This window comes from Diadema antillarum, unplaced genomic scaffold, assembly GCF_040938485.1.
Source record: "Diadema antillarum isolate AM-2024a unplaced genomic scaffold, OU_Dant_1.0 seq00002224_RagTag, whole genome shotgun sequence".
NCBI lineage: Eukaryota > Metazoa > Echinodermata > Echinoidea > Diadematoida > Diadematidae > Diadema > Diadema antillarum.
Window position 1 is genome coordinate 155,810 of NW_027272858.1, and position 134,191 is coordinate 290,000.

General features: G+C 36.4%; 2 protein-coding genes and 1 non-coding gene across 3 annotated transcripts; 1 reads left to right on the plus strand and 2 right to left on the minus strand.

The window, feature by feature from the left end:
- Positions 1-22,752: 22,752 nt before the first annotated feature.
- Positions 22,753-51,634, minus strand: LOC139714295 (transmembrane protein 145-like). Its single transcript, XM_071626011.1, has 14 exons — positions 51,506-51,634; positions 50,932-51,006; positions 48,456-48,542; positions 43,196-43,423; positions 42,068-42,146; positions 37,490-37,561; positions 34,451-34,519; positions 32,930-33,089; positions 31,608-31,701; positions 30,401-30,573; positions 27,345-27,465; positions 25,890-26,174; positions 24,517-24,564; positions 22,753-23,162 (listed from the first exon to the last, which is right to left on the minus strand). The coding sequence occupies exons 1-13, from the start codon at positions 51,632-51,634 to the stop codon at positions 24,517-24,519; spliced, it is 1,620 nt and encodes a 539-aa protein (XP_071482112.1). The 3' UTR covers positions 22,753-23,162.
- A 4,063-nt stretch (positions 51,635-55,697) lies between these two features.
- Positions 55,698-55,769, plus strand: Trnae-cuc (transfer RNA glutamic acid (anticodon CUC)). Its single transcript has one exon. It is a non-coding gene; the product is annotated as a tRNA-Glu (tRNA).
- Positions 55,770-60,858: 5,089 nt separating this feature from the next.
- Positions 60,859-69,415, minus strand: LOC139714293 (radial spoke head 1 homolog). The gene is made up of 6 exons (XM_071626009.1): positions 69,277-69,415; positions 66,313-66,426; positions 65,320-65,425; positions 63,639-63,865; positions 62,111-62,420; positions 60,859-61,196 (listed from the first exon to the last, which is right to left on the minus strand). The coding sequence occupies exons 1-6, from the start codon at positions 69,328-69,330 to the stop codon at positions 61,024-61,026; spliced, it is 984 nt and encodes a 327-aa protein (XP_071482110.1). The 5' UTR covers positions 69,331-69,415; the 3' UTR covers positions 60,859-61,023.
- Between the last annotated feature and the right edge of the window lie 64,776 nt (positions 69,416-134,191).

Here is a 134,191-nt window from a genome sequence, read left to right on the forward strand (position 1 = left end):
ACCTACGTTAAAAAGGATGGATGAAGTTCGTTATTCCGATGGCTCATTAATCCGAAAATAGGAAACAGCGAGACGCGTACAAACGAACCTTATTTCATTTCTGGATTAACGAATTGTTAAAATAACGAATCTTACATCATTTTATGATTAACAAACCTTCGGAATAATGAATTATCGGAATAACGAACTGAAACCAAAGAGAACATATCGGATGATATCGTGTCAAAGATGATGGGGTACATTATAAATGCATTAGCACATGCAGTTAATATGGATTTCGTAAACCAAGCATACCTATAAGTTTCCACTGTGACTTTGAAATATACAGCTGCCCTAGAGATATGACCGCGACCTTAAAAACATACATCTAGAATATTATTGTAAAGCGTCAGTTTAGAACTTTGGGTACTTAGTCATTGATGTTGTGTTTTAACACAGTAATGCTCAAAAAATTTCCCCACAGTGCAATTTATACGAAGTCGTTGCCAAAGCAACAACCGTGTTCTGAGATAACAGGTCTATGACTTGATGACATTCCTAACCAGGATTTTGATGGCAAACAAAGTTTTAACTTAAAAACAGACAAACCCAGATTATACTATTGTGTTTTCACATTGTATCATTGTTAATACATGTTAGTTTCTGGATGATATACAAGCGATCATTTCTGAGTATATCATCGCGACTTCGAATGACTAGGAATTTGAATCCAATAGAACGGTCAACTCTGAATCATAAATTTAGTCATTTTAATCAAATTTTTCTACTGTATAATTGGAAACATATACTAATATTTCTTTTTAATCATTATTCGTTACCACGGCAACAGCCAAAAAAGGCACTTACGAATCTGGCAACACGTATGTTCCTGTTCAGCACTCTCAACATAGAGGAAATTGCACATAATGATCAGATTCTACAGAAAATGTTATCCTTCAAATGATATCCTTCAAAGTCATGACGAGGAGCGATGTACTATTAGGTCCCTCATTTCTGTTTGTTTGGACTGGATATTGTAGGATAGTAGGCTCCTACTAAAAATGGTAATCAAAAAGACAAAACTAGTTAATTTTAGTTGGTTTTTTTTTGAGAGCTAATTTCTATCGCAATACAAATATACCACTTACTTCTCCGATGCACCTTAGAAGCTCTCCCGATTTTTCAACTCCACCGTTAGTTCACCAGTGCCAAACTGCCTGCTTTATACTATGTTTGGAGCCCACTGGATAAAGAGTCCTTCCAAAAGATCCTTCTCAGGCACACAACGAATTCAAGGGAGTTTTCCTCTCATCGCTTCACGCCAAGGTTACACGTAGCTTATTGTTATGATCGGAGGGCTGACCGTGATGGAAAGCCAGTTTAGCTACTACCAGCGAGAGGCAAAATGCAAACCTCGTAAGCAGAGTTTATCGGGTGGCTGTATGGAGAAGAACAGAGCAGGAGACCGACCAGCGTGAGCGTGTAACTCCAAGGGGAGACGAATTGATACCACCAGAGGCTAGTCTCATTAAAAGCCGGTTATCGTTTGCCGCTTGACCACATGTCACTTTGTAACAGTTCGCTTATGTTTCTTCCTCTTGCGCGCTACGGCAAAGTGATGATAAACAAGACCGGGTAGGTCGCCTGCGCAGCGAAACGTGCGCAGGTGCACACCAATCTGCAGCCAGCGTACGCGCGCGTGACACGTCTGTTGGAATCGGGCGTACGAGTCGACTGCGAGCAAGACTAATGGGCAAGGTTACAGAAAGGAAGAAACTTAGGAGCTGACGGATGCGCACACAAGAGAGGCATCTTAGATGATGTGGTTAGCGACAGAGAATATTACTTCGACGCCTCTCTCCAGAATACCTGACATTGAAGCTGCATTCAAGCAACTGTGGGGTTTCATCATAAGGACTCAGGGGTAACTTTGCGCCTGCATGAATAACACTGCCACTCAGACTACTGAATATCAGACAAAAGAAGAATACAAATATCGCACACCATTATCTGACAACGCTGTTTTGGACATCGGTCAAAGGTAATGCCGAGAAAGAAAAAAAAATCTTAACCCTTTCAAGTGAGACATAAGGGAATAATAAATATGTGAAATCAAAATGATCTATGACTTATGATATATACGTGGCATTTTGAAAAAGACAAAATCACTTACTTGGGGAATGGGTCTTGGGGGAAAATGAATGAATTCAAAACGATGCGTACGTGATAGTTTGCAAGCATTATGTGAGCAATGAAGAAGCGTTCAAATTGACTCGTGACTATGATGTCATAATGAATTATATGGTTACACTTTTTGAGATGGAATTCTACCCATAATGCTCAGTAGGTCCTTGATAATTGAAAATCCCCTAATTTTTTGGGTATACACATATTTAAAGGGCAAAACAAAGACAGCCATAAGTTGCAGCCAAAAACACTTTATAGCCACTTATGTTGATGAGTATTTCAATATGATCGATGGACTGCAAGTCAGGTTTTTGGTTATAAAAATTCAAATGGTCATATTACCTCCGCCGAACTCCCGCCCCCCCCCCCCCGTTATCTTTTGTGTTTCCACAGACTTAAAGATGAAATCAAGCCCAAAAACAAACTCTAGAAGAGAAAAACAATCTCAACAGAACGTTCCAAAAATGACAAAATAGGATAAGAAATAAGGAAGATATAAATGACATGTTGAAACCCCGCATTTCTTCGGAAAACATTTCTTGACCATGGTCTTTATGAATATTCAAATTAGCGAGTTGATGATGTCATGCCCTCACAATTCTTCATGTATGTTACATGGATTATGAAATTCGGGAAAAATAGTAATTTTGAAGCTAATAAAAGTAAAAGCATATTCCCATACCAAAACATGTCAGAGCTAACATTTGTTCTGTTTTATTTTGGGTGGTTTTCAGACAAATTTTACCTTTATACAGCTGAAATGTGAGTTTTTTGTCATTTCTGTATATGAACATAATGAATTAGAAATTGTGAGAACATGACGTCATCAACTTGCTGATTTGAATATTCATAGCGACTGGTCAAGAAGTGTGTTCCAAAAAAAAAAAGAAACTTTAAAATGTCATAACTTCCATATTTCTTATCCAGTTTTGGTCATTTTTTGCATGGTTCCAATGGGATTTTTTTTCTCTTTCTTAAGAAATTGATACAATTTGGGGTGGATTTCTTCTTTAAAAGTTTTTCCAGGGCTCAAATATCTTGGCGTGATTCGAACCCTGGACTCTCAGATTGAGAGCAAAGGGTGAAATACTTCAGACCACGTTTCGACCAAGACCTACGACATCTCCACGACCAAGACACTTCCCCATGCAATACTGCACATTTGGGGGATTTTGTTTTCTTGTGCTTTTGTTTGTTTGTTTTGTTTTGTTTTGTTTGTGTGTTTTGTTGTTGTTGTTGTTGTTTTGCTCTTAACTTAAAATACAGATAGGCCACCTGTGAGTGTTCAAAGGTTGAGGACATTTTCGGATTTCCACTTAGTTTGTTAATATTCCGTAAATATTTCCTGGAAAGAGTGCATGGTTATCATACGAGCCATGCTGTATACATTGAGTTTATGCCAGACCTGGTGATGTGTGCGAGTGCGGGTTAAATGTGTGGGATTCTTACACGTGATGTGCAGAAAAAAGAAGAAGAAGGAGGAGAAGAAGAAGAAGAAGAAGAAGAAGAAGAAGAAGAAAAGGTCTGTTGTTTTCGAAAAGAAAGGGAATTCAATTGAATTTGTCGATTTTATTTTAGTATTTTTGTCATCAATATAAGTGTCAAATCCGTTTACTCAAGGCTGTGTTGTACAAGTAAACATCAGCCAGACGTATCTGTTTCAGCATCAGTGCTACCTTACCTTGAGTTGACGTTTAGTTTGCAATTTTGAGGGGTATTTTAAAACGGAAATTATACACAATACCTACTAATCACACGCGTTTTGTTAGTTCAGTTGTAGTTTGAAATTGGCGTGTTATTATATGCTCTTTGTGGAAAAATAGGAGGCAAGAATAATACTTTTTGATTTCTTTGTGATTTGCCTTTTATCAAGACCTTTTGCACAGTTAGCTTTTTAAGATCTCATTTCAATCAGTAAGTCCGTTTTCATGACATATCACCAGAAACACAAGTAAAGTGTTTTTGCTGTTGTTCTTTCACTTGTTTAGGCATTGTGATTGTATTTCTTTTTCAGATGAATTTTATGTATGAATTCGAGGAAGAAGGATATTCAGTCATTTTTCTTTCTTTTTTTACGTAACAGACGTAATCTTCTAGGAAATATATCAACTGAGCCATCTCAAGGGGATTGCAAATGTGATGATTTTGTTTTTGTTTTTACTGTTATCGTTCCGTTCATGTATTCTCTTCTGCATTTCTTTTTGCATGCATGTACATAAAACTAATATGTCTATATTGATTTCGTCAGTGTTCGGTCCCGTCCCTGTTCACCGATTGATTTCTTTTGTTGTTGCTGTTATTGTTGTTGTTGTTCTCTATCTCATTTAAATTCATTCTCTCTGACCAGAATTCCTGGAACTCATAACAAAACACGAACAAGTCAAAATAAGAACGTCTTGTCGATTTCATCTATGTCGATTTCATCTGTGTCGATTCTGGTTTATAACGCACACACACAGAGACAGACACAAACACACACATACACAAGCACTCACACACACACACACACACACACAGAAACAAGCTAAAAGAATATTGAAGGGTTATAGATGCCATAGGATGAGTTGATCGTTGTTGATGTCAGCTTATATCGTATAGTACGTGTAATAGCATCGCAGCCATTCACTTGCTCATTTTCCTTGACGTCTGTCATAATCGGTAACTTATGCAAGTCATTGATTTTTTCAAGAGATGAAGAAAGTGAAATCTTTATGATTCAGGAGTTTACACATTTGCTAGTTCTAGAGTTCACCGGATGGTGTTATTACTTACATGAAGCATTCTACTTTTGGCCAGTAATTCAGAATCTAAAACCAACTGAATCCAAAACAACACTTGGCACATTGAACTTTCACGTAGTAAACAGAAAGTAAAATGGTTCCCATGTCACGGTGGTAAGAACGAGCAGATAAAAAAACAAACAAACAAGCAAAAAGTATACAATAAATGAACACATTTCAGCAAAAAAAAAAATAGTGAAAGCAATTAGCAAACCTTTACATTGACACCAAAGCGATATCGGCAGGGCGTTTTCTTAATCTGCCCATGACGATGGCTCATAAGGAACCATGATAGCTTTCTAACATCCCTCGGCCTTAAGATCCCTTCTAGTGTCATTACTTTCATTTGTGAAGTGATCTGAGCAGTAATTAATCATCTGTGTTGAGTCCTATATCAAAGGTCATGCATGAAAAAAAAGGGGGAACCCACGCACAGCCCGAGCTTCTTGATCCAACGGAGGCTGATCCCGAGGCTTCTCGCCTTAGTCTGCTAGCGTTAAGCGCATCAATAATTTAGCAGCAGTTAGTTATCAAGTATTTATCGGCGTTTCGTGGCGACACGCGGGGGAAAGCGACTGGGGCGCTGCATGCCGCGAACGTGCCGGAGTCACGCATGGCCCGCTGCAGTGTCTTAAATGGCTCTACGTTGACGACGTGGTAGCACGGATCTTAACTCTTGGAGTGCTGGGCGGAACATCCAGCAATGATCAAAGACGACCATGTATAAGAATACAAAGGCACATTGTATTTTACTTTCATCACAATAAGTGTTCGTCAACGTCTTATTCGTGTCTGAAAATGATATCTTACGACATCTTGTACGTGGCGCCCCTGTCTCCATTTTAAATGGACAACGCTACACATCTTAACTATCATCATTACTGAGTGTTACCATCATGTTTTTGCTTGTATCATTATTAGTGCATTCAATGGACATGTAAGCGTTCGGATAATCGTATCCGCTTAAATCAATAGTAAAACATGACTTGCCTCGTATTATATGATGAAATGAAGACAAAAAATACTTCGAAACAATATGATTATTCTCCATGCAGACTAAGTATATGAATACGCTATTAGATTTTGAGATATTGTGATCCCTGTCCATTCTTGATAAACAATTCTTCCTATTTCGAGATAGAATGTGATCAAGGCTTGAAGGATTGTCATCGCCATTGAAAATTTAGTGAGTCACGTGACGTCCTGGGTCGACGACACAGATACATATCATCATTTCAGCACACAGCTGCTTGTACGCATCTGTGCAGTATTATGGTGGGAAAGTCAACCTAATGCACAGGCGACATAACTACTTGATTAAAGCTTATGAGTAACATCTGCTTAAAAATACCACAAATTAATTTTACACAACAGCGTCACACGAATCATGTCACGCACAAGTTGTATGAAAATGAATGCATACATATATTTTTATATCATATTTAAAGAGTGTGAATGCAAAAACGCATTTCAAAGTTTTTTAATGTGTGTGTTTTTGAACAAGGTCATCATCAAATAGAAAAAAACCAAGTCTTTAAAATACTGCACTCGTCACAAGGCAAGAAATATTCTTTAAGATAGCATTGAAATTATTATTATACTAGAATTTTCCCTTTTTTGTTGTGTTTCTCTTCAGCTAAAATCTCAAACATCTTATACTGACAAAAAGAAATTGCCTTTGCACTCTTCATTATCATGCATAGGGTGTGTCTGTTTAATAAAATAGAACAGTGAGCACGTTTTCTCTAGTCAAGTCGTAGACGACTGAACTAACAAACATCTAAATACATTATATTTGGCTGAAAAAAAGGAGAAAGTTAATATTTGTTCAAAAGTTAAAATTTCACTATGGTAGTTATACCCCCTGCTCGAATGTTATCAAATATATGTGACTATTTGACTGTGAAAGCTTTGCAGGCTTTTATTATTGGTGTTAAAATTGTGCTTTGAACTGGCTTGTAGTCTTTAACCTGATAGTTTCCTGCAAGCCTGACAGTTACTGCGTAGTTGAAACGAAAATAAAATTGATGGCAAACCATAAAGGTTATTTCTTATGTATTCTTTCGAATGTTAAGATGTTTGATTATATCTTAAACAAACAAATATTTTGTGTATAGACAATTTCTAATAATCATGGGCGTATACGTAATCGAGCAGGATTCGAACCTACGACCTCCTGATTTCCTGACAGGCATCATCTCCACAAGACCACCGAACTTCCGCCCGACTAGTGTTGGTTCTAATTCTTATAGAATTCAGCGGGCACTGCGTACAAATTCATGAAATTCTTCCGTCGCATTGTTTTTATCGCAAATGATTGACAAATTGCCCTGTTTACATCGACGTAAATAAGCATTGAATTGATCAGTGTTTTAGTAGTAGCTGCATGCTATAAGGATTAGAACCAACACTTGTTGTCGGGCAAAAGCTCGATGGTCTATATAGTGGAGATGACGCCTGTCCGGAGATCAGGAGGTCGTGGGTTCGAATCCTGCTCGAGTATGTACGCCCATGATTTTTTTATCATGGCTACTTCTAAAACACTGATCAATTCAGTGCTTATTTACGTCGATGTAGGGCAATTTGTCAATCAGTTACAATAAAAACACCTCGACGGAAGAATTTTAATAAATTTGAACAATTTCTAATAGTACTTCATCCTGCGCAAATATGAAATGACAACCCATATTATAGATCAGATAACTTGCAGGAATATAAAGTGAATTTCATGCAAATTGTAAAGAAAGGTTCATAATTATGTTTGCTACGGCTGAATGTTATTGAGATTTTCATAGTGAATAGTATTATGTGTTCCCTATTACATAGTATCAATAAAGTTGTATCTATAAGGAGAAAAATTGCATTTTCTCTGCACAACATGTTACTTTGCTTTATTCTATATTTTGATAGAAACACTGTGAATTACTAAAATTTACTTCATTGGACATTATGTTGGAAGAATATTCTCCCCATAACCTGATGAATTACTATAGCATCCTAAACCGAAGTTAAATATCTTGTCTAACTTCAGCTTTCCTTATTGGCCTCATAATGCCCCATAAATTCTAAACATATCGATCTCACGTTTTGAAAGATTTTGTGTTTGCTTGTTTGTGTGTTTGTTTTCCCCGCCCTACCGTGTATATATATATATATATATATATATATATATATATATATATATGTATATGTATATATATATATATATATATATATATATATATATATATATATATACATACATAATAATATATGTTATGCATCCTTATTTCTCACCCTCAGTCACGGTCAGTCGATGCATGATATAATGGTAAGGCATTCGTAGAGTCTCTACACCACTGTGACGTGGAATACAATAAACGCACAATTTTCTTGGCTACTTTGTCTACTTTTGATTTTGACTAGAGGTAATGTATTATAGTTATACTTGATAATCATGTAAACAGAATGACACAAACACACATATATAATGGAATGTTCATTTGCTTGATTTCAGTAAGAGTGAATTTACTTGTATCTATCTATCTATCTATCTATTTATTAGTGAGGATAGTAACAGGAAGTGTATCTCGTTTGGTATGGGCTGCACACACCATGAGCTGAGATTATTCCAGACGACTTGTGTCTCTCGCTGCGAAAGTCTGTTCTCTGGAGTTTCGCGCCCAAGCTTGGAGAGAGAGAGAGGCGAAGAGAGAGAAGCAGAAAGAGACGGTGTGTGTATTTGTATGTGTGTGTGTGTGTGTGTGTGTGTGTGTGTGTGTGTGTGTGCGTGTGTGTGTGTGTGTGTGTGTGTGTGTGTGTAAGTTGTGTGTGAGAGAGGGAGGGGAGAGAGAAGAAATAAGAGTGAAATGTCGCCGAGCTTCGGCAAGCACGTGCCCTAAATGATTCAGAGCTCATTAGATTGTCAGATTATGCGGAAAACGATAACTTTCTTATCCTTTTCCCTTTATTCTTCTCTTCACCCCCCCCCCTCCATCCCGCATCCAACCAACTAACCTAAGACTTGAGAAAGTTTGATTAATGACTAGTCTATCTCGTTGACGCCTGGGACGTGAAAATTGAACTGATTCTTACGGCCCGGCGTGCAAATTTATGCGGCGTACAGGTGCTACTTTCTGCAACGACCCTCGACGAGTTTATCGACTATCGTCACCTGTTCGTTGGATGTTTAGGTATCTCCCTCCCCCCCCCCTTTCTCTCCCATCAGTTTTCATTTCGAATTATTCATGGTGACATATGAGACAATGATGACAGCAGTGCTAAAGTGCGTTTTTCGTTTGTAGTACTGAACTTTTTATGAAGTTGCCGGGAGTGTTACGATTTTATGTGTTTGGATTATGACTTAGCGTAAGCTACTTTGTCTCGGGAAGCCAATGCAGTATATAGAACCTCGTTGTAAAGAGGTCTGTTATAACAAAGTCTTCTTAACAGAAGGCCATCTTGTAGGCCCAGCTATCTATGTTTCTTTGTGTCTGTTTACTAGCAAAGTGAGAAACCTGATATAAGGTAATTGCCATGGTTTTTGATGGGTCGATGTAACGAGTTTTCCTTGATTGGTACTGAAGATCAAATACTAGGCATGTTCAAGAGAGTTCGTGCACAAACAGCATAAAGAAGAATGTCACAACATAAGAGGGAATCAAAATAATTATATCAAAAACAAATTACACACAAACAATACAAAATGAGTATAGAAGTATAACTTTGTGGTTTGTGTACGAGGAGACTATCAAGTCTTACCATACTTGACAGCTAATCTATATCAACACAGCGTTTAATCGAAAATACCTAAAGAAACATAATTTCAAATTTGACTTCAAGCAACGGAATAATTAATACATATATTATATATACATAATAAATAAATAAATGAATATATATATGTATATATATATATATATATATATACGCATTTATATGTATATATATCTAATTCTATTTTTTTTTTAGATAATCACTTGATTTGTTCCACGCTTGTCCTATGCTGATACTGGCTAACTTTATTTTATTCCCATTTTATTCTATTCCATGCATTTTAATATTGGGAGACAGAGCATTTGCCTGTGCAGCTCCCAAACTCTGGAATGACCGACAAGCAAATCCCCAACTGTAGCATTTTTAAAATCACGACTCAAAACACATCTTTTCATTTAACTGTTTATTGTCATCAAGTACATCAGAAGCTTTTGCAGTGCAAAAGAATATATATGTCTATAGGTTTTGCGCTTTATAAATTGATATCATTATCATTGATATTATTATTACTATTATTATGATTATGATTATTATTATTATTATTATTATTATTATTATTATCATTAGCACTATTACCATCATCATCATCATTATTATCATTATTATTATTGATATCATTGTTATTATTATTATTATTATCATTATTATCATTATTATCATTTACATTATAATTATCATTATCATCATCATTATCATTATTGTTATTATTTTTTTTTTCATTTTAGAGACATTTGTGACAAATTCGACGATTTCCTTGCTGTTTACCAAGAACCAAGAATGGAGTGCCTCATATTCACCGAATGCGAAAATCTAGCTCCATGCATCAACTAATAAACTTTACTCATTACACAATAACGTAGCAGCGACAACATTTTTTACCTTATTTACGTCGCTGTAGGGCATGTTTTGTTGATTGGTTTGCTTCATTTTTCACTTTTAAGAAGATGTAACCCATATTCAGCTGTAGGCCTACTAGCTGTTCTTCCATGGGGTCAAGTTGGATGTGAGGCGGGACCACTTCATCGGGTTATGCACCATGCACTTTGCGATGGATGAATGAAGAGTTGATCTTTTACGTGCCTGCACGACAAAACTTGCATGCTCAACAGCATTAGCGTGTAACGCATGGTACATGTACTTTGGTTTTGTTGCGTGATGAGCAGTCGAGCGTCGATATTGTTTGATATTGTTCTATTTTTTTCCCAAATATTTAAGTTATCCTTTCCAAAATTTAATATGAATATGTTCGTAACCTTGGCAAAAACACGAGAATGATTGTAATTACGTATTGGAGGAGGTTCTTTAGAATAATGATTCGAGTTGACGGAAAATTGATTAATGATGAAAATTTTGCAGTTGAAAAAAATGCTTAAGATTGAAAGACATACTTGATATGAAAGGGGATTTAAAATCTATGACTCATTCTTATGAAAAATGTATGAATTATTGAGACGATTTGAGTATTAGAAAAATATATGATGCACTTCCCTCTGGGAGGAAAAGGAGGATAGAGATAAATAGATAAATAAAAATAGAGATAGACAGATAGATAGATAGATAGATAGATAGATAGATAGATAGAACGAATAGACAGATAGATAAATAGATGGATAGATAGAAAGATAGACAGACAGATAGATTCTAGATAGATAGATAGAGAGATAGAGAGATAGACAGATAGATAGATAGATAGATAGATAAAGATAAAACTGATGATGAAATGATTTTTCTGAGAAACGACTTGAAAATCTCTTTAGATAAGATTACCTCCAAAGATGTCTTTTTACTTTGGATTAATAGTGAAGATAATACGTGATGATTTATTGGAGAATGAAAAAAAAAAAGATGAGAAATTAACGTTTTTCATGATTTTTTCTAAAAACAGACATGATATCGATCTTCAGTAGATATAGAAGTAGTACTTTGGGTTCCACCTTGAGGGATTTTCCATTTAGATTACTGCAAAGAATAGTGAATGCAAAATTATCATTCATACAAGTCTGAACTTATAGAATGATATTCATTTCTTTCATAAAGAGTAGAAGAGACTATTAAACATTATGAATGCATACGAATTTTCTAGGAAAGTAGGGGAAAGCTGCAGTACTTCTTTCAGTTTGAAGCTGGGAAAAAATTCAATTTGGAATTCATTTCCCAGATAGGAGAAGCTCAATTAGTTAGTCATTTTGGATCCAATTTATAATCAATTGTTTATATATATATATATATATATATATATATATATATATATATATATATAATATATATAATATATACATATAATATATATATATACATATATTATATATATATATTATATATAAATATGTATATATATATATATATATATATATATATATATATATATATATATATTGTAGTTGTTCCGCGTATTGGCAGTACTAGAAATAGCAATAATAAAGTCACAACAGAGGAATGCAGGGAATGCATTAATAGCCAATCTTGATTTAATGAATAATCCGAATTTTCGAGGAACCTTCCTCTTCTTCAGGGATGACAGTGCGAATATTCACAATGAATATTCATTGTGAATATTCGCACTGTCATCCCTGAAGAAGAGGAAGGTTCCTCGAAAATTCGGATTATTCATTAAATCAAGATTGGCTATTAATGCATTCCCTACATTCCTCTGTTGTGACTTTATTATTGCTATATATATATATATATATATATATATATATATATATATCATGGCTCGACACTAACTTTTTTGTTTGGTGTCCCGATGGGGCCACCAAAATCCTAAATTTCAAATTTTTGGTGGCCCGAGAGAAAAATTTCGTGGCCAGAAAAAAAAAACAAAAAACAATAAAAAACATTAAGTCTTTTTTTTTTAATGAGACAAATATTTAAGTTTTATGATAGTAAGAATTAGAAGTTTGACATATCTACTCATAAATAAACTTCAACAAACTTGCAACACTCACTCTCAGGCACTCATTAAGTCCTATTCGTCCATCCTTTAAACAAATTTAACTGCTAATTTCCGGCGCAAAAAGTTACGAATTTATTGACATACTTTTCAAAAAATTTTGGTGGCCCGAGACGGGCCACCAAATTTGCCTTTTTTTTTTTTTGAAATTTGGTGGCCAGACTTTCATTTTTGGTGGCCCCGGGCCACCGGGCCACCGTTAGTGTCGAGCCCTGTATACAGTCGAACTATTATGTTTACACACATACAGAACAGGTCAGCAGGAAAAAAGAAATCCAGAAATATCCAAATCTAAAATGAATTCTTCGTTTGACAAAAAAAAAGAGGAAAATTAGAAATAACATTTATTTTTTTGCTTTTATAGTCTCTCTTTTCCTATTAATGTGTCGAGGTGACTGATGTGTTAATTTTATATGTAGAGATGTGTATTGCGTCTGTAGGAAGTAGAAAGGTTAGATGATCTTGAATGTTTGTGAAATAATTTTACTGTTCGATTAATAGTGTTGTATATATGGTAAAACGGAAAGTAAAAGGAATATAATTATATTTAAATATAGATGTAGAGCATACAAATTTTTGTATACAATTCAGCTTAAAATACATATTTTAGAGTCGAGTGCATGATTAAACTTTTCTAGTAATGTTTCCTTAAAGACCGCTCTTTCTGTAGTATAGATCGCATGTACATTTCTGCACCGCTATGCTTGAAAACCGGAGGACTGGTTTATCCCATCCATAGATAGAGAGCAACATTCCAGTTTATATTGATGATCTATTATATGCAAAAGGTGAGAAAATAAAATATGGATACATTCTATGAACACATTGTAAATTGCATCATTAAACTCATTTTCAGAAAAAAAAAAATTCTCGCTCAAAACGCGTTATTAATCAAAACATTCTTCGTATTATTTCAAAACACGCATTCCACACGCATACGTCATCAACAGGCCCAGCAAATAAATCAGCGTATATATAATTCATGCACCATGCATGCACGCAACAAATTCTTTAAAAAAGATTTGCAGACTACCGCAGACTTCTGTGATTCACACAAAATGATTAAGCCGATTTATTAACAATATTGCCGTCGAAATAGATAAGGTCTGGTTATCACCGATTCCATGAGGATTGAGTGTTAGCAATGATCGAATCATAACTACATCTACCTACGTCAACAAAGCAAAACAACGTCTGTAAAATATTCACAAACTATGCACAAATGGCGTCACAATGGCCAACATTCTGACAACGTAAGCAGGTAAGCCGTATGATGCCTTGTTAAGGCAATACAGGTCACGTTTGTATGACGTATGTGATATCGAAACCCGACACGACGCATTATTGATAGAGTACGAACACGATTATTCACTTACATTTCCATTTTGTCCTACAGACATGCCATGCATCAAAACTAAGAGAATACAAGCTCTTGCATGAAAATGAACAAATAACAAAGTACGGTGTCACTGGACGGCAACGTAGTGATTTCGATTACAACGTAGCATAGAAAATACAATTGATTGTAACAATATCAGCCCGGGACAAAAGGCCTCTGAAACAAGATTACGAATTTTGCGAAATCTTTTGGGTGTCCACAGGGTCCCTAGATATTCGCTAAACTTGATCCTAAATGGGGTTTGAGACCTCAATCTATATTGCAGTGGAACTTCGTTAAAAAGAGTTCGGATAAAGCAAAACCTTCTTTATATAATGAGCCGATCTGGCAAGCCCATTTTTTATAACCCCCCCCCCCTTCCCAGATATGGTGAGATATTTGATATAAGGGTCATTGTCATGGTTTTAGGTTCTTGTTATATAGAGGTTCCACTATATTCCAACTTTTCTGTCAAATTACATCGTAAGAAACGACTTTATCATGATGGAAGAATCTATGACACCTTCAAATGCAGAACAGCAAAGGTTTCTTCAAAAATATTAGCAGAAAACAACAAGTTGTCAGTCTGTCGGTACTAGTACTGAAAGAGATCACACCAAGCTGCCACTAAAGGTCATACAATGTAAAGCAAACGTTCACACGGTGTTTGAAGGGTATAAACAGGTTAAAACATTCCGTTTGCAACAGAACACACAGGAAAAAAAGTATGACGTAGCCATGGTCACGGTATGTTCTCCTCTTAAACGCTTTGAACTGACATCTAGAATTAATATTCAAAACGTTAGAACTTCTCGCTCGCAATGTACATTGAACTTTGTGACATAAAAATAAATTGTTTTGGTCAAGCAATCTGTCTACCACAGCCACTGCGCATAAACAAGCCTTGCATTGATTTGACACAACTCAAGCAAGTCAAATGACAATTACTAGATATAAATAAATAAATAAATGAAATAAATTCTACCCCTATCAATAATAGTCACAGCCATAATGATAATAATCATATCAATAATAGTAATAATAGCAGTTGTAGACAATAGGAATAGTAGTAGTAGTAGTAGTAGTAATAGTGATAATAATAATAATAATAATAATAATAATAATAATAATAACAATAACAAAATTAAATAATAACAATGGTGACAATTACGATAATAATAATAATAATAAAGGTAAATTAAAACACACAATCACACTGGACGGGCCTTTTCATTTATTGCAGAAGGCAATAGACAGTCTACTACTAGTATGTCACCGTTATTCAGTCGACGCTTTCAACACCGTGCTACAATTTGACGTCACACGCCCTCTTTTGTTTCTAGTAGTGCTCACGTCATCTACTGTAGAACCTTTCACTTCTCTGGTACAATAACCACATGTACAAATACATGCGATACAATAAGGCTGATGGATCGCTTGTAATTGATCTGGCCCAAATGACACAGTCCATAGTTCATTGGAAACAAAGCACTCGCAAGTTGCACTTCTCTCTAAATTTGCTACTAGTGATTTAGATGTGTGGCGATTTTTTTTTTTGCTTCAAACTTGTACAGGCTGTAAAAAGGGCAGCAAATGTCTTCTACATTTTCTCCTGTCTGACATACAATAGTAATCTGCTCAACAGCATACTGTCGTGTCCTCATACAGTGTATGCAACTCACACAGACACAACTAACAAAACAGCCTCAGTTCAACTAACAGTCATTTGGGCTACATATCGCTGAAAAAACAAACTGCCTGAAAGGATACTAAAATACACTTCATCATGCCAACCTGATAAAGTGTTCAATGTGGAGTCAAACCTGCCTATAGCAGCCACCTACCGTATGTGGCCACTAAAAGGTAGACAAAAAATTCCCATAGGAGAAAAGTTATATCAAAGGCTCTGTATATAGCAGTCACCTGTTTTTAACGGCCATTTTCTCATCTCCCTTGGGTGGCCGCTACAGACAGGTTTGACTGTACATGCTCACTAAGTATAGCTATCTCTAGGCTGCCCATAAAATTACAGACACTGAAGAAATAGAATTATGCAGTTTAGAAATGCACGTTTCACAGAATGGCGCAATTTTTCTACGAATCTTGAACGCTTTCCATAGCTATAGCTCATCCACATTTTTCCCTCCACCATTGCTACGCAGAACAGCCAAAAATATAAGATATGGAATAAAAATGCAATGCTACTTCATTCTGACAGAAGCAATACTGCATTCTGGGGAAAATATATGTGAACTAGTACAGTAATGTTTAAACTACAAGTTTCTTGTACACCACTTTCCCCTCATACACAGAAAGAGATAAAATATACAGTACAGTCACAGTCACAAATAGTACCTCATTTGTAGAATACACGCTGAAGATTTAGTTGAAACCTGAAGATGATGTTAAGTACACAAGGAGAGGAAGGCATGCTCCAATTCAACCAGTAATTTGTACCCGAAATGTAATCTAAATCATCAAGGTGATAGGATCAATCCGATTGCTACACGCTCAGCAAATTAATTTCTCACTGCAAAACACAAGAATGGCATCTTGCTCTATCAAATAAAACAGCCTCGGCATTAAAAGATATCTTCTTTTTCTCCCCAAATACACACATACATATTCCTAACTGCTGATGCATGTCAAGGTGGTTATTTAACTCGTTCAGTCTCATTTTAGCAACATGTTTGTATACATAATATCAACAGGATTTGAGGTTTGTTGGGCTTACAGGGTGATTTACTGTGGGTCACATAGCCAACCAGTCTGGCAAACAGGAGGGCTTTATTTAACCAACAGCCACATAACAATGCATTCAATTGTATACTTTTGTATTGACTCACTGCCCCCACAAGCATAAGAATTAACCACTACTTCTTTTACACTGGGAGGCAGCAGACTTACATAAAACTACCCTAGTGGACACGACATAATGAGTGGTAAACAGTAGCAGAATCTGTTTGCAATAATTGCAACTGCCTATGTCTCGGAATCTCAAACTATGTTCAGCGGAAAAAGTTGTAGCGCACAATCACTGCTCTTTAAGTCCAGTCTTCATTTACGATTTTCAGTCCTACCAAAAACAAGCAACAAAGGGTATAAAAGAAATATGAAGATTCGTGTTTTTTATGGGTAGTGTGGTACATGAAACATTCCATATATTACTGAAATATTCTACCTTTCCTTGCATATAACGAAATATACATGAATAAAATTAGGCACGGATGGAATCAAATCAAGGTGTTCGAGAAGGAAAATATAGATGTTACAAATGTTAACTTTGACTTCATTACATGAAAACCTATTAAACACAGCCCATTTAGTCAGTTAGTCGCATAAACATACTACAAGTACATATATTAGTTTGGTTTGTAATCACAGTATGATAAACAGCCATGAAATAGTTTTCACATAAACATAAAATACATTTGCAAATTTGCATCACTTGCCTAAAACAAGCCAACAACCAATCATACAGCATACCGGTACGTCTTGCGGTCATCATATTATCACACAATAATATTTGATATTCCTGATTGAGAAACATAAGATATATCCACACTCTTTTCTTCATACAAAAGTGTATCATTGAACATAATCGGCACATAAAGTACTTCTTCTGTAGGTGTTTTACAGATAACTATTAAAGCAAACGCGCTTTCTGTTCAGAAAGACATGGTATTTCAATATACACATGGAGGTGCAATTTATCAAGGTTCACAACTAGCTCAACTTGTCCACAGTGCAATTAATGCACTGCAATGAAATGTACAGGTGCTATACAAAGAGATTGTGAACCACTGGTGCAGTGAAACTAACAGCTAAACACACAGATAACAGTCTGTACATTGGAACTCAAGGCAGCAATGCAAAATCTCCTTAAAGATCCTATATGAAGGGAATAAATGTTCGTAACATTCGTTTGTAGATGAAATATATGTTGGTAATTGACCAATTATGCAAAAAGTTTGGCTCAAATCCCCGCAAGCATCTAGATATCCGCTATTTGCAAGTCCCAAACATCCCCCTCCCTCCCCCTCGAAAACCAGCCACAGTACGGGACTCCAAAAGTTGTGACGTCACGCCAGGGTAGTTAGAGCCACGGGCCCCGGATGCTCTGTAGAAAAGCATTTGGCATCGGGAAAGAATTTCTGTCAATTTTTTTTCAAAGTCTGAAATCTCTGCTATTTATACTTTTGACACCAACTCTTTACTGTTTGTCTACACTTAATAGTATTATCATGAACTGCTTCTTCTCAAACAATTATTTTGTATTACTATGATCTGCAACAAGCCCAAATTTCACACAATTATCACAATTTTCTCCTCATAGTTTTGGTGCGAAAGTAGATCCGGTCGGCCGTCGGTCGGTATGACGTATCACCTCGCAGCTCGTATCGTATGCATTGTACGTACGTACGTGCGGTTCACATTTGTATCATCGTAACTTTTTCATAGCGGTTCGTTTCGAAATTTCGCGTCGATCAATTTTGAGCTTTCACTCCTTCCGAAAATGGCCGAGAACAGTGAGTTATCAGAGTGATCTTTTTATGGACTTTGAGGAGTACGTTAGTGAAGAGGAATGAAGCGACAAAAGCAGAGAAGGGGACAAGAATATAGACGAGGACGATGGAAGTTGGGAAGATGTAAGCTGGGGAGAGGACGATGGAGAAGTGGGAGAGCAAGGTGCTGTCGACGTCAATCCAGCCGGGGAAGCAGCGGCAGGGCCACGGGTGCCGCAACCCTATTGTCATGAGCCGCTGCCTTTCGATGGAGATGGAATGGCAAACGACGGGGATGCTCCTCGTCTCGATTTTAGACATATTCATTAAGACATATTTCAAATTTCATGGCGAAATGATGTTTCTATCTTGAGAAATTTAACTTTGAAATCACAGCAATATCACCCCATTTTTTTACGAGCACGCATGAAAATGTGACCCAAATCATGTTTGCAAACAACGCCGAAAAGCTGCATTCGCGTGTGGATCTCCAGCGATCAGATAATGAGCGTACAGCGGTTAGAAAATACGCGTAACAAGCGCAGAAGCCACTCCCCCTATGTGTTGTCATACCCTGTGTGCGCTGCGTGCGTACGTACGTGCTCGGTATTCAGTTTACATTCGATTCACATGTACCGTATTGAGCGCCCTACAACACGTACGAACCCCGCGTATGTATGCAGGCGCAGCTAGCTAGCAGCAGCTAGGCAGCCCCGCCGGTAAAATTCGGGGAGCCGAGCGGACGAGAGAGCATCGCGATTGCAAGCCAGGGCAGCCGGCATGGCGAGCATGGTTACGTTCGCACTTTGGCTAAGCGGACATGATTGTATTCACAACCGACTTCTCGGCTTTATAGTGCCAGTGACTCGAGCATCGCGAGTGCACTTTCGAAATATAAATGCCATATAAATGAACAACGATAAGATCATAACCAATCCACAAGTAAACTAATAATAGTAGACAGAAATTTAGTCTGGTTGTTTTGCAAGACGTACGTGATTTGTGAGCGTGACTGTATCCGATATGTACAGTACAGGGTGCGTGCTATGCTGTGATGCGTGTTGTAGGCCTATAGGAGCTATCGCAAGCGACACCAGCCCAGTTTCCTGCCTCGATATGCACATCATACACAACACATACACACACACACGTAGTGACACACACACACAGAGGTAGCTCTTTGCTGGCAGCATCTGGCGTCCGCACCGTACCGCGCGCTGGCACGTACAGAGTCGCATCACTCGCGGATTAATCTTTTACGCGGGACGTTATTTTTCCAACCAAAATAAAACTAAAAAAGTCCTCTCAAAATTCTAAATTTTCTGAATATTATGTGATGTATCAAAAAATCGTTCACTAGAACATTTTTTTCTAATAATTCTTAAACAAATTAGAACATAAAATCCATCATAAGAGAGCGATATGACGCAATTTTAAAGCTTTGACAGCACTGCATTTGCGTGGACATAAGAGGGAATACCCTTACGTGACATCATAATCTAGGGGTCTTGACTCAACGGGGAATAAGGCTTCGATATTTTGACGAAATTTGAACGCATATTCCTCAAAAACCAACCTTTTTAGGGGTTTGAAAGATGTGAGATAGGAAAGTATGGTTAATAAGCCTTTCAAAAACACAAACAGTCCAGTTTTTGGCGATCGGCTTCTTATGTGAACTTTAACTCTGTGTATGCTTTGAGAGCTGATTGGCACAGTAAACCCCATAGCATTGTAAACAATGTCTAAAGTCCCTGGCACAGACAGGGTTAAAGCTGTAAGAATTCTCCAGAATGAGCAACTAGTTTACCCTAACTTATTCAGAAACTCCTGGAATAAATGGCTATTCTATCAACCATCGGATTTTTCTTGTAAACCTTTTGGGGGAAAAAAATCACCACAACCAATTCAATCTAAAATTTAAGAAATATTCAGGTTTGTGAAATTTTTCTCTGTGGCCAGGGTGACCTTTACATACAAACGTACACACACACACACACACACACACACACACACACACCCAAACACATCCACATGCATGCACAAAATAGGGGAATATCAACTTGTCAGGGTAAAATACAGTACTTATCATCTCAATTCCCTCTCTACAAGTATTGTTTTGATAACATCTTAAAATGGAAAGCTAAACATTATCTTTATATATACATACATATATATCTGTACACACACATCAGGTAAAAATTGACACATGATAGGAAATATACTAATTCCAGGAAAAAGATGGATGTGAAAAAAGCCTCAACACAGTAACATTGTACTGCACCACACATTACGCTCTCTTCAAACAACGTATAACTGTTTACAACTACATAAAACACTATTTTTCTGTGTACAATAGCCAGGCACACACTTCAGATTTGGACGAGAAACACTCCAGCCTTCTCGCCATTATTTGCAACACTCCAAACGAAAATTTGACAGGTCCACGGCAGAACAGTGCAAACAGGAACGGCTAGCTATTGTTGTTGGAAAAGTAACTGAGAGTAGAACGACAGGACCTGAGTTCCTGTGTACAGGAACAATCAAGGTGGTTCAAATTAATGAATTCGCGCACCAAGTTGTTTTTATTGCAACTTATTTACAAAATGCCCTTCATCGACATTAATAAGTGCCGATTATTCAAAGTTTTAGTAGTAGCCATGATAATTTAAAAAAAAATAAATTAAAAAAATCACGGCCATATATACTCGGGTTGGAGATTTCAACCCAGGAGAGAAACACTGTGAAACAATAATGACAGCCGTCTGAGATTCTGACAATATTTCTCAAAACCCTCTCTCTGTATGCAGGATACGAGGAGTGGTAAAATTTGTGACTAAAAACTGACACAATAAGCCTGAAATCAGGAGATCATTGGTTTGAGTCCATCCGGAGTATGTACATCCATAATAATTCTATCATGGCTTCTACTAAAACAGTGAATAATTGATGCTTATTTACGTCGATGAAGGGCAATTTATCAATCAGATGTGATCAAGGTAGTATCGTCGATGCGACGTGTTATAAATAAGTGTTCACTTTCGTTTATTTTACCCAAACATTCTATGTTCGTGTTCAAATCCGTTTGATATTTACAAGACAATTTAGCCTCATTATTTCTTAATTATCCTCCCAAGTATGTAAGAGAACATGCAAAACAATTTTGCATAGAATATCTGCCAACCAGATGAAAAAAATAAACCTACGATAACATTAAAAAATGAATGCATGATTTATTTCAGTGAGTTCAGCCAACAGAGGCACAAGATATTACTATATTTGAAGAAATTATGACTGATAGTTTCACATTATTTTTCATAAGTCAAATGAGTACTAATGCATCCCTTAAATCTTTTCTCCAAAGCAGTACACATGTAAAATAATCTCCCTTGTCAATTTTACAGCTGATGAATATTCATAAGGAGAGTGGAACTGTGAAACAGGATCAACTGTTTGAAATTTTGACGTTCGTCAAAACTATCTGTATGCAGGATAAGAGGATTGGTGAAATACTGCAGTCAGAAACTGACATAATTTTGCTGAACTGTAACCACCGGAATTCTACAACAGACGTTTCGTATGTTTCTTTCAACCAAAGAATCTTTACCGTGTTTGGCATTCGACCTGTATCACCTAAATGATGAGGTTTTCGGCTCTGAAGTTAAAGGAACGGCATAGTTTTACTTGAGATGGGGGATTCAGATTGTAATTTTTATTGCGAGATAATTACAAACCACTGGTGAAATATGAGAGAGCATTCAATTCTTAGAGGAGTTCAAAATTCATTCAATGAAAATCGGTTTTGAAATGGCTGAGATATAAATAAAACAAAGTAAAACAAAGTGGTCCTATGAAAAGGTGGGTTCCATCTTTTATTACGACCTCTTTGTTTTTTGGATGTATCTCAGCCATTTGAAAAGCAATTTTCATCAATAAACTTTGAATTCCTCATAGAATGTATATGCTCTTTCATATTACACAAGAGGATTCTCATTATCTCACCAAAAAAAAAAAAAAAATGGAAACCTGAAGTCCTATCCCAACCAAATAAACACTATCTCTCGAGGCAACACACGGCGAAAAAAAAAAAAAAAAAAAAATAGAAGAAGATAAAATAACATTTTCCTTTACATACTCATGCTGAAAGACTTTACAAAGGAAGAGGTCATCTGCATACACAGGCTCCAAACCTATTCTTATTATTACATTCTAGGAAGTATGACATGAGAACAGTAAATCTGCAATAATTTGAAATATACATATAGTAAAATCTGTAACTCTCTTTACACACATCATTCATTCACACTGATTCTGCAGAAACAAAAATCTACGCGTGGCATAAACTCAACGAAATAAAAAAACGTCTTATGATTCTCGTATTTCTGAATACGCTACCACAGAGATCAGCAATAAACACAATGCAGTCTTACACAGTGTATTTATCTGCATTCTTTACAATACTACCACTTCTCAACAGACTTTAGCTTAGTTTTGATCAGTGGGGTACAAACCCTACAGTCACCGCTCTGTACGGAATATTGCCATTCTTCAGTGAAGATGTAAGTGGCTGCCTCTTCTCGCTCTACGTTGATTCTATTTTCCTAAGACTGCACGACACTGCATCCATTCTGTAAGAGAGACGAAACCAAAAAATGACAGGTAGCTTAAAGGGACATTCCAGACGACTTCATAATTTCACATCACGTACTGTAGTACATAAATCAACAGCTCCATGTATAGATTTGTGGAATCTATTGCGATTCTTGAGCAGAGAAACAAAACTTTGAAAAGCCAAATCACAAATTACACTGAACAAGGATGATGACATAGGAGGCTCACATATTTAAAAAATGTAGCAGTGTAATTTCCATTACAATACCACTTGCTTGCGAGTTTACCTGTGTATAATCTATGCATGCCTTCTTTTTTTGTTCTGCTTCCTTGAGCCCCAACTCATGCATTCTTATGGTGACCCTGCCATGTCATCATCCTTGTTCATTACAATTTGTTTCGAATTTTGAAAAGATTCTTATTCTTCATCCCAATTATCACAAATTCTGAAACTCTGTCCTCAGTATAACTAATTTATAGTTGTTCGAATGTAAAAATCTGGAAATCATCCGGAGGTCTCCTTTAAGCAATTATAAATACTGTAAATAACAGTGTATAAATTGCACCTTTTTCCCCCGCTGAAACAGGTCAAAATTCTGGGTGCAGTTTCTACACTGTTACAGCCAATACCTACTGACTGTTTGTAAAAAGTGTGAAGACAATGTTCAATGTTCAAAATATTTATTTCCCTTTCAGTATGCATTCTACTGTATATTTCCTTCTTTTTTATGGCACAAATATCAACACATTTTCTCCCCCCAAATATTCCACTCAATTCAATCGACATGTTGGCAGTATCTCCACTGCTGCATGGCAGAATCTGCGATTGTTGGTGGACTGTCATTGTTACCTGGTCCCTTTTGCGAATATCATAATCACTACTATAAAGGAAAAAGAATGGAATAAAAGATTAATAGTGCTGCTTCCAGTAAACTTTTTTTGACAGAAGAAATACAGAATTGTTCCTGACTACAAGAGAGCTTGCTTGAGGCTGGCCTGACACAGCAACAACTTTACGTATATATGAAACTAGATGCAAAGTATGGCAAGGGAGCCATAGGACATTGTAAAAGAGATCAAATACTGAGGAGGGGTAACAAAAAAGAAAATACACATCTGAATGTACGTCTGAACGCCATAATTATTGGATATAGTAGTAGGGAGCGTACTGAGCATTCAACCACACTAATCAAGAAATGAAGACCTCTGTGTTGGAAATTTTCAAAAGAGATGACAAAATACGCAGTGAACAAACACAGGTGCTTCTGGACATAGCATAGGCCATACAAGTATTCTTTTGTTCCATGAAGTGTTCAAAATCAAACCATCCAAAAAAGAAGATTTTTCACATCTCTTCAATGCTATACTCACCTATTTGGCTTGGAACATGCTACTCAAATCTCTGTCTGTTCTCACAGTCTGTTATAAAGACAAATTAAAGAAAGAATGTCACCAAACAGAAAATAAGGGATGGACTTGTGTACATCAACTTATTTCCTAGCACTATTCATTCCTTCATTTTGTATGTCACACATCTGGTCATTGCTTAATTTATCCTGGCTGTCTTACCCCAAATATGAAGCCACCATGGTATTTGAAAGGAAAGGCTAGCCCATTTGATTAGTGTATTGGCTATCATGTATTTTTGCTCTCCTACACATTTAACATTTTGTAGATACGAGGTCTTGTCGCCCCAGCAACAATTTAGGGTCATCTTTTATAAGTTGTTGAAATGTGAAAACAATTTCGCATTTAAACAACAATCAAATCCCACACTGACTTAAAGAAAAAGAGGAGACAACTCAGTAATAAGAACATGCATAACATGAATACGAGGAAGATTTAGAAGAGAAGGATGTGAATACATAACGTATGAGAAGCTAGATTCAGACAGAAGGGGGAAAAAGAAGAGACGAAAAGAGGTAGTGAAGAAGAAAGGTAGGGAAGAAGAAAGGTAGGAGCAGGAAAGATGAAAAAGAAGATGAGCATCAAAAAAAAAAAAACAATCCACATAAAGTTATTGGAGCTGTAGTAGTAGTAGTAGTAGCAGCTTCATAAGTAGAATCACAGCTATTAATGGCAGGAAACAAAGTGAAAGTGACAGTAGTAGAGGCAAAAGAAGAAGAAAAAGGAAGAAGAAGAAGAAGAAGAAGAAGAAGAAGAAGAAGAAGGAAAAGAATGGTACTAACCACAATAGGATTGAGACAGCATATATACTGAAAGATGTAAAGTTTGGTATTAGTGCTGGAGTAAGATCATGGTAAAATGTGTGAGTAAATTTGGTTGCTGTGTCAACGTCAGGCAAGACAAAATGCAAATGTCAGTGCTTCAGGTCAGAAAAACTAGCCAGAAAGCAGAGTTTGATAGATTGAAATCAATTCAGATTACATTTTCTACTCAAAACCTGACTTTATACAGTTAGCTATGCTAAACCAACATCAAATTAGATAATCTCAAAGAATTAGCATTAGCCAATTGAAAAATAAGCACACAAATTGACAACACCAATTGTGGAGCTCAGTTCAATAGACATAATTCAGTAGCTCAACCAGCACAAGCTATGAGAACCACATACAGATTTTGGGGTAAAGCCACTGACATTATAAAGTGATTTCAAGTTTGGAATGATTCCATGATATTAGTGTAAAAGACAGTGCTGACACCAGCACTAAGACAGATCTTGAAAGTTGCACACTATAGCTAGGTGTGACAGAAAACTGGTCTCGTTTTAATCCAAGTCATACCGTGGATATCTCTGCCCCGTTAGACATTCCATTGGCGTGCCCGTTAGTGTGGCCCTTGGAGTATGCTTGGGCCCTCGTATTAATCTGTACGTTCTGATCGACAGTAAAGAGCTCCGTGAAGTTTGGCGGGCGCTCGACCTGAAAGATGTTGGCGTCCACGCCGTGGTGAGTGTAGCTGTCAATGTTGTTTGTCATGTTGCCGTCAGGATCGTTGAGCACACCGATCTGGGAGGTCCTCACATGGTAAGGGAAATTGTGGTTGGCTGCCGACGGACGTGTGAGAATCTAGTTTTCAGCAAAGAAAGGCAAAGTGCCAGGCATATGTATGAAATTTGAGCACTATTTTCTGAAAAGGAACGAAAAAAAAAAAATGGTGCATACTTCTGAGGATCATTGCTCAGTATGACTAATAATACTCACCACTACACCTTAACCCTAATCAGGCCGGGCTTTTTTGGCTATGCTATATCTGGGGGGGGGGGGGGGGATTCCGCCCCCCCCCCCCCCCCCCTTCAGATCTCGCCTATGGAATGCGCGATCGCGCTGAAAATCGGCACACGCCACGCTCGCGACGTATTCTATCAAAATGTATGGTTGCTTTCTCCGAAAAATTTTTCTTATATTTTATATTAATTAATTATTGTAATTTATGCATAAAATCAGTTTTGGGCTCTAAATCACTTATTAATGCTCCAATTAAGCTAATTTCTTTTTAAAAATGTTTCTTGTATCATTCTTCTGAGACATAGGATAAAAAAAAATCTGTATCGAAATTAATTTCTTATGTATTTTATTGTTTTTAGAATTTATGTATTTCATTGTTTTTTGACCTTTTGTTTTTGTTTGTTTTTTGGCCAAAATTTGTCACAGACATTTTTCGAAGCATTATTATGCTAAAATAAATTAATTTCGGCCATTCTAAGTGAAGATATGAATTTTTATGTGAATCAATTGAAAAAACACAATTTGCATTGGATTTGTACACAAAATCACGTTTTGGAGCAATTTTGGGGTTGACAAATTTTTTTCGAACGGGCGTCGCGTCAAAACGGTACGCGCGGGCGCAACAATTTTGGTCTCAAAAGTTGCGCGATACTTGAAAGAAAAAAATCATGAAACATCGCGGCGTGAGCTTATCGCGTTGCGAAGATATTGCGCGAAATGTCGAGGGGGGCGGATTCCGCCCCCCCCCCCCCCCCGCCTGATTAGGGTTAAACAGAATGATATATATTTGGTGGAAAAACAACAGTACTACAGTTTTGTAACCTTTGCAGTAATAGACATTTGTAGTAATGCAAATCAGGAAAAACAGTACCTTCAATGAAACCTGCTCTATACACTATATTTGGCACAAAAAAGGAGGGAGGAAAGGTACAAAATCCGACAAAAAAGTAACAGTTTGCATAAGTTGATGCAGAGACTGAAGCAAGTTAGGGATATTAATCTCTTCCTTACCAAAAATCCAAGCTGTGCTAGGAAGGCGATGATGAGTTCGATGGCGTTCATGGCCTTCTCACGCCACCACTTGGGCATGACGAATGTAGCGATGAGCGTCATGATGGGCATGGCTAAAAACCTGAGCAGGGGAAAAGCGGGAAGACATACAGTCACTGTCGTTGAAAGGACAAGTTCACCTTAAAGGGGCATTCCAGATGATTTTCCAAATTTTACATCATGTAGTACATAAATCGACAGCTCCATGTATAGATTTGTGGAATTCATTGTGGTCCTTGAGGAGAGAAACTGAGTCTGAAAAATCTTAACAAATCACACTCTACAATTCTGATGATGTAGAAGCCTCACGTACTGTATAAGGGGAAATTTTCGCGGTGTTGAAATTTTCGCGCATTTCGCGCAATCAGAAACTATCGCGAAAATAAAAGCATGCGAATATTTTTGCTTGCCATATGTTCCTGTGCGTGATGTCTTGATTCCGCGGAATTAAAAACATGCGAAACTCTCCTTACCCGGCCAAGCGCGAAAAATTAGTCGCGCGAAAATATCCACTTTTACAGTATTTCAAAAATTAGCAGTGTCATTCCATTACAATACTGCTTGCTTAACAAGTTCACCTATGTAGAATCTTAGCATGCCTTCTTCTTTTGTTCTGCTTCCTTGAGCCCCAACTCATGGATTCTTATGGTGAGGCTGCCATGTCATCATCCTTGTTCATTGCAATTTGTATTACATTTTAAAAACATTCTTATTTCTTATCCCAGTCACTGTAAATTCTGAAACTCTGAACTCAGCATAACTAATCTATAGTTGTTCAAATGTAAAAGTCTGAAAATCATCTGGATGTCTCCTTTAACATGCATGTGGATTGAATGAATTCAGCAATATTAGTAGAATACATCAGTGAAAGTTTGAGGAATATCGGACAATCCATCCAAAAGTTATGAATGACTGAAGTTTCAGTGTAACCATCGCTGGATGAATAGACTACCGTACTACAGTTTGTGATGTCACATGCACAGAACGATATCAAAAAAATATAAAGAAAATTTAATATTTTTTTCACTTTTCTCGCATAATAAAAGAGCACTTGGCTTTATACCTCTTTCAGAAGATAGGGGAAATAAAATTATCCTTAACACACATCAGAAACAAGTCATAGGAATGTATACTTAAAAAAAAAGAAGAAATCTTGTGGCACTCTCTTCATATTTTCTTGCAGGGGTATTTCTCAAACAGGTGTTGTTGGTGTGACTCAACTCTCGATGCAAGGCAGATTAAGGCTGCGTTTATCAACTTTCCCCAGTTTAAACGACTTTCGAAAGCCCTTTCGATAGCCCTTTCGATAGCCCTTTCCATAGCCCTTTCGAAAGCCCTTTCCATAGCCCTTTCGAAAGCCCTGTCCACTCCCTGTACTATTAATGTGCCGCTTGTTTTCGTCGGCTGCGTTTATCAACTTTCGATAGCCCTTTCCACAGCCCTTTCCATAGCCCTTTCGAGAGCCCTTTCCAAAGCCCTGACTGCCTGTACTATTAATGTGCCGCTTGTTTTCTAAGAAGGGACGGCGAAAAGCAATTACCATCATAAAGACATATCTTCCTTTGAGAGTGAGGAGTCATGATACAATGCCACATGAATCAATTGTCTTCCTATCTGTGAGGAAGCTCCAGTTTAGCACATACTTCAAATATTTCTGAGTAGCGGCATGAGACATGGGATCAAAGGGAATGAGACTGTTGTTACTTTATTTCTCAAACCTTGTTGGTGAGAGAAACATCTCCTTGTTCAAGCATATGCGTGCATTACACACAGCTGTATGTATACACCTGTGTACACGTACTCGTGTGCACTTTACGTGGCGCGTCTTTTCAGAAACTGGAAACGCATGGTTACGCAACCGCAGTATAGGGCGACCTAAAGGGCTTTCAAAACAGCTTTGCGTTTATCAACTTCGAAAGGCTTTTACAAACAGGTTTCTGATAACCTGTTTAGGAAACCTGTTCGGATCGTCACAAATTTTGGGCTTTCGAAAAGGCTTTCCTAAAGGGCTATCAAAACAGCTTTGCGTTTATCAACTCGTGAAAATTCCTTGAAAGCTGTTTGGATAACCTGTTTCTGCCGAGAAAGGAGAGTTGATAAACGCACCCTTTCGTAAAAGGCTTTCCTAAAGGGCTATCAAAACAGCTTTGCGTTTATCAACTCGTAAAAATTCCTTGAAAGCTGTTTGGATAACCTGTTTCTGCCGAGAAAAGGAGTTGATAAACGCACCCTAAGACATACGAAACTAGAAATGTCGCTATGGCGACTGGCATGCCTCCGCTTTATCCCATGGTTCTAATAATAGGTCTAGATTCCGTCTCGACTTATCTGGTAATACATGTATACACTAAGTTGCACGAAAATACCTTCAAGTATTGCACAAGTATGGGGGAAAAAAGTGAAATTTTAAGATTTCACCTTGACCTTTGACCTTGAGCATATGCACCCAAAAGTTTATAGGTACAAGTTTGTAAACTCATATATATATATGCCAAGTTTTATTAGGATACCTCAAATGGTTTTTAAGTTACACGGTTCACAAAATTGATTACGAACGGAAAGACCGACAGATGAAAAGAAAGACAGACGGATGGAAGCACGGACAGACAGAAGGACGGACCAAGCAAAAACATAATGTTTCTGGCAACAATTTGTGGCAGGGGCATGAAACTTGTCTAAAACAATTCATACTACCCTGATCAAAATGTCATAAATAAAATCTTAAGCATAGCAAAATTCTTGATATGCCATGCATGATGAGCAAACTATCCAATATAATATGTTACAGAAAACTGGAAACTTAGGACTTTTCAAATGGTTCAAATTTTCACATTGGGTTAGTTTAAGTGAGAAGCAATTCTTTATGATTTCACAACAGATGGCACTGTTACTGTACACATTTTTGTATCTCCTCCAAATATTTTGTATGTTGTTCCTCTGACATTTAAGCAGACCACAATACGCAAGAATATTTTCAAATTACACAGTGCATGACAACAACTTTTTGAAATAAATACCAGAGCGTGTAGAAGAAGAAGAAAGGCACGTAGAAGGAAATCTTCTCGGGGTAGTGCTTCAGCGTAAAGAATATGGCGTAGATGAACCATAGCCATGTTAGCGCCCTCAACGCCACGAGGCAGTATCCCGCTGGACTCTCGTACAGGTAGAGCACCTCGCCAGCATCAAAGGCCTGTCAGAGAAGGGAGAACAATGTCATCAACTTGGGTCAGATGTTACAAGGGGTCGTCATCAACAGTGACTGGGGATTACTATTATCACATCATGGCATTGATGAAAAAGATTATCAATTATTAAAAACTGACAGAAACTCTTAGACTTGTAGCATATGAAATAACCTGACGGAAAATGTTTCAAGATGGGTACTCTAAAACCAGAATTTTTCACATGCAAGAAATGAAATTCATGAAATTTTTGTAAATTTCATGAAGAGCCAAGATTTGCGAAATGAAAATGCATGCACAAGTTCTTGTCTACACTGCTGACATTGAATGCCTGTGGCATTTTGCGAACATTTCATGCCGCAAAAAAAAAAAAAAAAAAAAAAAAAAAGGGACGTTGGCTCCAAATCACAAATATTTCATGCTGCCAATATTTCTGGTTTTACACAATAGTTAATTACTGAATGACTGAATTCTCTGGAATGTGCTCACAGTTAGAGGTACAGTTAAAGGGATCATAGAGTTTTGGTTGAGACCTAATTTCAGGTTTCTAACATTTTTTGGTGAGATAATGAGAAACCTCTTATGAAATATGAAGAGCATGTAATTCCATGAGAAATTCAATGTTTACTTGATGAAAATTGGTTTTGAAATGGCTGAGATATCTAAAATAGAGCAATTCTAATAAAGTGTGGGGCCCACACTTTATTACAATCGCTTTGTTTTACTTTGTTTTTGGATGTTTCAGTCATTCCAAACCCGATTTTCATCAAATAAACTTTGAATTCCTCTTAAAATGGTATGCTCTGTACTATTTCATAAGTGTTTTCTTGGTATCTTGCAAAACTTTAATAAAAGCCCAATTTTCATCTCCACCAATACTGTACCATCCCTTTAAACACAAACTTATCGATGGGAGGTTACAGAAAACAACCAAGAGAGAAATACCATAAGTGGGGTAATATTCTCCGACACTAACACCACATCCTACACTTCACACAATTGTAGTATACCACAATTATTTCATGCACACCAAGATACTCACATATGTCTCATATATGAAGAGGGCAGCATACAGCATGCAGTAAATGGCCATGAGAATGGTGATCTTCACAGAGCCAGAATGACTAAGGCGCCCCCTGTTGACAAAAGTGAGAAAACTGTTTGATGGAGGGACCTGAAATAAGCCATTTCCACCTGTCACACTACACAGTTGTTGTTGATTTTTTCCCCTTTCTTTCTTTCTTTCTTTCTTTCTTTCTTTATTGTGTGTCAACTGTACATAAGGATTGGATAGGCTGGTCTCTGGGTACCTGAAATCTGACCAGGAGGGGAGTCAGGTGTCAACTAATGATATATCTGTTTGTTTGTATTGCAACAAAGTCATGCTGCCTCACTGTCATAGTAGCCATAGATTAAATTGGCGAAATTTGAGGCATCATTTGAGACATCATAGTGCTGACATTTATGATGTCCCAATCAATTAAGAATGATAATGATGCTGATAGAAACAAAAACAAAGAAACTTCCACATTGATGATTACAATGATCGTTATCAAAACCATCCAAAAAGGGATAAACATAATAGGTTGCACCAGGACTTATTTTCTCACCAAAGGACACCATTTGTTGATGCTTTCAGTTTAAGAAAAATATCTGAGTTGCATGGTCCTATGCATACATATTGCCACTGCCAGTACATCCAGTATCGTGTGCAAATCATACAAACCGGGAAATATTGCAGTCAAAATGATGCTTAATTTCTATCAAAAAAAGTGAACATCTGTAAGTGAAAATCTGTGAATTACCACATGTAGCATACACACTTTACCCCATAATTGCTATGGTACTGTTTACCATTGGGAGCAGTGATTTAAAGAATGTTGGAGATATCACATTTGGTGCATATGTCTAGGTCAGTTGTATCACAAAACATCCTACCATATAACAGATTTGCAATAAAGCCTAAAGATATATCACTTTTTTTTCTCAATAAACCATGACTGCAGACGTTCTATGTTATCATACTATTGCTCACATTTTGTATGTATTTAACAATACTTGTCATTGACTATAATGATTCAAATTTTTACATTGGCTGTTTCTATCCCTAACTCTCATTTTAAGACTGTTTTGAAGCACTAAAGATGGTTTTTTGTTTCATCTGCAAATGGTGAATAATGCCTTTTAAATAGATCAGCCGGTTTAAAGCTCTATAAGCATCATAATTTTGGTCACAGATTTCCTAAAAGAAATAGCAAGGTTTTTAAAAGCTCTCCATAATGTAGTCTTGCTCTACATCCATTCACTCCATCCACATGTATCTTTGGGTTTCATTCCCGTACGAAGTACATGTATAATGCTTACCGTGTGATGGTGTAGCCTTTCGCCATGAGGATCAGCTGCAGCAGAAAGAGGGCGTCGGCACCGGACTGGAACGCCCTCGCCGTGAACTTGAGTCCCGACAGCTCCGTACCATCATTGGCATAGTCCGCGTACAGGATGATGTAGAATATTAAGCTCACCACTGCAAAGAGACAACGAATCAAATAATGACAATTTCAATGCATTTGAATTGCAAACAAAAAAGTTTGAAAGATGGGTTCTTGGCAGAGTAAAAAATGTCTGAAATCAGATTAAACTCTGAACTGTCATATCCCTGCAGTTTGTAAAGTGAGTTGTCTGTGTTTGCCCTCAACTAAATGGCCTAAATGTCAAGAGTGCTTAGTGCTTTGTGGGTCAATGTCTACATGTAAAGTCTTGAAACTACAATCTATCAGTTAAAAGAGGATTTTGAAAATGCTGCAACCAAAACAAATATCACATATGGATAGGAAGGGCTCAAAATAAGAATGTTTTACTTCACAAACTTGTAGGAAACATAATAAATACTTCAAATCATAATAGAAGGATAATAGAAGGATACAACACCAAACCACATATGCAGGTTTTCTGGGACTTTAAAGGACAAGTTCTCCTTAATTTACATGTGGACTGAGAGAATGCAGCTACATCTATAAAACACATCAGTGAAAGTTTGAGGAAAATTGGGCAATTAGTCCAAAAATTTCAGTGCCATATTGACTTGCCTCCTACAGAAGGCAGAGGGAAAAATATGTCAGTAACAAGTCAAGGGAATGAGTACTTTTTAAATGAGACTGAAATGAAATTTTGTGGAAAACTTTTTATATTTTCCTTATATCACTCTATGTATGCGACATCATAACCTGTAGCAATTTTCCCACCCAGCAGTGACTATGCATAAACTTTTAAAATGCGTAACTTTTGAACAGATTGTCGGATTTTCCTCAAACTTTCACTGATGTATTCTATTGATATTGCTGCATTCATTCACTCAATCCACATGTACATGTAAAATGTGAGCTTGAACTTAAACGGACTTGATGGACTTGCTAGGGTTCATGTACTAGTCCATATTACATCTCTTTCAAAATGCTTTCTGTGTGATACAATGACATTGTTACATACAGGAAAGGTAAGTCTATCTTTCACGAGCTGTCGATTCTGGCAGAGAAATTCACGGGCATAGATTGGCAAGATGCACCTAATGTGCATACGTAATTAAATTATAATTTTAGTCTATGTCACCTACTCCACTGCTTATCAAGAAATGAAGCATTTTTTTTCTCCCTTTCTCTCTAGACTGCAAATGATAAAATGATCTGCATATTCACCACCTGTACATACAAACAAATTTTTGCAAATTTAAATGCACGTGTAGGTTCTTGTCTACACTATTATATGCATTTAATGCCAGTGGCAATTTGTGAAAATTTAGTGCCGTGAAAAGGCCGTTGGCTCTGAACCGCGGAAAAAATTTCATGCCGTAAATATTTCTTGCCTTACAGAAAGAAAAATAAGACTTACTGTAGAGAAACAGCACAACCATGTACATCTTGTAGGTTGTGTGAAACAGGGATTTGTTGGTCAGGATATCTGAAAGAAAAACAAACACACACAGAAAAAAGAAAGACTGTTACACCTCGGAAGCCTTTAGAGGAGAAGCGACTTTACTGCCTTGGTCTACCAAAACATGATATCACACCAGTCTGTGTAATATTACTTGCATCTCTGGCAGCACATGCCTTCTTCATAATGATGCTAACACAACAAGTCATGACACATGAATGGGAGACACATAAAAAAAGTGTGAAATTCACAGAGCAATTGTGATAGCTCACCTTATAAAATGTAACTTTATATAGCTGGGTATAAGAATGTTGTTTTACAGGATTTTAAATGTTGGGGACAGTCAAACCTACTCTTTGTACTTTTACATTTATTTGTCAATGCAAAGGGAATTTTGAACTGCAGTCAGTACATGCATTACTTAAGAGCATGCCATTAATGATAACATTTGAGAGAACTGGGTGGGTTTGCGATATCAGGCTTACTGTCTTATAAAGAATGGTCTAGTTATGGGTAAAAGGACATTGGAGACAAACAAGACAGCTGAGTTTACAGCATAACATCACATTCAGATCCTTTGCAGATTACAACAAACTATGTACGAAAGTGCAAATGAATTTGCTGAAGAAATATGGTAAGAATATCACTGAAATAGAATATGAAATGCTATAAAACAGCCGCAGCATTCTGCTGACAAAATATTACCAAACTACATCCCTGTATATGGTGTGGCTAATGTAGAGTACACAGTATGCCTTAAAACCCAAGAGTCAATAGGACTGCACAATGTAGAAACTGCCACCACTGATGTACACGCAACGGATGTCTTTTCTGTGATGTGCGTGCAATATAGTGCAAGGCACATATACCCAGTACCTGTTTAATATCATAATTGTCATTTTCATTCCCAAAGTCCATCCTTCACTATAATGAGTGAGTACCTTTGCGCATGACTGAATTTAATCAGTATGATCGCTGCCGTGAAAGCAGGTGATCTTGCATTGGCATACATTCCTAAAATAGAAAGTCTGATTATTTTCTTGTACAGCAAAATTGTTTGATCATTAATCTTTCAATGGCTTTCGTGCCACAGAAGGGCATTTTTTTTTGTGGGGTTTCTCGAAACTTCAGCATTGTACAAATCAAATGCTCACTATAAAAGAAAAAAAAAAACAACATCAATATTGGAACATGTTACTAGAATCTGTGCAAATTAATGAACATGAAGCTTTTACATTTTTAATCTTTTATCTCATTTCTGTAATTTCTTGGCTTTTGGTAGATATGAATTCGTCAGATGCTAAGCTTCACATCAAAATGTGTATAATTGGCCTACTTCATTGCAAGGAAAATATAGAAAAATAAAAATAATAATAGAAAGTAAGAAACTCATGAAGGTTGTAAAGCTAAAGTCAGCTTTACATGCATTTTTTTTTCTTCATTCTATAATCTCTAGCTTTATATGAGTAATGTGATGATGCATCACATTTGCACTATGGTCGTAAATACTAGGTATTAAGTCATTAAAGGGGCTGTATCGTACTGGTTGAGGTGGGGATTCGTGCTTTTTACATTCCTAAGTGAGATAATGAGAAACCTCTTATGAAATATGAAAGAGCATGTACTTTTAAAAAGGATTCAACGCTTATTTGGTGAAAATTGGATTTCAAATGGCTGAGATATCAAAAAAAGTGATAATAATAAAAGGAGACAGGCCACAACTTTATTAGGATCTCTTTGTTTCACCTTGTTTTTGGATATCTCGGCCACTTCAAAACTGATTTTCATCAAATAAACTTTTGATACCCCTTAGAATTGCATGCTCTTTGACATCTCATAGAGTGGTTTCTGAATATCTCGCAAAACATTAAAAGCTAAATTCTCACCTCGACCAGAATTGTACATACATGTACCCTTTAATCTTCAACAGCCCATTAAGACTGAATTGAGCCAACACTTCTTCAAATGCTTACAGTTTTATGAAAACATCTTTTGAGGAGTGGGATATGACCATAATGATTCTCATACATACTTCTACACTGATACTGTTATTTAACTGAATGATAGTGTAGTGTGTGTAAACCAGCATTACAATATGATATGTATGCCAGCCTTGTTCACACACCAACATATGGGCTGGTCACATGCATTTGTAGGCATTTGCCTTATAATAAGTACATGTGCCGGTATTATATCATGGGCTGTCTTTTAATGGAAGAGGCTTTCCACACTGTTAGCATTCATCAAATTTTTCAACAATTACTTCTATCTCTAACATTTTTGGCTTCTTTATTTGTTGTGCATTTGTGTGTAAACCATAGGTTAATGTGATAATACATGTAAACTTTGATATCTAATCTGAAATAACTCGTCGAGGACAAGCGAAGTTTGCTTTAAGACACATTTCCCATATAGATACCTGTCCGAGTATACTCAGGACTAGTTGTCAACAGGGCAAGGACAGGGCTAGTGGAAAATGCCTGTTACACCTAGGGAACAAAGGCAATTCAGAAATATTTTTGTCCTTCATTTTGGAAACCACAAATGAGTTTGATTTTCAGATCTGAGATTGATAGTCCATTATTGTTCTGATGTTCTCTCCCATGCAAGAAGTGGCACTTTGGAGATTATATTGTGCTCACAAGGGGTGCCTGTATGCGATGTGCATCAATCCAGATACTGGAAACCATCTATATCTACAAATATACGACAGCACAACAACATTCATTATCTTTGGTCTTCTGTATGGTTGACTTCATAAATTTGTTGGGGGGGGGGGGGGGGGAGTGTAAAAAAAAAGTGGCTTCAAAACTTTTTTGCCCGATTAGGGCAAGCATTTTTTTTTATTACTGTTCCAAAACAATTGCCCAACTTTGAGTTTTACTTGCCTTGGGCAATCGGTTAAGTGCTTGTGTACATGTATCACCTTGATAGGGGCAATGAAGCGGTCGAGTGGATATGTCAGTACACGTCTAGAGCTATGAAGGTTTTACTTACTTGCGACATAAACAGAGCAGAAGAACAGGCCTAGAAACAGGAACAAGAAGGTCAAATCTGTCGCTAGAATACCTGCAAGACAAATGAAATTGATGAAACGAGACAAAATGATGGTTAAAAATAAGGGTTTAAATGATGCTTCGTGTCTGTTTCTTCCACAGTTCAATTTCTCATACAGGGCCTAGTTAAAGGTTGACAGAGTTGTAATCCCTCAAAAGGGCAAACATGTTAAAATGAGACCGTTACATGAATTTATCACTGATTTCCAAACACAAACGTTAACATTTCGGGGGAAAAATGAAAATGACACTTTTATGTTTCAATGTATTGTGCAGGTTGTGATGATGACAACTTATGTGACATTCGAAAGGGTGGTCAGACTGTTCTTATACCTAGACAGCTTGGGACAGTTAGGAAAGAAACAGAAGATAGATGGTACAATTATGTATATAATGTAAAATACTAGGAAGTAGTCACTGCCTAAAGTATAAGGCTCTTGAAATCCACACACGAACCTCCCTTTGAAACTCACCTTCCTTGTCAAGCTCATTAACTCTTTATGTGTCATAGTGTAAACCCCCTGTGTGCCACATTATTCTGAGATAGCAACGTAGTTATGCCTTCGGAAAACATTGTGTTTATGAAATCGATGAAACTTTTATAGATTTCTGCTACCTGAAGCTATGATGAGCGAAATTGTAGGGAATATGTCAAGCTGTGCACTAATGTACATGTACAACAAATCTATGATTATTTTTCTAATGACCAGTGGTTACATTATTGTATAAAAGGCATGGCTTTTGCCCTTAAGATAGTGACAGAAACTTAGAATGTAACGGATATTCCAGTAAAGAACACCCCTTGATATTCAATCACCACATAAAATGCAAGTTAAATGTAACAGGAATGGAATCGCGAGAAACGCTGTCATGCTGTAATGCAGCAGTTGGCGATTTATCGATCGTTTGGGGCGAGTTTGTGCGTTCGAGCGGAATATGCGAAGTTGGCACGCCGTCGACTGAGTCAGGCGTGCGAACGTGGCACATAAAGAGTTAAGAAGAATAAACCACAAACTTCTTTACAAGCGACATTAAGTCTGATATATGGGAATTTTGTCTGGGGGAAAAATTTGTCACAGTGTAATATAACATCTGTCTATTCTAAAATACCGGTAGACAAAATCTGACGATCTATTGCAAAGTTATGAAATTTCAAAGTTTTGATGCTGCCAACGCGAGATGAAAAACAATTCTCGATGTCACTGACAAACAATGATATAATAGAAAATATTCAATGAAAGTTCTGCAAAATATATTTTTTTAATGAAAAGTACACATTTTTTTTCTTACTTTATCACTTGCACAAGTTCTAATTTTACAGCTATCACTCAAAACACAGGAATATTTGGGGAAACTTTCCCTTTAATTACGGCAAATACGCACAGGTATGGTGGAGTGATGCCACAATAAATGCTTAGTGATGGTGGAGGGTGAAGGGGAAACATATCAATGAGACTGGAGTATTAATTTATAACTCCGATCTAATTTCCCTCCCCTCACAAAGCGGGAGCATGCACGGTGCAATCAAGAGTGTGGGACAAAATACATGCATGACTTATCATTCAGAACGTCCAAAATTGAATTGACTGCTGCTCATACAATGTACGTGCCTGATGAACTAGATAGTAAAAAATGCAATTACCCTGATGTCTACAAGGGAGAGGGAGAAAGAGATAGTAAGAGAGAGAGAAAGAGATAGGGAGAGAGAGAGAGAGGGAGATAAAACAAGGTCAGTTAAGCAGAGCATAGGGGGCATGGACAATTACTGTATAAGCTGTTATTTTCGCGTACAGATATTTTTGCGAATTAGAAGGTGACAGACAGTTTCGCGAGATGTTGATTTCGCGAATTGACACCAACGCTATCTTGCATGTATTGTTACTCTAGTGTATGGCAGCATTTTCGCGTGTTGTTGAATTCGCAATCCAACTGTGATTCGCGAAATTCGCGAAAAATAAACCCTCGCAAAAATAGCCACTTATACAGTAGTGCATGATACAATGTGTATATGTGCAAAGGTGCTTCTGGCTGATCCATCACTGCTTTCAGTGATATGAAGTTGTTGAGTTTAATATGTGGCTAAAATGGCAATTTGGCCCATTCATTGTTCGCTGCATTTTATAGAGACAATACCTGCATGCACCAGCAAGAGTATGGAAACAACAACAACAACAACAACAACAACAAAAATCATCAAATGGTATCAAAATGAAATAGCTGACGATATCAACTATATGGCCTCTGTGACTAATGAAGATTAATGATAATGGTGATGGTGATTATTACAGCAGCACATATGATACCACCAGCAAAGGCACTTGTAAATATATTATTCCTGTCAAGTTCAATTATATTCTTATCATTTTCCTAAAATGACTTTCCCCAATTAATGATGAATGCCCACACAGGGTTGTTCCACAAATTGATTTCTGTGAAGGCATTAATAAGCTACAGTAATGTGTTAAGGTGTTGTTGTTCTTGTTCTTGTTTTTATTGTTGTTAATTGGCTGCTTGTTAGCTTCTGTTGATTTTTGTTTTTGTTGATGTTTCAAGGTTGCAATGTCAAATTAGTGCATTGTCATTAGAACAACACCCCCCCCCCCCACACACACACACACACACAAAATACACACACATATCCTGCAAAATCACAAGTTGTTGTTTAATGCAAGAAGGGTGTATAATGTACCAGTACGGGCTGTTTTTAAGGCATACAAACAAACATGATGCCTTCCTATTCTTTTCTTGGTCCTTCCATGCACAAGTAAAAAAATAAAATGAAATAAATAAGTAGCACAAAATGCTGTAAAGATTGGTGCATGCCACACAGATAGATAGATAGATACATGTAGATAGATAGATAGATAGATAGGTAGATAGATAGATAGATAGATAGATAGACAGGCAGACAGACAGACATACTCTTAGATAGATAGATAGATAGAGACAGACAGATGAATAAATACCATAGATAGGTAGATAGATCAATTGATAAAATAAATAGAACTATTACACGTAAAACAACTGAAAACAAATAACATCTGGGTCATTACATTATACTGTGTGTGATGCATTGCATACTCTCTCTTACAATTCTTGCACTTTCTATACACTGTGCAGGTATAGGAAGCAATCCTTGTGCATAGAGTGGGGATAGTGCATTCCCTGTTGCAGGCTTGACTGCAACAATGCATGGGAGGATAATGTGCAAGGTTATTAGCCACAGCCTCTATGCTGGGTGAATACATCCAGTAAATCACTTGTGTTTTGACATTGTGTTAGGAAGAATTGAAGGTGATGCCTACATATTACAGTCCTTCTGATAGTAACATGGCTCAACCCCTCCTTCTTGTTGTAGTTGTTAATTAAACCACTTTGCATAAATGTCCAGAAACGCGCTCTGAGCTGGAGCACCAGCGAATTGGGATTATGTAATCCCATTAATCACCATTGTAGCTTAGGAGCCTTAGCATTAGCTCTTTATAGCATGTGCTACGGTGTAAATTTCGTGTGCCACATTATTCTGAGACCGCCAGGCAGGCATGCTTTGGGAAAAAAAATATGTAACTTTTTATATGATTTTTCTATGCTGGACAAGCAAAAAGCAAAGTTGTACAGAAAATTTGAAGCTTTGCTAGGATGTAACATGTTATGACATTCTACGATTATTGTTCTTATGGAAGTAAAGTAGGAGGTATACATCAAAGCCAAGCTTGGTTTGGTTCTTGTCTTGCTTTGGGTTTCATGTGGGGGTGTGGATTACATCGTAACCAAAATGGCAAACAACAAACTACTCTGACCATTTGAGGAAAACTCATGATCTTTCTATTCACAATATTAGGAGTTGGTGCCAGAAATATCATGTACAACACACTCACAATGTGGATCCACATACAGTATGTGTACTGGTCTATAACTGAACACAGACCTGCCAATGTGGATCCAGTTTTGATACTGAAAGGTACAGACAATTAGGTGAGACTGATTGTCACTTAAGCCGCGCTTCAACAAACCTTACCCTGACAACGCTGGGACAAAGTCCAGAGAACGAAATTCTTTGCCTCGGCCAATAAAACCGCAGGAGAGAGCGAGGGTTACTTTTAACAGACACACACCAAAAACTTCTTTGGATAGGTTTCCATAACACCCACCCATTCATGCACAAAGAGGGTGTGGTTACAACCCACGCATGTGATCGGTGAGTGGTGTGTCGTCATTGTGTTTGAACTATTGACATGCGTGTTGGATGTATAAAAGGCAAGTTACCGCGAGAGCGTTTTAACAGGAGAGTTGTCGGGGAAATATCAGGGTAATGTTGGAGTAATTACCCTAGCTTGCTAGGGTGGAATTGGCAAAAGTTACAGTGACATCGTCCGAGCAACATTTTGCGGGGACTGATTTGACAGGCAGGGTAAAAAAAGATTGCCCAGACGTTGGCACAGTACATTGTAACTCTGGTTTGAAAGGCTCTGTTAAAACGGGGCATAAGTCACATGTCTACTAGCTATTACTGTCTTACCAAACTGATCGGCTGAGAAGTGTTTATGCCACCAATCCTCTCCGTTTGTCATCGTCAGTTTGTAGGTCATCAACAGGCCCTGTGCCAAAGTGAAAAGAAGAGAAAACCATTCGAAAATTTGATCAATCAAGTCCAGCAAATGAGATGGGTCAGTCCCTTTATGATGTTTGGTACACGTTTCAGCTCTGAATATCTGATCTGAGTATGTCTAAAAAAAATTGCAATCGATTTTTGCATTGATAATGATTGAACAATCTAAATGCTATTTCAGGGAATGAAACTATAACTCCTTACCTACATTTTGCAGAAAATCTCATTCAATTTGGTTAAGTGGTCACACAGAAATGTGGATAGTTGTAAAGCATGTCATTAGCCTGTTTCTTCCACGTTCAGTCTGTTAACATGGTCATATCTGTTCATAGTTACAGCATATTTCGCATAACTTTGAACGATTAAACGAGTGTTTATGCTCTTTGTTTTGTTTCTTCATATCATATTTGAACAGCTTCATACATATCACTTTTGAACAATTTTTTTTTCTTCTGTACAATTTTTTTTTCTTCTGATTTTAACCCGTTGAGGATGGATTAATTTTGCTACAACATGCATTTCCCATAGACACCTGCCCGAGTATACTGTAAAAGTGGTTTCTTTTGCGTACAGATACTTTCGTGGTTTCCATCGGTGCCAACTTTTTCGCGTGTGTTTAAATTTGCAGTCGGCAAAAACTGTTTTATTTTGCACATGAAAACCCAAACTATAATCCAACTTTTCTTTTATTTAATATTAAATAGAAATTAGAATTAAAGGCAGGCTTACCTGAAATCCCGTCTCTCGAATACTTTATATCATGCTTGTACCTACATTGCACGGTATCGCTGTGTGTGTGATCAAACGTTGTGTGTGCATGTGCGCAATAGCGTTGTAACAAGCGGCGAGTTCAAAACATTTTCGTGTGTTGTTAAATTCGCGGTCCAACCGCAAAGCACGAAAATAAACCCACCGCGAAAGAAACCACTTTTACAGTACTTGGGACTCATCCGCAACGGGTTAAACCAATTTCCTACAATGTTTACAGGGTGAAAAGGAAAGAAACACTTCTTGAAACCACTGAACAGACACACTTACGTGATTCGCATTGCAGTTATCCAGTACAATGTACCACCACCTGTCGCGGATGGAGCGGAAGCTCCGCCCACCTTTGCAGTCAAACTTCTGCTCATCGCCTAACACCAGGCGGTAGTCCTCATTCGGCTCTGTGTCGACGAGGACGCAGCCAGACCAGACGTAGGACGTGGTGAGGTTGATCACCTGGTGGTTTTCTGGCTTGAGTACTGACTCCTTCTCTTCACATGTCTGAAACAAAAGAAGAGAAAATTGCAATTATCGTAGAGTAGCAAAATCTTCTAATGCATTAAAGCAACAAATGCACGACGTATGTCACTTCATCTTAATGTTTAACTATTAAGGTTATTTGTGATTTGTATTACATTAGCAGGTGAAAAGGTTAATCATAACTAAACTCACTAGGAGTATCACTCTTCTGTATCTTCATTCATCATATCCTTATCATCATCACCACAACTAAAATCTATCATATGGTATATTTTGCTGCTTTTCATTTTCACATTTTTCTGTGTTGACTGACATTTGCAAAAACTACGAACTCGCACAAAATTAGAAAAAAAATTGCCTGCCGCAAAACAAATCCTCCGTACAGTACCTTGTCTCACCAACACCTCTCCTAAAAAGGGATGGTATCATTTCTCACCTTGTCACTTGGGTTCTCGATTGCCAAATCAACACCTTGTAAAGTAGTTTTGCAAAATGCAATAATGTCTTACAAGCTGGAAATCATTAAATACAGGTTGTATTATACTAAAAGATATATTATGAAATGGCGCATACAGTATGGATTCCACTGGGAAGTCCTGGTCCCCATTTCATAAAAAATGTCAGGATAGCAACTCTTGCAGGAATGGCAACTTCCAAAAACAACAGCCAATCAGGAAGCTGGGTTCTTGTCATTACCATGACGATTTCCATTCCAGCAAGAGTTGCTACTACATTGTATATCAATTCTTGTATGAAAAGGGGTCCATGTACTCTTGGTATTGTTACCTTCACCCATCCCCCACTCCATTCACAACCAACTGCTGAGGGGCAATTCCACGGTAACTAGGACACAGGTGCCAAAAATTCAAAATGATATTTGTTTCAAACACCATACATTTTCAGACAGTACTTGAGTTGAAGTTTTAAGAATCATTATGTTTTTCAATAAAAGCGGCCATTTTGATTTTCAAAATGGCTGCCAAAATATGCCTATAACGCAATGGTGAAAAGAGTGTATTGTCGCATAACTTACTCTCTGTATATCCACTTTATTAGTACTCTAAACAACAATCTTTCATATGTATGCAGTTACCAGTGAAGTCTTTTACCACACAATAGAAAAAAAAAGTTGGTAGCTTTAAAGAATTTGATAAAAACTGTTAATTACTTTGATAATGATGGATGTAACGTCAGTTACCAAAAACAAGGAATTTTTAAGTTTATTCATCAAAGGAAGTGAGCTGTATGATGTAACTTGGGATTTCTAATGTATGCCCATATGCCTTTATTTTCATACCAGAAATAAGGATACTTGGCATACTGGAGAGTCAAAATGAACACTACAAAATGTGTAACGTCAGTTACCGAAACGTCATACATGAGTATGTAACGTCAGTTACCATGACAGTAATTACAATGTGTATAACTGAGGCAAATTTTTTGACTTTTGGCCATTTCAATACATCTGGGAAGTCAACTTACATAGGAAATTATGTCATTACCATGGTATGTCCATGGATATTTTTTATTTGATTTGATTTGATTTATAAATTCATTTATTAATTCATTTACCATGATTATCTTTTTTTTGGGGGGGGGGGGAGGGGGCTTGAGCTTTCGATTTTTGATTCAGCACAAGTTTAAAGGGGAAGGCTAGTAACTGATCAGTGGGAATCAGTGGAAATGCTGGGAGATGATTGTTCCAATCCTTATGGGATTCATTCAAGAGTTCACGGTATATCTATTGTTGTGTGAAAATGATTTGCTTCAGAACAGTCTCATATTCAAGTAATGTGCAGATTAATGCTCCGTCACTGACCAGGGACGCTCACCTGGAAGCATTAAACTGCACATTACTTGAATACGAGACCATTCTGAAGCAAATCATTTTCACACAACAATAGATATACAATGAACTCTTGAATGAATCCCATAAGGATTGGAACAATCATCTCCCAGCATTTCCACTGATTCCCACTGATCAGTTACTAGCCTTCCCCTTTAAGGTTATATCATCTGGAAGTTTAGTTTGCCACATGCAGTACACTGTATATGCACTCAAATTAGTACATTCCCAGTCCTACGGGATGATAGAGCTACCAAAGTTTGTAGGCCTAATCAGAGACATGATTGCATGTTAACCACATTTTCTATAAAAAACAAACAAACTTCTGCACAGCTGTATACCAACAGTTTAACAATCCTCACCAATGTTTGCTTTTGCTGGCATTTTTCTTTTTTTTTCAGGAAGCTTAGTCAAGTTTCTACCTCAAGGCAAATGCACAAACAGATATATCTTCTCTTGCACTTAAATGTGGGGTGTAGTTAACATGGCTCATCTTGTATTATGGTACGTAAGGCATGTACTCATTATTGTTTGAAACTTAACACTGATCTTGCTCAAAGTGAGAGAGGATTCTATAGGGTTTAAAAAAAAAACGTTCATACATTGTGTATTTGTTGATTACTTTATTCTATTCATGCAGGGACATTTTGTAATACATCACATGATAATTATGAACAGGAAGAGTTTTTTATATTGATTTTAGTATTCTTTCGTTGCAAAGTCCGATTTCTTGGTATCTCGAATGTATAGTTTGCAAGCCGTGATATATCAATGAAAAGGAAAAGAAAAACAGTTAAATTACTTCAAGCTAGGAATAAAACAATAATGCTCTTTTGACCAAAAAAGCATTTATTTTTCTTCTTCACAGAGAAATATTAAAAGTGCGACACTTTTCATTTAAATCAATTGATGATGGAGATCATCAGGAGTAAAATAAAGAAAACAAGGAGAAATATATCACAATAGATTTCATACATATTTATGCATATTTATGAGTTGATACTTGTTTTTTTTCCCCATGACCTGGAAGATATTTTGATATTTTTTTCAAGCATAAAAATATCCATGTTTTGTGTAGTACTACAAGGTACATGTATTATGGGTAGAGCACTCTATGTAGATAAAAACTTTCCTGTTCATTAAAAAACAAACAAACAAAAAAGCCCTTAGTCATGTCAATATATTTATACTTGGAACTGCTTAATCTATTAATGGCTCTGTGTGATCATAAATGTTGAATAAGAATTAAATCTTCAGACAAATGTCAAGAAATATCCTCTGGTGCATTTACATTATTTTTGCCCAACTGTGCTATGGCATGGGGGGGGGGGGGGGGTGCTCCATAAGGGCCCACCCAATATTATTTGTGTCTTTAGATTTTGTTTTAATTTGTTGCTGTAGTTTGCTGGGATTGTCACTGGTACATTGCAGCAGTATAATAACCTGTTAAATAAATTAGTTCTCTGTAAACCCCACGGCAAAGTATGTGTAACGTCAGTTACTGACATGTTTACCTTTAAGTTATCATAGAACACAAAGAAAATGGACTACTGTTTCATTTCATTGTGTATTTATGACTGATGAACCAAGGTATGACTCCATATCAACCAAATCATTCTGAATGGTCAGAATTATGAAATATCACATAGCTATTCCCAATCATGATTTTGCATGTGTAAACCCTATGGCAAATGTAAGCGTAACGTCAGTTACGTAACGTCAGTTACCGTCATGCCTTCACTGAAATTGGCATGGTGGTAAAAGGAGACAACTAAAGTGCACATTATTTTGCACACCTGTTCCTAAGAACCTAGGTGTATTGCCGTATTAAACACATAAAGTCTAAAAGTCAGGGACATGAGATATTTCCATTTACATCTACACCATAATTTTCCATGTCCTTTTTCCGTAACGTCAGTTACCGACACATTTTCACTTGCTATGTGATAAGAAATGCACTTTGAGAGAAAAACTTTCCACCTATTTCTTCATTCTCATGAACTTATTCATTAATGCTAATTGCAAGCCCAAGGTGCTTTCATTCACAAAACTACAAGGTAAACAATTTCATGAAAATCCTTACGTGTAACGTCAGTTACCGTGGAATTGCCCTGAGGGTTACCTCATTTCATGCAAACCATTCACCTTATTCTCTCTCCAATATATCTCTCCCCTCCTGCTAAAAGCATGATTGTATAAACCTGTACTACAGCTGTACGTAACCCTATATACATATGCAGAGCTCATATTGAGCACTTGTACATACTATGTACCGTATGTGTTTATGTTGTAACACTGCTTTTTCTTTCCAACTGTTAAAACTATACAGTTGTCTATTCCATGGGGGTCTCCATTTTTCAAGCACTGCTTTTTAGTAGTCCCCTCCACATCTGTAAAAATTATGTGTATGTATAATGCAAAAATGTCACATTAGGTTTTACATTGTATAATGTCCACAATGTGGAATATCAATAAATTTCATTTCACTTCATTTCACTTCATTATTCCATTTCTTCAGATCACTTTTTTTTTTCCAATCCAGATATTCAATGGTAAACTATTCCTCAATAATTGATGCAAAGCATATTAATATCTAATCGTGTAATTCCTTCCAATGAAGGGTGTTAAAGGGCTACAGTTTTGGTGGAGATGAGAATTGGGCTTTTAACTTTTTGCGAGATACCAAGAAAACACTTATGATATAGTACGGTACAGAACATACCGATTTGAGAGGAATTCAAAGTTTATTTGACGAAAATCGGGTTTGGAACGACTGAAACATCCAAAAACAAAGTAAAACAAAGCGATCGTAATAAAGTGTGGGTCCCACACTTTATCAGAATCGTTCTTTTTTTATATCTTAGCCATTTCAAAACCAATTTTCATCAAATAAACGTTGAATTCCTCATAGAACTACATGCTCTTTCACATTTTAAAAGAGGTTTCTCATCATTTCACAAAAAAAAATGTTAGAAACCTGGAATTAGGTCTCAACCATAACTGTACGATCCCTTTAAACACCTCAATCTCAACTGATGAAATGTATATTGGAAGGAATTACACTAAAGGCGCATCTGGTAAACTAGTTGCCACTAAAGCCATAGTATTTACAGGACTTATCATTCTCAACTGACAATTTACATGTACATTCAATAACAGCACATGCTCTCTTTCAGTTTTACAGCATGCATGGCGGTGTCAGCTTACCAGTAGACGGGCCGTGTCCGGTGGGTATACTGATGGCCACTGGTCGGGTTCATCGTAGTATAGAATTAGATTCTGCGTGGCAAACGACTGTATGGTGGAATGAAATGACAACAAATTTGATAATAAAATTAAGGCATGTGCACAACGTCATGCACTTTGGCATCAGCACAATTGTAAGTATGCGCCAACATGTAATTATGGTTCATGTGAGAATGACAGTATTGATATTGTGCAAGTACAAACATTGTACACTGTCTGCAGTCCAAAGTCACTTTTTACTACTTGTGATCTATATAGGGCCTACAGTGATACAGTGATTCTAATTTCAACACCCCCTTCAGGGGCACGGAAGAAAAACAATTGAGTATCAACAAACTTTACTTTACGACAAATAGAGATATAGATAAAAATATACTAAAAGCTCTTATTGTAAAGAAGTAAAGGCAAGAATCCCTGAAAAAAAAAAAAACGAGAATAAAAAAAATCCCATCAAGGTTAGGACTTTCTTGTTTCATTGTGAACAAGTACCTTTAAATGATAATCATAATGATAAACATAAATACAAATTAATGAAAGAATCATTATCTTCTTTTTTTTTCCACTGGCATTTGGGGCATACTCTGATAGTCTCAACTATTCAAAATGCAATGCTGTCAATAGCCACTGCATGTACAGTGTAGAATGCTACATGTGCATGTAGCAAATATTCCAGTGTTTTTAATAGGGAAAGTTCTTTATAGCAATTTGTTTGTTTGTTTGTTTGTTTGTTTTTTGTGGTGGTGGTGGTGGTTGTGGAATATCCTGTATACTGTTATGTATGCATGGTTACACTGACAAACATAAATGTACCTTCTAAGGGCTCAGAAGCAACATGACCTACAAAGTAGATTGCACAACTAATGCAACTCTCTTTTTAAATCATTGAATCGTCGTTTCCAAATTCAGCAAGAATTCACAAAATGTACAACAATAGATTTCTCTCTCCTTATTTCACTACTGCACCTGATATTATCAAATGTTAGTAATATTCATGTGGACATTGTTTTTTGTTTTCTTAGTCCAAAATATCTTTCTATGTCATGCATGAAGAGTTTGGTTGTTAAGTTTAACATGCACAAAATGTACCAGAGCAATGGTGTACTCGTGTCCCCACCCCTCAGATTGTTTCCTATCACGGTTTTAATGTTTATAGAATTTAAAGGGATGGTATAGTTTGGGTTCAGCTGGGGATTCAAGTTTTAACTTTTTGCGAGATGATTAGAAACCAGTCATGAAATATCAAACCGCATACAATTCTACGAGGAATTCAATGTTCATTTGATGAAAATCTGTTTTGAAATGGCCGAGATATCCAAAAACATAGTGGTCCTTAAAGGTGGGACCCATCACCTTTCATTAGGATCACTTTTAAACTTTGTTTTAAAGATATCTGTTTTGCGCATGTTTTGTGATTTAGAAATTGGTTGATATGGTGATCACCTAAAGTTGCTTTTTAATGTTGATTTATGCTTATAAAAAGTGGTGTGCCTGGGGATGCTTTGTTATAACCCCACTTTATTTTTGTATAAAGGTATTATGCAATTGTGCCTTTGTGAATTTATTGTTGAAACAGGAGAGTTCCTGATTATCGTATAATGTGGATGATGTATCATGGTGATGATGCAGGAATGAATATGAATACATTCATGAGTTGAATGACTGAATAAAAGTGATATATATTAGTTGATAGTTTTTTTCTGAATAGTTGTAAATGTTGAGTTAATGTATCACATTGTTATGGTGTATGCACCATTGTATGACTATGAGTTAGTTTTGATTGCATTCAGTGATATCATCTCTGGTGTACACTACTTTTAATGTATTGATTTTTTTTTAATGTTATCCAATGTACAAAGAATTTCCATTGCGGACAACAATGCAATCAGTCTTCAATCTTTTTCTTTGAGCATCCCCCCCCCCCCCCCCCCTTTTCAGGATAAATTAAGGGGACCATACAGAGTTGTGGGAAAAACCCCAATTCCATTTCGGTACTTCCTTGTTCTTTGTTCTTCCCAATATTCAAGGTTTCAAGTTGTCTGCTAAAGAACAGACATCTAAAAATGTGCTTCAGGGTAAGAAAAAGAACTACTATCAGAACGAAAAAAAAAAAAACCAACAACCAAGAGCCCCCCCCCCCCCCCAAAAAAAAAAATCAATTGTATAAAATCACTTGCAGTTTGAAACACTGAGGAACATGTTTCCAACATCTAGACTCTTATATACAGTGTAGTCTCTCATTATTCCATCAGATACATTTATATGCATGGTCGAAGTTGCAAGTTGCTCCAAATTTAACAGAGAAGAACAAAAAACAAAACAAAACCCAAACAAACAAACCTTGATTTCTTGGAAGACACACAAGTAAATTAAAACACTTTTGACAAATTAAGGTGTGATTTAAATGGTAAAATGCCTACTACTACTAGGTACTACTTACCTTTGGATATTCCACTTCGAATCGTAACCGTCCAATGTCTGATAGGAAGCAGAACCTTGCCAGGAATATCCATTTCTGTATGAATAATAAGGTAGAAATTGGTTTGTATTTAAAGTGAAATGCTAACGGTTACGTCCCCCTGCCTGCATGTTTGGCCTGTGATGACACTGTCACTGGGTATGCACACAATGACAATGTCACTTACAAGTTAAAGCTAAGTCGGACAACTAGCTAATTCATGAACGTTACCGACTAGATCTAGTACACTAGTAGGTTGTAACCTGTTTAGGCAAGGTCTACCTTCAACATCAAAATCAGTCTGTAGACTCTGAGTGTGAAATAGTGTAGTAAGACAACAAAGTACCGTACAATACTACCGGCGTAGTACAGTATTCGTACATAGCCTATGCTACATTGCTACATTGCGTCATTGGCGATGCATAGACAGTATATAGACAGAGAGATAGATCATGAGAATGATTGAGATAGCGCATAGACACAGCGTCCGTGACAACACGTCAAAAACCACTTGTTACGACGATACCGACAGAATTTAGAATGAACAAATACCCACCTCTTCTGTTTCTATTGTTCCTTCTTGATACAGGCCGACTGAATTGCATATTAATGTGACAAAGACGATTAAAAGTGTAAATAAGTTACGGAGAACTCCCCTGTATCTCACTTCACCGTGATGCGCCATCTTTTTAGCACCTGTAATTTATGAGATTAACGAGTTAATGCGCAGACGCAGAGCGCAGAAGAGAAACCACATAACGAGTGAATTTACGGCGGCGGCAAGGACGTGTCCACAGTTGAATGAACAATCGATGATGTAATTGCCGTACATGAGTCGTCTTCTTTCGCAGGGCACACAGTCACGTTCGTACATCTCTAGGCAACGACGTCGTTAGCGATGGGGAATGGGCCTTTGTACGTTGCTCCGCCTGACACCGTTCGCATCTACTTCCTAGACAATGCAATATGTTTGCTCGCTTCATACAGTCAATGACTACAGTTGTACATGCAAACCATTAGCTGAAATAAAAGCCACACGTACTTTGAATCTCTTAGTAATTCCTTTTGAAATTCATACATATTTTGAGCAATTGAAAGTGAATGAAAAAAAAACACACACACACACAAATACATAATTTCCTTATTACCCTGGCTTTTAGATTCATATCTAATCTCAGGTCAAAATATAGCAAGCTGTATTATACCTCAAAGATTAAAAACACTTTCTGTCAAAGTGTAAACATATCTCTTTGAATAGATATAGATGATTATAAAGATAGAAAAAAATCAAACAAACTACCCCCTGTCAAAGTGTAAAGAAACAGTTGTGTCACATTATATAGGCCTCTTTGAATAGATATATAGATGATTATAATACCGATGGAAAAAAAAAACCTGTCAATTCCACATGCTCATTGGTGTGATGACTTGTTAGACAGGCCTGGTTAAAATCAACAAATCTAAAAAGTTGCAGTTCCATAAAATTTGGGGGCTAAAACCGTATGTTTCAACTCATGTACATTTTTATGAATTTTTGTTTCATGAAATCTTGATATCAATATTTATTTTAAATACAGTTTTTCAAATATTGAATAGAATTGTTTACAAAGTTTTAAATGTTTAAAATTTCGGTTTTAACAAAAAACACAGTGGTAGTTAGCAAGCACGGGCAATTCAGCCAATGCTGTTGTGACGTGGTTACCGACGTCACAACTGTCCAACTATCGACATCTAGCTTTATGTTTGTGACCAATCAGGAAGAAAACATGTACACTATTTCTCATTAAACTTTTATATTTTCCAAGAAACAAGGAAAGGCGACTGTTGAAGGGAAAACGCTGTATATATACTTTGACAAATGAATTCAGCTTATGAGGCTCACGATCTGACAGTGTGTGGTGATATTTTACGAAATTGATGAAATATTTGCCAATAAAGTTGTTGCTATGATAAAGGGGTTGATAAGACAGTTATTGTGACAGTATACTATAGGGACTATATCGCAGCAGTGTGTATAATGAATGGTAATAATGATAGTGATGATAATCATAAACAATGGTCAAAAAGATTAACTCACGGCGATGATGTTAATCTATCCGATATTGTTTATTATATACATAGCAAGATTATCACCCATGCTCGGTTTTATAAGCAGGTTCCATCGTATTTCTCTGTAAACATTTTTTTTCTTTACATTGATTGAAACTCTGACATATCGACCGCCATACTCGATGTTTAATATTTTATCATATACAAGTTGGGCACTATGTATCATCGTATTTTGTTATATTTCATGAATTTTTCATTGAGATACAATACTAAGATAAATTGAATTGAATTGTGAAAGCTTTATGGAAAATGGCCCGCATCAGTAGGCCCTATATGACAATGTCAAACCTTGCATAGCAATGTACAAATGTATAACACACCGAGGAGGCATGCATGTAACCTGTCTCGGGCGCTCCAAACAATACAACACATAATACCAAACAATAGGAAACAACAACGACAAAACTAGGAATTGATACATACACTGCTGTGGAGGTGAAAAATAAGCGTAAATAACAACAACAACAACAAAACAACCTGAATTTATAGATTGTGCAGTAATAAAACGTATAACAACTGAGTATATAAACTATTTTTCATACTAGAAGAAACTGATTTTATTATTGACAATTCTTGTGACTATGCAGTGGCAATTATTCTACAAAATTTAGGTCCATATTGTATTATAGATTTTTTTAATGTCTGGAAATATACATTAAACATGACCTTATGACGGTGCCAACGAATATTCTGGTTGAAGATAATTTGAATTAAACTGTGAATGTATATTAATTTATTAACTACATGTATATGATTTTGTAAACCATGTTCCCTGCTATCTGTCAACTTTAGTATACGGAATCAGCATGAGCTGTTATAATGTCCCCCAGTATAAAGCGGATCCAGGAAGGGGGCGCACCGGGTGCGCGCCCCCACTATATTTTTTTGTTAAAACACAAGAAATAAAAAGAAAAATTGGGGGAGGGGCGTGGGCCTCCCCTTTACCGAATTCCGGCTGGATCCGCCCCTGACCCTGGATACTATACTATCAAGTTATCTTTTCTTTCTGTATGTTATTCTTAGCTACTTATTGATGAACATAACACAAATCATGATTTATGGCCGCAATTGTCATGTTTTGCTTGGGTTTTTTCTTTTTCTTTTTCGTGAGAGGAGTATTCTGGACCAGTTAAAATTTGGTGTTATGACAAGAAAGAGGAACATCTTGTAAGTACAACAGTGGAAATTTGATGAAAAATCAGATATGAAGTAGGGAAGTAATAATAAAAATAATAATACATACAATTTCTATAGCGCCATTCTCCACTCTGATTAAATGCTCAAGGCGCTTTACATCAAACAAAAAGACTGAAATTACAAGTACATACACAGTCATAGAAGAAGATGAAAAAGAAGACATGAAAGTCTGTCTTCAAAATACACTACTAAACAAATAGGATTTTAAATTACTCCTTAAAGATGTTATGGAGCTTGAGTCTTTCAGCTCACGAGGAAGTGAACTTTCCACAGTGTTGGTCCAGCGTGAGCGAAAGCCAGTTCCCCCCAAGATTTCTTTGAGAAAACGGAATATATGTAAAAGACCAGAAGTTGAGGATCGAAGAGTTCGTGTAGGTTGGTATTGACGAACAAACAAACAAACATGGTAATCAGGAGCTGTCCCCTCGATAACATGATCCAATGATGAAATTTTAAGTTCGCTATCTTTTGTAGAACAGGTCTCCAACACTTGATGAAATAATTATGAACAAGCAAACCAGTGAGCTGATGATGTGATCACCTCATAGTGTTTCATTGACTATGTAAAAAAAAAGTGACGAAATTGTCAATTTTCTTCATTGTAAATGTAAAACATAATGTTATTCTTCGCCAAATAAATTGAAAATGATCGTCAATCAGATATATCAGGATTTGAAACTGGGGCATGATTGCGTTGGGGAAAAAAAATCAAGTTTCAAGATTATGTAGAGAAACTAGTCCTATATGGCATCTTGGGGACTTTTTTGAGTGGATTAATAAAAAAAAAAACTTCACAAATTCAAAACTTTCTTAATTTTCGTCTCATTTAATCCAATTTTTATTGTTTTGCTCAAGAGATCTTAAATGGTGTGATATTCGCATTAAGCTCTTTCCCTGATATTTTGTATAGACCTACATGATATTTCTAGGGGTCAACGATTCACAAGGCTTATAATATTGTATTGCTCTTCTCTGTTGAACCCCCCCCCCCCCCAACAATTCACATGAATTCATGCATCGGTTTTGTTCTTGTTGTATTTGTGTATGTGTGTGTATTTCTCTTTATATTGTCATATTTATATCTCCATTTTAGCTGTTTTCATTGTATGAATTGCTTGTTGTTTTTATGTTGAATGGAAATGAACTTAATAAATACCGGTAGTCTCTCTAGTATATTCAAAGAGATTTTTTCTCCTCTCCACCACTGAGTGTACTGTAGAGTGTACAGACCGTACACCGACTGTCGGTTGCGCATGTGATTAGTGTGGTACATGGTGCAGTGTGTACGGTGTGTGTGTACCCATTGATCTCTACACATTAGTGTGTATACGCGTCTACGGTGTGTGTATTGCGAATACGTCAGCAGCCTCAATGTATCGTTGAGAACGGGGCTTTTACTATTGGATATATATACACAAGTGTGCTAGTTGTGACTGTGTAACTCCCATATGGTCTAGTGGTTAGGATCCGGCGCTCTCACCGCCGTGGCCCGGGTTCGATTCCCGGTGTGGGAACATCACTTTTTTTTTCTTTTTTTTTACTTTCTTTTTCTTTTTCTTCCCACCCCCTACTTTCTTGTCTTTTTTTTTTGTCGTGAGCATACACCAATAATCTATCAGCCTGCAAGTTTCCTTTCTTGATTTAAGGATCCCCTTCTTTGGCTGTCATCACTGTATGTTTTGTTTGCTTCCTTTCCAGGTTTTTCGCACCTGCAGACAGCACGATTCGCCACCGCTTTTGCTTTTGATCACGACATTGCCGTGAGGTGACACTGCTTCAGCAGTAATCACTTCATCGAGTCAAAAACTTTAGTAACATAAGGTATTGGGATGAATGTGAGCTTATCAAGACTCTGATGATTAATCGCCTCATTGCCCCTTATGAATGATTTTTTCCTCATTTACGCTTGCCATTACTTACTGTATTCTTCACCTTGTTTCCCTTCCTCTAACTCTTTTGTTTGTTAGTTAGTTTGTTAGCTTTTTTGTTTGTTTGTTTGTTTGTTTGTTTGTTTGTTTGTTTGTTTGTTTGTTTGTTTTTGGGTCTAGTAGCATCTAAGAATCATGGCTTGAACAACCTACCAAAGGTGGTGCTGCTCCGACAACAGCAATACGAGACTGTATTTAATACAGGGTAAATACAATTTGTATGATAATAAATGTATTTATATCTTGATTTCGAATGATCATACTGGCGCCAAATATAGCATGCCTCTTTTTCATCAATATTGTGTGGACCATAGATTGTGACAAAAAGAAAAAAGATGATGGTGAAATGACATGAAAAACAAACAATCTTTCACAGTATACTTGAAGGACAAGTCCACCTTCATGATATATGGGAATTGAGTGAATGCAGCAATATTAGTAGAACACATCAGTGAAAGTTTGGGGAAAATCGGACGATCCGTTCAAAAGTTATTCTTAAAGTATCTGCACACTCACTGCTGGATGAGAAGACTACTAAAATGTATGACGTCACATGCGTGGAACGATATAAGAAAAACATAAAGAGAATTTCACACAATTCTATTTTTTGAGAAAAGTGCACATTTACTCGACTTGTCACTGACGTAGGCCACCTATGTTAAGGTTAATATTATTCCCCTTGCCTTCTTAAAGAGGCAAGTCAAGTAGTGTTCTTTTATTATGCAAGAAAAGTGACAAATACGTTGACTTTTGTTTATATTATTTTCTTTATATCGTTCTACACATGTGACATAACAGGCTGTAGTAGTCTTCTCATCCAGCATCGTCTAAGCAGAAAGTTAAAAAATTCATAACTTTTGATTGTTCGATTTTCCTCAAACTTTCACAGATGTGTTCAACTATACTATTGCTGCATTCACCCAATCCACATGTCTATGAAGGTGAACTTGTCCTTTAATTGCTCACTGTAACAAAATGAAGAGTGTACACTTTTTTTTTAATGCACTGCGATCAAGTACATAATCAGTACTTGTGCCACTCTATTTCACCATGACCTATATACAGCCTCAAGGATAGTGTATTAGCAAGTGGGATTTTAATGAATTTCTCATGCATATAAAGCTAGTTAAATTAATTTGAGATCACACACTATCTGCACAGTAGATTAGTTAAATTATGTAAAAATATCATGACCTGTGTATGATTCTGTATCTATTTGATTTTGGTTGTGTGTTTGTCTGTGAAAAGATAGTAAGGTGGCTAGGATTATGTAGAACTAATTTGTTAGACATTGCCAAAAATAAAACTGTTTCGATTAGTGTCAACATTTCTCCTTTTTTTTTTCTGGGATGATATTGTCTGAAAGTGCCAAAATTTGACTTTTCCCTAACAGGTACAGTTGTATGTAGAATTATTCATACGCATAAATTTCTTTTTTTTTTAAATTATGATTTAATTATGATTTAATCTCATTAGCATAACAACAGAAATTCAAGGATATTTATCTTCAAGGCTTTCCAGAATTTATCCCAACTCCGGCATTAGTCATCAATATTAATCACAAGCCATTAGCCAGGGCTCGACACTAACGGTGGCCCGGTGGCCCGGGGCCACCAAAAATGAAAGTCGGGCCACCAAAGTTTTAAAAAGGGCAAATTTGGTGGCCCACCGTCCTCGGGCCACCAAAATTTTTTGAAAAGTATGTCAATAAATTCGTAACTTTTTGCGCCGGAAATGCATAAATGCATGCAGTGAGTGAGTGACTCATTAAAAAAAAAAAAAGGACTTTTAATGTTTTTATTGGTTTTTGGGGGGCCAACAAATTTTTCTTTCGGGCCACCAAAAAAAAAAAAGTGGAGCCCTGCATTAGCTTGTAACAACAGCATTCAACGCAATGGATTTCATTGTGTTCCCAGTGAGAGTTCTCACATTCCTAGAAATTAATCAAGAAGACAGCCAAAAAGAAGAAAATCTCATTATGTTTAAATTGTTATGCAAATGAACTTAAAGCCAAATTTTCTTTAATTGATAGATGACAACTAAATTATACATGAAAGTCTCACTGAAGTATCATCATTCTGTCATTTACTTATCCCCCCCCCCAAAAAAAGTATTTAAGGGTATGAATAATTCTACTGTCAACTGTACATGTACAACCAATTACCAAATCTCCTTCTCCATTCCTCCCATGCCTCCCTCCCCCCCTTTTCTCTCTCTCTCTCTCTCTCTCTCTCTCTCTCTCTCTTAATAAAGATCAGAATAAAATTATGTGTGGATTTCTTTTTTGGTCTGCTTTCTAACCTCTTTTTAGCAATGATGACAAAAATGTTAACAAAATGGAAATAAACTAATAATGAAAATAATAATAATGATAAGTGCAATAATAGTAAAGACACAATCATAATGATAATGATAATAATTACAATCATCATTATTACAGCCATTATTATTGGTATTATTATCATTATTATTATTATTATCATTATTATCCATCATCATTACTATTCAAAAGTCAATAATAATAATAATAATAATAATAATGATGATAATAATGATAATAATGAGAGCTGATACCTCATTCAATCTAGATTCAAGCAGTTGAATGACATTTACTAGTGACTACGGAACTATGAACCACTATCTTGACAAAAGGTTAAAGCTGTTCATAAATGATAATAACAAACAGATTAATGTCCCCAAGAGGCAAAAACATTTTCAAAAAAAAAAAATAATAAATACAGTAACACACAGGCACATAAGAGTTAAAAACATGAAAGTAACATATTTTATTTATGTACACAAAAAGTTTACATCAAATAGTCACTGGAAAACATATAAAACATGGAACCACACAAATACTTTATCACTGTTATCCTGGAAAGCAGTATCCAATACCTCATCTCATGTTGTCAAAGTGAGGAAAATCAAGGCAAAATTTTGTGCAAAACTAAACAGTTTTTTCTTTGTCCTATTTTTTACAAATGTTCTGAAGAATAACCAGAAAATGAGCTGCTGATAACACCTGTACAAAAATGATCTGAACTTATCACAGCCCTAAGCCCTCATTACAATAGCCCCTTATTGTACGTCAAACTGTGTTATGAGAGAACTAGAAAATTGGTTGTGCCAAATGCTTGCTGGAAGCCATGTACAGTACACGGTGTACAACACAAAACGATTGTTCCTCCGCAAGGCTTTCATGATAATCTTCATTTCTAGAAAAAAATATTTTCCAGAAATGGAGGTTGTACTCAAACTTAAACATATGTACGGGACATATTGCCTTCTTCCATTAAAGCTTATCACACGTGAGTAAACTTTAGACAAATCTTTCTGTAACTTTTCAAGACTCTACTTCAGCTAAAAAACAAAAAGGAAAGCCAAAAAACTATATTCTGACTTTTGAATAACTTGCATGAAGTGCAATGAATTGATCATAGCATGTTCCATTCATTGTTTCTCCTAACAATACTTGTAACAGAAGTCTATGAAATCTTTTCAATTTAATAAATGTTGCATAATGCACCAAGGACCTGGTCATTATTTGCCAGAAACAAGGACTATTATTTTGATTGGTACAATGTATATCATAACCAACAAATCAGACTATACTGCGAGAATGCATGACACAAGACTAAAACATAGCACATGCACCATTTCTTGTGTATCATTTTGCATGCATTTTATATGAGTAAATAAATAACTTTGTCTGGACTGGAATGTTGGTACATAATTTCTATAGTACTTTATTTTTTTCCGTTTGTCCCCTCTCAGTTCTGCTTGTTATTCCACAGCATCAGGAATTCAACAATACTATTTAAGTGATGTATTCTTGAATGTTTTAAGTATCCTGCTATGGAAAATGCACTAAATGCTTCTTCACAGAGTGCTTTACAGAATTTTCTAGAAGTATTCTTAATAATTCTAGTGTACATTTACCTGTCAGGACAGTGCAAATGGCAAAGGTCTGAACACTACTGTGAAAGAAAATGTGGGGTATCCCATCAAACTGCAAAAAAAAAAAAAAAAAAACACTTATGACAAAGGGGGGAAAAAAGTCATGTGGTTAGTAACTCTTTCTCATATCTCAAGAAAAAAAAAATATTAAGAATAATGTTATGATGCTATGTCTGCAAAGTTAATGTCATTCAGGATCTAAAGCAACAGTATGAAATACATGATCATAGTTGTTGGTATAGAACTGAGAACACTTTCGCTTTGGTTTCAGAAGTCAATATAAGAGTTTGATTCCTGTGTGATTCTGTTTTTACAATCTCAACTGCAGCTCCACTTAAATCAAGTTAAAAGAGTCAACCATGAAGCCAGCCTTAGAGCATAAAGACTGAAACTTGTTTCCTAGTACTGCTATGTTATTGTGACTCCACGGACATCCTGAACAAAGTTTAAAAGTCACAGCACTAGGCAACAATTACATGGCGTAGAGACTGCAAGAAACTCAACTCAGGCATATATGATATTTCATGTCAAAATTGTTGACATCTGAAAAACTCTCAAAGTTGAAGATGAGCTCTGTAACGTGCAGTCCAAGGTACATATAAGTATTCCAAGACTAAAAACAGCAACATTTCCTGACAGAACTTGAAGCTTGGTGGCCATGCATTTTCCGCATCCCAAGGGTCGTAATCCAATGTTTCGTCCAGCACAATTTAAATGTAGCAAGTCCCCATGGCCAGGAAGATATAAACATATTGTTTCTCTCTCACAGTCCTACTATGTGGCGTGGTGTATTGTGAGGCATCGGCGGAAGGGATTCTTTGCTTTCCTTCCTTCTTTTGTTTGTTGTTGTTTTATTCTTCTCTGTACTTTTGAACAGTTCGGTCTATTCTGCTTCCTCTGTCTCCTCTGGGACAGGCGAGGGCGCTGCGGGCTCCTCTCCTCCCTCTGGAGCCGCCTCTTCCTGCTGCTGCTCCTGAGTCTCCTCCCCCTCAGCGGCCGGTGCCTGCTCCCCGTCTCCTTCCGCCGGTGCCGCCCCATCTCCTTCAGCGGGAGCTTCTGCATACGGAGAAAAGGGCACATTCAATTTTCTCTTTTTTTTCAGTTGTCATGTACATTATACTTGTATGATATTCTACTTCCTTTTCAACATCTGTCAAAAGAAATAACTTGAACAAACTTTTAAGTTTCATTAAAATCTAATATGATTCTGTTTTCACCACAATTTCTTATTCCTAGTTTGGAGTACCTGCTTGCGATGATTACTTCAAGCAGTAGTTCTAAACCTTTTCTAAACCAAGGCCCACTTTGGCTCCTGCAATACTTTTTGCAGCCCAGTTCGATCGAATACGAATCTTCTTAAATATTCATTTTTGGCCGACATTGCAGCCCACCAGAGAGAAGCCCATCAGTTGAGAAGCATTGACTTAGAGGAGACCTCCAGATGATTTCTAGACTTTAGCATTTGTACAGATACAAACTGGTTAATATACTGGGTACAGAGTTTTAGAATTTTAGTGATTGCGAAGAGGAATAAGAACATTTTCAAAATCCATAGCAAATCACAATGAACAAGGATGACGACATTGCAGTTTTGCATAAGACTGCATGCTTGGGTGCTCAAGGAAGCAGAACAAATGAAGAAAACATGCATAAATTCTACACAGGTGAGCTTGATAAGCAAGTGATATCGTAATGCAATTACATTGCTACATGACTGGAATATATGAACCTCCTATGTCATCATCCTTGTTCATCAGTATATTATGTTTAGGGTTTTTCAGAGTATAGTATTGGTGTATCTGATGAAAGACTACAAGAAATTTATACATGGCACCATCAATTTATGCATGTACCACATAATGTGAGGTTATTTAGGCTGTCTGGAATGCCCCCTTAAAAAAAAGTTTTTAAAAAAGTCATGGACAGGGTTAAAGAAGAACAGACGTAATCACCTCCTCCTCCTTCACCACCAGCCTCGCCCTCTGCTGCAGCCTGTTCTCCGCCCTCGGCTCCGCCCTCTCCACCTTCAGCTCCGCCTCCCTCAGCGTCCTCCTCCCCCTCGCCTTGCTCCGCCTCCTGCTCGGCCTGCTGGGCTGCCAGGGCCTCCTCGGCTGGGTTGTACTGACTGACGGCTTGGATCTGTCCCGCCCGCCACTTGGGGACGGTGACAGTCTGTGCCTCCTCTTCCTCTTGGTCGCCGCCCACCGGCTGCTCCACAGGCACGTACTGACCATGCTGCTCACAGCCGATGTCAAACACGTACTTGCCTTTGCCTTGGGGCTGGAATTGGATTCAAGTTGGATTCAAACATTCAAATAAGCAAATCACTGCACTAAACATCATCATAATAACATACATTGCTGACCCCATGAATATAACAGGTAGTATGTTTGCCTGTTTGTGCATTTTATTCTACTTTTTTTTTTGGGGGGGGGGATGTGAAATAAATTTTATTGTGTGAAAGTTTTTCAGGTACCAACTTTTGAAAGGAAAAATACAACAATAGCAACAAATTTTCCACTTTCCATCAGTTAACAGCATGCCGCAGACGAACAAAGAAACATCAATTACTTCAAAACTAGGCTCTCTACAACCTGTTTGTTAGCTACTATCAACATCACTCTGAAGGATTTGAAATAATTCTTAACAAGGAAAAGTAGAAATTACGCGGTGCGTAATATATGTCCCCGCCGGAAGTAGCATTTAGTAGCAAAATGTACAATATAGGTAAAAAATCAAGGTCAAAGGTCAAAGAAGTCAAAGGTCAAAATTCTGTGTAGAAGTTTTGAAGCCCTCACCTAGTGCCATCATATAAAGCAAACGGAATCGAAATCGGGTTAGAAATGGCGAAGGAGTAGCATTTTGTAGCAAAATGTACAATATAGGTCAAAAAATCAAGGTCAAAGGTCAAAGAAGTCAAAGGTCAAAATTCTGTGTAGAAGTTTTGAAGCCCTCACCTAGTGCCATCATATAAAGCAAACGGAATCGAAATCGGGTTAGAAATGGCGAAGGAGTAGCATTTTGTAGCAAAATGTACAATATAGGTCAAAAAATCAAGGTCAAAGGTCAAAGAAGTCAAAGGTCAAAATTCTGTGTAGAAGTTTTGAAGCCCTCACTTAGTGCCATCACATAAAGCAAACGGAATCGAAATCGGGTTAGAAATGGCGAAGGAGTAGCATTTTGTAGCAAAATGTACAATATAGGTCAAAGGTCAAGGTCAAAGGTCACGACTGAAATTCTGTGTAGAAGTTTCAAAGCTCCCATGTAGTGCTATCATATAAAGCAAACAGAATCAAAATTGGCTCATAAATGACAGAGAAGTAGCAAATTGAAGATTTTGATCACACACGGACGCACACACGGACACACGGACACACGGACGGACGGACGGACGGACGGACGGACGGACGGACGGACACACGGACACACACACGTACGGAGCCCGTTTCATAGTCCCCTGCTCGAACTCGTTCGGCGGGGACAACAAGTTACACTCACCTGATCGCCAACCCACATGCCTTGATATCTGTGGTTGGCGTGGATGAGTTCGCCAGCACCTTCCCTCTTGCCGCTGACCCACGACCCCACGTACTTTGACCCCGTGTCCTTGTAGGTGTAGACGCCCTGTCCATGCCTCAGGTGGCTTTGCCATTCACCCTCGTACACGTCACCGTTGGGGTATGTGTAGATGCCGAACCCATGTCTCTGGTCATCGACCCAGCTACCTGATGGGGAGACACAAATCATTTGCAGAAAGATATAATTACAGTCAATAGTTCTTCAGATGTTCTTGCATGAACAGTGTACTTGCTGATCAAAGTTTCCTAAATTTATTTTCACTGTGAAGATGACAACAGAACATTAAAGGTTTTTGCAGAAGCTAGATATTAGCATGGGGGTCCCTGCACTTTGCTCAACGCTAGTGTTCACAACTTTGACCTCTGGTTCCCTGGTTTATTCACCCCTTCACCAAGGGAAAGCATGTCTACTTGCAATATCCATGGTGGAAAAAAACCCCAGAAAACAACAGAAATGGCTTGCAAAATCAGAAGTTATTGTACTGGTATGTACATTTACGGCAGAAGGTTACAAGTCACATGACAGGAAGTGAAGGACAAACATGATTGTGTTTGCAGAGTCTGGTTTTCTTGTGTTATTCTGTACTCTGACTCCATACGCAAAGCGCCACCGAGTGTTATTCCACCCTTAAAATGTCCCCATGGACTTTAATGTAAGTTTACACACTGTGTACATGCACAGTGCTTCATGCTCTTCCAACTTCTTTGACCTTGCATCATAATTTTGTTTCGTTGTTGCTGTCACTATGTGTCAGATAAAACTTTTTTGTTGTTGTTGAAATGCAAAAAAAAAAAAAAAATCATCTCAAAAGAAATGGCTTAACTTGCATACCAGCAAAAAGATAAAATGATTAACACTACATAAGTTGGCCAAAAAGAATCATCCGTGTACGCCATAAGTGATTTAAAATGCAGCACATGAAGTAGCTCAAAGGGTAAGAGTTAGTGAGCATGCAAGTTAATGGACTAAACATTCTCTTTCAGTAAATATATTACAGTCTGTACATGTAGGTGTCACTGACATGTTGAATGTGACAAATTTAACAGGACTGACCAAGTCAACACTGTCTTTTGAATTACAGGTAACAATCTCTCACAGTTAGGTCTTGAGAAAGCACCGAGACAGATTTATAGTGTATGTAGTAACACACATTGGAGGTGTGTGCAATATCTTCCAAGCTAAATACAATACCTCAAGCAGAGAAGGAAGAAATTAATCAGGTGTTTGCCCTCAAAAAAAAAAAAAAAAATGAAAAGGAGAGCTTAAAGGGCAAAGAGTGATCTCTGAATTTACTGAATAAAACAACAATGTTTTGCACAATTAAAATATGCAAAAATTTCTTCTGTGTTTCAGTATCTTTGGGTGGGGGTGGGGGATGTGTTTGATATTGGCATGAAAATGACATCTCAAAGAATTACATTTTACTAGTGATCTGATTCAGACTTGACAGGAAAAAGGCTAGTGGATGTTTTCACAGAAAAGTTTCAAAAGTTTTTGTATCTTAACGGCAACTGTTGTTTGCTGTCAGCAGTCAGGGGCGACCACTTGTACCACAATATTCAAAAACATGACATCAATTGTCTGGAAAAATATAATTTACCTTCATAGACAGATCCATCGGGATAAATGAATTTGCCTGAACCATGCTTCTTATTCTGTTTGTAGTCTCCAATGTAGCGTGCACCATTCTTGAACTTGTACACACCCTGGGGGAAAAAAAAAATCAAAACAAACAAAAGTTGGAAAGGGCCGAACATATAATATTCACATGCTCTATATTTCTTTATAACCAAGAGCAGATTAAAGCTTAAAACTTAAGAGCAGGACATAATAAGGGCATTTGATTCCTAGTGCTATGATGCACATTGCAGGGATGCCTCCTAAGTTCAACAGTGAACCTATTCAGAGACATAAAAGTCAATACTTTTTTTTTGTTATCATTACGTGATTACTACAGATATATTTCATCAAGAAAGGTTGCAAAACACAATGCAACTTAATACGGTTGAACAACCTGCAAAAAGCGTGCCTTGGCTATAGTACATTGTATGCACACACAGGATGATAATTTTCATCATTACTATCATTTAAGTAAGTTTCATTAAAACAGATGATACAGTACATGAACTGGATGTTTGCTGCATATGACCTATTGAGTGTTATCAGATAAGACTTACAATGTTGTAAATTTGAAAATTAAGGATAAGAAATACACTGTGTACCGGTACTTCAGACCCTTCCCCGCACTTTTCAACAATATTCAAATAATGATAAAAGAGCTGTTTTAAAACAGCTGTCACAGAATCATTCTACATCCATACATTTTGTCACATACATTTGTTGAAGCATGGCATTATCGAATTTGAGTCATGGCACCTCCGAAAAGGCATCAGGCTGATTGAAGGGCCTGATTGAAGGGCCTGTCAGAGACATTACACATTCTTACCCAATTGCAAAGAACTTTGTTTTTGTTCAGCCTTGTTCTGTTTTCTGACTAGGTGATTTTATGGGGTTATGGATGAGCACTGAATTTCAAATCATCAATTCAAACATTGAAAGACATACCGAAGGTGAGAAAAAGGACTGGACTTACCTGTCCGTGCCTCTTGCCATGTTCATACATGCCCTCGTACATGTCCCCATTGGGAAGTGTGGCTTTCCCCTTGCCATGGCGTTCCTCCTTAGCATTCCGGTCTCCTTCATACTCCTGTCATGGAATGAAAGTTAGGAAAAATAGCTTGTCAGCTTTTCTTTTATACCTGGCACACACACACACACACACACACACACAACACACAACACACAACACACATAAACACAATCACACAAGCAGAGTCATACACACATACACGTACAAACAGTGTAGAAGAGAATAGTTGCAAAATTGCACACAATCTCCTCTCGATGGCGGTAGATCCATTGGCAATAGGGAGCACACACACAGACAAAAGACATCACAAAAATAGAGATAACAAAAATTGAAATGCCTTCTCATTCTTTAGACATTTGTTCAGACTCTAGTCCCAATTGACCTTAGACTCTCTCTAAGTATCTTTCTCTATCTATCTATATATATATATACATGTACTGTAAAAGTGGATATTTTCATGTGAGTAATTTTTTGTGCTCGGCCGGTAAGGTGGATTTTGCATTTTTTTTATTCCACTGAATCATGACATTAATTACTGGAACATAGAGCTGTATGCATGCAAATATATGTATTCGCATGCTTTTATTTCTGCACTAGCTTCTGGTTGCACGAGATGCACAAACATTTCCATATCAGTATAGCACAGTATACACTACATGTACATTGATTTTATGTTTGCTTTACTTTTTTTTTTTTGAGGGGGGGGGGGGGGGACTTCATTTCAAGAGAGGAAATTTTGTGAAGATTTGGGTGGGGAGAGGGGGGGGGGGCTGTATGCCATGTGTCAATGGCTGTGAAGGCTTAACATGTCTATGCTGTGACCATGTCTATTGCTGTAGGCCTTGTAGAAATCTACAGTTACTAGAACACTATAAACCATATTTTTGTCCCACTTTAATAAGATTTCTGCACACAAATCAAACAAATTTTAAAATTGATATTAATAACACAACTTATCAAAGTAAACTTCAGCATGGATTGACATGGATCACTACTAAAATACATGTTACATGAAATTTAAACATCTCAAATTTTGCAATGATGACTGCTGTCCAGTGCAGTTCACAAAATTCTGAAGAAGGAACATTAAAATTAGACCTCTATCTAACGATAGAATCTGTAATCAGTTTAGAAACTAGATGATTTACAAACCCCTAAACCTCAGGATAGCTGATCAATGATTGCAAAAGTCTACGTCTACGTCTACGTCGGTACTCAGCAAAGTCCAATTCTGGATATGATGCTAAGGATGAGACTTGAGTATGTGATGCCGGTGGACGGTTGTGCAAATATTTACATGGTGCAAGTAAAAAAAAAAACTCCAGTGTGGAGCTAACATGCAGAGATGCGAGTCCTGAAGACACCCAGTGATGAGGCGGTGAGGGCGTCTGCAGGGAGTGCATTTCATAGCCTTACTGCTGTTGGCATGAAGGAGTACCTATATCGTACATCTTTAGCGGAGTGAGTTGTCAGAGGTTGATATTTGGAAGGATGGTAATTCCGCGATCTGATGTCGGTCATTGGTTTCAGATAGGTGTCCAGGTTGATGGCTATGTTATGAGATTATTAGTGATTTTGGTTGTACATCATTATCTTGATGGCAGCTTCTCTCCTGGATAGTACTAGTGCGGCCCAATGCATTTTCTGCAGCATAGCTCTTACGCGAAAAAATAATTACCATGTACTCTCTGCTTCTAAAGTACGGTGCAAACTGTCCCTTATCTACAGAGAACACAAATATTTTAATAGAAGTAAGAACCGTCTTCCTTCTCCCTTTCGCTTTTGTTTTGACTTTTGACCGTTTCATGTTTTGTTTTGTTGTTTATCCTGCGTGGACTAGATTCTAGTAGAACCAGAACCAGCGCCAGCGGTACGTACAACCACCCACACAGCATGCACAGCTTGAAACTTTGAAACACACTATTAGTTAGAAAATTATGTCTGATCTACACTAGATCCTAGAAGCGTAAATTTAATTAGGTTAGACCTAACCCCGGGACGCTCCGTATACACAGTTACACACTGTGGGAGCGTCCTGAGTCAATAGAGTGCTATATCGGTAAGCTTGAAAAACATACACAGTCTGTCACAGATTTTCGCACCTCCGTAGGTTTCGAATATCACGAGGAAAAAACGTACTTTTATAGTATACATAAGATTCTTATCTAATTAATACCCTTCGTGCTCCTTGTTCTTGTTCACATTGGTCCAATGATCTTGAAAAAACGTTTTTTTCACGGCCATATACGGGTCCGTAGTCCTAGCTCCCCATCCCATTCACCATTTTCGAAATCAGTATGCAGTACACTGCGCACGTAAATATTCATGTGCTGGCGGAGTCGCAATGCGTTTAGCCTTCTGACAAGGCGTGCGCGCGCGCACCCACCCAGAAAGCAACGCAATATACAGCGAGAAGGTTTGCCAACAGTATGATAAAGCCTTGCCACAAAGCTACACGACTTGATGGCCAGCGCATGCGCACAAATCTCAAATCCATTTACTGTATAAGATGTAGTTCTCCCGAGTTCCTCTCGACCGAGTCGCATTTAACTCATCAAACCGAGCAGAAAGGGACTATTACCAGAACCAAAAGTTGAACGCAGTCAGTCTTCAACATTACATCTTCACCTGTAAGTCTTCATATTGCGGAATTTTTGCGATTTCATATTGATTTTTAGGCGCTATACTTCGCCTGTCATGATCATGTCTGCTACAATGCGCAGCCCCAACACTGCGTGTTGGGGCTGGTCGCAGTTAGGTTAGACCCCACCACGTCCACGGCCACGGCACCCCAACTATAGCATTTCAACTCCAACGGAATATTGAATATATGGGACTGTTCTTTTTCCCCGCAGTTAATCCAGTCCCAGTTAAACCCACGCATAATACATTTTTTCGAGAACTCACCCCTAAATATGGACCGTGCTCCTCTTCGTCGTAATCTGAACCAAGATCTGACATCTTTTTCGGTCTTCAAATGACAATTTCAAGGTGAAAATGAAAGGTATTATTTGAGTTTCGTTGTATCTTCGCCAAAATTCTCGCCAGTGAGGGGGTTCTTGGTTGCTATGCTGTGAGCTCGTAGTAAATGTTGGTTGTTAGGCATTCTTGAATAGTTCATTTAGGTATAGGGGACATAACATTCACCCTAGGTAGCTGAAATTGAGTGCATATTTCCACCCTCCAGTTCTTCCCAACTCTAAGATTTGCTTTATATCGAATTCTCTTCCACAAATAGAGGGGAAAATATCAGATATTCAAGAAGATTCTGACGCCAAATGCTTGTGATCTGATCCCTACCTATGGTATAATTGGAGTCGTCCATATTTATGGCGTCGCGACAGTCCACACAACAGATGGCGCTCTCTCCTTTTGACCAAAACTCGCACTCTCACAGAACTTGAAGCCGTGGCCTATACTAGTAATTTTCGAGTTCGATGCTATCTCTCCATCTTGCTGGTAATGTCTCCCTCTCTTTGTTTGTCTGTTTCTCCCGCTTTTTATTTTCTCTCTCTTTCTCATTTCATTTTCTATATTTCTGTAGGCATGACAAATACATGTTGCTATTAGACAAGTGTCTTACAAGCAACATGTCCTGGTTCCTTATTATGATTTCACGGAAAGCTCGCAAGAATCTTTGGGACCCTCAATGTGTTTGTTTTGTTCACAAAAGTCCATTAGTTGATTGTCTGCTTGGCCTGATTTTAGATAATGGTGATTCCTGACAGGGATACATTATTTACTTTGTTATTAATATAATGTCAATGTTTGGAAACATGAAAATAGAGGTTGAGTTTAAATAAAAATTGCAATTTTTTTTAATAGGTTTTTTCTGTGGCATTTTCGATTGAAGAGCATTCTTCCAAAAAGCGCTAAATCCATCATTTTCAATGGATTTAGCGCCTATTCTACATACTAATCCTTTAAAGGGATCGTACAGTTTCGGTTGAGACCTAATTTCGGGTTTTTCACATTTTTTGGTGAAATAATGAGAAACCTTTTATGAAATATGAAAGAGCATGTAATTCTATGAGGAATTCAACGTTTATTTGATGAAAATTGGTTTTGAAATGACTGAGATATCCAAAAAAGAGCGATTCTAATAAAGTGTGGGACCCACACTTTATTACCATCGCTTTGTTTTACTTTGTTTTTGGATGTTTCATTCATTCCAAACCCGATTTTCATCAAATAAACTTTAAATTCCCCTTAAAATGGTATGCTCTGTACTATATCATAAGTGTTTTCTTGTTATCTCGCAAAAAGTTAAAAGCCCAATTCTCATCTCCACCAATGCTGTACCATCCCTTTAAGTATGGATATCATAATAAGTTATTATACATATTAATCGGTAATATGTCTATTTAAAATCGAGTATCTGAATATAAAAACGAACCAAGTCCATGGGAAGTCATTTCGAGTAAACTAAACCAAAAAGTAAATAAAATGAATAAAACTTCATATCTCTTTTATTTTGTCCAATATTATTCCATTTAACTACGATGGTAAGGCAACACTATAAATACAAATTGATATGTATTATTACCATAATTAACATTCACGTTACTCGTAGAGGGGTCATTTTGTATAATGGACTTGGGTTGTTTTTTAATCATACCTATGGACTTGGGTCGTTCTTTGAATATGTACAGGATAGGCTGCTATAATATGGTGAAATGAATAATTATTATAAGAGAGTTGTGTTACTTTTTCCAGCTTTCAGTCCATATGGCCTTCAAAAATGTAATAATTGCCTATCATAGCACAATATCCCTCATCGCTATATACTAATTCATCATATTGTGTGTGTGTGTGTGTGTGTGTGTGTGTGTGTGTGTGTGTGCATGTATGTGTTTAAGCATGTGTGTGGGTGTCCATGCTCAAGGTCAAGGTCAAAAGGCCCAAAGGTCAGGTAAAAATGCTGTCATTTCACCAGTTTCCCCATTTTCTAAAGTGGCTAGATTGCTACATTTACTGTTGAAGTTATGGTCAAAAGAAGCACAAAAAAAAATTATTATTCTTTTTTATTTTTCTTGACCTTTAATCACAGATATCTCCATTTGGCAAAGATGGACTTATCGGTTTTTACGAACAAACTCTTCAATTTTGTATAACTCCTAAATTCAGACCATACATTATAGGCCGATTACTGATTCACATGCGCACACGACTGAAAACATGAACAGTTTACTATTCCACAAGAATCAGATGCCCTAAATACTTCTATATTCAAATGGCAGGAACTTGGTTCTTTGAAATTGCTGTACCTTTCCCTCACTGCTCTAAATCCTTTTTCTCTTATTAGCTGCCATTCTAATTAACTCCTTTGTTTTTCCCAACCTAACTCCTCATCACTGTCCAGCAAGTCATTTCATTGACAATGTGTGTATGTGAAGAATAGCTGGTCTAGACATGGAGTGATGAGAGAGGGCGCTATAATGAATGTAAGAATACCCAACCATTCTGGACAGGACTTGGGCGTTGCCAGATGGTGATTTCGGTAACCAGAAAGGGTGAAATTTGGTGATTTTTTAAAACATTGTTTGTGATTTTGAAACCAATGACTAATTACTGAAAACGAAAATGCATTTTGCCAAAAGTTCTCCCCTTATACCAGGTACAGAAACATAACATGTGCGCTTTTTGTCACTCAACACACACAAACAATCATAGATCCATACACATCGCACACATTTTGCATTGAGTGTGTGTGTCTACGGCAAGACGTAAATTGCACCGAGACTCGCGCAGAGAGTTTGATACAGGTTTATTGACATCAATTTGTCTTGAAATTGAACCCTAAACTACGCTTTTTCAAATTTGGTGATTTTTGCTGATTTTTGGTGATTTTTTTTTTTACATGCCTATTGGTGATTTTGCTTTGTTGGGGCCTGGCAACGCCCCGGCGTTGCCAGCGCGCCAGCCATTCTTACATTCATACAAGATTTCACTCATTCATTTTAGGCACTTAAATTAATGTATATTATTTATATACAAGATGGACCCATGTAGACGCTACAATTTCCCATGTAAAAGTGAGTTTGGCCCAAAATTGGACTTGGGTCGTTATTACATTCAGGTCTTCACAAGTATATTAAACATATTATGTTATGAAGAGCTTGAATGCAAAAAGAGATAAACGCGACTTTCAAATTTTCTAAAGTAAAGTCGTCGTGCAAGAGGAAAGATCAAATCTGTTCAGGGATATACACTCGTCACATAACAAGACATGATTGGGTAGATGATTATTAAATATCACGGATATTCTAAATATTTTCTTTCATAATGATAGAATGGATTCTTTTGTTCTTTTTTTCAGGAATGAATTTATTTACATGTTTGTTTTATGGTCTGTATAAACATGTGTTCACGAAAATTATATTTTAACTTTTGTTAATGTTTGTGGTCTGTATACCAACGTACTCACGAAAGAATGTTTACTTATTTTTAGTCATGTGTCCTCTTTTTTATGGAAAAGAATAAATTGAGTTGAATTGAATCGAACTGAATAAAACTTTAATTCATCACTCCCCTCTGGCGAAGTACTGACGGCATGCAAATTTGTAAAAGTCGTATAATAGATTCCAGCATAGTTTAAAGAAATGTAGGGACCCTCCTACTTTACGATCTCTTTGTTCTTGGATATTTTAGCCATTTGAAAACCAATTTTCATCAAATAAAGTTTGAATTCCTCTTTTAGAATAAAATTGTATGCTGTTCAATATTTCATGAGAGGTTTCTCATAATCACCCCCAAAAGTTGGAACCTGAAGTCCCATCTAAACCAAGGGTATACCATCCCTTTAAACATTAAGAAGACTAAATTTTTGTAATTACAGAAAAGACGGTATACTAAAGACACACAACGAAAACAGCCAGAACTAAAATGTGGATGTCCTGCTGCTATGGAAAAGAAGGAAAAAGCTCAAAGAGGAAATCCGCCCCATGCTCTGACCATTCTTTATTCATTCTATATACAGAAATGACAAAAGTCCCATATTTCAGCTGCATAAATATAAAACTTGCCTTAAAACCACCCAAAATGAAAAAAAAAATCATGTTAACTCTGGTCCCTCAATATGAAAACATGCTTTAATTTGTATTAGCTAAACATGGCACCATCAACTTGCTTATTATTTTGAATAATAAGGACTGGTCAAGTAATGTTTTCAGAAAAAGATATAAAATTTCAAAATGTCATATCCTCCTTATTTCTTATCCGAATTTTGTCATTTTTGTATCCTTCTGTAGGGAATGTCTTTTCTTTTTCTTTTGAAGGTTATTTTAGGTGGATGTCCTCTCTAATGACTTGATGTCCTGCTTTGAATGCGAAAACCTGAGATGAAAGGACCATGGGAAATATTTGCAAGATTATGTGCAAGAATCCCCGCCATTTTGGTGTTCTCAGTAAACGATGTTCTTACAAGTGAAAAAAATTGAAAATAGCATTTACCAGTTCTTACATTCAAACTCATGATATGATATAATTTCATATAATATAATATAATTAAAATATATATATAATATAAGATTACATAATATAACAATATTATAATTATAGTATATTATGTATCATATATAATATCATATATATTTATAGATATATATATATAAATATATATCCATTTTGTACCTGTCATATAATTCCTTAATTATGGCATACATTTTCAGTTTCAATATTGTAGATGGCCCTACTCAACCAAGTGCAATAACTGTTATTATGCCTTACTCTAACAAAAGGGATCCGTTATCATAAACTTATAAGAACACCAAAAGTAATCGATACCAATCATTTTAACGAACGCTCTAATTCATATTTCGTTTCTGAAAATGACCAACTGCAAACGCAGTTCTTGTCACTTTGCCAAATGGACAGTGATATCCACTCTTACCTAACAAGATAATCAGATGAGTTTTACCTTGCAAGCAATCCCAAACCTGCGACAATTGTGAAATCTACAGACACGCTGCATGTTCCAGACATCTGGAACTCACTAACTACTCATATCAAAATTTTAAACAGTGCCTGTATCCATTCAAGAAAACTATACAGAGCCATGTAAATCTAAAGAAAGATTTGAATTATTCCTTGAAATGATTTTGGAGTAGACTTCATAACTATATCAGGTCCATAGTGTCTTCAGGATTTGTGAGCTAATAACATTCTGGAGTTATTAAAATGAGTATTTTTGAGCGTGCGTGTTGGATATGAAAGAAATGTATCTGTAATGTGAATAGAAATACATTTTTAAAATAATGTTGAAAGCTTGAGGGAATTTTTCGTGTATCTAAACACAAATGCTGCCATTTGAAGTACTTTGATATCGTCTCGTTCGAGAACTTTTCTTCGGTGAAATAAATGACCAGTATGAGAGTGTTATAAAGGAGGAATATTATGTACTATTAAGATTATTAGAACACAATGAACTTGAGAATGGAGGACGGGTTTGATATATCGTTTATCGAATGAATCAGTGAGGAACAAAGTATTGAGCCTTGGAAGACTCCACATCGGGTATTTTTGGGATGACCTGATGGATGAATCGTGACCTCCTATACATATAAATTGTTGTCTATCAGATGCCTAACTTTTAAACCAATAATACGCTGGGCCTCGTATACCATAATTGCCTACAGTGAAGGAGAGTTTGCGATCTCTGGTTCTAAGGGCCTTACATTAATCCATAAATTCCATACATATGGCAATAACGTTTTTTGTTTTGCTTTGTGAGAATAGATTTGTAACTTACTGTATCACGGCAAGGTCAGTTTAACATTTTTTTTTTCTCAGCCAAAACGATATTGATTTAGGACTTCAGTTGCAAGAAATATTCCTTCCATTCATCCTCTTCACTCTCTCTTCTTCCGCCCTCCTGTTCTTCTCTAGAAACAAGTCAGTTCGAACCCATAAACTCAATTCTTTTGCTATAAGGATGGCCGCAAGCACATCAAGCTCATCAAGTATTAGCTTCTTCGTTTGTGCTGATATATACCACTTCAGCTTATTTCTCATTAACATTGTACCAAAAATTGTATTTCCTCCAATCACATGACGATTTTCATTTGTGTTTTGTGTATTAACGATGATGCAGAAAACAATTAATCTAATTGGATGAAATGAAATCAAATGTTACCGAATAGTATTATGTATGTGCTATGGTTAATTAGAATAGTATTATGTTACCCTTTAAATCTACGTTTACAATGGGGCACTCTTCACATAATTATGCAGATCCTAATGCCGATGGAATAGACGTCATATCCCCGCTACGCCGTACGGGTGCTGGTAGGGGGTATCTATTTCCTTTGTCTCTTTGCTACATTCAATTCACATATTGATTTTAGATACGATTTTTTTTAATTTATAATTCTTGTGGGTATATACAAAGAGAAATTAAGCAGGCTTGAGCAGTATATATTACATGTAAATAGCAGTTGCGCTATAGATGCTGTAATATAACATTTGCGTAATGCACTGTGACACAACGTGTAGATTCTAAGAACGCTATACAGACGTAATTATTGTGTTGTTTTGTATCATATCGTATTGTATTGTGTTGTATTTTATTAGTAAAATGGCTTAATCAGTGCTTCATGTGGACAGACAATAATAAGTTATTAACCGTACCGCTGATTTCTTTTTCTTTTATCCCATTAAAACTGAGTTTATGATAAGTAGAGTTCTCTACATTCTAGCTAGCGCGTTAACCCATTATAGTCTTATATTGGAGAACAAACTCACTCTCTGATTTTTCCCTTCTCATAAAACTGCTGCTCTCATTTTTCTAATTCTACAAATTCACTGCACTATATGTTTAAGTACGCACACACCAAAGAAATAAGATCAAAAACAAATCTTACCTGAGTCACATTTGGAAACCCGACATAGGTCCATTGTCTTTTGTCTTGATTTTTCCTTAGGATTTCCTGTGATCAGCATCGTTGTAATGATCCTTGTACGGTTTTCCCTTTCATTTGGTACAGTTTATTGTTTGCTTGCTTTGACCATAAGTTTGAAAGTTTTGATATTCATTTAACACCAAAAGCAAAACATATATCTGCGATTACAAATCATTCATACATAAAAATATACAAATTACATATGAATGGCTGTATAGGGCCCCTTAAGCCAGGCTTGTGAGTGGGGCCCTATATAATATACAATTAAACAAAATATATACAATGAGAAAAGCTGGACTTTATGAAAAATGGAGACCATAAACACACAAATATACACACACATCCACACACACCCATCAACACACACACACACACACACACACACACACACACACACACACGTGCATCCACACCACATAGAACACACAAGACTGCATGTGTAGGCTCGCCAATCTACATAAAAGCAATGTTTAAGACTAGCTTAAATACAAGAAGTTCATTTCAAATTGTTAAATTATAGGTATTAAACTCTGAACCTACAGAATGTTGTGCTATACATGTGGCACAAGTCTACTACTTGAGGGCGAAATGCTGCAATTTTGGAAGTTTTATTTGCTGAACTAATGGCAAGAATAAAAACAATATTGTGAATGCAACTTAAAAATTGATGCCCCAAAATAGTCTTCAATGGCATAAACAGACATAGCGAGATTTTAAACTTCTGAACGGAAGAAACTTAAATTCATCCTTTTGGACATCGTTCCAAAAACTGATCTGGGTTTTGGTAAGAAATATTTAATTTGGCTGGATTACATCTGAAAATCAAATAGTCAAGAATCGGCCCAAGCACGTGAATACTAAATAATAACAAACTGAGTGAGATCCCCTGGCTTAGATAATGATGGGGACAATATTTTCATTACAATATCATTAGATTACAAGATTTTTCCAACTAACATTTTCAATAACTTTTGCCAGGAAATGAGAGCTGCGGATTTCATCTGATTTGTTCAATGACAAAAAGAGTTATTATCATAAATAAAGATATAAAATGATATTTATTATTTTGAATAAGAAAAAAAAAAACACACTTCAGCCCAAAGATATATTTGCAATAAACGGACGTGTGACTTGAAGATATTTTACAAGCCATATCATAGACTGCAGTTCATTTGTGAATGACATGGTTGTCTATTAATCATGTGATACGTTATTCATTTTCACGTGACTTGCAGACTGATGGGCATAGTGCTACAAGGTAGTAAGTATCTCGTGATATTGTAAGTTCAGAAAACATCCGAATATCTGAGTGGATGATGATTGTTACTATAACAATTGAAACGTCAAGCGATTTTATGAAATAAAGAAGAATGTCCCATTGCGTTGAAGTATTAATTTGCCAATAATAATTACAATGGTTTAACAGAAATGTGCATTATCTCTTTCAACACCTGAAATCACTGTTATTGTGGAGGTCGCTCGAATTCACTTGCCCTGAGAACAAATTTTTCTTTCTGACTACTGAATATTTCAAAATCGTGCGAAAATGACGCTTAACATATGGTTTCTAATATGAACAATGACATTGGTGATAATGTTGATAAATACTGGCTGTTTTCCCCATGGATAATTTTTCTCTTTAATCAATATTTTTTTCAGCTTCTTGGACGAGCAATGATAGTCAAAGTTGAAAGCCAAGCCAAGTATCCTGGAATAACACCGTCATCGTTGCTATGATTGCAGTTGCTTTGACACTCATTTATATGTGCTATTATTACATCACGCCGTGCTCGTCACACTAAGGCTGTTTTTATTTCCCCATACGCTGCTCACCTGTTGATAAATGATCCTATTTACTTCCTTCCTGATTGTAAATTTCGATGCTCATCAGCCATGCAATCATTGCCACATTTATCATTGAGAAAGTGAATGGTACTTTTCCCCCTTTATTATGTAAATACTTCTGTTTCTCATCCTGACGCAGCTTGCGCTGGATCATACGTTGATCAGACTTTATTTTTTTTTATTTTTTTTTTACTAGATAACTTTGTTACAATTTCAATCTCTCTCTCTCACACACACACAAACAAAACACACACACACACACACACACACACACACACACTAATACACATCAATATGGCAGACAAAGGGGGTAGTTTTTCTCAGTTGCAGACATGCATCCGGATAATGACATTTTTCCACCGCTTAACGCGTTCATCAATCACACGCAAAACTACTTGTTATGCAGTTTTGGAAATTTACTATGAACTGGCACTTTTTATCCCCTTTAAGAGTCACCTCACAATTTGATATTTTGCGTTTCTTCCTTTTGGCATTCATGAATGTTGATAATCAAATCGACACATATTTATAGTTGCAGTAATTGGCAGTGGAAAGGATTTCTTTTCCATTTTGGTTGTAGAAAGTGATCACCAGTCATTCATATAGGGCATGGTGTGAAATATGACGGAAATATGAACTACTTTTGTCCCCCAATAATTTTCTCATATCATCCCGTATTTCTGTGTCTGTGTATGTGTGCGTGTGTATGTAAAGTAACTTGTGCAAATGTAGGTGCTATTGATAGTTTTGGCAGTACTTTTCTTCCAAACGCATGTGCGTGTGTGTTTGATTGCATGTATATGAGTGTGTGGGCGATAGATAGCGTGCAAATGTCTCTTGTCTGATGAGTATTTTCTGTCAGTTATAAATATTCAGCAAATTAATCGTATCTCACTTGCCAGTTATCAATCTTAATTATAAGACATGTTCCATCTTCATTTTCTCAAAATCTTTGCAAAATTAAACAATAGAAACAAAATTACGTAATCGTGAAAACTGACAGAACAAATGAAAAGGCAGGGAAAATTTTCCTTGTAGACGTAATTTATTTCAAATGGCCTATCACGCCCGTCGAACAAAAAATGGTAAACAAATTGCCAACCATTCGTGAACAGCCTGTATTCAACATAGACCATACAAAACAAAGCATCTGAAATTGTATCTGCTTGATTTGGTTTCCAACCTATATTAGTGGCATGGAAACTTAGCTGTATATCAGGATACACTAGTTTAGTACTTTAAACATTATACATAAGTGTAATATCGAATGGATATCCACTTAGCCATCGTTTACGCCCCAAAGTTTCAATTTCTATGTAAATCAAGCTTGTCAGATAACGTGATGTATATATATATATATATATATATATATACTCAATTGTGACAAATGACAGCAAAGAACGTCGCAGGATGCCAATTGAATTATTTAAAACTTTAGACACTTAGTCTTCTGGAGCTTTATATTGTCTGTACACAAACATGGCGTAATAAAGAAATTAACCATTAATCTATGTGCATGCACGGGATAGAATGCACAGAACTAGTCCAGCTGGCATCTTGCAACATCCCTTGTCATCATTTGTTATGGTTGTATTTTGATATAAAAAGGGTGTGGTAAATATATTAGCATCATGCCATTATCATAAAAATTCTATTGAGCTGGTGTTAACGCTCTTATCTTACGTGAGCTATTGACGAACGGTAAAGGTATATAGTATTGAACATACATACATACACAGATCTATCTAGCTATATCTATACCTATATATATATATATATATATATATATATGTATATATATACATAGACATAAAAATTCTGTGGTGATAATGATATCTTTATCATTCACAATCTGTCGACTGATACAAAGTTGATAGCTGCTTATGACTTATATGACAGCAGCCACTTTCACTGCAAAGCAATACTAATGACAAATGACTGACAACTCTGTGTTTATGTTCTGTTGTGTTGAGACTTTGGTATTTCTTTTTTTTCTGTACACAAGTATGAATCTAGATAAGAAAATCGTGACATCTTTAGCCACACAAATATTGGGACATAACAAGAAACAGCGACAAACATAATTATTTGAAAAGGTTAGAAGTTACTAGTATAATGAAAGTTGTAACTCAGCAAAAAAAAAAAAGTGACAAAGGGCCGACACGGATAAACCACTGTTTTCAGTCAAGTATCAGCTAAGTCAAACAACCTAACAGGAAATCAGGTATGTGCGGGTAAAAGTGAAAGGTAAATACATTTAGAATTCCACTCGGATAGAAAGGTGTAGCAATGAAACAAGTTAATACGCTAATGGTCGCAAGGCTGTTAGTGTGTGCATAACAATCACCACCTTCTGTGCTTTCAGCAGGAATATTAAAACTTCTCTTGAACATGTTGAGAGTGTGTTGTATAATGCAGAGGTCTGATGAGGCAAACTGTATGATTAATGATAATTTTATGAGCACAAATTTGATATATATATATATATATATATATATATATACATATATATATACATATTCAATTGCAGAACAGAACTTCAAAGTGGGCATGCATCATACTTTCAACACCAACAGTTTATTTTAAGAACACGCAAACTTTCTGGTACCGTGCCCTTTGTCAGAAAATCACTTGACAAAGGACACGGTACCCGAAAGTTTGTGTGTTCTTAAAATAAACTGTTGGTGTTGACAGCATTACACATGCCAACTTTGAAGTTCTGTGCTATCATTGATAATGTTGTTTAACTAACACGTGGACTACGAATTACTGAACACACACACACTCATTATCATCCATTTATCGGACGTTTAATGAAATATACAGAAACTTACTATGGACATTCTTGGTAAGATTTTTACTTATACGTTCATTATATTTAGGCGGATTTCATTTTCACCGGAAAACCTTTTAATTTCATTCCAATATTAAAGTTGTCATTATTCTGTCTCTTCTTGAGGACGATTCAAGTCCATTTAGTTACTATTTATGATCCAGTACCAATGTATATCAATATTGCAAAAAGCAGCATGATTCCCGTTCAGATAATGTTCTTATACGAATCACAATTTGACACAACACTCAGGTTAGCAGAAAATCGTAAAGGAACGACGCAAAAATGTTTATGAGACGCTACAGTGCTTGGAAATCATCACAAGCTAATTACAAAATCTCCATTTTCAGAGATGATTTGTATTTCAGACGTGTAATAATCATGGATACGAAGGAATCTACTGATACGAGTAGATATATCTCGTTTGAAAGTAAAATGTGCACTTTTTGTCATTCATCTCTTAAAGAATACAGTTAAGAAAATACCTCTATGCATAATTTATACTGAGAGCTTATCAAAAAGGGTTACTTCAGAAATTAAGCATTAAACATGCGTGCATAGTTTGTGTAGGTTTGAAATGTTTTGAAACTTTTGTCATATCTTCACTTGTTTTTGCTTGTTTCCGGAAATTTCATTCGGAATTTATCGATTATGAAAAACAGTTGTGATGACAGCGGTTCAACCAAAAAGAGAAAAAGAAGCCAAAAGAAAAACTGCATGACGGGTATATTAGTAACAATATAACTTCACATCAAACAGGGTAATACCCTCGGTTTTGTAGAGACCAGAGAATAAGATGAAATATTTTAATTTTCATACATTAACTTCTGTTCTATATTGTAACAAGTTAGGGCAAGTTGACCATAGTTTATTATATATTCTTCTCAGAGGTCGTAATCAAAACCACACTTTAGCTTAAGATAGCCGCCTCCTGCATTTGTTGGCAATAACTTGATTGAATAGTCAATGGCTTTCAAGTTGTTCATGTATATTATACAATTTACGCATATTATGATGTATGATTGGTGCATTCATTTTTTTTTTGTCCAATGTATAATTACTCTCGGAAATTTGTTTTTAACATTGTATTTACTTAGTGAATAATCCCGAAATTAAATGAAATCAAATCAAGTCAATTCATATCAAACAGATAATAAATTACGTGAGTCAATGCAATACACAATCTATTTTTCATTGAGTTGTATTTCTTTTTTTTTATATAATGTCTTTAGTTTGCCTCTTTCTGCGAAACATAATTATTGTAGTTGTTGAGTCCGCTGGAATTAATCCTACTAATCACTGAGCAAAGATGTGCATATCAAATCTGATGATAACTTCCTTTCACACTCTATGTAAGAAAAACACTCGTGGTTTTTTTTTTTTTTTTGGTTCTTTTTTTTTTTGGATAGCGAGATTTTCTACTTTTCATCTCTTCAACTAGTATGAATGTCTGAATGCATACAAATATTTTTCAATTAGACTTAATCGTACTACTCACAGAACAAAAATGTACATATCAAATCGGAGGATAACTTTCTTTCACACTCTATGTAAGAAAAATACTTGTTTGCTTTGCTTTTTTAAAAGCGAGATTTTCAAATATTTATCTCTTTAACATGTATGAATATCTAAATGCATACAAATACTTTTCAAACGTACACGTCAATCTTGCGTGTTTATCTAATATTATGAAGCCAAAATTTGCCATCCAAGACATTCTCAAAATTACCTAATAATCAAGCCTGTAAACAGTGGGGACTCTGGTAGTATCAGATATGATTAGTTATGTTATTTTCTGAAACATTATCTGTATGTATTTCGGCTTGATTATTAGGTAATTTTGAGAATGTCTTGGACAGCAAATTTTGGCTTCATATATAAACATGAGATAAAGAGATAATGTCTCAGAAAATAACATAAAATGCTAATCATTCTGATACCTAACAGAGTCCCCACTGTTTACAGTAAGCTCACAGTGATGATGAGATAGATATAACTTGCTAAATTACACCTACAAACTTCTGGAGTAGAAAAGAACACATTTCATATGTTAACAATGAAGTATAAACATCATGAAACGGGCAAGATATATACTTTACAACTGATTAACAAATTGCCCTACATCGACGTAAATATGCACTGAATTGATCAGTGTTTAGTAGTAGCCATGACAAAAGATATGATATTTACGTCGATGTAGGGCAATTTGCTAATCAGTTGCAATGAAAACATCTCGACGGAAGAATTTCATGAATTTGAAGATACATACTTATTCGAAACATGTTACAATCCCCAAGTATAATTTCCATTATCAAGAGGCCTAAGAATATCATGTGTGTTGGGGCAAAATGGCATATAGAGCATGTTGTTGGGTTTTACCACCTTCAGAAGGACTGACAATTTTCTAGTTTTACCGAAGATTTAGAACATTAAATCACATATCTGAAGTGCTATGATCTGGCTGATATTTCAAAGGTCTTTGTTATTAATACATTTTGTTTGTGTGTTTGTCTGTTTTTGGTTTTCCGGTGTATTTTCCGTTCTCCACAATTCTTATAGCAGAAAAGGGTCTGAGAATCCTGCGATATTAAGGAAAAACAGTACGAAGTAACACGGATACTTTTAAATGATCATGAGTCGTAAAGTGGTTTTAGTGTGCCTAGTTTACGAGCAAGCTGAAGATCACTCCACTGTAGTTACAACAGAATTTTATCAATACATTTTGTTTGTGTGTTTGGCGGTTTTCTGGTCCTCTCTGTTCTCCCGCATTCTTATAGTAGAAAAGGGTTTGAGAATCCTTCGAATATTTAGGAAAACAGTAAGAAGTTACACGGATACTTTCCAATAATCACTACTCGTAAAAAGGTTTTTAGTATGGCTAGTTTAATGGCAAGCTGAAGATCACTCAACTGTAGTTACAATGGAATTTTAAATCCGCTTTAATATTTTACACACAATGAAGCTGGAACTGATGTGCTTTAGTACAACCGAACGAAAACCTTTCTCCCTTTCTTAATCATCCTCATTAATGAACCTTTACATTATTTCCACAAAGATAGAAACACTTGCATTTTATGTAAAACATACGATAAGTTTGGTCTTCAGGTTCGAAGAGGAATTATATTTACGTTATAGCTGCAGCTATAAAGAAATTTTATGACAATCATTAAAAATCCAAATGTTCATAAAGAGAAATATTATCATAATATCTAATTCATCCACATTGTGATGGGGATGAGTAAAAACTGATTGAAAAATGCGCTGAAACTTACCACCTGTAAACTTCTACCACACCTACAAGCAGGTCCCGAGGTGTGGAACTGTCTCCTCGTTATATCTGCAGAAGATGGAGTGAAACATATTATGTCAGAAACAAACAGTTCCACTTATTAAATTCAATGCTAAACATAAATAGCGGGTAATATTCAACGCCACGCTCTATTACCTTCAACAAAGTCGCTTACATCACTGTCTTTGTTTACATCAGAGTATCTTGTCATTCAAACTGATAAATTTACATTCAAGCTCATAAGTATTTTTTCTTGCTTATAACATAATCAGCGTAGAGTCTGCTATCAACACTCAATGTCTTCAACACTGACTTGTCACTTTTACCGTATTATTCCAATGGTGCATCTCTCTGCAATCTCGGGGGAATGCCTAAGACCACTAATGAACTTGTTGCTGTTTGTGAAATGAAACTACTATTGCATCTGCTGTCAGGAACCCCCAATAGTGTCAAAGAATATCATTTCTTTACAAATTGCTCTCACAGAAAGATCTTAACTAAACATTGCGCAAGTCTTGGTTGTACTTTCCCTTCATGTCATGTGGTTTTCCTGATCTCTTTTCTTTGCTTGATAACATTGGGACAACCGATATTTCGTGGCGTGAATACACACGAAAGCGTTACATGTTTACTTTTGATAAATTCTTCTGTTTCTCACAACAGTGAGTACGACGGAGACGCGTAGAATTTTCTGGACTGCGGTATATGCGTGGGAATAGCATGGGAGTCAGATCTTTCCCAGTGTCCTTAGAAAGTTCGCCTGAGAACAGTTAGAAAAGTAGCGAACCTATGCTGTGAAGGGCCAACAGAACAGATTCATGTGTAAATATTATCGCAGCAATTTACAGGAAACCGGACTATGTTCTTAGAGAAAAGATACGCTTGTTGTGCTAAGAGTGGCTGAAATAAAGTTACAGGCTCTTATCAATCTTCCTTACAAAAGGAAGAACAACAGCAAGAAAAAAAAAAAAAAAGAATGACACACCTGTACAAACAGGCAACAAAAACCAGCACATTTTCTGGAGTTGATATCAATCATTCAGTGATGCAAATCATTCTGTGATGCAAGGCATTGTGATGAGAGAACACTCAGTTTATTCTGGGTCTTTCATAATTACCCAAAAATAGTTGTGCATTTGATTCAAGTAACTGTCTGTTCACCTTGTTTTGTCTCTGTTCGTAAATAAATCAACAGCAGCACAGACAGTGAAGTTCATGTTTATCAATGCAGATATGATATTGTGGATTTTCATATGTGGACTTTCATATATTTATTTGCCATAATATTTGATACGAAATATTATGCAAAATTTCCCTGTGATTAACACAAGAACAAGAAGTGAAGGCAAGCTCATACAAAATATAAGAAAATTTTCGTTTTCTGTTATACAAATGCAAAATAAAGTTTATTCTTTTTCGTCTTATATTTTGATTCTTTTATCCAGTAACTATTTTGATGATTTAATACGTCAAAGCCCATTTTGTGAAAAGTTTCTAACAAAATAAAGTGCAATCTGTCGGAAAAACCCCACTGGAGAACAAAGAGGTGCTGAAAGTCACTTGTGTATCAAAATTAAGAGCTCGCTTCCAAAAGGCGCTAAAGCCATTGCAAAATGATGGATTTAGCGCCTTTTGGAAGCAAGCTCTTCAAATACCTTTTATTGTGGTGAAGCATTTATGCTCCTGTAAAAACAGGTCTGGCATGCACTGTTTTTCTCCTATCTACTTCATCTTATCACATACTTTTCATCTCAAATTCATTGTTGATGAACTATTACACCAATCTCAAGTTAAAAGCAGGCACAGGAACTGCAAGGAAGAAATCACCGGTTGAAGACAACATCACGCTTCTCCGGAGCTGCTGGCGAGATGCTTCCAACGATCGTGGCAGCGGAGCTAGGTCGCGCCCCCTGTCGCGTGAGGCTTCCGTCTTCTATCCCCCTTCATGACGCACAGGCTATGGGGGAAGCCTGCCACTCAGCCGATGTGCGCTGCGTCCCGACGAGCTGCCCTGGCTGGGGCTGTCGGTGGGCCTACTAGCCCTCGACGACCGCGAAATTTGAAGCAGTTCCAAATAAACAAAGCGGCGAGACACATGACGTCAAAAAGAAGAATTGCTTTGAAGAATCGTCGTAAAGCAATGGGGAGAACATCAGGCCAATTCCGGCAAATAGTCTCCTTTTGCCGCTCTGTTGAAAAGAAAATCTTTGAATGATTATTTTGTGCTAAATTTCTATTTATTCAAAAAATTGGAGCATTGATTTGAAAACGTATCAAAGGGTCATCTGGGTCCAATAAAAAAAAGAACATAATTATTTTTAATAGGTAAAGCCGAAATAACCATGATGTTGCTGAGAGCACAGGCAAACGGACACATAATGTTCTAATATGCATCTGCACATGGGCTGGTTTAAATCGTTGACGTGCATAAAATGAATGAGAACTACTAACAAGTTTCAAAATAAATTGTATCATGCACTCCAAGTAAATGTTCCCATGTCTGAACACACCTAGTCCGAGCTACCTTACTGTAATGGTAGATTTTGATGATTTCATGACCTCAGCAGTTGCTTCACAGGTCACCCGAATGTTTTAATTTCAGTTTTCTTGGGAGGAGAAGGAATCATTAACACAGTCGATGCTGTTTGTTTTCTGAAAATCGCTACATTGCATCATGTTATTTGTGTAAAGTTATGGAGTTTTTTAAGTCAATTACCTTCTGTAAACCTATTAAGGTCACTTTCTTCTTATTCCGCATAATGACTTGTCGTGTCTTAATGTGTCATACACAAAGAAATATCAGTTACTATGGAAACACAGAAACACAGCTCTCTCTAGACCTCCACGTATTTGTGGCAGATACTTTGCAATATGTTCTTTAAAAAACCTCTCCATTCAAGGACTGACCAGGTATTCCATCTTTCGTCTTGTATATTCCATGCAATGTAGTCTTCCGTATTTGCTTGCTTCAAACTGTTGTACGCCAATCTGTACAGAAAATTTACGGTGTAACATCTGTGTCATGATTTAATAAACTAAGGAAAAAACCTTCCAAAAGTACATTCAATTAATTCATTTCATGAGTGTGCTGTCTTGGCATGAGACAGTGCATCAGTGATTTTCAGTTTGCAAACGTTTGTATCAAATCATGAAAAATTTATAACTTTGATATTGCCAGCATTACCCCTTTTTGTGCCGATGAATCAAATGTGCGTAAGATACACACACACACATATATATATACACACACACACACATACACACACACACACACACACACATGTATATGCACAGGAACTTAATGTGCACACAAAGGACTCAAAAATAATGTGAGACTCTTCAATGTATTTGCTTGCTGAGACATTTTCCCTTTGTAAGTGGAAAATGTACCTAAAGACGAATTTACAGGCGTTTTGAATTTCTTTTTTTCTTTTCTTGAGGATGATGGAACCGTACAACTTTACATTTTGCAAATGCAGCATGCGTCACATAAGAAATTATTTAGGTCAAATTGACATTTAGAATTAATGCCCTATGTATCTCAAATAGCATCTAGTATGACTATATCCAGTATGACATGCCAATATGTTTAATCTAAGTTGAAGTTTATTGATAAGACTGGCTACAAAGTTTTCCAAATGTTATAGTGCACAGATGTGTATTTGTGACATTTCTTATTTTAGCTCATGGGAGAATTGCGAATTGATGACACCACTACTTTGCATAATCAAGATCATGCCAACATCACAATTCGTTGAAAAAGTCGAAGAGGTAGGACTCAATCACATTTTTTCTACAACGGCCGCCAAACAAAGGAAACCAACGCCGACAAAATCTGGAAAGCAGCGTGAGTCAACAGGTGTAGGGAGAGAAGAAAGACAGGTACTGCACAACAAAGGCACTGCACACGAGCGAGGTGATAGCAAAAGTAGGTTGTGATCCATGAACTCTATTTTGGAAGGCGCTAAGTGAAATTCATGTTGTGTGCGATTTCAATACCATTTCAGCGGGTTTTTCCTTTCAAATAAACTCTTATGAAGGGGTAAATCGTGTAGATCTTAAATGTGGAAAGAAATGCTTTTGTTTTTCGACTGTTATTTTCTTCGCTTGCACCGAGAAATCCTTCGTCTATTTGCTTGATGCGTGCAGGCTCTTTCTGCGGTTTCTGCATGGTTGTGATTACATCTTTGTTCGTTTTTATCTGTTCACTTCCAGTTGGCTTTGAATTATGACTCCAAGTTCTACTTTGGAGAAAGAGACCTATCGAAAATAGCGATCAGGTATCAAAACGTGGCACATGCCATAAAAGATTAATCTCTATGGTGTAGATTACAGTAACCCAAAAAAAATCATGTTGTTTTTAACGTCAAGTTACAGAAATCTTTGGTCTTAACTTATCAGTTATATGATAATGTCCCAAGTCGACTTCATTGAGCACACCCTCTAAAAAAAGAGATTTAAAAAAAGAAGGTTTAAACAAGAGGAAAACTTAAAACACATCAATGAAATTCACCTTTTCATTAACCTGCTCAACGGCATATGTGGTTTAGGTCTGCAAAACTTGGCGAAACAGTTAACGTTTTGTATTCCTTTCTATTGTCATTTAAAGAGGAAATCCAGTCCAAATATATGTTAATCTGACAAAAAAGTAAAATCTTACCAGTTCAACGGTAAAAATTTGACTGAAATCAGATGAAAAATAATGGTGTTATGACATTTTGAAGTTTTGCTAATTTCTACAAAACAGTTCTTGTACAGTGGATATGAATATGCAAATGAGTGAGCTAACCATGTCACATCCTTACAATTTTCCATTGATCGTGTAAAAAAGAAAATGACGAAAATTCAATGTTTCTGTCATTGAAGTCTAAAACATGACGTTATTCCAGGCTGAATAACTTCAGAACAGTGATTAGTTACATATACGAGGATTTGAGCCTCGGGCATAATTGGGTTTTAGTGAAAAAACTGGAAATTTCACAATTTTATTTACAAACTATATGGTAAGTTGTGAGCGAATGACATGCTCAATTTGCCATTTGCGTATTCATACTGACTGTTCAAGAACTGTTTCCCCCCAAAATTGCGAAACTTCAAAATGTCATAATTTCCTTATTTTTCATCCGATTTCGATCAAATTCATACCATTGAATTCGTAATATTTTACTCTTTCTTATCAGACTAACTTATACTTGGACTGGATTTCCCCTTTAAGAAAATATATTTCTTGTAACTATGCATTGACAAGGGGGTGGAGGAAACGTTACTGTTTTCCATTCTTTCCTAGACTGCGTGGAACGCAGAGATGATAATCTATTTGTCACAACTTTTTCGTTCAGAGAAAACAGTTACGACAATTCAGGAATTTAACATACCGTTTGGGATATTCCTCGTCATTGTCTTTAATCAAGATTAAATAATTGTTCCTTTATAGTTGCTTCTTTCATGATTCTCATCAAGCTATCCTATCAGTTCATGAACGTCCAGCCGTGCAAATGTTTATTCTAAATAGGTTCTAGATTTTTAAGTCAAATTCAGAAATTAGATCTCACGTAATCGGGGAAATTCCAGGAATTTATTGACTAATATACAAATGTATGTTTATGCTGTAATATGGACGCCTGTTGTGTATATGTGCATATATATATCTACATATCTATATATATATACATGGTAAATCAATGTTTTAAATTTTTTCACTCCAACCTTTTGGAAAATTTTAGATTTAACACTCAAAATGTTGAACTACCATTTCACAAATGGTAAATTTGGATATTTGGAACTTTCTTCCTTCTGAAATTCGAACTTTAAAGTCTATGCACTCTTTTAAGAAAGCTGTAAAGACAATACTGCTCTCTGGATATCAGTGAGCTTATAATGTCATTGTAATTGTATTTTATATGAAATTCCCTCGTGGAAATATCGCCGTTCTGAATTTATTGCGTAATGTTATGTAACCGACCATGACCTGTAACTGTTCACCTGTACCTTAGTGAGAAAATACTTTGCCATGCTTTACTATTCAGAGATCCAGGTGATCTAACTTTGTGTATTAGCGAAAGCAGACAGACCTCTCCTCTCTCCCTTCTTCTATCCTATCTCTATGCAAGTCATCCCTCCCTCCTATCTTCCTATATGTTATGGATTATGTACGAGGGCTGCATGCAAATCAATCAATGCTTAAGCTGCAGCCCTTCTGTGTTATTCATTGCATCGCTGATATATTTTGTTGTACATTGTAAAGGCAATGAAGAAACTTACTTTGTTAACAATTAATGTCTATGTATATAATATGTATAGCACCAACAATGCATAATATTATGATATATGTGTATGTATCTACATGAGCAATGATATAATGCAGGAACCAATCAATCAATCAATCAATCAGTCAATAAAATACAACATTTTGTCGGCTAAATTTCACATTTACAAACAGGTTGAAGGAGTAACATATAAGATGTTGATTTACCATTTCATTTTTAAGAGTGTATATGTACGTACATTATGAAAATGACTAACCACAATTTATGTAATACGCAGTAGAAAGGTAGCGAAAGGTAGTTTACATGAAGCATTTTGGAGCTTGTTACTTGACAGTTCATACACTTAATTACACTAACAAGGGAAGACCTGTGTGCCAAATAGAATTGTCGAGAATAGATGAATACAATGTCTCCTTTTCTATCTTAATATTGCAATATTTTACCGGACAGCCGTCCTTTTAATTCACTGACGTGAACTAGGTTCCTATCAGAGATTATTATCCAATTGGATTTGTATATGCATATGACACAAAACGTTTGAAGCGGGTTTGTGCCTTTGACGTTACTACAAGGGAACTAACTTTTTGCCTGGATTTTATTCCTTTACTAGTAGAGGCATATTATTGCTTGATAGCATGCCCAAAGGTAAGCAACGTTCCTACTATTACAGAGGAGCTATACCCCCTACCATGTAGATGGTATAGGCATCCCCTCTAATACACGTAATAGGCAAATGACCTACCACTTTTGACCGCAGAGTTTGGACCATGTAGATGGTATAGGAAGGCGCGCCAGCCAGCAAAACAACAGTTTTATTTGGAGGCTTTTGACCACGCAGATGGTTTAGATATGCGGACAAAGATGCAAAGTTGATGTTTTCTGCTCCTTCTTCGTGAAAACGGCCACGGTGACCTGTAACAGTAGTGTTATCATGATGCAAACGTGAATAACTGTGTTTAAGTTCATGCATAAAATTCATGTATGAACAAATCATAGAAATGAATAGACGAACACATTATTAACAAGAAACGAAGAAGAGGAATGAAGTGGGATTTAGATACTGTAACATAACTCAAGAGAATTGATAGATCAATAAATGTATGTAATTATTTTCGGAATTGTCACTTTCTCATTATTTTGTTTCAGCATTCGTCACTATCATATTTCTAACAGTAATGAACATTCAACGCACAGCAGGCTGACGACTTTGACTGAAATTAATGATTTTTGTTAAATCATAACTCATATATTATACATATGTCAATATCATAACTGACGAAATCACCTCATGAAAATAGTGCTCAGAGATATTTTTTTTTAAAATTATGCAGGCACAGGTGGATGAACCCTCATTTAACCATTATGGTGCAGTATCCTAAAAGTTGGATATGAAGTTTGTGAAGACATTATTATCGTCAGTTTGTAACGTTTTGTTGTCAAACTATGTCGAGATGTTTAGATTCATTAAATTTATTCTGCTCATTTGTCTGTTTGTCTGTGTTTAAGAAAGAAATATATCTTTCCTAATAACGTTTGGGTTTCTTTCTTTCTTCCTGCTAAAAAAGAGGTCTAATGGTTAACTGCAAAACGTTTAAGTTTGAAATTCCCTGTTAATTGATGCATGATTATTTCACTACAGATTTTGGCTTTGTTTGTGTGTATTTGTTAATATATCGATTTGAATTAATTTGCACTTTGATTCGATTCCACTTTCTTTCTTTTTTTTTACAATTCAAGTGAAAGTATTCTTCAAAATCAATCACCCATTATCTTTGCAATGTATTTCAAACACTTCTTCGATGAATATATGTTCGATAAAATACCAATTTCATGTGATGATACAGTCAAAGGTAGAATACACTACTCATCGTTTCCTTTAACTGTGTAAATGAAGCATTAGAATGAAAAGTTTTTACATTCTTCCCCAGTTTACTTCGGTCCGCAGTGTGACTTTCATTGCATTTATTTTCAATATTTTTGGCGTTGATATGAGTGTGAGAGGTCGAGGTTATATCTTCACAATAGTATATTGTTCAGACATTACAGGCACGTCTTGGACACAGACATGTTCTTAACATTAGCAGTTCCCTAAATTTTAGCATTTTACCAGTTCCTTCCATTTCCTTACATATTAGCACTTCCCTCCATATCCGACATCTTTTCCTTGATACGTTTCAGTTACAGTTTGCCTATGAATTTCCTTAAACCTATGTTTTGTTCGAAAAATAAATGATCTGCATCAATTTCGCTTGAATGTGCGAAAGTCAAATTGTTCTCCAATTCTTTGTATATGCAAAAGCCATATTGTATTGCATACTATTGTCGGAAATGAAATAAAATGAAATGAAAATGAATAAAACTTCAGGATGGATTGCTCTGTTATAGTCCCCATATCAAAAATTTACAATATCACTTTATACATTAACATCTAACACTGATTTTTTTTTTTTTTTTTGCAAAGACTTGCACGGTAAAGAGACTCGGAACGAAATAACCGTTGATAACACACAACCAACCGAATTGCTCGTTGAAGTGACCTTAAGATATTTCTGACTCTTGGTGCCGGTTAACGTGATGTTCGATTCATCTTGATTCGATTTAGTTGTATTCTTTTGGTTTTCGTATCATTGTCATACATACATGGATCAGAATAAAACTTAGATCGCAAGGAATGACATTCTCTTGGATACACATATGCCGCGATAAAGTTGAAGCGAGAAGTATTACAGCTTGAAACCTGTACCACAGATAAACTGGGTTTAAGCATTTGACTTTTTATCGAGAAATGAGGTGTGCCCCGGAACCCTCGGTGTACGAACGTTACGTGTCAAGACTCAGGCTTATACCGTTCGTCTAAAGAGCAGGTTATATGCCAAATGAAAAATGTTTTTCAAATTTTTATGTATCACCGGTATCTTAGTAGTTTATAATGACATACGATATTCGAAGATTTTATTCGTTCTTGCATTCTCGTACGGGGTCACAATTGTTTAATACGTTTCATGCAACGGACAGAATTACTTCTCCTTTAGCTGCTCAACTTCCACGGTACACCAGCCCGTCAAGTGGGGAGATTCGGCCCGGTACAAACCCAGCAGCCCCTACTCCAAGTAGCTTTATGCAGACTTTTTGTCTGTTCTTCATTAGTAACGGTTTTCTCTCGTGACGTAATTTGCCTTTTCTCCTTACTTCAGTTGTTGGAAAACCTAGTATATTAAATTGCTCTACAGAACATACGAAAGTACTTTTTTTTCTCAAAGTTTAAGTGACATGGAAAATTAAGGTAAAACGCCTTTACGGGCTGTCTAATGTCATTTAGCATAGTATTGATATAGCTTCATGAGTGACATTATTCTTGTATATTCCTAGTAACTCAGATAAGCTCTATTTTACTCTCTCTATATATTTCATGACATCTATGTAAGGTCTGACGTTGGAAAAGCACAGGTCGTATACCTATGAGCTCTCGTAAACTAGCCGCCTATCGTTCGCCTGTTCAACACGTAAACAATGCCCAGACTTTGGAACAGATACAGAACACAATTCGTCTGCATTTTATTACACTGGTATATATCACACTAAAACTTTCGAGAAGTAGATTACGCATTACATGCCTTGTTACTTGCCTTAAAAAGCAAACTGATGTGATTATGGTACACTTAATTTTGTGTACGTGGCATCTTAACCGATTACTTCAATAATACTGTTGCATCAGCGAACCTATTTTCCTACTTTTAAATGAAATACCCATGGTCAACCCTCTCTCTTTCTTGATTTACCTAAAATGTAAAGAAGAAACAAAGGTTCCCCCATTTTCTTCTTCACCTGTTTCGCTTTTTTTTAAACTGCTGATTCTAGCATGAAGACAATAACATTACAGCATGATACGAACATTGCTTCTGCCCCAAGGTCAATTTCTTGTAAAATTATATGTAAGAAACTTGTGTTATGTATCATTAATGAAATTACACTTCTTGAACATCGCGATGACATACATGACATGACATTGAAAAAAAGGGGTAATAAAAACAATTGAAGAATCCGAAAAACGGTTTAATAGAACGGAATATGGAGTAATTATCAATTCAATGAAAATAACACAAGAAGTGTTTAAGATTTTGAGATCACGGTAGATCTATAGTAGACAAATTAGTCAGCCTGATTATATATTTTTGTCTAACATATTATCCATCAAGTCAGTGCTCAAAGCCAAGAGATGAGAAATCTTTCACTAAGAGTTTTATGAATGATTCTAAAATGAGGTATTAGTGTTGGAAAAACATGCTATGGCACAGTGACTGCATCAGAAAAACAAAGCTCTGTACTGTGTTTTAACGTGTCTCATGAAGGGATTGTTAAAAACCCCACAAATACATGGTGTCATAGGTACATTTTCGTTGTTTTTATTTACAACTATGGTTTGACTGGTAAATAAACATGAAGAGAACCTACAATCTCAAGTGTTACCACTTTCTTTCTTTTTTCATACATACTGTCATTTTATCTGTCAAGCATTTAGGAAATGAATACTAACTACATTTCCTTGATTACTCCTACAATCATACGTTTAGTAAGGCTTTGCTCACAGAGTTTATGTTTATAAATGTTAACACACACAGATATATATATATATATGTATATATATATATATATATATATATATATATATATATGTGGTTTACCCTATAATCCTGATTTTGATTTATGTACAGCATACTTGTCCTTGCCCGTGTTTAATACACTATAAAGAAAAGTATTTGAAAGTGCAAAAGTTATTTTTGGAGTCTAGAATAGATGTATATTTTGATGGACAACCTCAACTGAAAATTCCAAAGTAAGCTGAATGTGATTGACTTATACATCCAATATCAAAATGACTTAACCACACCAAAGAAAAGAGTATCTAAGGAACAAAGAGACAACCGTACAGTACATAAGTATATGTATGTAAATATAAACCCCTCAAAAACGTCCTGCAGTTCCAGTTTCATGTATCATATTTCACTTTAAAACTCTATCATTTTCATTCAAATGTGACATCATTAAAAATCCTGTTTAGTATCTATTTTGGAAGCATTCTTGGAATGCACAGTACGACTGAGTATGAGGAAGGGTCAAGTGAGAAATGCTACAAATGGAACAAACATGTTATGTCAAAAAGAGTAATCCCCATTTATTTTGTCTTTTCAGGGAAGGTTGTATTTCTGTTGTACGTTTTAAAAGATGTGAAATAAACCCCAAGCTTGAAACCTAAAACATTCATAGTTCAAACTGAATATTTCCTGTATACTTGGTTTTAAGAGTAAATAAAAAAAAATACATATGCGTAGATAGATGAAGACAGAGGAAGATATAGAAAGATATGCATAGAAAATGTGTCTTGTTCTCATGAAAAACTAACTTTGCTGCCGAATATTATTTTCAGATTTTTGACGTGAGTGAATTCCCCAGACTCTAAACTTTCAAATGATGAAAAATCCAAACATTCCTTGGAACAAAGATAACAGAAATTTTGTAAATGAAACTTTCGTTTTGAGCATATATTTAGTACCGTATTTTCAGTCAAATACCGTATTTAGCATATTCCATGGTTTAATGTCTGAGTTACGTCCGGACACACACACACACACACACACACATACGCACACACAAGCATAATATGTACACACATATGTGCATATATTATGCTATTCTCATAATCATCATCACTATAATCATTAGTTTAGATTAAAAGTCATAATAGATTGAAGTGAATACGTATGACATATCACAATGTGAGCTGAAAACAATATATTGATTGATAAAGTTGTCTCTTGCTTTTCTTCGAGTAAATATCGTGTGCTCTTGATCATAATGATATACTGATGATGATGTTAGGAATTTTTGTTAACAAATTTAGATCAAAGGACCAGTGTGCTGGACCTAAAACAAGGATTGATGATCTGCATTTATCAACAGTTTTTTTTTTTTAATGCAATCATAAAAGGTGTGAGTTATCATTCAAGCAAGAATATCTTTCATGAAATCCTCTGATCATGCTGATGTTCAAATATCAATGGCTCTTGTCAATGATGTTATGACTGCCAAAATCACGGATATTACACGTTTGGCAAGGTTATGAAGTTTTTTTCCCCCAAATGATGTCACGACACATTGGAATTCGGGAAGATCGTGATACTTTTTGAATAAAATTATACTCAGGTACCTATATCAAATGTTTGATTATTTCAGATTTCATAAAATCCCACCTGCGTGGTTGGCAAACCTTCACATATACATCCAAAATGGTACATGCATGTAAAGAAATAACCTGCGCAAGGAAGTACAGGAGACTACTTCAAATATAATGTGGATGCATCAATTTGCACACTTCTTCACGAATTTGTCATCATCATTCTGTTCATGCACGTGTGATTATATATTTCTTCATTCGAGTATATAGTTGTTTAATTGGTATATTGTCCAATTTATCTTCATGTACCATGTGTTTTAAGAGTATATATATATATATATATACATATATATCTATATATTACCTACTGAAATCAGAAGTTGAAGATTTGAATCAGCTTAATACGTTTAATTTTGTTGTATGTATGTTTTATTTGTTTTCGAAGCGGACTGTATAATATGACAAAAATACCTATTCTTATGTTGAAATCTTTAAAGAATACAAATTGATTTAAGAGACTTCGATTTTCAAGTTTCCAGTGGCTTTGATAACGAATACGTTGTTGAGTTGATATATTGCATACTTCTGCACTCATATCATATTCCGATATCACTCTCTGCCATATTAAGTAACATTAAGGATCAAATTTAAAGCGGGCAAGGATAAAAAAAGGTAATGGATACATACTTTATAATACAACGCGTTTTCCATATAAAGGATATATAATTGACAGTAGGGCATCGTAGATATCCGTGTGTCTTTTAATGCAGAAATCGGAAGTGTTCGTCGTCTTTTCTTTTTCAAACTACGCTTTATTTCTCTGACAGTTTGCATCAGGGTATACTGCACATTCAGATTATACATACGGATGTACTTCACTGAATTCTAACGTTATTCGCTACAATTGCCCCGAAACTCTCGTCACTTTTAAAAATATGTGACATGTTTGTCACAGAAATCAGTGTCAACTTTGGGTGGTGATACTGACGGTATTATCTACGAGAGTTGTAGCATTAATTGGAGGATGAAGATCTCTAGCAATTGTATATCCTGAAGTCCATTATTGTAGTTGCCATCCCCTTGAAAGGAATAAGCTACTTCGAGTGAATAAATGGACATCTCCTAACGACTATCTATTCCTGCTACTGTTATTTTTCAGTTACAGTTGCAATTCTTATAGAAAGTGTACACAACAGATATCTTTATGTGCCATTCATCCGTTATAATTAGCAATGTAATTTGCATTTAACGGCGCACGTGGCACATGTAACCCGCTAACTCATGTACATCAATTCCTAGACAAAGGAAATATACTGTTAAAGAGGCCACCTTGTAACACTGGTAATAAAATGGCTCTTTTTCGCGAATCCTTTTAGCTGCCGTTTTAGAAACGCCCCAGACGTACAGCTTATTGTACGATGAAAACCACAGACAGTCAAAATATGTGGGATCATTATTTATGTTGCATGCCTGCTTGTCTACTTCCCTATATAGTGTATAAAATAATACAGCTTTTAAAGCCAGACAGTTTTTTTTTTCTCTCTCTCTTCCCCCTGCCGTTAAATTGTACTCAAGCACACATTTCGTTTACAACAGCCAATAGAACCATGGCTTCATGAGCAGACACAAAGGTATACAAAAGGGGAAAGAGAAGGAAGGCTGTAAACCCGACCTTTCAGCAATTTACGTATACCCGCTGTTTTCTAGAAACACGCACCCCCGGATAGATATGTCAACGGTACCCTAAGGCCGGTTAGTATCCCTCCGCGTGGCAGTGCAGACTTCTAAATGGCGATCGTTGATTGGTCAGTTGATTGGCCGTATCACTAACTCACAAAATTAGCGAGAATTTCGAAACTTTGCAAGTAGTCCTTTGATTTATCGACCAGTCACTGGAATATTAAATGGATAAAGCAACATTCAAATCACCTCCAGGGGAAATATATAAAAAATTGTAACTAAAAATTGCTTAATCACATGTGTTACTCTATAGGAGGCCTTGGCGTTCCTTTACCAAGGTTAGACTTGTGAATGCCCATACAAATCAAGGTGTAATGAGTCATAACTTGAATGCGCCATCAATGCATTAAGAACATTCTGTTGTGTGCGAAAGTTGATGGAGGGCGTAACCTTTGTTCCCTTTTTCTTGCTTTGTTCTTTAAGCAAGACTTATGCAATATAATTTTTTTTTAGCTACGCTGTTATAGATATAATAATAAATATGTTTGTGTCCCTTTTTGTTCCGATTCACGTTGATTCATTCTTACATGAGGAAAAGTAGCAATTTACATTGGTGTCTGTTTCCATTTTTATTCACACCCAGCACTTGAATACTTCAGAGATCCTGATGTACATGTATAGATGAAAGCAAATTCTACATCCCCCTGCCCATCACAACCAACGCTGACAATATACCCGCCAGAAGGAAAAAATTGAAACAAAAATTACAACTTTGTTCCTTAGTTGTCGTTCTCTTATAAGCTGTTGGTCTATGATCGGCTGTCGTAATAAGATGGTCTGCAATTGAAAAAAAAAAAATTGAACTTTCTACTAATTACCTTTTGTCCTTGAACGAATATGCTACGCGCTTTAAATCAACGTTTTCTTCCCAAGGCCAGTTGACTGTCAAAAGTTTCACGGCTATGTCCACTACTTAATACTTGTATAGCAATGGAAAGCCGTGCTTTATTCAAATTTTACAGATGTCATCAGTCACACTGAGGATGTTTATAATATAAATATATAGATATAATACCTTTTTAAAAAGATTCATAAAAACGTACTACCTTATATTCTTAAGTGGATATGCCCCCACATACACACACACAAACGTATATATAGATAATTGCGAATAGCTGCATAATATACACATAGATAGAAAAAATATGAATGGAAGCATGAATTCATATGTACATATATATATATATATATATATATATATATATATATTTGTGTGTGTGTGTGTGTGTGTTATTCGCGATTTGCTGTTTTCTAGGATAAGATTTTTGTGGGTGTGTGTGTGTGTGTGTTTGTACAAACAGAGTATCTCCATCGAGTATCTATCCATCTTATTTCGCTTTAATCTGAATTTACAGAGATACGAGAATCGCGACGGCCATACATATTGACAAAATGAAGCCCGTAAGTTAAGAGGCCGTTGGCGGTTATTTCCCATCAGCACGGAGTGCAAGCACGGGGAACTGCTGGCGGTGAATCATGGTGCTTGCGCTTGCTCGGTCCGAGACCGTAGACAGCCAGTAGAGTCACGTCGAAGGCGGCATGTTTTTGGCACTGCCGCCCAGCCCAGTCCCCGCATGATTCTGCTGGAGTACCGGTAGTCATGGCTTCGTCTTGGTTTGGTTATTCTCGCTGACTTGAATTTCTTAATAATTGGTAAATCAAGAGTGGGTTATCATTCACATTATCACTGCTTTAGAGATGCGGTTGCAGTTGATGCTTCATCAGTGATTACGAGTAGTACAAATTTAGTTAACAATATAAAGAGCGGTACTATACACGTCCTTACAAGTTCTTACAAGCACACGTTTAGCAATTTGTTGTTTGTTGTCATAACTGAAAATTTTACTCCTTGGTTTGGTTATTCTCGCTGACTTGAATTTCTTAATAATTGGTAAATCAAGAGTGGGTTATCATTCACATTATCACTGCTTTAGAGATGCGGTTGCAGTTGATGCTTCATCAGTGATTACGAGTAGTACAAATTTAGTTAACAATATAAAGAGCGGTACTATACACGTCCTTACAAGTTCTTACAAGCACACGTTTAGCAATTTGTTGTTTGTTGTCATAACTGAAAATTTTACTCCTAAATTCAATCTACAAAACGAACTTACACGTATAAACATAAATATATTTATACATACAAATTCTGTGTCTAACTGATATACCTGTTCAGAATTTTGCAAGGGAATCTTCATTGCAACCGTGTACGATAGTCACATTATCTGACGATGTTTTCCACTAGGTGGCATTTTCGACGTAATATATGGTTTGCATCGGAAATAGCCATGCCCGCATCATTCATTTTTCTTTTCTTTTTTCAAGATATTTACTCCTATAAATTTTTAAAATTATATGAAACTGAAAACTGCATTTTGACAAGTGCACATAAACAAAAGCGCCGGGACGAGCAACAGAGGCAACACAAGTGAGATAATTGTGTAACTTCACATAAACATACTATTAGCAACCACATTTTCCCCGGATAACCTTGCATTATCGGAGATTTTATCGAGAAATTCCTTTGGTTTAAGGATAACACACTTCAGTTCAGTTCAGTTCAAATTTACTTCGGTTTTTTTCACAATGAAATGATATATAAACATAAATTTCACGTCACTGTGGTTGCCTCCTCTTCAAACCACATTACAATAATCATATCAAATTGCTATTTTAACCAATTTTATTGGAGATAAATCACTCTTTTGGAGGTGGTTCCGCCTTTGACGATATGAAAAAAGCCAACAGCTTCGATGATCAGATAGTAATCTTATAAAACTGTCATTCACGTCATACTTCACGGGAGGACTGTTTTCTATCAACTACAAACAGTAAAGAGAAAACGATGAAATTCACCTAGAATAACTAGTATTATTAAAATGTACTCCTTTCACTCCTTTCATCACTGTTAGCAGAATATCATATATATGAAGAGATATGCCTACATAATAAAAAAGGAAATTTTGATTGACAAAATGACGACTATTCATTCAATGCTGTACATGGTTCAACACTTCTATAGGTGACACCTTGTTAGCAGAAAAGAAGACCTATTGAGTTTATCTCAGAACATAAACCTCCTCTACTGTAATAGAAAAAAAAAATGAGACTTTGATGGATCACTTCCAATGATTTTGGATTAATAATCTGTGTGTAGGACTTCTTTTGATAGCACATCATAAAAATCACATCAAATTTGTTGATTGAGTTCCCTTACTTGAAACAAGTTCCTAAAAGTCACGACGAGATTTTGCGTGCGGTTTTCGGGTCAAAAGTGTGGCAGATTGTAACAATTGTTCATCGATCTCTATAGTGACAACTGGAAGATTTGCATTTGACACTGGTTTCCTTATGACTAAAATCCTCTCAATTGATAATGTTCTTTAGAATTCAGCTTAAGCAAAGTCCTAAATATAATTCCTTGGGTCATATCGCGATAAACGTCATAATCTGACGTTTACTGTCAAAACTTCAGCGACCGCAGTTGGATGCACTTCAAACATTTTCGAAGATTTCGAAGAATCACCTACGAAAATGCTGTTATGAAAGTTTGGAATTTCAGATGGCGAATGCTGACCGCTATTCATTTTTTTTTTCCTGTGGCGCCAGCAGATAATTGCCAAATTTCAGTTTGTGCATTCGTAAAAGTGTCACATCTTCGATTGGAGGTCAAATCATATCCTAAAATTTGTAATAAATTACATTTTCAGCAGGCTGAAGCACATGCATATACGTAGCATGAGAAAGAGCGCTCACCAATATCCATGAAGTGAAAAAAAACCCACAATGGAACAACAGACTCTAAATCGATAAACTGGTTGATATGATCATGGAAAATGCAATTCAATTATTAAATCATACCATATACTACTTCAGATGGACTCATACCCATATACATTAGATCGAATTATCAATGTTCCGTACGCAAATCGAAAGAAGTGTTAATTTTCAACTGTGATAGCGGTTCACAGTAACAGCAGGGACACTGATGCGAAACTCGCGAATTGCTATACTTTTACAAGAGGCAATAGGGTCCCATTATACCACAGGATCCAAGAAAAACACGGAAAAATAGTGTATCTTCTATTTTAGTATCAAGTAGCAATGGGAGAGTTACGAAAATTTAGATCCTTGCGTAAGGTGTGATTTCTTCAATTTTTGCATCACTTTGATCGTTGATTTTAGGCAGACGAACACAAGTGCATCAAATTCAGAAATTTTTACTAAAGGTACGTCTAAGCATTAGGTGTCATCCATTTTGATGAAATTCCTGAATAACCATTTTACATTCAACGATATAAGAAACAAATAAAGCCTGTTTACCTGCAATTTCTAATGCTTCTTCAGTTTGTCACCGTTTGGTAAAACTTTCAAACATAGGTTACGATTTTTCATTCACTGTGTCTGTCAGAACACTTTCATACGATTTGCTTAAGAGTTCTCCTTGCAACATTTTACAATCTTCCTGAACATACTCTTTTTATGCTTTACAATTCTTTAATCCTACCATATATTATGTATTGTAATCTAGTGTGGGCTACAAGTTCAAAAACTAAACTCAACCCTATTTATTTACTACAAAAGAAAGCCATTCGCATCTGTACTGGATCACAATACTTAGCCCACACCAGTTCACTTTTTTATCAGTTAAAAACACTGAATATATTTGATATTAATACATTTCATTCTTTGCTTTTTATGTTTAAATATTTGAACAACTTACTTCCAAACATTTTTCACGATTTCTTTAAACTGAATTATACCGTTCATTCATATCCCACTCGTAATTCGCAAAATTTTCATTTAGTAAATCCCAGATTATTAATTGCACAAAAATCTATAAGACATAATGGAGCAAATCTTTGGAATACACTCCCAGATTATGTTAAGTCATGTAAAACTTTATATTCGTTCAAGGCTAGATTGAAAAGTACATTACTGTCAGATTACAATCTATGAATATAGCATTTGAATATATATTTTGTTTTGTTTGATCACATTTCTTTTCGTGTAAATTGGATTTAAAACGAAAATAAATATACGCAATGTTTCTGTGTCTATCATTTCATTTCATTCCCATTATCTTCAGCATAACCACCATCACTTTCATCTTCATTATCACATTTTTCCTCATCATTACCCTGTCAACATCATCATACATCATCATCATCATCGTATTTCACGTTACTCTTATTCGTATCTATGCACTAGGAATATAAAAACATAATGTATTTACAGTGTTTTATATTTTGTAGTATTTCTCCATTCCGCAAACAATATAATTTTTTTGTGTGTGTATTATGTAGATAGGTCCCTGGGCTGCCACGTGCTCAAGCTTTTGCTTATAGTGGCAGTCATTCTTCCGCATAATTTCTCAGATGATTATTTGGAATATTGGTAATACGATTTATATTTTGTTAATGAAATTAATTTACACATCGATTTTCCTTCTTTGAGTCATGTACTTGTAATCTGCTTACTGATATTCCAATATGATATTACTGAAAATAATCTTGATTTATGTATTTTGTGTTGGAAGAAAAATAAATCAAACAAACAAACAAACAATGTATTTACCAATGGTCAAAAATAATATCTTTAACAGCTGGTCTTTATGTCGCAAGAAAGAAATATATTTTCTTTGGCGTATTTAACTGCTATTTTCAGACGTTAGCCAATTTCTCTTTTTTTTTTTTCTCCAAAGATATCCATGACGTGTTGTACCATATTACTATCACTGTTGCGTTTTCTGTGTTCTTCTTGTGCCGCCCTTTTTCTACATGGCATATGATTTCTCAGCTTCATCAAAAACCATTATAGTCAATGTTCAAAATTCACACAGTGGATGCACAATTCGGACAATTGGCAATGCTTTAGATTTTTGACAAAAAGTGACTTCACATATAGTTCACGCATTATCAGTGTGTTAGAGTATTTTATCATGTTAAAATTATGAAATTGTTTCTGTAAATTGGCATCTCAAGATTTATGGTAGATAGTGACAACCTTTATACAACTTAAAAAGTAGCGGCGATCCTGTGCCACTTAGAATATATATCACCGAGCAGCTTTAATTTGAATGAGACTTTAATCGATCAGAAATTACAGAATCTGCACAGACATTTGAAACACAATCGCAACGGATGTCCAATACTAAACACGACGTTCCTTGTTTCTATAGCTGTCAGCAATTAACCCCATCATAACATGCTTCAATTAACTAGAATAACAACGATGGAATTTTTTATGACCATAATTCTGACTCTATGATTTGCGCCAAGTTATCGAAACAAAATTTGGAATCTTTCCGTAAATGGCATAACAAAACAGTAAACATAAACCATAACTTCTTATTATTCGATGAACACAGGGGCGATTTTCTCCATGCTGCAAATGTTTTCTAAATAAGTATTGCCTTCTAGAAGGCCACTTAGGTAGCCTAATTTTTATTTTGGTAAATTTACTTCTCCCTGTTCCTTACAATTTCGGCCATAAATCATTTCTCAGGGGTAATAGAATAGGACAATGATATGAATATAGACATTACGTGGACGATTCTCAACTGCTATGGACTGCACTTTTTGTGTGGTTTGAAATAGTATTACCATATTGAACCTGCTGAATGCCACTACACATCCATGCATATTATTATCATCAGTAGAATCTTTCTTAATTTATCATATGAAGGTGCGTGTACGAAATTGCATATGATATCACTTTCGTAGGTCATAAAGATATTGCAAAACAGTTAACAACTCAGATAACCTGTATTGATAGAACTGTTTCCCATTCCATGTGTTCGAGAAACGTATAATCAAAAATGTATTCCTGTTTACGATTTTCTTTAATAATTCTCCTAGAATTCGTTTCTCAGAGCTGAAAAGAAAAACCTTTAGATCACAATGCACCATTTTTACCAGCACTATGAAACCGTAATGGGATAATCCATTCCAGTGTCTATTTTAAGTTACTTCAATTAGCTAATATCCTTGCTAAGAAAAATTTCCATGGATCAGTAATATCTTCAAATTTAAATAGTATGATGACACTTCTCTATGAAACAGTGATCATTACCAGCTGCTCCTCACAAGAAATGTATTCTTTGGGCTATGTTCTTTTTTAAAAATGCATGGTAGATACAGCGATTTGTCCTTTTACAATAAAGCAGTTACTGTTAGATGCACCCCTGCAAGTTAACATGTTTATCTATGCAAGGCCCACCTGCAACAAAATTGAATAAGAGTTGAGGTAACCAAGGGGAAAAACAATCTAGATTTCGTTTTCAAGAAGAAGAAGAAGAAAATAAAATCTTTGAAAGGCTTTCCTTCACAAGAACCAACACTTGTGTCACCTTCATATGGGTTATGTAGGATAGGCTTGAGTCTATGGAGCATTATGGAAGGATTTTTTTCTTTCAGATATTCCTGTGGTTGCTTTTTATTTGTCCAACTACGTTTCCCTCCTCGCAGAATAATTCCGTACACTTTCATTTCTATTCTTAACGACTCAAGCATTACAGTAATACCGTTTGCTTCATTCAAACGTTCAAATGTTACACCCAAGAAACAAATCGCGCTCCCAAAGCTCATTTTGGGTATCTGTTATTTCTTCGAGTGCATTTTGGAATGACAAAAAAAATCCAGCAAACCGCTGTATCCCCTCTTTGTTCCAAAACATTTGAATAGTCACCAGAATACTTAATATAATCTCACTAAAAAGAAAAGTACAAGGTCTAGTGATGTACGACAAAATTGCTTGAAACCTTGTCATTCAGTTTCTGTGCTCACGCAATTTTTGTGAAGAACACGACAACTTACGAAGCATTTTATGAACATAATTTCTGTTCACGTCCTCTGGGCATGACAAATATTTTTTCCCCCGTATTTTGCTCTTTATTACTTATGCTGTGAAAGTTCAGTCTTTTATTACAATATCCATAGAGTCTTGGTAATTGTGCCAGTCATAGACTATGCCAACATACTGTACATATCTCAATACCGCTGCCAGCAAAAGTTGTAAAATGGGCTCATATGGATGTTTTATGGAAGGAAAACATCACAAGCTTCTATCTATAGATTACATGCTCGTCAGCATGAAATAAAAGTGATGATGATGTCGGAAGCTTACAAGAGCGTTGTGAAATACAATAAGAGCAAGCGTCTCATTCGAAAGCGGTGTGCCTTGTTAAATATATTTCAGCGCTGGACGTAATCCTCCGTCCCCATAAAATTACAGTTTTGATTCTTGTTTTGCGTTATAAAAAAAGGAAATATAAATGATCCACTTTTAAAGAAACGTGCACATCGAATTGTAACGATCAGCAAAAGCATGACATTTTCCTGGAAACACTTGAGAAAAGTTCACGCACTGGCATTTAAAACGTGCTAATTTTTGGTAACTCACATCTGAAATTTTAAAAAGGCAGCCAAAAATCGATACTAGCTTGATCGACTTCTAGAAATTTTCACCGTTAATCTATGTGCAGTTATCAAACGCTGTCGTATTGAAAGCATTTTAAGAAAGCATGTTTACCCTTATTTTGATCGTAGTTTCACCGGCTGTCTATTTGCAGTTTTTGATAAATCTATTTTGCATCCGTCTGTATTTCTTTTTCTTTACTGTCAGGTTTATTTGTAGTTATGAAGTGTAAAGCGTTGTGGCCAGTGATTCAAATAGTTTGTTCAGAGACGAAAGATATCACAATACATATTATTGTGAGCTACAATTGTTCTTAACAATATAATTCTTGCATATCGATTTCTCATGGGAATCACTTTGTTGTTTTACAAGTACTGGTCTCTGTTCATTCTCTATTTTGTCTAGCTTTGCAGAATTCACTATAACGTGCATATTAAGTAGGAACAATTCTCTGGATGCAGAGAAGATGAAACTTAAGCATAACACGTTTACTTTGACATCTTGAAACTGATGAACACTGCATAAAAGAAAGAAATTGGCAGGGGTTTTCATGTTTACGTATACATGCACAGTTGCACCTTTAATAGCCGTGAGCTCATTAAGGCGCTTTATCGCCATGTGATAAGATATGGGTCCACGTAATATGTCGGATCACACAATTTGAATAGGGAAATGATAACCCACTGGTTAGATGTAGCCATAGCCTGGTAACAATGCGGAGTCCTTGAAGGTTTGCATGAACCAGCGCCATCTACGATGAACTTGAGCGGAAGTGGCTTGCAAGCTCATCACATTGGCACGGAGGAAGTGACCTTTGAACGGGTTGCGACGCCATGTCTGCACACATTACATGTACCTCGTACACAGCTCGCCTATGATACAGGAGTGATGTGCCTGCTGTCTGCATCATTAGGATGATAGCATACTGTGGTTTATTAAGTTGTCAAAATTCATTCCTCCTTGACTCACACGATGTTTCACTGCATGAAGAATTTCCCTGTGCATGTCATTCCCTACCTAGGTGCTGTCTTCAGTGTAATCCATCAGTATCGGTTATTCTTTAAAAAATGAAATAAATTTGTTGATTTCAAAACTAACGTCCCTTCTACAACCTTCTAAGGAGAACTTAATACGTCCTTTATTCAGCAATGCTTGGCTAATTTCTGTTTCTTTGTGCCTTCATACTTGTTGTGGTTTTTTTTAACATATACTTGATATTCTGATTACTTGCATGCGGAAGTGTATGAAGTGCAGTTTCATCCATAGCCAAGTCAGAATGGGAGCAATCAAGGAGCATTTTAGTTAATACAAAATATCTAATTTTGACATATTCTACTTCAAAGGAGATATTCGTATTACAGCTCAGAAATTGTTAGAAAAAATGCATCCAAGCGAGCTGAAAATTATAACAAATGAAATTATCATTACTAATGGTAGTGTTAAACTGGGGATATTACAAGAGTTATCATAGAGTATATACACTCAGGTAATCATATCATTCGTGGTCCTTGCACTGTACGGAGACATGTTTTAAAGTTTAAAAAAAAAAGAAATGTGCAGTAATGTTTTGAAATTAGACCTTTCGATAGAAATGGTGTGCCAAAAACAGGGTGTTTTTTATATCACACGTACAATGTCTAGTTACTATTTCCTTAGTGTGAAGATTGAAGAAAAATTCACTTTGTATACTTTTTTGTATTTCATTTTCTTTACATTTTAATCAGGAAGAGTGATCACTACGTATGCCTGCAACGAAATACTATGTCACCCATACTGAGAAAAAAAAAAATCAAACAGTTCATCTGTTTTAAGCATTCTTGACAATGCATACCTAAGACACAAAAATCACTTTTATCTATTCTTGTTTTTATTGCACGGTGTACATTGTTTTCCTGATATATAATCATCTGTATATATATTGTCTTATATTTCATGAACTGTATTTCTCTTTTTTTTTCATCTCTCAATAACATGGCTTGACAAGTGCATAGGTTGTATTATTTATTATTTTTGCAGATGCAAACAGAATTGAATTGAATTGGATTGAAGTCTTTAGTAAACGTTGATATAACAATGAGTATTGCCTGCTTATGCTGTCAAATTTTATCCTGGGAAGACTACCTTGAATTTGAACAAGACTTGAAACATGTGAATAGATGAATCGACATTAAGACCGATATGAAATTGATAACATGTTCGATATGTGTAATCATTACATGTATGCCAATTGAGGGAGAGAGTAATATACCATAGTGGAAAAGAGAGATAGATTACAAACTCTTTTTTTTGAGTCATGTGATCATATCAATGGACCTCATTTATTTAAAAAGATAATAATAATAACAATAATGATAATAATAATAATAATAATGATACACATGTTGGTTTGTATCAATTGGAAGGATAAGACTTCAGTCTAAACCTGCCGAATTGATGATCAAAATTTAGAACCGACTCTGTGTGGTTTTATCATTTAAGTAGAGGTCAGACAACAATATTAGGGTTGATAAATTCCGGAAGCGTAAAATCGGGGGTGGGGTGGTGTTTCATTAGAATTTGATTGCCATCGCTTTTTTTAAGTTTAGCGGCGTTGTAAATTCGTGTAGATATCATCAAGTGAAGAGCTGGATTTCAAAAGGTGATAAATCCCTTTCCATGAAAACAAATTTATTGATGTCAATTAACTTGTCACCAGTAACATATAACCAAGGGGTATGATTATGTACGCCAATGCAGACAAGAAAATATTTAAAAAATCGTATGCAAAATTCAGAATACCCCTAGGCTTGTTTCAGAACAAAAATCTTAAACTTACACGCTTAGTTATAAACGAAAGAGATTTTTAGCCCAAGTTGTAATCAAACACTATTTAATTGTGTCATTAAATTGTTTTACGCATTTGTTTCTGTAACTTTTTCAAGAACAAAATTTTGCAAAGCAAATACATACACAAGCTTTAATCAATCTGACGGTATATTTTTTCACTTTTGTGATACAAACAAGTACAATATAATGCAGGCATATCGTTATTAACGAGCAATATACATTGCGTCTTTTCATTATGGAATATCTGATAGCGTTGCGGTGATTGGCAAAAGAAAAAAGAAGAAGCAAAGCTTTAAAGCGTGACAACCCTGGAAAGATGATATTATCTAATTACTTTCGTAATACAAAAGGTGAAAGTGCGTGTGCACGAAGAGCTGGGGATGGGGAAGGCCTGGGGTGGTGCTTAGTCCCCGTAAATGTGTTTCGGAGTCTTCATATGAGATGTATGTATGAAATATAAAGATAAGATGATATGTACATTTACTCAATACAATATAAAATCAAATAAATGTTTAATTTGTTACATACTGACTTAAAAACATTTCTTTCATATTTATTTTTAGAGGGAGTCAAGAGGTGTATCTGTTTGAGAGAATTCGGTAATTAGTTCCATATAAATTATGAGTTCAATGATGTCTAAGAGCTTTGTGTGCTAATAATGGCCTTGGTGGGTATATTGTTACATGCACGTGATGGATATAAAAGCCAGTTGCCAGAAAGGCACTAAAGCGCACTGAGGAAAACATTTCAAAATTGTAAATGCTGGTATCTTTGGCGAATTTAATTTACATGAAGGAGAAAATGGGGGAAGAGTTAACAATATACATAATAATATTATACATATCAATAACTCGAAAAAGAGAACCACATGGAACCCCGGCACTTCATGTGAGGACATTTTACATCATCAATAGAAATATATTGTTGCCAATTTGAGAGGTAGCTTTATATATTGTTGCCAATTTGAGAGGTGGCTTTCCATCCATGTCCGAACTTTTTTTCCGTAACTATAGAATCATTGAGTAAGATATTATGGTCGATAGTGTAGAAAGTTTTACTGAAAGCCATAAATAAGGAAATTATGTGACTTTTCTGATTAAAGAGAGTTTGTTATCATATCTACTAGGTTAGTTACTGCAAAATTGGTAGAACTATTTTCCCGAAAGCTAAATTGAGCGTGAATGATAATTTCACTCAATGACAAACAAAATCAATGTTTTATGTACAAATTTTATCAATATTTTTATATACATGGTAAAGGAGAAATTTAAAGAAGGTAACCTCATTTTTTTTTCTTTCTATAAAATAGAATCCTTTTTGTTCTTTAAATGGATCAGGACAGTATCCCGTAGAAAGTGATCAGTTGGAGAAAATGTTCTAGTGGCGAAACTTTATCACGAATATTTTCTTTATACGATCAATACTTATGATTCTAACATATATAACAGATTGTAGAATTTATTTAAATGAATGAATTGAATGAGATATATGTAATATGTATTATGAATATAACGGTTATTATTTTCATTTTTCTGCAACAAGTATTGCAAAACATTTATGTTTCATGTTATTCGTAATCTGTGACGTATATGTTGTTCAATGAACAATTATATCTGTTTGTATATCTTGTGTGTAACGCTGGTGGAAGGCGCATTTCCACATTCGCATTGTGGACAATTCAATTCAACAATTCAATTCAATTCAGCGCAATTCAGTATTCTCTAGCATTTGGGCATTTTAAAGTTTTGACTATTTCAAATATTTCGCGTTAGTCTGTTAGCATTACACGAATGGTATTTTGATTGGGTTCGAAGAGCTGCTACGTAAAATTGCTATGACGAAAAGGTATTTTGGAAGCCATTTCAGGGCAAATGTTTGCAAAGGAAGAAGAAGAAGAAGTAAAAACTTGTTCAATTTTGGCAGCGTAAGTAATATCTTTATCAATAGAATTTCAAGGTTTTTATGTTTTACACCGTAATTTGTCTTTACTCATCATTTTATTTAAATTATTTCATGTGGTTTTTTAATTTTCTTTAGCATGTTTTAATTCCTTAGAATAATAACTTTTTGAATGTTTGGATAATGTCGTTCATATTTTTGTAATACTTCTTATACTTACCAAAATTTTATTCAGATGATTAGAAATATATGATTTATAAAGTGTATTTCAGTTTTTCTGGGATGTAAATCCATAGAGTGATTCAGGGATTTATCATCCCGTATTAATGTTACTTGCCTTGGACGTGTCGTACATTTTAATCATGTAATTAAACTAATCTATCAATATTTTTACATGTTCATAAACTTTATTGACATTATATTCTTCTAAAAAAAAATACAATGCAAATGTTTATTGAGTAAATCTTAGAAACAGTACTTATTCAACTCAATTCAATTCCAAAAAACATATATAAAAAACCCACAAGTACACGGATATAAGATTCTTAATTATGTAATGTTCTTTTCTATTTAAATCAAAAACATTTAAATATTTTTAAACTAAATTTGTCATTGATTTCTCAATAAACTTTTGCTTGTGAAGAAACGAAAAGAAATAGAAAACAACACTATTATTGTCATTATCAAAGAAATAAGTAGATATATATCAACTATTATTGCAGACATAAGGGTTAGTCTTGTTAGTACGTTGATACTAAAGTACAGCTGTAAAAGCCATATGAACATAACAAATTGAAAAATTTATACGTATTTTCATTATGAATAATTTGATTCGAAATTACACTATAGGCAGTACTAGATGAGGCACATTGTGTAGAATATGATACATAAATATCATCGTCGCCGTTACGCAAATATAACTTATTTTATCGTGACATTCCGTCTATACGTACCCTATCAAAATTTTCAAGAAAGTTAACGGCGGTGTTTCTTAGGGGGTATGTATGTTTCTTCTTTTATGTTTTTCCAAATTCATTATCAGTTTCTGTATAAAAACTCTTTTGGAATATGTGAAATGTCTCGACAAAGGCTTATGGAAAAATAAGGCAGCCATGGCCTGAAATTGTAATTTATTTACTTATATTTCCTTTTTATCGTTCCATATCTCTCAGTGTTATCCATAAATGAATTTCTTACATCAACTTTTCTAATCTGATTCTGTTTAAAAGTGTATCATACCGCATTAACTAAATCAAAACCCCATTTATTGCTGTCATCATATCCACTCGAAATGAGCTGATACTCTCGTCTACCTGTCAAATGCTAATCTTATGAACAATATTATGAACAAAACCAAGTGAATGTATAAAGGTATTTATTGGCATTTTGCGCATTTTATATTGACCACATCCGATGATTATAAAGGCTTCAATAAGGAATTATTTGGCGATGTTCTCTCGACATAAGAACATACTAAGGAAATGAAAATCACTCCTTGCAATGTTTTCTTTGTGCTAAGAGTACTTGGGGAAAAATCATGGCAAAGCAATTTGCCAGTACCTTAAGAACATGCCATCTAATAGGCTTTGTCCGCCCCGCAGCTATAGTAACTAGTAGTATCTGGTCACCATTGCCGAGTGTTCCGAATTGCGGGCTTCATATGATTGTCGTTTAAACATGTTCCTTTTAAATTAAAAACGTTGTGGTATAGTGCTTAAATTCATGTCAATCCTCCCTACAACATGATGGATCAACCGGGACATATTTAAAATTTATAACTTGTTTCTTAATATCAGAGAATAAATTTACATGATAACAATGCATGGTAAAATAATTATGTTTATTCACACTTGAAACATTATAGGCCCGTTACAACGAAGTTTAAGTCTTCAGACTTGAAACATAGGCCTGATACAAGGAGATTTTAATCAACCATGAACACTTACTGCTTATTTCTGTTATCTTTTAATTACGGCAGAATCACTGGTTCGAGACATTCAGAAAGCATTGCACGAAATAATATCCCGTTCTAGCTTTTCAACATCACAGTCCAATCAGTATCAGTTTTTCGTTTTGATATAATTGATACTATTTGTACTGTGATCGTCTAAAAACTCTGAATATTACACTCTGTATTTGCAAGACACAAACTTTCATCTAGAGAAACCTGTCCGCCCCCCCCCCCCCCCCACCCAACAAAACGTCACATGATCATTTCAGTAATAAAAGAAAAAGATTGATTAAAAACATTAAAGACAAAGAACTACACTTGACAAGATATTTCCTGACAGCTGATTGGATTTTTCCTCATGAGAACGCCATTCATCGATCAAACAAAGATAACATATATGCTTTAGACAGGTGATTTTCACACGGAATTTTATGGGATTCTTAGAAATTGCTGTAAATATGTTTTCTACACCGACTTCGGATGTGGTTTATTTAGCTAGCCTGGTACAATATTTCATAAGAGTGAAGTCAGAATGTCTTGAGAGGCAACCCACTGCAAGCATGTAAGGTAAAATGTACTTTAACTGTTGACTGTGGAAATTCATAATTGAATTTATAACCACAGCTGGGAAGCGGGCCAAATGTCGAGTGCGAACCAAGGATGACGTGTCGAATAAAACATCGAATAACATCAAAAGCTGATCATAATAAGATACCTTTGACATGACAGATATCTCGGTTATACAGGAAGGCATTATCTTAATCTCAAAGAGACTCACCATAGAATGATGTGGGTATATTGAAATAACAAAATGTTCAAGAACAAAGTCAATTTATTAGATCACTTGGAATCACACAATCACGACTTTGTGTCTTATTCTTGTGTGGGCCGTTCACTATCTAGAAATCAATCATTAGCAAGGGTCCAGCAGAAGGCCATCATTCGAAAAAATATGATTTTTTTTCTGGTTGTTGACTTGTAAGGAAATTTGTGAAGCAAAAATGGTGGATACTAATAGACTTTAGAAATTTAAGCCTGGAATTAGGTGCACCTTTATCGTAGACGGTTACTAGACTCTAGCCGAAAGTCAACGGCGCACCGAGAGTCAAGCCAAGGGGTACTCCCGGGCTCGCGAGCAGTCGAACCACCTATACATCCGCAGGTTCATCCGCAGAAGTTTATGATGTAGCATACACAAGAGATACAGATACACTTTGAAAATGCTCAAGAATTTGCCCATCGCTGAGTTGAAAGCCAAACTATCTCCTTGACGTTAAATTACACAAAGTACCGGTGTTCCCTCCAGTAATCATCGACCGAAAGTTCTTTTTCAACAATAGAACAAGACTGATCAACCAACGTAGTCGGGTATAGGTTGTAGCAATGGGCTACAACACTGCATCCAAACACGAACACCAACTATATTGTATAAAATTCCCAATAGATAAGTGTGAAGCGGGAGTTGTGAAATTTGGTGTAGATCTTTTTATGTTTTTCCACAAAATGATGTCCTCTTTGTTATGCCATTTAAAGGGGATGGCGAGTAACTGATCAGTGGGAATCAGTGGGAATGCTGGGGGATGATTGTTCCAATCCTTGTGGGATTCATTGAAGAGTATATCATATAGCTATTGTTGTGTGAAAATTATTTGCTTCAGAACGGTCTCATATTCAAGTAATGAGCAGTTTAATGCCCCGTCAGTGTACAGGCATGCTAACCTGAAAACATTAAACCTCACATTACTTGAATATGAGACCGTTCTGAAGCAAATAATTTTCACACAACAATAGATATACAATGTACTCTTAAATGAATCCCACGAGGATTGGAACAATCCCCCTCCAGCATTCCCACTGATCAGTTACTAGCCATCCCATTTAACTCTGTGTAGCCTATTACTGCCGCCTGTATGCCCGACTTGCGTCTTGATCGGACAGTGCAAGAGCGCCGCGCCTGGACATAAGGCGAGAGAACGGGGAGATGTAGCCCAATACAGCTGTATCCAGAAGAATTAGGGGGTGAAATCGGCCCAATACAGACGTATATTCAGAAGGATTAGGGGTGAAATCGGTTGCTTGTTGTGGTGAGCGACCCGGTGCCAACTGCAGCAGTGCTGCGTACTCTGCCTGCTTGTTTCCCGTAGCGAGGGGGCGAACGGGGCGAGAGTCTTCCGATCACGCGAGACCCCGTGACAGTACGAACTGTGGCAACATATCCAGCGGGTAGGAAATATTTCTGTCAGATATTTAGAGAAAATTGCTTAGTTAAACCTTTCCTTTAAACTTCAAAAGTCACGCTGATTACATTTGGTAAGATGAGATTAGGATACGATTCCGTCCATTGAATATATCGCACTCAGGGTTTGTCCACTCAATAAGCTAAGCATTTGCAGTTACCGAAATTAGCATGCTATAAAGGAATGAGGCTGAGGTCTGTTTGGATACACCGAGGCTTCAAAATAGGGTAAAACTCTGTTCCACATAACTTTGGTTTAAATTAAGATGTTGTGAATTATATTAATAAATGTGACTCTATATCTTTAACGATATAATGGATAGTTAGTCCTCTGAAAATCAGCATCACTAATAATGACTGGAATCCGGGGGGAAAGAAAACAACCTCCGTGACTATAGGCACTGTGACGTACGAGTTTAACATGCAAAACTACCCACGTTGTAATTTCCCGAAAAATGTAGTATTGCAGGAACATAATAGTTTCTTTATTCTGCTTTCATTTTCTCCTTAAACCAAGACTGAAATACTGCCCCGTAGGTACGTGAACAACGCGGCTAATATTCCGTCGATGCACGCAAGTATAGTGCAGCAAGCACGCACACAGCGCGCCTATCCACTCTTTCCCGCACAAAGAATAGGCTGGGTACCCCGAAAGTCGTCGCCAACGAAAAGTGCACGGTGCACTGCTCTCCGTCCCGCAATCGAGCACGCTGATCGCTACACCCTGCACAATCCATGCAAGCCGACAGCTCCCCGTGAATACTCTTCGTCTATCCGCACACTGCAGAATAGAATGCAGCTGCAAAGAACAACGCAGTTGTGTCTGTAACGTATTTTGAAGTACAATGCCGCCCCGAAGTCCGGGGAAGGATAATCGAAAGTGCCGCTGATATGCCCGTGGCTTTGCTATGATGGATTGTACTGTCGATTGCGCATGACAATGCTGAAAGAAAAGGTTCCATTCGTATTTTCTCCCAAAAGGCAACTGCCACAGAAGTTACGATAGGGCTGCAAATAAATGAATGTAAGTCAATGAACATAACTTTGCATGAATAGGGCCAGCATAACCCTATAGTGAGGTGACACATTAAATACGCAAAAAGAAATGTCTGTGTAGTGTAACCTCAAGTGCCAAGTCTTAAACTAAGAAGATATGTTTGTATATTTCCTCCTCTTCAGTTTTAGCAGTTACCTTTTTCTTGAACAGGAATTACGACAAAAGAAAAAAATGTGGGAAATAAAATCTGTCTTTTTTCCCTGCTGATAGAGAGATTTACAAAACATAATAAGTATAACTTCGTCTATACCATACATGTTCACTATATTTAGAGGGTTATGTTCAAGAAAGTGATGCACGACACATTACACAACGTTAAAACGATTATGCACTAATAGATGTGTTATTAAAGATCAGGTATATAGACGAATCATCAAGTTACTGAATAAGTTGGACATGTTGGAATGGGAGAAAATTTCTGGGCGCAGCTGACAAAAATGAATCATTTTAAAGAGTTTTGATTAATTGTTAAGTTAAATGTTTTATAATACACGGTTACTAAAAATGCGATATGAAACATATAAATAAATAAATATATGAATATATAACTATATAACTATACAACTATATAGATATATGAATATACAACTATGTAAATATATGATATATAGATATATAAATATGAAGAGTTTGTTTGCAAAAACTGATAAGTCCATATTTGCCAAATGGAGATATTTGCGATTAAAGGTCAAGAAAAATAAAAAGAATAATAAGAAAATTTTTGCTTCTTTTGACCATAACTTCAAAAATTTATATTTATATGTAGTGGCCAATATATCATTTAAAAGGTTTTATTTTGTACTTTATGACAGAGCTCGTACTTCAAAATCTTCAAAAATGGACTTATCGGTTTTGCAAACAAACCCTTTATATATAACTATATAAATACATAAATATAGATAAAATATTCTGGGCTCCTCATTGTCAGTTCTACAACAGTTGCTCATATACTAATTACATAATTATACGCTTTCTCATTGGGGTTCTCTACATGATAAACAAAATATCACAAAATACAAACGCATTCTCGAAATATGCATACTTATAGATAGCCCAAATACACATGCACACATAATACACACACACATGTATTATGTGAATATGTGTAACTTTATTTTTATGCATATATATATATATATATATACATAATCATACATACATATAGTGTGAACAAGCCTACTTTATTTGTATTCACACATACACACGGTGTCCAAATTTCCAGAAAAAAAAAATGTTGAAACACCTAAAACTTCCTATACTATGATAATAATGCAAACCAGTATCTATAATGAAAAGAAGGCATTGAATTACTTAACCCGTTCCATACTGAATTCTGGAATCCCCGCAGACTTAATTCACAGGCCACCAGGTTCCCGTATGGAACGGGTTAATATTGCATGCCAGACAGGCTTTTTCAAGCAAAATCTCTTGATTGAAAATTTTGATGCATTGCTTTACGATAGCATTGGATTTCCAAATGGAAAATGAGGTGAATTATTAGTGATAATATGCTTGTGTTTACAAGTTATTATAACCTTAGTGATATTGTGCATGTTCTCGTACTCATTTAATACGGCTTACTGTTGTGTAGAACAGGGCTTCTCTTTTGTTTTGTTTTTTTAACCCGAGGCCTATTCTGGCTCTTATATTATGTTTGTTGGTTTTTTTCCGAGGCCAGTTAGGTAGAATACAAATATTTTTTTTTATCTATTCTTGTTTATTGATTTATGATTTTTTTCAGACATTTTGGAGCACCTGAGAAATCTTCGCGGCTCATCAGTTAAGAAGCGAGGGTGTAGAGAATCACATTTGTATAGTGATAACAATAGATTAGTGCAACCTTCACCTCATCAGTGAATACATTAACATTTACATATATAGGCATTTTCAAGGCACGCAAATGTGCAAAAAGATTACTCGATGTTTTTAGATACGCACAAACAAATGTGTGTGCACAAATTTCACATGTAGAACTATGTTCATACAAACTGTAAATATAATATTTATATATGACATGCATTATATAGTATTCATATATGAGAAGAGATTAATCGCAAAAATAGGTTAACATTTCTGGTAACATTTTAACGTTCATCAATCATTTAGATGGAACAAATCCTTTCAAGGAATTATTCTCCATTTGTTACCTAATAAAGAATATACTTGAAGTGATGGTTAAAAGTGTCAAATATTTTCTTATCATTTTCTTTCTTTCTATCATTTTTAATCCTAAATATCTCAACAAGAAAGGGGTTATCTCGTTTTGTGACCAAATTGTTCAAATGTGAAATATCATGTATGATACATATAGTATAATAATAATCATCATAGGTGAGGATAGTGGTGTACACAATGTACGCCTGATATTTGAACACTGGAGCGGCATACACATGGACTTCGATACACGGATCAACGATGTTCGTGCGAACACATTTGAATAAACAATCTGCAACAACAGTACCATTATATACATTTACCCTCGAAATTCGCGGGAGCAGTGACCTACACTAAATGGGCAGACAACAACATGATCGTAAATACGCTCGCCAACAGAGAACCTGACGGGCAGAAACGCACATACACGTTTATGACTCAAATGAAATGAATAAAATAACGGAAAACCACAACACAATTCACGCTCCATTGATCTCGGTGTATTTAGACATGTTCGCAGCGAGACATTTCATTCACTTGAACACGCAGCATGTTCCTATACCCCCGCCAAAATCCCAGTAAAAAGAAAAAAAAATAAGTCCTGCTATTATCTCTACCGACGGGGATTGCTGTAGCATGACTGACTAAACAATTCATTTCATGCAAGGAAAGACATTACGCTTTCAGTGTTCTTTAAGCTCACTGTGAGGTTATGTCAGCCTTTAATTCTCGGTCTTTGCCCCCCCCCCCCCCCCCTTGGGAATAACTTCTCTTAAAGTGTACCATAATCATAAACATGATACTATAAGACTGTTGATATATAAATGAAACACTTAGCGTCAGCTGACAGTATTGTCTGTTATGAATACATTTATATCTTCTTTTGAAGAAGAGAGTGTTACTCGACGATAGCTTATCCATTTATGGGCCAAGTACAAGGTATATTGTCAAGTTTTGCCACAAGGATGTTAGACCGAGTGAGAAGACCCGGAAAACCTGCAGAGCGAAGGGGAAAAACCCCTCAAATCTATCCCCGGCAGACAAACTTATGAAATGCGGTACATGTTACGATCAGTGACAATGTCGGTTTGCGGGTGTTGCACAAAAGTGGATTTTAATGCCTATAACCTTTTGTGCTTATTGCAGGAATCATAAACCCAGACGTTATGGCCAGTTGCGATGCGGTTTTCATTGAGGAGAGCATTGTATTGTAAAGTGCATTGCGACGGTAGCCATATAGCAGCAGCGCATCAATCATGTTCAAGATGACGGAGTGAAAAAAAGATATGTCAATGTTTTACGCTACGGTAATTTGTCCGTTTATTTTCCAGCTGTTGTCAGCGCACATCTCGTCACTGTGCGAAGGGTAATCACTAGAAAAAGAGTGTGATTCAGTGCGTTCATGCATGATACTTTGTGAGGCACATCAGCTCACGCTTTTGCCAAAAGATGTGTAGTATTCTTTATAATTTTTCTTGCCCATTGTGTAGTGTTCTCATACCATTTTTTTCCTTGCCTATTTTGCTGTATGGCATGTCAGGACACCATATCCCTTAGTATGAGATAGGTGCCACGGATTGTTAAAAGTTTCGGTGCTCATTTACTGTTATTGTAAATATCCTATTTCATTTGACTGTCGGTAGGAGTAGAGCAGAACTATACATAACAGCAGTTGCCTCTGCCAACTCTGAATATCTTACAGAGATGACTTGTTCAATAGAGCTCGTCGATGGGGGCGCTAACTCTTCCAGCCGCAAGAAGTTCATCCCCGCGACGATCTTACAGGAGCGAAACGTCATATCACCAGCACAGTCATCATTTCCGGCACTTCAAATCCCCGACATCCATACCAAATGTGACGTACATACAAATGGTCAAAATCACTCCAGCTTTTCACTTCTATTGATAAACGGAAAGAAAGAAAAAAAAAACGATATTCGAATACGCCATTCCATGTCTCAGCTTCCCATTGACTCATCACTGTCGTTTACACACACACAATTCTCCAGAGATTGTAATGAGAATCGGAGGGGAGGAGAGACAACACATTTGTAAGGGTCTTTCCGTTTTCTTAGGTACGCCATCATCAGCCATTGCTGTCCCTTTATTCCAACAATAGAGGGAGTGCTCGCGCGGTTAAGTCATGTGACCTGGCGCACCAGCTGATGGGCTTCACGCATTATGATTGATCGTCACGTTCATTTGTAATATTTATGACCGAGCTCTGTGGCGTGACAATGTGTAGGCTTCGCGGGAAGCCGTGAGGATCCCGTCCACGTCTTTTATGCCCGGCTCGACTTCCAAAGAGCACGTAATTTTTATTGGAGTCATTAGTGTGCGCCACCTCGACTAAATGGCAATGTCTGGATCAGGAAAATACACACACACACACACACACACACACACACATGCGGAATCGCACAGCTCTTTCCTATAAGATAGGAGTCATTGTCATTCTTAAAAAAAAACAACTGATATTTAATTGTAATGAGCTCTAATACCTGTACGTGGGCACAATATATGATATCGAATACGTCGAGATCAGTGAAAGCAGTCGAACTAAATGTGCCGTTCCTATGATCAGGTAAATTACTGTGGATCAACTCTCCGAGAATCACATCACTGAATAGCATCCTAGATATACTTTTTTGAATTAGAAATTTCATATTTCACAAAGAACCTAATAGATACAACCACTATTCCTATATACAGTGGACTACTTTTACATAATTTGACGCAAATGTTCTTTTCCCACGTTTACCAAAAACAACAACAACAACAACAAACAAACAAACAACCAAACAAAAACAAATTAGATGATAAAGTGTTCCGGAAATAGAATTGCATGGCCTATTTTGCTTGAAGGGGTCTAACGTTGAGTAATAATATGGCTTGTCCGGTTGCCGATTTATCCCTTTGCTGGATCAACTTGAAGGTAGGTTGTTGTTGTTGTTTTTTGTGGGTTTTTTTGCTTGTTTGTTTGGTTTGTTTGTTTGTTTGTTTTGTTTTGTTTTGTTTGTTTTTTTGGAGTTTTTTTTTTTTTAATAGGAGTATCACACTGAAGTGCGTAATGAGATTTGACCGCGGCTTGAACCTGGTGTGCACATCCAGTTTAGTAGCGGTTACAGCGATTCAGTCAGTGAGTCTACGTGCCAGCATGAACATCCGAATAGTTCCTTAAAGGGGATGGCTAGTAACTGATCAATGGGAATCAGTGGGAATGCTGGGGGATGATTGTTTCAATCCTTGTGGGATTCATTTAAGAGTACATTATAAATCTATTGTTGTCTGAAAATTATTTGCTGCAGAACGGTCTCATATTCAAGTAATGTGCAGTTTAATCGCCCCGTCACTGTACAAGCATGCTAACCTGGAAACATTAAACTGCACATTACTTGAATATGAGACCATTCTGAAGCAAATAATCTTCACACAACAATACATACATAATGTACTCTTAAATGAATCCCACAAGGATTGGAACAATCATCCCCCAGCATTCCCACTGATTTCCACTGATCCGTTACTAGCCATCCCCTTTAAAGTGCAAACTCCACTAAAAATAAGTACTCAAAAAGCAGAATGTAGGAGTGTAACCATCAAATAGGGCATGAAGTAAAACAGTTCCAAATGGTTTCATAAAACATCGATATATTAAAGACGCACTTACACATTGTGATGACTTGATGACGTCATCATTTTTTCAGTCTTCCATTCGCTTGCACACAAATCTTCACCAGAATTTGATTTGTGTGACTGACAAAGATCTGAATGGCATAGTATCCTATAGCAAAAATAGCACTGACCAGTGAAAAGGAGCGAAATTATATTATGCATGATAATCTTATGAAATCCCTTTTTATGAAACTTCTAGCAATGATTTTGTTCAAATTTGCTCAATTTGACATTTAATTTTTATCGAAGGCTCTGTCAATTAGTGGAGAAGTTTGCAGAAATTGTCACCTTGTCATTATTTCAGTATAAACGTCTGAACCATAAAGAGAAAGATAAAAATACACAATACATGGAATCAAATGAAATAAATCAAATCATTAAATCTGCCGGAACTCGGAAAGAATTCTTTAAAAAAATGCAAATCATGGAGAAATCGGGGCTTTTTTAGATTGGCAATGCGTGTTCTCAATAATAGCTTATGTAAACGTCTTCTCACATAATTTGTCCGAACATTTTCTTTTTCATACATGAATTACCAAATTACGAATCAGTTATGAATTCAGCAATAAACAGGATACTGATCATTCGGGAACAAGACACGAGCGATCACATAATACATTTGACTTTCATATATACTGGGCTCTCAGGAAAGAAAACATTTTACCATATATTTGATATATACTTTATGAAACATCAACGCTAGCACTTTCACTCATTACGAAAGTTACAATCATGATATTAAGAGGTATCACCACAAGGGTATACAGTGCACTCCCGTTACAACGAACACGGTTATAACGAAATTTCGTTATAACGACGTAAATCTTCTGGTCCCAAAATTATCACCATTAAAGTCTATGGTACAAAATTCGCTTATAACGAACACGGTTATAGCGAAATTTCCGTTATAACGAAGTCTTTTCCGAGCTCCACAGACAAAGAAAAACAAAAGAAATGTGCTCCGTTATTACGAAATGCGAATTGCTTTCGAAAATATACGTAGCGGAACAAGCATATATAGCGTCTCTGCATGGGTGAACGCTTCACACCACTGTGAGTTCGCTCCTTGTTTCATGCACAGTTTCTGAGGGGAACTTGCGTTTATTATTGTAATACAGTTATCCCATCACATTTCACATAGCTTTCTAGTGTGTGATGACTATTCAGCAAACAGGATATGATATACCGATACGTGGTTTCCTTGTTTTCGTTATATATTGTATTTGTTCGGTTATAACGAAATTTCGTTATAACGAAAGAAAACTGCCGGTCCCGAGCATTTCGTTATAACGGGAGTCCACTGTAGTATGGTTTCTGGGTCTTGGTGGCTTAAGGAATCTCAGACTCAATCTCAGACTACCATGGTGGCTCGGGATGAAGAGCTATGTCATGTGTATATAGGAAAGCAGTCACGCATGTTCTGCACCTCCTCAGAGGTTGTTGACAGTGCTGCACTAGTCTCCTCCCTTACTATGTTTACATCCACATTTGTATCTTCACTACTACAGTTTCACGAAGGTTTCTTACTTCCTCTTCCTCTTTTTTTTTTTTTTGTGCCGGGGGAGGGGTTGTTTACATCCGTTACTTTCGATGAAATTTCATTCCCGTGTCCTATTGAGTAGCTTACAAATGCTGATTCGGTTGGATATTATAGTCGCTTTTTTAAATAACAAGTCATCATTACATACTATGTGTATGCAGATACCTATTTGCAATTGGAATTTTGTTGGAAATGAAATGAACGAAGTGGACGAATGAATGAATGAATGAATGAATGAATGAATGAATGAAATGTTTTATTCTGTAACACCTCAGACTAATTCGGAATGTGAAGCATATATACATATATATATATATATATATATACCTGTATATATATATATATATATTGTATATATATATATATATATATATATATATATTTATATTATATTATATATATAGTGCATGAGGCTGAATGCACTATAACAATATAAGCACCGAGAAATTCTGAATTTGCCCCGAAGGCCAGTTATATTCAATGAGGCCGCAGGCCGAATTGAATATAATTGCCTGAGGGCAAATTCAGAATTTGGAGGTGCTTGGTACTTGTTATAGTGCAATAAGATGTCATGCACTATGTGTTATATAAAATAGCATACATACCCAGGCAAGATAAATTGAGAAAATACGAAAGCCTAGATCATTTAAGACTCTACACGTGTCTAGACAAGCAATAATACCAGTTTCTTTGAACCTGTGTAGACAAAATCCTGAAGATCCAAATTCAACTATAGAGTCTAGGGTCTACGTAGTTATCTAACGTTTTCTAGGCCCTACGATAGGTTAGGTCAAGGGGCCCTGGCCCAACGTTTTCTACTAGATCTACGTCACTTACGAGCGACAGAGCTAACGTTAGTTAACATTTGACCCTACAATACAATGTAGGTCTGCCATGGATCTAAGAGTAACAGTAACACGTTAGACGCCCTACTTACTGCACTGTGGGTCCAGGACCAGGACTAAATGATGTTTTGTAGGATTAGGGATCTACTGGATTTAAACACAAGGCTTGTGCCAGGCATCACTGAAGTCACCATTGCTGCACTTGTAGATTCCGAGAGTGTGTTGTAAAGTCCATAGCGTAGCATGATCAAAGAGCGCTTAGCGTATATACCGTACACACGCTGTCCATTTCCAATACGGCGCACTTCCGCGTAGAATGTACGGAGAAAGCGGCACAAATCTTGGGTTGACTTGCTCAATATCCGTCGGATTGATTCCTTTTTCAGAACAGTAGGAGTCCAAAATTCGTAGGGCGTATTTGATGGCGTCCTTTGTGTCCTTATTATCTAAGATACTGTTTATATAGATCAGTCTCTGTAAAAGTAGCGAACCTGTTCATTTCAGCTTACATGTTTAAATCTACCGCTGAAAGTCTAGTCCCACACAGATAAGTTGCCGGCATAGCCAGCGAGAATTGAGAATAACGATAATATCGAGCAAAGCATATCGCGGTTGTGGCGCAATCGCGTCGATAAGGTGCGGGATTCAGTACTCGATGATTAAAATGAGGGAGCAAAAACCGATATCAAATCGATAGTGGGTTATCGTTTGCAATCGTTATATTTTGCGTGCACTATAACTTTTGCCATGCACTGCCGGCCTGTATCATAAGTATGTATGCTATTTTATATATATATATATATATATATATATATATATGTATGTATACTTACGCTGGATAAGAAAATAGTGTAAGCCCCTGACGTGACAGCAGTCAATATCGTTATGCTTCGGGCTAGATCGTCTGTTACATGGACACACACCGACACACACACACACACACACACATACGAAGAGATGGGATCATGTGTGCGTATGTACGTGCATACATGTGATATCATGTGTCCTGAGAGTAAAGACACACAATATGTTGCACATTTTCTTCAAGTGTTCAAGTTTGTAACATGAACGCCTTTTGTTTTCTTTGGGTTTCAGTTTTCATTTTATTTTTCTAGCGAGAGCGCACGCGTGTAGACAATGTATGCCAAATAATGTTTATATAATTTTGTTCCGCGGTTTGACGACATTTTGCGGAACCTCACTATTACGATGTCCATTCGTTTCCAATGGAAAAGTATTAATGTGCTATAACGTTGCAGTCTAATGACTTCGCTGTTCATATTGTGGGTACATTTTTAGATGTGTGTAATTCTTAATATATGTTTGATATTACTCTTGCATATGCTTAAGGTTATTTCTTTGGTTTTCTCTTGATATATGATCAACATTTATCAGGAAATTCCCATGTTATCTCGTCACTCAGAGGCGATCTCCATTCATTCCACTATAATCATAAGAGGAAACAGCCATGAACGATATCCAATTACAGCAACAGCCAAAAAAAAAGCCTTTTCACGAGAGCTTTCATCAATGGAGAATATAAAAAAGCGCCCTTTGTTAGTCGACATTCTGCGTTTAATTATAATGATGGTATTGTGTCCTTACACAGATAAAAGAAGCCGCATTTGGCTCGTACCTAAAAGTATTATTATGCTTCAATATCATTACAAGCACCGAAGTTTGTTTTTGTTTTGTTTTTGTTTTGTCCACACCCCGTCTCCCCAGTTAAACTCAAACTTTAAACAAATCGTCTTCAGAAAATGACACTAATTAGATTTTCGAGACTTTTACATTTTGGCATGTTTTTCTTTGGATACCTACGTACAAGCGCCTTTCAGTTATCTCGATTCATAGCATGTTACGTCATAAGGTCAACGACAGGGTAACAGTGGCGTCATGATTGTTTCTACTACACACCTGTAAACTTAATCTATTGATATTGAGTCAAATTCTTTATAACAAGTTCATTTCATCTCCCTCCTTTACGTGAATGAGATATACTGTCTTCTCCTTATCAATTAATATCAACATTGTCATTAATGTTTCAGGGTGGCGTACAAGGATTCTCAGTCATTACCGTTCAACCATGGCAAGTCGCAGCTGTGTCAGAGGGCCAGGTGTATGTACCCTGTACTTAAACTTAGTAATTGATAATCAATAACGACATCTACGAAAGGATAATTTTAGCTAGAGTAAGTTCAGAACAACTTAGCATAACTTCAATTGCAAGCAACAGATGGGCACAATTAAGAGTTATGAAGATGGCGTTGACATAGATGAATCAGTGGAAATCAGAATCATTGGATAGTTTATATTTGTTTAACATCTTTGGTCTATATTTTGGTCTACTTGAGGGTGTAGTGCGCTACATTTAAGAATCCCTATTTCCACTGGATATCTCGAACTAGAGCAGAAGTGTATTCTTCTTTCTTTATTTTTGTTTTATCTTTTTTATGGTTGTCGTCGTTGCTTCTATTGTTGTTGATGTTCGCTGCGATGCTTCTTGGGCATGTCTGAACTTGCCCTGCAAGCATCACGAGATGGAATAATTAACATAATAAAGTCATCGAGTTAAACCTTCAGATCTCCCTATACTGGATAGTATGGTCTCCAACGTCTTCGACAGAAAATTTACAAAATTTCAAAGAGAAGCAATGTTTTTTAAGAGATTGTATGCGTGTATATAATATCCGTGTATAATATTCATATTGATATACTGCAATAGATACAAAGTGTGTTAATTGTATCAATACAACAACCTGTGCTGCATCGGAAGGAAGAGGGTGCTTCCTATGTAAGTTGGTTTCCTTTCAGTGTTAATCAAATAGAATTGCAACATCCAGAGAAAGCATGCTGTAAAGTCCTTCACTAATGATCCGCCCTCTTCCTCGTGCATAAATTATGGCAATAATGCAAGTGGTTTCGAAACAATGGCTGTGCTCTACTTCCTTGTGTGGGGGGAGTCTGTAATTCCACACAACCAAATAAAGGCACCAGTATCTAATCGATGGACTACTTTTGTAGTAGTACTAGCTGGGATTATAATTGTTTTAGAGTCATCTTCTTGGAGAGGTCTGAAACTCTTTACGATGGCGGTTGATTTGTTTCACAGCCACCGGTCAGGAAGCAAATCATACCGAAGGTTTATCAGTATCACTGGAATGGGGTCAGGCACGTATCATGAGCAGACCTCTTTCTAACTGACGAAAAACACAAACCAACTCTTTTATTGCAAGTATGTGGGGCTGCTTAGACAGGAAGTTAAATGATTTGGTGACACGCCAATTTGCAATGCAAGCTCCAGTGTATGCGGGTGCCTGCCAAAGTTATCTCTTTAGGAAATATCAACAAGTAGATCTCAGCTGATAGCAAACACGATCATTGGTCGACTTGACCCACAAAAATCAAAGTTCATCTATCCTTCTCCCAGACGAAAGCAAGCTATCTTCTCGCTTGGAGGTGTTTTTTTGTTTTGTTTTGTTTTGTTTTGCCACACGACTTAGGGGAAGTATGCGGTTTTTGGTACAAAGTGCATTCAACTTCTTGTCAAAATTGTCCACACAAATTTCGTGTAAATAGATAGATGAGGTATATAAGTACACTCTAAGAGAAATGAGATTACCATTTGGGGAGGTTTCTGGGGAAAATGGTTATTTCTAGCGTCGATCTTGGCTCGTCGGAACTGGTAACTCAACCGTACAATTTCATCGAACTCTGGAATATGCATTGCGTTAAATATGGAACCCCTCATTGACTGATGTATCATTCACCACGTAGGAGCCATTCCCAGGGTTCAGCTGCATAGCTCTGTTCCAAAATAAGCCTCTGATGATGCATGTAGTTTTGAATATGTGAGCTCTAGTCAACGCTGAGCAGATGCCTGCTGTATACAAACCAGCTTCAAATTATAAAGTTTAGCTTCGAATAACGCGGGTAAATGAAACAATGAACATGTACATGCAAGATAACTCACCTGTGACCGTAGTGCTCATACTGCAAAGATATTATTCCGAAATAACGGGTAAAGTGCGCAATATATCCTCATCTGAAGCCCTACGATCGCCTTTACTAAAGTCCAGGGCACAACATGATCAGGAGATTTCGAAACATCATTAGTCGAAATTGGCGAGACATTTTGGCGCAGCACGGGTAACCCGTGCACAACATGAAAGTGAACTGGTGATAGCAGTTCTGTGCGCACTACACATCTACGGGCCGAGTTTGCGATTGTAAACATTAGCCCGACGCCACAGCCTTAGACGAATGTTGTGAGTCGGGCAAACACAGTGGAAACCCGAATGTTCACGCGAAATCGGCATTTAATTATTAGTCTAACGCCGCAGACATCAATGGCGTTCGCGCGTGCTTCTCCGATGTTTCGCTTTTCGTTCGTTTACGGGACACATGTATGAGTTAATGGGTGACGCAATCGCAGTGTCTTTTGTAAAACACGTGAAGAAGGCGTAATGACATGGTTATTTTATTTCACTTCAGCTAGGCGAGGTTCGGGATGTGTCTTCATTCACAGTCAACACGGTACAAGTCTCCGGGAGCAGGCTAGGGAACAGTGGGGGGCAATCCATGGCGTAACTATGGGGACAGAATGTTCACCATAGTGACGAGGAACGATCTTGAACTTGGGGAGAAGAATGCCGTCTGGAAAGACATAAACTGGGCAGACACTCCAGGGCTCATGTTAGAAGTCATAATGAGGACTGTGTTACCCGGGCAATAAATGTTACTGATGTTCCAGACGGTGCTAGTGACGTGGTGACGGTTTGCAATCATTATACCGGGGTTTTCTTCACACGTTTCCATTGTCTTCCATAATCACGTTAATGCTTTCTACTTGCCTTGAGGAGTCAGCTGAGTTGACGTAAAACGTGGGAAACAGTAGTCCTAAACTTTAGACACAATGGTTTATTTTACAAGAAATGCGGAGATTGTTTTTTTTTTCCGAGCTTGGACCAATCACAGAACTCATACATACATTCAACTAATCTAATGAAGACAGCACTGCTACAGCAGAGAAATCATTCAGCAATATGAATTGTGCAGAATATCCTTATTCCCAATAGAGTGCTTAAAGCCACTATTTAGGATTGGGAGCAGTGATAAAAAATGTTCGAATTATCACATTTGATGCATATGTGTAGTTAAGTTGCAAAAAAAAAAAATCCTACCTTTCAAGCATTTCGCTACAAAGCTGCAAATATAAGGAGATATCACAAAATTTCTCAGTAAACCATTGTGGTGACGGTTTATTCAACAATCGATTTTTAATAAAACTTTTGTTCACATTTTGTATATTTAACAATATTTGACACTGATTATACTGATTAGCATTTTCATATTTGCTATTTGTATCCATAGCTAAAATTTTTAGAACTATTTTGACGCGCTAAAGCTGGGTCTTTTTTTTTTTCATTTGAATCTTTTAACATTTTTCGAAGTGAGTGTACGTGAGAGAAAGACAGAGAGAGAGAGAGAGAGAGAGAGGGGGGCAGCCATAACTTTGATCATGATCGGAAAGGAGCTGGCAGGGGCGGATCCAGGGAGGACCGCAACCGGCGCACGCCCCCCTTTATTTTTTGTTGAAACAACAGAAATAAAAAGAAAAAATGGGGGAAGGGTGCGTGCGCCCCCCCCCTTTAATTTTGTAAACACGTCCCCTCTTTACGGAATTCCTGGATCCGCCCCTGGCTTGTTAACACTGAAGTGTAGCTCTCTGTCAGCCGGCTGCATAACACCTGGCAGGTCTTAAATCTAATGAATCTCCATCGAAAGTGCATAGAAATAGGGCTCAAATTAGATGTGTTAATGAGTCTACTACGTCGTGCAGAAAGGAGAAAGTGAAAATTGTACTAGATCTATATTAAATCAGGTTCAGGTTCAGGTTCAATGACATTTTATATGGAATACCTATGGAACACTGTTAATTAGAAACATGTACACACTGCATATACTTTCCCTTGAGTAAGAGAGTTAGAGTTTAGATTTTTTTTTTAAGTATTGTCATAGATTTCAGCTTGTATACTGATTGATTGAGACTTAAGGCTTAAAGGGACCAAATTTAAGGCGGTCTTCCGATCGGTAGTGGATTTCTACTTACTGACCTTATTTAAGACAAAATAGGTGATTCAGATGGTGGTTTTTTTTCAGTGTTCATTTTTTTTTTCACCTTTACAGTATATTCTAGTTAAAGTGAAAATATGGTCACTACGCTTACCAGTTCACAATGAAGCAGAAAGCATTAAATCACTTAAAACGTGACGAACACGTGAACTGTTCTCATGACATCCTCTCTCTCTCTCTCTCTTACAAGAAAAATGACATCTGGATAGTATACGACCCAACAACAGTAACAAAGAAGCACCAAATCCAGACATCAACCGGGTTGGCCTTTGGAGTTGGAGGCTTTTGATAGAATATTGGTAGGATTTCGGGTGTTTGAGATGCAATCTGACGTCTGGATCAGAAATGGGTTTATCTGTGCTCAGTACGTCACCCCAGCCATTCAGTGTGTCTTGGCCTTAGATTCCTGTGTCAGTGTGACGTTTGGAAATCCATCAATGAAAAGTACACTGCTAGACTGGATAAATGCGACAGCGAAAAAAAAAAGAATGGAGTGGTGAGGTGGAATGAATGAAATTACCAATGAAGGAAAGAAAAATAATCTACGATTACTAAAGGAATTTGTAAAATAATAGAGTTTCAGTTTTTCCCCTTTATGTTTCTTTGCCGCGAGATCATGTACATGATGTGCTGACACGGTATGTTACTTTAGGCCTATACTAAAACATCAAACACAAACCTGGGAATAAATCTAGCAAATCTACCAACCAGAAATATAACTTCTCAGGGTCTTAACGATTTAAAGGATAAGTATCCGATGAACTGAATGGCTAAGGGGTCATTACTCTTCTGCATGCCACATTAATGTTCTGAGTAGACACGTGTTTGAAATTTGTACACATGGACTCGTTGGCAAGAGATATGGTTAAAATCGGACATAAATCGAAGAAAAAGTCTTGAAATATTTTCGCTCCACATGTTTTCATGAAACATTAATTTTAGGAGCACCCACGTTCGCGACTGTGAGAAGGTTATGGTGTCTTTACCTCAAAAGACTCAATTGACCTGTTCTCAAATTCACACTGTCTTCCCTTTTTAGATACAAAATCGATAGAAACATGTTCTTCTTTCGCGTCGAATTATTGTAGATTTTTTTTCGATCTAACAAAGATAACCACCTAAATCATCAACCCAAGTCATTATGCTATTACTGTAATTCATATTATCAAACCATTACGAGATTTGGTAGGCCATGATACCATCTCTTGTTTGTTTGTTTGTTTTTAATCTCTGTGTGTGTTGTTAAGATCAAGATCAGTTTTCTGATGACAAAACCTACGAAACTTTAACACCTCCAAACTCTCAAATGTCAATTTCTTACTCAATGAAGCAAACACCATTTTGTTCGGGTGACTTGGAATAGGCTTTACGCATGTAAGAGAGTGCTTACGTTTATAGAGCTTCTACCTTTCTTTCTCTCTCTCTCCCTCCCTCTCTCTCTCTCTCTCTCTCTCTAACTGTTATATGATTATCTGATTATATGATACAAAGCTTCGTCCATTCAATTTGTCATATGGCATATTTTATTAATAATAACCATGCAGATTAGCTCTCTATGCTGCGATGTGCAATATAGAGATTCATACTTTAATCTTCTGTTTAAGAACAGTTTGCAGCGATGCAAAAACTAGATGCGAACATATCATACGCCTTTATACGCTTTATTCTTTGTACTACTCAAACAAAAATATACGCTTGAGTTCATTGCGGTTAGGACAAATAATGACAGCTACACAGGTCATATAATAGTTTTTACTATTTTCACCAAAGAGAGAAAGAGAGAAAAATAAAGATGTCAAATAGTAAGACGGGGTCAAACGCCATACATAACATTCTTGAGGGAGGGGATAAATCGGTGTACTGACGAAATGTGCATATTCTATTTTTTTTCTGTCGTCCGGTAGATAAACTTCGCACCATGTACGCCATGAGGGAAGAACCATGTGAAAATCTTCTGCGAAAATAGTTTTGAATCGCTTGAAACAAGGATGGCGCATGAATGTATTTTCCAGATGACGAGCAGCTCACCAGTAGAAAGAGAGAAATTGTGGAAGACCCTAAAAGAAAAAAAAAACATTAATAATGACGATAATGGTAATGATATCAAGTTATTAGGCGCAGAACCTATATAGATATATTCTACGCTTCAAAGCTCCCGACACGTTTAACAATAATGTACGGTTAGATTTAAAAAGAAAATGGGTTTTGAGTCTTAATTTGTTAAAGACTGCTGCAGGTAGAGATTTCCTGCTTTCTGATGGCAAGTTATTGCAAAGTTTTGGAGCTGCACAGGCAAGTACTCTGTCTCCTGATATTATTTTTATTTTACAAGTTGGGGTTTGTAAATAGAAACGATAGAACGATGAGAAGGGTGTTTTACGTCTTCTTTCTTGAATGCGTAAATCGACCTACACCATTCAAATTAGACAGGGCAGGATCTCAACCTCTAAGATGGTATGATTTACATCCATGGCTGCGCAGCAATCCCCCACCCCCGCCCCCCCTCCAAAAAAAAAAATATATATATATATATACATATATACTAGGTGTTACAAAAAAAAATCCCGCTTTTGATGCTTGATAGCTCGAAATCCCCCACCCCAAAAAAAGTATAATTCCTATACATATATTGTATATATATATATATATATATATATATATATATATATATATATATATTTACTAGGTGTTACAAAAAACATTTCCCACTTTTGATGCTTAATAGCTCAAAAACTATATATCAGATAAAACCGTCATTGATATGAGTAATAGCTGAATAGTGTACAATTTAGTTGGAGATGATTTGAATATGAAAACGCAGATCAGTTTCATGAAATCCATGATTAATTTCAAAGTTTTGGTCAAATTTTAACCCTCTGTACAAAACCTGAATTTTACACAGGAACTAACGATGTGTATGTGAGTGTGTACTTACAATGACCCTGAACAATGGACCTGGATAACCACCTGTTCAGAGCTCTTCTCCATGGCTCATGAATGCTTTATCAATTATTCATGATGGATCGCCAAGGCACTACTAGT

Excerpts from the sequence above, each read along its gene's own strand:
- LOC139714295 (XM_071626011.1), bottom strand. The coding sequence starts at position 51,634 with ATGGCGCATCACGGTGAAGTGAGATACAGGGGAGTTCTCCGTAACTTA. Across the intron at positions 43,424-48,455 it reads CGGACACGGCCCGTCTACTG|ACATGTGAAGAGAAGGAGTC; the intron begins GTAAGCTGACAC and ends CTTTTGTTTCAG. Across the intron at positions 27,466-30,400 it reads TTCTTCTTCTACACGCTCTG|GTTTTTAGCCATGCCCATCA; the intron begins GTATTTATTTCA and ends TCCCCTGCTCAG.
- LOC139714293 (XM_071626009.1), bottom strand. The coding sequence starts at position 69,330 with ATGTCAGATCTTGGTTCAGATTACGACGAAGAGGAGCACGGTCCATAT. Across the intron at positions 62,421-63,638 it reads GCATGTGGGTTGGCGATCAG|CCCCAAGGCAAAGGCAAGTA; the intron begins GTGAGTGTAACT and ends ATCCAATTCCAG. Across the intron at positions 61,197-62,110 it reads TGCAGCAGAGGGCGAGGCTG|AAGCTCCCGCTGAAGGAGAT; the intron begins GTGGTGAAGGAG and ends CTCCGTATGCAG.